This window comes from Xenia sp. Carnegie-2017, unplaced genomic scaffold, assembly GCF_021976095.1.
Source record: "Xenia sp. Carnegie-2017 unplaced genomic scaffold, XeniaSp_v1 HiC_scaffold_2, whole genome shotgun sequence".
Lineage (NCBI taxonomy): Eukaryota > Metazoa > Cnidaria > Anthozoa > Malacalcyonacea > Xeniidae > Xenia > Xenia sp. Carnegie-2017.
This window is the reverse complement of record NW_025813482.1, coordinates 1,448,322-1,592,500: the sequence shown is the minus strand read 5'-3', so window position 1 is coordinate 1,592,500 and position 144,179 is coordinate 1,448,322. Positions and strand designations below refer to the sequence as shown.

The following is a 144,179-nucleotide window of genomic DNA, read 5'->3' as shown; positions in this document are numbered from 1 at the left end:
CGCCGCGTATATTGACAGAAAGGTCACCAGTTAGCATTTTATTCGAAGTATGGTAAAGTAAAATGTAAAAAATAATAATAACAATTATATAAGTATGTATTTACGTGTCGTATTATGCACGAAACATTTCAATCACACTTTACAACAAAATCATTAAAATGCCAATGTCGTGAAGTCATCAATCCGGACAAAACCTAAATATGTACGGATCTGGGATGCATGTTCTTCCAAATTTAAAGCGGTTAAACTTAAAAACTTAAGATATACAAAATAAAAGCATAGCGTGAATATAGAACATATTATCGTACGAAATGATATTGCATTTACGCTGTAAATAATTAGTTAGTTCTTTTAATTAAACAATTTATAAGTGATTTCTTCTAAAATTGCGCCTTCACGTTTGGAGAACAGCAAAGCAAAATCTGCCTGGACATGTATCGCGTGCGACGCGCTTCTAAAACAATCATAACAATGGCGTCATTGTTGAAATGCATCGTGCGTTAAATCGCATTCCCATCACAAAGTTGTAAAGAGAATGCAAAACAAAGACATCAATTAGTTGTCAGGCTATTTTTACAGCTTACTCGCATTATTGTCATGAACGATAATTCAAGATGAAACAGAACGATATGATGTAGCAATCCTATTCATTAAAGGATAACGACACTACATCAACAATGCCGAGTAAAACAGTGGAATAAATCCACAAAATGACTTAGTTATGGCAACCAACGTAAATACTTGAAAAGCACATATATTTTTTATGATGAATAACAACTATTATCTAGACAGATGTAAAAAGTGTAATTGGCAGTTTAAATTTTAATACTTTAAAAATTTCAACAGAGTTTTAGCTGTTCTTTTAGAAGTATCGGGTTCTGTAATCATGCCTTACGGCAAACACGCTCTTCCCATTTAAACAGATCTAGTAAAGCGGCCTCATTAAATCAGAATACTGTCTTTATTAAATCAAATGACATCCTTAACTAGACATTACAGATGCCTTATACAACTATTGATACATGTTTGTACATTTACTTTACAACTATTGATGTCAAAATTTAATCATGCATTGATGCTCACTATCTTTATCCCTGACTGACGAGCATGAATGTAAAACTGGAAGCAGGGAACTGAATGAGCATGTTTACAAAACGCTTGGGCATCATACCACATCCGACTAAACATCGCCCTCAAACGAACACCGCTCGAATTAAATGCTGCAATCTTTATGGCCCTGTATTTATTTAGGGAACACTGAATGATGAAAGTAATTGATTTAAGAAATGTAATCTTGCCAGTTATTGGATCTATGTCTTATAATGATCTCATGACAAAGACTCCTTAAAAATGGTACCAACTTGTTCTAAATTACGATCACTACTTCTAACTTTACACCAACAATCACTATGGCATCAAAATCACTGTCATTAATTCTAACTTTACCAATAATCACTATGGCATCAAAATCACTGTCATTACTTCTAACTTTACCAACAACACTATAGCATCAAGCATTGCTGTCATTAACTCCATACCAACTATCACTATGGCATCAAAATCACTACTTCTAACTCCATCCCAATAATCACTATGGAATCAAAATCACTGTCATTACTTCTAACTTTATACCAACAATCACTATGGCATCAAAATCACTGTCATTACTTCTAACTTTATACCAACTATCACTATGGCATCAAAATCACTGTCATTACTTCTAACTCCATACCAACTATCACTATGGCATCAAAATCACTGTCATTACTTCTAACTTTATACCAACAATCACTATGGAATCAAAATCACTGTCATTACTTCTAACTTTAATCACTATGGAATCAAAATCACTGTCATTACTTCTAACTTCATCCCAATAATCACTATGGAATCAAAATCACTGTCATTACTTCTAACTTTATACCAACAATCACTATGGCATCAAAATCACTGTCATTACTTCTAACTTTATACCAACAATCACTATGGAATCAAAATCACTGTCATTACTTCTAACTTTATACCAATAATCACTATGGAATCAAAATCACTGTCATTACTTCTAACTTTATACCAACAATCACTATGGCATCAAAATCACTGTCATTACTTCTAACTTTACCAACTATCACTATGGCATCAAATCACTGTCATTACTTCTAACTTCATCCCAATAATCACTATGGAATCAAAATCACTGTCATTACTTCTAACTTTATACAAACAATCACTATGGCATCAAAATTACTGTCATTACTTTTAACTCAATAAGAGAATCAAGTACAGGGGAATATAAAAATACAAAGGAGTAGCCATGTACAGGGGAATATCTAAGTACACATGATAAGGACAAGGGAGTAGCTAAATACAGGGAAGTATTTAAGAACAAAGGAGAGGCTAAATATGCACATGCAAGGGAGTATCAAAGTACAGGGTATATCTAAGGTAAGTATAGGGAAATATCAGGCGATATCTAAGAATAGAAGAGTCAGCGTTGCGACGACTTAAAGCGTTTCAAAAAGATCAACAATTTATGAAAACACGATTCGAATAAAAGCAAAAAAAAGATTTTTGAAAAAGTCGATAGGAAGCAGTAAGAACGGTATGAAGTCAGTCATAGTTTTACAAAGACCGACAATTGTGAACTTTTGATGAATATTGAGCAATGCGTAAATCGAAAATAATTTTTCTATACAACTAGGCAAATGCTATTTTTGCAAAATCTATAGTCACATTCTGTACCTGGGATTGTAAATAAAACATTCAATCTGTACCTCTATGTTTTGCTGCCTCATAACTGAGTGTGACCTTTGGCGGCGTTTAGTGTTTCACAAGACTGGGAATTGATTCTGACAAAAATACAAAAAAGTTCACGTATGCACTTTGTGTTGAGAAAACTCTTTGATGACGGAGTTAGTTAATTGCATTTTATTAGTTACAAACTTCTCTGGTTGATAATAGCTCTAAGTGTAGCATTATATTATTTGGCGAATTCTCGATGGTCGTATGAATTATGAAACTAAAACATTATACACGACTTTAAAAAGCGACTGGTTTTATATCATACATAAATTACAATAGGTAAATTTAGACAACATTTATCCCAACCTTAACTGGCCATTGCCTTCATGTTTTGAGTCGCCATCTGAGCAAACAAGGCGATCTATATAATATCAAACGGTGTGTTAAACAAAACATCTACAAATTGAGCTAAAGAAAATGGTAAGTAACATTCCGTAGGTAAAAGTTCTGCAGCAAAAATAATCCTCTAATATTCTTCCCATACGTTATTAAAATAGTTTGCAATTATTGCTTTGTGAACTTGTTGGTTTTATGTTGGTTGCATTGTAATTCAAGTAGCGAAGCTATCTCGAAAATTTTAGCCTTGTATATTTCAGAGCATTATCACTATTCATTTCTTGAGATATCTATTGTTTTAGCAGCAGCTTACAGCACAGAAATATTAACATAGTAGGACTAAAAAAGTGTTACTAGAATTATATTTCAGCCAGTGGTGTCATATTACGAAGGAGGTGACGTTTTAACGATTTGTTTCAACGCTAATAATGGACTCCGTCGATTTCGACGTATGAGGGTTCCACAAAGTGGAACATCCTGGTCACTTATAGTGAAGGCAGCTGACCAGACTACAATCACTCGTACCCTTCACGCAACCACAACGCTGATATCAGCGTGACACAGTGTGACAAGGCTGCAACATTGCAGATGCAGATACAGTCCATCCGAGGACATAGTTTCCTCTACCAAATTTCCCTCACATGGCTTTGGTCAACCGGGCTAGGTTTACAGACACATTGCCAAATGTGCCACGAGCCGGATTGAACCCGCGCCGTCTGGCTTACAGCTCACGCAATTAACCATTCAGCCACCCGCCCCGTCCCTGTTTCAACGCTATAGGGGTTTCAGCTCGCATAAAACAAACCTTACTAAAGAAATACATTTTCGTATCTTTACTTTAGAGGATTACAGTAAGTTCTGGGTGATAATTAGGTTATGAAACGTTCCTCAAGTACTGTAAACACGATAAAGCAAAACTCTGCAGTTATACGAGGGTCGGGAGATAAGGGGAGAGTTAGAATTACTTCGAGGACGGGTAAACAATTTGTCTAATCGGGTAAAACGCATGGTTCAGAGAGTAAAAGTAACCTGAACTCCCAGAAAATCTGTGGATACATAGTTACCTTGTCTGGTAGCACAGTTTTTATCACCTTCAAAGCTACTCGGAGGCTAAATTGAAAACAAATAATGCAATAAATCAAATGGATAGAAAACACATATGGTTCATTTAGAAAGCATAAGACATGAAAAATTCGATTTTGTTTTGGTTATTGGGCGTAGCATTCCCCAAGTCTGAACTGCTCCGTTGAGCACTAAGAGCATGCGTGTTGAGATCCACGTTCATTGCACTACTATCTTTAGGCCTGAGCAATAAACCCTTCTCATCATACTTAGCTCCATAGTTAAAAAAGGGGAGGGGAACAAATACTCATGCATTTTTTTTGCAGTCAGTGTTAAGTTACTGCGAAATCAATTGTTTTATGTATATGTATGTACGAATACCCCCATACAAAAATGTAGCAAAATTTTGCTTGTTTAAGAAGGCGAAATAGAAATAGTTAAACAATACGCATATTTTATTGTACTTCTAGATTGTTAATATATAAAACCACACGCTTCCTAAGTTTCCTTAGAATGTCAACCACAGAGTTAAAAACGAAAAATTGAGACGACGAAGAGGATGCATAATGAAATTAAACACATAATGAATCCTATAGAGAAACACTCAGTGCGGGGAGAGGAAATGTATAGAAACCTTTACACAGGAACGGCAGTTTGTAGCTCAAATATATCGCACGTCAAAGTTAGATGAGTCTGAAATACCAAAAAGGTTGAATAAAATACTTATCGAATTACAATAACTTTAAATCTCTTATTCAGTGGAACAGGATCTCGAGGTATAATAAATGGTCCATCACTCTACAAACAAAAAAAGTCAATTCAATAATTTTCTCTTGACGAAAATAATTTTTCCGTGACTTCGCATCAACAGACAGGAATGACAATGCAGTTTCTGCAAATCTTTACACTAATACATGACAGGAGACTGGAAGCTATAATGACCATTGGCGTAACCATAGATTGGCGTAACCATAGATTGGCGTAACCATAGATGGGCGTAACTATAGATTGGCGTAACCAGTACGCAAGGTTGGTTGTGCTAGGTAAACTTGAGTAAATTAGCATCGCTTATTTCTTCAGAAACCTATTTCTTTAGTGCGCAATTAGGACCGAAATTGCGAGCTGGTGTTATACGCTAATTATTGTGAATTAACAAAATAAAGCATTTAAAGCCATCATCAAATTTCAAAACAGCCTGTTGATTATATTGCATAAAAACTTAAGACATACTTACGGCGTATGTGAGAGAGGCCTGATGCAATCGGGCAGCTTGCCTTTGAAGAGTCATTCTCAAAATGCTTCGTCTTTCAAGGCATGCATACTGCAACAAAACAAAACTCAATTATCAACAGTAATATTAGTTATACCTTAACTGGTGAGGTAACAGACCTTTACAACGGTCTGAGAAATCATGTGGTTGTTATTGGAGAAGTGTTGAATGATATCTGAGCACTAAAATGACTGTAATAAAGAAAGCCATATACTACAGATGCTTGACACAGTTGATGTCTACAAATGTATTTCATGTGACACGTTGCCCACTTTGCTATAAAATGGTTATTTGGACTGAAAAAGATCCCATAGTTTTGAGTAGACTTTCCTCAACATTAATAGTAAAAAATATGATAATCCTCCCCAGAATCCTTATATCTAAGTGTAATAATGAGGCTGTGTACTTTTATGATCTAAGAGCAATGCTTATTGGAGCATATGCTCCTACATCCAGGCCACTTTGGTAGAAAGGAAGAGGTTAGACAAATTTGGTCAGAAAGGGAAGGCTAAGATCTCTATCCAAAACTATAACATCACGAGAAGAACAAAACACTACAGTGCGAGAAAGAATGTAACGACATTATAATTAGACGGTCAAAGACCTGATATGGTTGTTGCTACTATGATAGAAGAAAGTGTTATTTTGATAAATATCGTGTGGCTCTTTGATAGTTACATGTTTGTTGGAAAAAAGAAAAACTCTGAAAATACAAAAATATATAAAACAGATTGGGAGAATGTCGAACTACATACAAGAAATTGTGAAACTAAAGAATTGAGGAAGAGTAAGGGAAGAAAATTGTTTGACCGACCAAAAAGTTTGAAAGACAAACAATATTTTAATGACGAAAGTTAGTACAGAAAACAGTGAAAAATGAAAAATTAGTAATAATATAAAAATGTACATCGGTCGGTAGAGTGTAAATGAATAGTAAAATACTAAATACAAAACACAGTTATTAAAATAAACTAAATAACGTATCGAAAAAACACATGTTTTCATACCTTTGCTTAAGTATCGCCACCTTCGTCTCCCATGTTTTGTTCACACGTTCTAATTCTTTCCGTAAACTTTAAGATATACGAGCTTGTTTAGTGAACGCATGCGCTGAGGGCAATATATGAAAGGGTCTCAAAAAGGCAACAGAACGATGGAGGCATTGGTTGGAGCAGCTTGCTTAGCTTGAATGAAAATATATTACAACAACTCATTCTTGATTATATTTTTACTTCAAAACAATTTGATTGTTAAAATTATCTTTGTGCTTCTCAAGTTCCTCCGATATTTTTTGTTGAGGAGGAACTCTAAGTTCCAAAAACAATTTCGAGCAAAATGATACAAAACGCAATACGTGAACCCCGCAGACCAAACGTGGAACCCACGCAGTACGAAATAAAAACCCATATTTGAGCGTACATTGCGCTGGCTAGCAACAGGCGAGTGTACAGAGTGTCTTGAAAAATCCAAAAATGATATCAGAATAAAGCTAGGCTGCCTTGTAGCGAAGCCATAAGCATATTTGGCAAAAATTCAAACAATATTTCGTAATTAAAATGAAACTTTTCACAAACCTTGCAATCTCTGCATTCAGTTTCACTTCAATATTTTGCAACTTTCTTATCGCTGAGTCTTTCTCCGAATCAGGAATCACATCCCTTTCCTTGAACGAAAGAAAAATGTACGCGAAATTGCATAACGATTGTAGATAACGTTCACTCGTGAGAAACATCAAGAACAGGGCGGTTGCACGAAGCCTGGATAGCGTTATCCATTGGATAGCAATATTTTCAAACTTGTAAAAAAGGTGTTGAAATTTTTCTTACGACGAAGAACTTTCGTAATCGTTGAAACATTGTTTTATTTCAGTGATTGTTCAGTTCGAATCTTATATTTTTGCTTTTAAAAGGTTTTATAAAAGTTTAAAGTGTCTATGAAACGAAAATTTTGCAAATTAAATTATGTTTGCAATGACCAGAACTTTCGAAATGACAGGGTACTTTCTAGAACAGTAAATTCATATCTCTTTTTATTCGAGTGATATTGACGTATTTTTATTTCCAATTTATCCAACTTGTTACGTCATTACATTATTGTAAATGTAGATCGTCCAGATTGGTATAGTTCTGAGAAGGACTGTTTTTGTTGTTGTTGACTGACGTTTCGACAACCTTAGCGGTAGTCATCTATAGAGTCAAATGACTCTACGATATTTCTTGTCTTCAAGTAAATGGTTTGAACTCTCTGAAGAGTCATTTGACTCTGAAGATGACTACCGCTAAGGTTGTCAAAACGTCAATCAACAACAAAACAGTCCTTCTCAGGACTATACCAACCTGGACGATCTACATTTACAAACATGTAACGAGACTCCCGGGTTCAAACCATTTACTTTGTTACGTCATATTGCATAATGAGTTCCACAATGTTTCAAATACTCTTTAGTTTCCTGACAATTTTAGATTGATACCAGTAGGCAACATTTTATACCATTAACCACGTCACGATGAAGGGGGACTCTGTCCTTGTGTAGTACAGTATTGGTAACTATACCTAGCAATTCTAGTGCCATTATGCAATGTGACGTCACATGTTAGATAAATCGGACAAACAAAAACATCAATATCTCAAGAATTAAAAGTGATATGTATAAACTGATTTAGAATGTCCATTGTCATTTTAAAGAATCTCTTCAATAAAAGAATTACTCAGACGCTATTGGCTTGCTGCTATTTTTTTGTTGAGTATCTCAAATTCAAATTTATTTTTTACGCGATTTGAGACGACGCATGAGAAATCACACAATTCGTTTATACTTCTAAACAAGAACATTGAGATAAAACAAATCACATTCTCAACTTTATTCTTCTTTGACGTGAAAGTGGCGCCATGATGAAAAATGTATATCACAATAACCTTTCCATTTAGCCTAGTTGTGCAGATACGGATACACTTGGAAAATATGTTTTGTTACAAACGGAAAAAATACATATATCTGAGTTAATAGTTAGCCTGCATGTTACAAATAAATCGGACTACGTATAAAGACGGGACCGCAGCGTGATGGTTAATAGCAAAGTCGAGTAGCTTTAGATAAAAAAAGATACAGCTATACAGTACATGTTGTTTGCAAAAGTTATGAAACTGCTTACCTTTTTTTTCAAAGCTTCCTCGAGTTCACGTCTATTTTCCAGCTCGCGTGCTCGATATTTCGAAATCTGCTTCGTCATAAGTTCTTCCATTTGCTTCTGTGAGGTAGCAACCATCTAGAACAGAATAAAATAAGTAAAAAATCTCGCAGCTTTCTTTCCAATATACCAACAAAGCCATGAATACAGTTTGCTAGTTGCCAGATATTCTCCGTATGCTATTGACTTCGTTATTGAGTAAGTCAAGAACAGTTGTTGATGTTGAGGCTAATGTCCAGTTTTACTATTTACATATGTACAATTTTTTACGCCAATAACTAATTTCAACAGATGAAGAAATAAACACTTTTATCAATAGAGTAGGATATTATATGGATTATAAAACGTAGCTACTTCATAAAGTGTTTCAACCATTATCATTTTGCAACAAATCAGTTTGTAAATTACCGTTGTCTATAAAGTATGGTGCCGAAACAAGTCTCAAAGAGTATTTTAAAAAATTGGAAAACACGAACTGTTCATGAAATTGTAACAAAATATTAAAAAATTATTAAATCCTGAAAAATTTATTCAAACAGTATACTGTTTGAATACTATCTATAGATACGTATGAAAAAAGCAAAACTTCGCCAGACGACATAAATATGAAAAGCTACAGAAAAACCTTACAAAATTTCTATAAACATTTCATAGAAGATCATTATGTGAAATTGAAACAATTTTACATAAAATTTTTCTTTCCCTGTGTGAGATTTTATGTGAAATTTTTCGGGAAGGCAAGGTGTGACATTGTTACATTATTATTTTTAAAATTCCTACGTCGTGCAGAGCACAGCTATAATTACAAAATAACGCAGTTAAAGCAGGAAAAATGACAAAAATAGAGTACTTACATCTTCTTGCACTTTTCGCAAACGGTTGTCGTAATTTTGTTGTAGGTAGAGTTTCTGTCTTTCAAGCTTTATACATAAAACATAATACATGTTCCAACTTGGTTATACTCTTGGATTGTCAAGCATGGATAGCCTCGCGAAGACAACATGCAGCTACTCACAACAAAACCATAGCCATAAAAATATTTCAATTGTTTTTACCTGTTTTGTTGATTCCTTTTTCGCGTTCACATTCAGCTTTCGCATCAATGACTTCTTGTTTTAGCTGCAATAAAGTGTATAAAATGATAATCAACACAAATCGTATGAAGGTACGTAGCTAATATTTTTGTTTTGTTCTACAAGAATCCTTCCACAACACAAACCAGAGATCTAAAGATGCAACAAAGTTCAAAAAACTTCTAACTTTTTGACCAATGATTTAAGAACATCCCTGCGTGTTTCAAATAAGGATAATGTGCCTTTCTTATTTCATTTAATGTTGAAATCAACGATGATCGTGCATGCATGAATGTTGTGACTATCATAAAAGCTGGGTTGCTCAATAATAATGGAATGAGCAAAAGTTGTCAAAAGAAAGTCAAAATATATGTTACAGCAGCTGAAATTCAAAATTTTGACAAAGGTATTAGGCATGGACTTCCCAAAGGATATCTTACCAATAACAATTATGATCACTTACACGGTCTGTGATTGCTTGTTCTTGATTCAATTTATCTGAAAGGCTACGAACTTCTCGCGCTAAAAAGTAAAAATATCATGAAAAACTGGAACCGGCGCAATGAATAAATTTTTAAATGTAATTACGTAAACCACATCGATTACATGTCAATCGTCGAAGATCTAAAGACTTGAAAGCAACATGACTAATAAGTTGATTCAAAACACTGTTTCATTTCTATGAAAGACAATGTGATAAAATAGAAAGTCTCTTAGATAGATTTTGTATTTCGGTAATGAATTTGCCAAAAGTATTCCAATTATTTTTCATCACGCTTATGGACAAATGTTTGCCATTTTGAATTTTTGTATTGCAATGCAAAGATGATTTATACATGGCATACAAAGTGGTTTATACGTTTGGTAATTCAAGCATCAAGCATTATCGTCTTTACTAAAAAAGATTCTTTGAAAAAACACACACACAATAAAGCCATTTTTGAAGAGAGTCGAGAAAATTCAATCATATTCACATCTAATAAAACGTTTAATAAATAAAGACGACATAAAAAGAACCACCCCACCCCCTCTCTCTATAGGTAGTTGATTATAAATGCTAAATTTATGAGCCCCAATCAGCCTTTAAAATGGCAATTGCGATTGCCCTGTTTGGATACAATCATGTGAGCATATTTCAAACTGCTTTACAAGATGTGGATTACAAACAAATAATGTTGCTACATACATAGTGAGTGAAATTTTACTACTATTCAATGCTAATTTATAAACTGGGTATTTCTTGACCTCCTTCTTCACATGGCAGTTAGCTAATTACTATATCTTATTAGTGCTGTCCCGAAATATCCAGGATTCATTTATTTAGAATTTATAACAATATTTCTAGAGGGAAATTTACTTTTGTGTGGTTTTATAACCAGTGAGTATGAGTGAACTTTAAGTAAGATTCAGGTCAACATAAAACGTGGATATAATCGAAAAGTTATAGTTTACTTTTAAGTAAGGGATCCAAAATACAGTCTTTACAATCGCTAATATTTTACAAAATGTGGTACGTGAGTGAAAATATGATATAAGATTATTAGTGCTCACGTGACACAATTTAAAGATATCTATTTCCAACATACTCATCTGTTTGTTCTCTTCTTCGTACTGTTTCAGAGCTGAATCCATATCCTCCAGTTTAGCTTCCAGTTCATCAATTTGTGACACAAGGTGCTTGCGTTCAGCGCTGCTGGATTCATCTTGCTGAGCCATGTATTGTTGGTTTAACGCATCTTCTAGCTCTCTATCAGCAATTTCTTGTTGTTCCTTTAATTGCATCTTCATCATCATGAGTAACGCTTCTTGTTGTTCGGCTGCCTTACCGCGCTGCTTTTCAACAAGTCGTCATTTTTCTTACAGTTCTCAAGTTTTTCGCGCTTCGCAATCTCCTTATTGATAAACCGCTATTTGTAAATTCGAAAAGACAAAGTGATTTGGAAGTAGAGGAAAAGCCATGCTTCCAGTTACGAGAATTTGTTATTGAAGAAAAATCCATTTCCATTGAACATTGCAAAGAACGAAAATTAAACAATGAAAAATTACTTGCTTTGGTAATATAAGCAACGATAACAATCGTATTCTCCATATGCACATGATATCAGCGTGAACAGATCGCATACACAAATACAGCAAATATTGTGTGTGAAGTGAATTCATAATTATGACTAAGATTACACGTCTGGAGGGCCGTCTTTGATAAATTTTGTCCTGTTTTGAGTGAACGCAAATTAAAATTTGACCGTATTTTATTCGTGGAATTGACTAGAATGCTCGCTACAAGACGCCTAAAAGGTGTCAAACAATCTGCACCCACAACTCTCAGAGTGTAGAAAACTGGCAATTCTGATTCGTTTTGTCTAATCCCAAAAGCAGTTGTGAGGTCTAGTTTTGCACAACATTTACTTTACCTTGCAGGAGACGCAAATAAAACTCCCATTATAGAGTCAAGTGACCATGTCACGTCGTAAATACTTTACCAAATCTTTCATGCTTACCTCATATTCATTGGATATTTGTGCAATAACGTCAGCTAACTGTTGCTTGAAGCATCTTCTGATTGTTTTTACGCGCTAAAGAGAGGAACAGATGTTTTCAGGGAAGACTCATTGAATAAAAGGGAGCTTCAATCGTCGACGGTTTAAAGCAAAGAATGAATTTAATAGGGACTAGGGGGGGCACCTCTCCTAGCCTTGGCTAGTAAGGGTGTAGGAGATGTGCCAATTTTCCTTCCACATTTTAAAATAGCCATAATATTAAGAAAGTATCAAACTTAAGGGAAAGTAAATCCCATAAAATATTTTCCAGTCTACATACATTGCATGGCTACACCTGCAAAATATCTAAACTAAAGTCCCCCCTGCGTAATCAGCCCGTAAAGTAGCCCCCCTTCGTAATCATCCTGGATTGCTCTGTACTAAAGGTTAGAAGAAAACGTGGATGAAATTCATGAAATTGACAGCAACTTTAAAACCATTTTATTTCCTACTCATTTTTCAAGTACAAAAGGCAATGCAATGAGAAAAGTCGAAAACCAGATCTTTACTGAGGGCTCAGTTGGAATCCTGATCAAGCCAAATTACACAATATCAAAATACAATAAAATCCAGGTCCGTGACAGGTAAAATCAATCTGCTTCTAATTGATCGTAAATGTACAAAAGTACGACGGTTCTAATAAACGAAAGTACGACGGTTTTGGTGCCTTGCAATTAGCTGGAATAGCAAGAATGAGCAGTATGTTTATCGGTATAGACAAATGAAAAATTATAGCAATATCCAGCAAATTCCGATACATCCCTACTTTTACCGATTATTTTTTACCATGCACAGACTAAATACGCACGCACTAATAATCCTCCTTCAAAAAAACAAAAAGTCACTAATATTGATATCCACTAAAACTCTGACTCACGGATGTCATTTCAATTACATTAACAGCACTGCTTGTTCATTACGCACGAAAATAAATTTAATATTTGCTCCAACATGCTGTCAACAAACAATACAATAACACACCCTCTCTTCACAATACATTTCTGACATCATTACGTTGTAAGAACTTCACGTTAGTAACATCTTTTGATTCGTAAACTACCTCTTCATGCATCCTCTCTAGGTCAAGAACTCTTTCATTCACGGCAATATCTTGACATAAAAAGATGAAAATACGAATGATTTAGTAAGCTGGAACAAATGCAATTACAACTCTGAAATAGAATACGAAATAATAAAATCTAGGTGTCGTAAACAGAATAACATTCGTATCGTCTGCATATTGTTCGTAATTATATTCATATTTTATTTATGCATGCCTTATGATATTTTTTGATTTCCTGCAATCTGATTGGCTGCAACAGCGAGCAGTTTTTACTATATCTTGACCGAGGTCCAAAAGTGATGTTTTTTTTGGCAATGTAATTGTACAAAGTGAAATTAAATTTTAAACTGATTTAAAAGCCATTTAAATTGTTGAAGAATTGGGCCAGAACACTAATTTAATGTTACAAAAATAACAATCCGAATTTTATGTTGCATGTGTCCTTTAACTCCAAAATACATTCTTCCGTGTCTAACCACCCACCTAACCTAGCTGGTACGCTTTTGGCGTCTCAAAATATTATATATTCGCCATTTTAAACAACGCTATACGTGGTAGTAGATTAGATGTACTGTATGTGCGACTTTTTTAAAGTGTAGCAAGAGGAAGACAAGCTAAGTCAACCTTAGATATCGACATTAAACTTTTGTCTCTTCCTATCATGTTGCGTTAAAGTTTTCAAGGGAGAAAGTCGCACCAGTGCCTTAAAGAGTAAAGGAAAATTAGCCCTTGAAAAGCTCAAAAATCCCGCTTTCACTCAGTATTTGAGCTACTGGACAGTAACTGGGAAAATGGAACAGAGGTGCTTAAACAAAGAGAAATCTTTACGTGTTTCATGTATGGACTCGTGGAAGTTTAGTAAACGTTGTCCACGCAAATCTTTTAAGCAACATGATAGAAAAAGACAAAAGTTTACCACAGTAGTTAATGTCCTTGAAAATAGTTCCGACGAGTGAAGACAATGAAAAGAAGGAAAAGGAAGAAAAAAAGGAAGAGAAAAATTTTGAGAATGGTTTTGACAGTGATGAAAAAAATTTCGTACAAGGATTTTAGCGAACTACAAAGAAATAAACTCTAAGAAGAAAAATATTATATATCAAAACGTACAATAAAATTATACTGTATCAAATAACCATTCAGCAACTATTGTGCAACATTTTCAACGATTGCATTCATAAAATTGTGTTTTTTTGCTCAAACACAGCATTATATTGTAGTTTAACGTGTCGTAGTAGGGATTTTAAACTTTGTGATAACTATCATTTTGGTGATAACAATTTATACCTTTTTTACGTAAATTAGCATAATAATGATACGTGGGCCACTTGTCCCAATAGTTAACATCAAAATCTTTTCTACACAAAATTTCCTTTCTAGAAAAGTATGTTAGAAAATGATTTCTAGGTGGTGCACGCTACCCCCTCTAATCGACTAGACTAAATGCTATGAATGGAAACAGGAATTTCGATACAACAAACTAACACAAGCTTTTTCAATTTTAATTAGAAACTAAAATCTCCAAAAATAAAGACAGCAATCAAATGACGAAATTAAATCGAATTAAAATTCATAATATCAAGTTCTACGGCATATTTGACGTCCTGGAGGCACTTTTCTTGAGTTACCTCAGACAAGTCGTGAATTTAGTGGCTTATTAAGGAAGTCCTTGTTTTCATTTTCATTTTAAGACCTCAGAAAATAAACTTTGCCTCGACAACACACAGTTATTTAGCTATCACATTGAAATAATTGTTCTTCATGCTTAAAATGGATTATTGACTAAGCACAAGCAACGTTTTATTCAAAAGATAACTCTTTCAATTTGAGTATCCAAACCACACGGCACAGACCGTGAATATTGCCGTGAAGCAAGCAAGATGGTGTGCATGAAATCTTAAAATTGGTACATTTTAAACACGCTAAGTTGCAGGATACTGCGTGATCGCTCCTCACAAAATCAACATGACACATGTAGTTAAATCTCAGGCTAAATATTGGAATCGTTTCTATGCTACATTTTCTAACAAACAGCACAATAAAATATTACTTCTGAAGGAAATATTATTTAATCATCGACGCAATATACGTTATTCTTCAAAATGGAGCAATTTAACCTGTTTGTTGAAACGCACTTCTAGAAAGGACTCTGTTATCACTCTCTGTTTATTTCTTAAACGATATTCAAAAGAGTTACATTTTGGGAGAAGTTTACAGGCATGTTTGAAAGTTTTGTTCATTTCAAAAGTGATTGTAAAATAAAAGCAATATTGCGCGAGCGCTGATTGGTCTATAGCGTTGTTGGCATACTCTCGAGTTGATATACCCAATTCTCATAGGTCTCCTCGGTTTGCATAAAGCCTGTGCAAACAGAGTAAACATCTTTATTTCTTAATTATACAAATAAAACTTAGATGTACATACAAATCAATACTCTTTTCTTCCAGCTTGTTCTTGTAGTCAGCTTCAAGCATATCTCGCCAAATACAAGTTCTTTTTCAAACCAGACAAGTCCTGAAGTGTATTTGGAAAATATAAAGAAATCACAAGTAAACTATGTACAGTTATGCATAAAAAGTAGCTGGTAATAAGCAGCCAAAAAATGCTCAAAGCGCCAACGCCATGAGCCCGGCAGAAAGGACGAATAGAGGAAGCTGCTCACAGCATGGTTAAATTTGAAGGTATTTCAACGAACGTAAATTATGTTTAGGTTTACGTACATAAAGGCAAACATTTTAACAGTTAAAGGTACAGCCTATTTGATTTTGCAAGTTTTGATTTGGATTAACATTCCTATAAAGGCACGATGAAGGTTGGATTCTCAGGTTAGCAGTCCGATTGTTACGTGAGGAACGGAGTCGTATAGATTATACGTAAATAATAATTTTGTTTTATTCGATTTCTTTGCCGGGTCCTCACGATCTAGCTACATTAAATGTATTCCAGGTTATCAGACATAATAAAGATACTTTAAGCGTTAGCATTCGCTCAGGTTAGCATGCGGTAACTGTGAGCTGTACTTACGGACTAAAATCCTTTGTGTCCAAAATGAATATCACGCGTCAAATTACGCGTCAATCAATAAATCATGCATAAATTAATCACCTATACTAAATAATTATCTGTGCAATTTGTCAACGATCCAAATGTCTTCAAAATGTTTTAAAAAGCAGGAAATTTGGAAAAATTTATATGAATTTCAATTGCACACAAAACAAAATGTTGAAATTTAATTATGTACAATTAACAAATACAGACAAAATTTTTGAAATCAAATGTTGCAATCTACATTATCTTGAATGCTGTCTGTCACTTCATTATCGATCAAACTGAACTTTTTTATGCTCTTAAAATACAAAATTCCCTTTTGGAGGGTAATAGGGGAGCAACCTTTACAAAATAACAAATTTTATTGGAGATGTTATAATTTGCATATATAATATTCATATATTCAGCTTTGCCTGACTGATTTCTTTTGCAAGCAATGTCAATTTGAGAAGAAATTAGTTGGTTACAGCTGAATATATGATTATTCACCCCCCTTCCACCCCCATTAATGTTCTCATGTCACCCCTGACTAGATGAAGATCATAAAAATGACGGAATACAATGAAATAAATACATAGATCACCTGAACAAGTAGTTGCACCATCCTTGTCACCTCCTTCAAGTTGAGTAACTCTGAGTTTTCAGTTTGTGATGCACAGTCTTTGGAAAAACCCTGACCAAATCTTGTCAGAAATTGAAGGACTACAGAAAACAATAATTTATTTTGATTAGAATGCCATGTAATATGAGTCCCAAAGATATGATTTTGCCATGTTTTCAAAACATACACATTTAATACAATGAAATAAATTGTCAATTTACTAATCTACAAAAGAATAAAGATGAATTTGACAGAACTTTGAATGATTCAGATGGAAAAAATTTTTAAAACAAACATGCTTGAACTTAACCAGTGTGGTAGCCAGCCCAAAAGTTTGGTTGTGCTATGTAAATTTTTCCGTAGTCACTCACAGTAAAAACAATAGATTTCGAAAGAAATGAATCATGATAATGATCTGAAATTTACATAGCACCAAATTTGTGGGTTGGCTATGCCACTGAACTTAACTAAAAGCCATCTTCAATGTGAATGAAATGAATACATTAGTTACACTGTGAGATATATACGTACCTAAGTAGAAATATTATCTAAACGAGGAATACTCCAATGGGCAGATTAATTATTTAATACATTGTAACTAATGTATTCATTTACACTGAATATGAAATGCTGGAAACTGTTCGTATAAAAAATTGTCATCTACTTAGTTAATCTTATCATTATCTTATTATATCAACATATCTTATCATATTCAAATGTTCAGTTAATCTTACGTACATCATATTTTATTAATTTTAATGACAAATTATAAAGAAGTTTCAATACATATACTAAGAAAAAAGCTATGCTAAAGAGTACATCATTCACTCGGCCTTTGGAAAAGGAACTTCATCGTCAAATTTTGCTACCCTGAAGTTTGCAATGCAATAATTTCATTTGGTTGAGTTGGTTCCTCTGAGCAAGAAATTTCTGCTAATTTCATAATTTCAAAATCCTCTGCATACTTACATGTATTCATCTGAAATCGGTGATATGAGTGCCGTTATTTTACTTGAGGCAATGTCATAATCCATAATATCAAGATTATCTGTTTTCAAGTCTGCCATTTCGAGAAAAATCACAATACACATTATGAACGATCGAAATGACGTCATGGTGTGGTTGTTGCCTAGCAACTAACAACGCGCGGAAAGAAAGGCTTACACCAGCCCGAAGAATTGGAGAAGATAGTGGCATGAAAAATTATTTATAGTTTATACTCCAAACCAATGATTGAAACACCTTTCTGATGGCCTCGATATACAAATATTTGCTGTGAGTCAAAATATGTATGCGATATAAAGCGTGCTTTCAAAGCGTTCCAGTGGATGTTAGCACGAATGTTCAGTTATTTGCACCAGGAACGTATTTGCAATTAACTGCAGCGTAATATCCAGTTTGTCATTTGTCTTAAGTCTTAACAAAGCGAGTGCAAAGTTCCACAAATTAAAAAACAATTTCGTCGTTTTTCATTTCATGCGAACAAAGGTGTAATAAACGAGTGGTGGTTGAGAATATTTTGGTCTTGTCAAATGAGCGTGAACAAGGGTTGTGGCTCATCAAAAACTGAAAGTCTCATTATTTCAAGTGTATTTAGATCAATGAAAGCGGTGGGAGACTTTTTAACTTTCCGGTACGTGCTGAATTCAAGCGTAATCAAGATTAAATAAGCATAAATTTTAAATTTCAATGACGATCATATTATATTATATATAACATATTATGTATGACGATCATATTATATATAACATTTATTATAGTTCAAAGACAGATTTGGTATTATCAAACTGCTGCCATACAAACAACAACTCTTTGGAAGTAACCCTACCCTGACCCTATCACGAGGCTTGCATCCCGAGTTTTTTACACTTAACTACCTGTCAAAGATCAGTCTGTGAGCAGAAGTATCTTATCTTACATTTCAATACTGTGAATAAAACAAAGCGGTTCATTAAAGTACAGACAAAATCAAACACGTGGGTTACAATTCAGAAGCTGTTTATCTGGATTGCTTCGGCACAATCTTATGATTGTATATAATCTTGATGATGGATGACGATTTAGTTCTTTCAAGTTTACAAGACAACTGAATGAAAAAAAGTTAGTTAACGCTTATAACGATAAGCATTGACGATAACAAAAAATAAATATGATAAATGTTTTTAACGTAAACTTTTACACAATAAGCATTATTTATACAATAAGCATATTTCAATTTGCTACAATTAATCAATGGATGTCCAAGTTGAAGGAAACAACATAATTGGCTACTACCATGAACAGAGAATTCAATGAAATACTGATTAACCGCACTTCACTCTTTTTACGCGATACCTAATTTCTGTTTTGTTGCCAATCACAGGCTCTCCGATTTTCCACTTCCAAATAGGGTGAGCAGATGGTGGTTTCTTTCCAGGTCGACAAATCATGCTGTATGCCGGACTCAGTTCACCATCACGGATGGTTAGATATGGTGGAAGCTGGAAGTTTGATATGAATCTAAAATTGGTATTTACCTTCCAAACAGGTTTTACTGGCATCAGTTTAATCTCGTAAGATTGAGGATTTGATGGACTATTTTTATTGCTACCGGTTTTGGTTGATGGCGATAAGGAGTCGATAAGATATTTCTCATTCAGATCTTTTAAATCCATTTTCATTATTTGATCTTTTGTAATTGTTTTAGGCCGTAGATTATTTTCACACGATTTTCCTATTAACTTTTGGTTCTTAGTTTTCTTTGCTTTTTTCTTTATTTCATTTTTTGTTCGTGTCTCTTTCCTAGTTTGCTTTATCTTCTGATCAGGCTTGTGGGTTTTGAGCCTATCATAATTTTTCTTTACTTGCTCAATAGCTTTAAACGTTTTTTGCTTGGTCACTTTTGTCAAGGAACCTAGCTTTTTAGAAAAAACCGCTTTGCTATCGAGCGATGGGGAACTTGAGCAACTATGATAATCAGAACGTGTGACATTCGCACAACGGCGTTTAGCAGAATTCCATCCTTCATTGTTCATGTCTTGACGTTCATTTTTATTTTTATTTTTATTTTCAAGCGACCTTGCAATCAACTTTCTCTTTTTCGGCAAACCAGCCCTCCCCTCATGAATTTCATTGTTTTGCGCTTTAATGAACACGTGCGTTTGTTTACCAATTCCTTTATTCATTTCATTGTGCGTTTTGTCGTTCTGAATCGTAAACGTGCTATACCTGTTATTTGTGACATGTGCACGAGAGCTGCTTTTACGGCGAGTTTTCGAGCTTTGTTTACCTCTTTCTTCCTTGGCAATAAACTCACTTACTTCACTCCGCGATTGGCTCATGTCCGAATCAACAGCGACCGACTTGTTTAATTTAAATTTCTTGTGTTTAAGCATACTGTCTTTGACTGAACCGACTATATTTTATTTTGTTTCTGTTTGCCCGAAATTCGTCGTTTGTTTTCCAGTGCGAATCCAATCTTATATACACTAGTAAACATATCAAGATCGAGCTTGGAAATGAGCGTACAATGAATTCCATATTTTGCAATACCTTGAACTGAAAGCACCTTTTCTATTTCGCTTGGCGTGCATGTGTACCAGCGAATTTTCATTCTTTTCACCCGATCATTTAACGTTGTTCGACGCCATTTAGGATATAAATTTCGCCAGACTTCGCTCATTGTGAACATTAAATCACCATTAATGTAAATATAAGCCATATCGGTTCCGTGGTACAAAATTCTACCGCATTCATCTTTTGGATTTCTCTTGTTGTCCATTGTTACTACTAACAACAGTATCAGACTTCAGGCCTAAATACAAAAACCCCGATTACTTTGCCTTACAAAATATTCAAGACGATGCGAAACGTCGTGTCACTATTGGCCTTCTGAAGAGCTGAGTTTAAAATGTACAAAACAACTTGCCAGTGTCAAGCTTCTCCTTTTTGCCATAGGAGAACAACAATCACAGAATATTGCATTGCATAAAGTACAAAAACATTATCTGTTTTGTTATCTTTGAGAGTGAGTCATTGTATATTGTAATGAACATGTCACACTTTGTCTTTGTTGTCATCATGCGGGAAAGATATTAGTAAGCTATTATCATTCGTGCACGAGGGATGAGTGGGCAATTGTGTAACTGAAAAACACCAATTGCCAATAATGCTGACGCTGTGGTTCAATATAAATAAAAGACTTTCAAAAACTTGGAGCACCCTAACTAGACTATCGATTATCAAAGTCTGATAAAACAGTCACAACAATGTGAACACACTTCTAAACTCATAGTTAATACCAAGTGATGTAACATCTTAATTTTCGTGTGTTTGTTAAATTTTTTCATGTTTGTACACAACATTGTAAACAACACTTCAGACATGTGACAAAAATTTGGGGTAGTGAAGACAATTTGTTGATTTAAAGAAAGCATAGTTTATGTTTAAACCACAAAAAATTGCTATTTCGACTTTCTCTGTCATATATTGAACGAGATTTTGAAATGCAAGTGCTTTGTAGATTTGTGTATACGACAAAACTGTAGTTATGGACTGATATTGTAACAAGGTTTTAAAAATAGGCTGTAAGAGATATCGATACAACATATACATCCTTATATCAAATATCATAATATCAGTCCACTCAAAACAATCGTGCATCATCCTTGCCATGTACAAAACGTACTACGTTCAAGCTACATTTATGTCATTACCTTTACAAAATTGTCATCCACGTACAGTAAAACAATTTTGACGAGCCGGAGAGCATATACCATTTGCTTTAAAATTTATGAATTTAACGTGTCGCTACATATACCATTTACTCCCCAGCATACTGTCGGAATCACAGTAATCACATACAAACACACAGATTACGTTTTCCATTACCGAAGTCACGTGCTTATTTATAGACAGCTGACATTGGCACGAGGAAATGACTGGTAGTTTAATTTCACACCAATGACACCATCGCCAATTAAAGTTGAAGGCCACAGAACGATGTGAAGAGTTGTAGTAAATAACCATATATAGTATTCTACCACCCATACAAATCAAGTGCAAAGCCTTTTTGGCTGACAAAATATCTATTTGTCAGCCAAAAATATCATTTATCGCATAAATATCATTTAGAAACGTTTCACAAATTTTTGCGCAATGAATCATATACAATTGATTCAAATTCCAATCCACCGCTGAACTGCGTGTAACCATGGACTTTTGCCAACGTAAACTATGAGTCTTGGACCTTCTCCATCGTTGCAATAATTACCACAGTGAACTTCTTTCTTCCTACAATAGATGTTTTCTTGCGTAAACTTGGACCTTCTCCTACTTAATTAAGCTAGTACCTTTTCTGCTTAAACTTACCTAGCCAAGTAAGTATACCTAAAAGTACCGTACCTAAAAGTGTCTTTTCTTTAAAAATGAACAGATCTCTTTTGTGTTAACGTGAGTCACTTCTTTGTCAAAGTACATTGTACATTTTCCTGTGTAAACTTTAGACCTTTACCAGTAAACTTGAACGTTCATTACCTATGTGAAGAACTTAACCATTAACAAAGTGCATTTTCACTTATAATAGTTTTGATCATTTACTTTCTGTTTTTACACCGACAATCCAACATTCTTAAAATCAATGATATGTTCATCATTGTCTTCATCTTATGTGTTAAAATAAACATCTTAAATACGATATGAAAAAACACGCAAGACCGAAGAAGCATGTTTTATTCATATAGTAGTTGTACAGGGGTCAGCAGAATCTTTTAAAAAATAGAAAACAAGAAACAATGTGAAATTTCCTTGAAATGAAGCCATGTAACATATTCTAACAGTTAACAAAAAAATTCTTCATGAAAGGCATAGATTCGTGTAGTGACTTTGGGATATGAATTATATAAATAACAATTGCTTTTGACGTTTCTCCTCGTTAATTTGAAAAAAATTGTAATAATCTAGTTAATATTCCTTTGCCATTCAGGTGGCTAATCCAATGTACGCAGAATAATTGATAAAATTTTATTCTCTAGCAATTTACCACCATTTTCAGGGTTAAGGTATTTTTAATTCAAATTAGGAACTATATTTTATTTTGCCAAATAGTTTAAGTTGTTCGCCAACTAAGACCTTCATGAGATCATTAGCAATGCTTTATGGAGGAATATTATGCCTACCACTTATATATAGAAAGGTTCATTGTACAGTTTCAGTAGGTTCTTTGAGATCGAAGGATTAGCTAGCATCCTGGGGCATACAAGACAAGTTTTGCATGTTTCTAGGATATCGTAGGAATTCAGGGAATTAGACATCTGAAATAAAGGAACCACGAAGACCAAGGAAGCATAAAAAACAGAAAGTATTAAATTGTTCAAAGTCAAATACGTGATGTAAACCGAACGGATTCTGTTCCTTAGATTTCAATGTCATTCGCCATCTCTTATATACAAAAAGACTCTGGCGTAACAGCTTTAAGCTCTGGGTAGGAAGAGCCACGGGCACCCACAGAAAGTCAAGGGAGCACCCTAAACGGTGTTATTTATACAAATAAAGATAAAATTAGGTTTATATATGAGCAAGTTAAAGCACTGGAAACTTTATATTTAAAGTCATTCATGAATTCATGTTCCGGAAAGTAAATTTAAGCTCTACTTTGTATTTTTTGCATATAAACTAAAAACAGGAAAGATTGTATCTTAATAATAATTATTAGGAAAATGTTTATGTTGTCAGAGTTGAGGGAGGGAGCATCCCATCTGGGAGGGCCCTGGGCAGCCTGGTTCGAACTTACGCCACTACAAAAGGAGAGTACATCGAAGCATAGGAAAGTGCTTTGCACACAAAAAAAAAAACTGGTTGGTGCCTATTTCTGTATTTAAGATTTTTTATAATGAACTTATAATGGTTGAGACATTTTCTTTTTATGATGAAGATAAAATAGTTATGCTTGGCTGCAACAAATTCTGCTGCAATTCAAAGTTTATCTTTCGACGCTCTATTTGTCTTTCAATGTATAACTATGAAAAAGGATGACCGATTTGGAAAATAGTACGGAAAACTTTTATTCTCCAGTTTTATTAGCACGGTCAGACGTCAAAGCTGGGCACCTATAGTACGACATGGTGAAGAAAATTATAAGCGGCCCTCTATACGAGAGCTAGGCTTTAGTTAAGCAAAGTGAAATGAACAGTTCTGCTCTTGCAAAAGAGACGTACATAAAAAGTTTGAGATCTTAACAAGCCCACACAAAAAAAGAGGAAGCATGTGGCATTTTGACCTGGGGACTCGATAGGCACCCCCTAATTAGAGAGAAAACTACATTTTACAGAAAATCATTATTATTTTGTCTTTCAATACACTTTGATATTTTGCCATTGAAGTTTGCTCATCAAAATTTACATACCTTTAAAGTTCTTCGTGTCATAAACTGGAGAAAAGTTTTTCCCTGGGTCCAAAAGTTTTTAAGGGGCTCAGGAAATTAATGATCACTATTACTATTTGTAAGAATTGAAGCATATGCTAGCAATGTGCATGAAAATTTTGTTTTCAAAATAAAAAATGAAAATATGAACTTTCCGAGAATAGTAGGAGAATCCGAAAATAGTGACTATGGTATCATGTAAATGTATGAGTTTTTATACATGAGCTTACATGACGTATAGCATCACTAGTTATACAAAGTAAAAGAAGAGAATGGAAGCCAAAAGTTGTGAATTGAAACACTAGAAACAAACGTGCATGATTTTTCAACATTACTTAAAGTGTGATCTTTAAAACGAAAAGAGGTGAGAAAACGTTTTTGTTTTCTTAAATTAGCGAATTCGTCAAGTACTGAATCATTTAACCAAGGTACTGCTGTGCAGGTTTTTAGACAAATTTGTAAAATTAAGGTAATTTAAGTCAATGTGAGTAATAAATGTTCGCCGGAAAGACTCTAAGTTTTTGAATTATACTGTGCTCTGTATTCAAGCAGGAAATATGAACTTGAAATTTTGTGGTTTGTCATATGCCTATTGTCAGTCATTAAATTCACATTAGCAGTTAGCACTAGCAGTTAGCTCAAATTTTTGCTTGTAGCTTGTACATTAAAAACTTACCAATCTGGCTTATATCGCAGTCTTGCTATTAAGAAATTTACATAAAGCAGAAAATATATGGAAGCAGAACCAGTGGGACTGGGGGGCAACATCACCTGGAATAATTTTTCCTCCATTTTGAATTTTTGAAGTTTGTTCCTGGATCTCTTGCTTGCAAAAAACCACCTCGACTGCAGCAGTGTATAGCCCCCTCAAATAAAAAATTCCTCTACAGTGTCTAAAGTAGTACCATTAATTTAAAGAAAAGAAAGATTCTCTTTAGTCAACATCTGCAGACAAAAAAATATGTACTTCCAGTGTCAATGCTTTCAAAATTTCTGACTGAATTCAAGTGAGTTAAATTGTACTAAAGTGATATACTTTGTGTTTCACTGTAGCTAAATTTCATGCAAAAATGCAAGCCTCCAATTCCTTAAGAAGATTTGCTTATCAGGTAAGACACACGCATTTGCTATATCACTGAATGATTCACACTTTCCAGTTGCATATAATCTTGTTATGTCTAATGATTTAATAGCTATGAATGAGTTATTCCAGTTACATATGAAGAACTGCATCTTTTCAATCATTTATAAATTTCCTATGATAAAATTGTTTTTGTTTTATCCTAATAGACCTTAATATCTCATCAATTTAGACTCCTGCTCTACATTTTTACATCAATCGTAGGTAGGTATCATTTTTTCAATCAATTTTGTTCTGACTTATCTTTTGTGGTTCTGGCCATCCAAACACAGAAATTCAATGTGACATCCAAGGACAAAATGCCTTGAAATGAAAGTCATGTAATAATTGTGTGGACTTTAATTGTTGCTCAGGCTATGTTGTAAAGTTTTGGAACTAGTTCCGAGTTTAGTTACATCATAGATTCTGGCATAGGCGGAGAACTCACAAATTATATTTCCAGGACTATAAACTATATTGTACATGTGAAAAATAAGAAAATATAATATGTAGCTAAGAGACAACTCCTTTTGGTGCTGGGTTTTTTGCTAAAAATTGGTCATTACCAGTAAAAGTTACTTTTAGAAGGTTAAGAATTTTCATAGAATACGGTGATCAAAGAATTTTCGAAACTATGGTCTTTTATCGAAGATCGATGTGAAGAAAAAAAATGAGCCAGCCCAATAAGATAGTCTCTCACATGCGGTAATGGTGCGTATTTGATTTAGAGCTGTACGGTTCCCACTTCGCAAATTTTATCTGAGAAAACCTCGGTTTGGCCTTGTTCCGGTTCTTTTTTAAAAAAGGAAGAACAATACAAATGTACTCAGTAACTCAATAGTAAGTTAACAATACAACGAGGTGCCGTAAATTTTCACACTTAGGGTAAGCTAACGATGCTTGTGTAGTATGTGTTCTTGGTTTTTTAAGATCTTTGGTGATACCATGTCTTGCGCTTTGTATAGTTTTAATGAAACTTTACGCTTTTGTAATGAGTGGCAATAATTCATTCGGTTATACGTACATTTAGATGTAATTTTGTACACTTACCGAAGGGAGTCTGATAATTCTTTCTGTTAGTTTTTTTTTTACATTAATTGCGTTTGTATTATTTTCTTCGATGATTGCTGAATCTGCGTTTACATTATAGAACCCTCTATGTTAAATGCTTCCTCCTTACGAAAATCGCGAAATTTCAATTGCATACTATAGCCTGCTTTGGTTTTTATCAAAAATATTTTTGTGTGCCATGAAGTATATGTGTGAAAACATTTTATGGTTGATTCAAATTGCGGCAGTGATAGGAAGTGGTTTTTTTAAACTTTGCACTAATTTGGATCTTTAGTTCTTAACTGTAAAGAAAAACATAGGTAAGCTACGTTTACACTTGTTTTACTTTTACCTAGTTGTTCAATTTCAGTAAAGAGAATTAATATACTTGTAGTTGTTCAACTTCAGTAAAGAGAATTAATATACTTGTAGTTGTTCAACTTCAATAACAAGAATCAAAAAGAGTATGTATCCTCGTGTTTATAAAGTACGTCTGCAGCAGCCAGATGGATCTACTTACACGATCCGCTACCACGAGCCACGTAAACTAATTCGTCTTCCTGTAGACCCGAGCAGTCTGACTGAGGAAGAGAAAAAAGCTAGGATGAATCGCTTAAAACCGGAGAAGAAAATTGAAACACATGAATTTGATGAAGACGAAGCAGAGATTACTCAAAGATCTTGGAAACATTTTGTTACGAGATAACCATTATCGATTTTCTTTACTATTTGTTGTTAACACAACATAATATTTATTTACTGAAAATATATTTCCTGGTCGATATCGCAATATCACTGTCATGTGACGCATTTTCAAGAAATGGAACACTAGAAATAAGAAAGTTTGACGATTGGGTAAAAAAAGATTTGTGTTTGTGTTGTTTGGTGAAATTCAGAATTCCTGGATTGTTAAATGAAAACAAAAAATTTATGGATCACCGAAACAAGTTTGCGAGACAAATAAGAAAAATCTCTGAAAATTTGCAAAACATTCAAAGAGAGAACTAAACGTGAGTTATCAATAGAATTAATGAGCCTAATAATAGTTTTGTTTGGATTTTTTAGTCAACACGGTATAGTTTGCAAGCTAGTTATAATCATTTATGTATTTATGTATGAGTAAGCTTGACCTTAAAGTATCTACTAGAGTATTGTACCAATACTTCTACAGAAGCATTTTGGCAATGCTCTGAAATAGAGCCCGCCTTGTAAAGGTTTAAAACTACTTCTATAATATGTTATGATTCGTTGTTTGCCAACAAGTTTATTTCCGTTCAAATTAGGATTATCCGATATGGTATTTCATGTTTATTTCTTTACTTTTCCGTCTTGAAAAGTATAACAGCATATGTTTTCAGGAAAAGTCACCCTTAGACAGTAGTAGATATCCAATACTTTGGATTGATTGGAGTTACTCTTAAAGGCAGGAATAACAGTATTACACTATGAATGTCACGCACGGGAAAACCCCCAAATTTGTCAAAAAACCTGAGCGAGCATGATTGGTAATAGGACCTATAAAGTAAATGGTTTGAACCCGGGAGTAACGCTACATGTTTGTAAATGTAGATCGTCCAGGTTAGTATAGTCCTGAGAAGGACTGTTTTTGTTGTTGTTGACTGACGTTTCGACAACCTTAGCGTAAGACTCTGAAGTACTCAGGACTTAATAGGACCTGTGGTAGCCATATTGACTTCTCAAACTTACTCATGAGAAAGTACCAAAAGGTTAAACTTATGATTCTGACCACTTTCTCTCAAGAAAGTTTGTTAAAGTCACGTCTTCCAGTGACTTGACAATTTGCCTTTATTGTAGTGGAAATTTCTCAATAAAACAAACATACTTGACGAAATTGAAACAACACCGTTTCTCAATATGCGCCAATCACACAACGTTATTGTTATAAGATATTTCGAGAGATATAGACGCTCGTCAACAAGTTTATCATATTATAAATTACAGCACCAATTTTGTTTCGGAATTACTCGTATCTTCCAGCAGCTCAACTATCTGGTGTTTTCTCCAGTGTTAAATAGTTGAAAAGTATAATGATAGGCGTATGTATATTTCTACAAACAGATTAAAGACTGATTACTTGAAATTGTTCATTTATACGTGCCCTGAAAGATGTACGCATATTTTGCCCACGTGCAAATTGACATTGAAAAAAAATAAACGAGCTATTATTGAAAGAGAACAAACTAGCCATACAACATCTAATTATGAACACAAGTGATTTTATCAACAACTGTATAATGTTGGTAATACTTACGTCAATATTTACGAATGATGATCAGTCAGATAATGACGTAATGCCGTATGAGAGAAAAATGGTACGTAATTAGTGCATTTGAGACCATGATGGCTGAGCACACTACTTTACTAAGACAGGTACTTGTGGGTACCTTTATTGACGGCATGACGTCATCACACCATGGTAAATATTGACAAAATTTTGAATACTCGCTGTAGTTTCGCGCCCGTTTAAAAAAAATGATATAATAATTGGTATTAACATACTTAAAAAAGGGTTCATCAGCGCATGAGCACTACTTCTCATTTACTAAGATGCAACTGTCACGTGACTGCAATCCTTAGCTGCTGCAATAATCCAATTCAACGAAAACGTACGTTCAAAATGACCAACTTACTTTTGTTTTGTTTTATTTGTTCATAGTAACGTCTTACTCAAAATTTCGTAAATCATTCTTCTTCGAAAGTAAGGCATGTCATGCTAGATAAAATAATATTTTGTTAACACAGAGTATTGTCTGTGAAAAGACGAACTTTTAAAAGTTTTAAAAATATTTTTTCTCTGACTGGTGAAAATTTTGCAAAAAATCCATGAATCCCAGCTAAAATAGATTGCTAAAAGACATATGAGCGTATGTATGGGGAGGGGGAGAAGAGAGTTTGAAAGCGAGGATTGAAAAAGAAACTATATTTAATTTTTAACAAATTTATATACCTTTTATACTCTTCAAACAACCATCTTTAGTTATTCAAAAACTTTTGTTTGTAGTTGTGGCCGACGCCCCCAAAAAATCAACAAAAAAGCAAGTCAAAACAAAACAAAACTATCAAAACTAAGCTAAGTTTCGTTAAATCTCCTTGAAATTGAACTACGTCATCAAGTTGTTCTGAAATTCAACTGACTCTTAAAACGTGTGTACAACGAAATATCAAGCAGTTCTGACATTAAAAACAGTCTTGAGACATACAAAAAAACAACAAATTGAGCCCCATATCGAAACATTAATTGTATTATCAAGCATTTCTGAAGGTGAACTCAATCAAAAGACAGATGAAGACAACAATCATTCCAAATGCAGATGGAATGATTCATTACATTGATTAAAAGGTTTAATCTTCAGGCTAAAAGATATTCTATAACTAGATATAGTCTGTAAATTGACTAACCTGAGTAAAATTAAATGATGAACGTCGAGAAACATATTCAGCGTACTAAAAAAGAAACAATAAGATGATAATGCGCAAGAAAATATGGAGTTCTTCATCGTTTTGAAGTAAGGAAAGGTGACACAACACGACTATTTATGTATGTACCTGACAAGCAAAAACCCCACAGTCACAGCCATTTAGTTGCTCAGGTATATCCTATAATGTAAAGCAGACTTGATGCTTATAGTAACGTAAAACTCAAAATATAAATGATAATGAAACACAAACGAAAAATAACCGCTTTGCAAATGCAATACAAGGTTCAATGAAGCTCAGTCTACGGAGCTGTTTAATTTGTTGATCGAATTTATAATTCTGTGTGTGGAAAATAACTCGTCATATGTTCCGTGACATGTGAAATTGGCAATACAAAACAGTTTATATGAGATCGTGTTATTTTTTTAAACTTAGAAATCAAAAGAAAAAATTCACCATTCGACAAATTGTGCGTATGGATGTTTGCTGTAGTACAATCATAACATAACATGTGAAAAGGTTCTGACACTGTAAATGAGTGTACATGCAGATATGTAAAAAACAGTGTTTGCAACAGCGAAACCCAAATTCTCTGAACTCCGCTGCCACTCTATAGCAATGCAAAAAGCGTACAGAAACCTGGAATTTAGCACCCGGCTGCACCTCTCAGAACTGCATGGAAATAATCACGTACAGTGGTACCACGTGGTGCAGAAAAATCGTTGATATTTCATCAACGTCAAAACTGAATTTTTAAATGAGAAAATGTTACCTTAGGACTGTCGTTTCTCCATCCAGTTAGATCAAATTTTGTTTTCTTTTTATCCAAACTCTCCGCGCAAATATAGTCACTGTAAACATAAAACGTATCATGAATAGTTTCGGATTATAATTAAGTATGAAATGGATTGAATACGTTACAATCAACTACATTTTGTATAGAAATTAATGAAATTGGGTATATATACATTAATTTTAATACAAATTGTATTGTATGAAAATTTCACGTCTATATACAACACGTACATCTATAAACACATATATAAAACAAAATAGAAGTACGCAATACGTTTTCCATACATTTTTCCCAAACGTTTAATAGGAATATAAATGAAATTCTAACCGTAAAGCCTGGATGCAATTCTGATTATCTCCCTTTAAAGAGTCGTAGTAAGTAAATGTTTTTTCTTTCAAGTCAATAACCTATGGATACAAAAGAGAAACACAAACAATTAACTATAAACCAAAAAAGAAATTCTTGTCTGAACAAAAATTTTGATGATATATATGAGGACAGAAATAGCATACTTTTGCGAGAATCAAATTTCAAAGGTTTTTCCCGCCACAAATCGTTTCATGCCCCGGTCATTTAATGTTATCGGATTAGCGCATGCTTTTTAATGCGTTTTTCTACACCATAATCATCATATTCTCAAACAGTTTGTACATAGTTAAGAGTATTACAAATTTCTATTAACCCTTTTGCAAAATACATGAAAACAGAAAAAAATCTCAAGCTTCATATAACTAAGTCTACCCCCCTACACTTAGCAGATGTTGCCGCGTGCAAACTTCAGGGTGGGGGTTGCACAGAAGGTGGATAAAGATCCAAAAGATAACTTTCTCTCCAATAAATTAATTTTATCACTGTAATTTGGGTTGAAAGAACCTTGTAATCCAACTTACCGCCAAGCACCAATGCATACCAAGATGAATCGGTATTAACACGATGTCCAACGAAAATAAATCAACTTTTTTAGTCCAGCGCCGCAAACTTGTATGACCAGTTTTAATCAGTTTTGGATAAAAAAATGTATTAAAAGCATGAACGCTAACTCCAGTTTTTTTACTGCGCTCGGCAATCATATGGAAATATGCGTTCACGACCTCGTCGTTAAGCCATGCTTGAGGTCTCAGCGTTATGATGTCAGCTCTAGTTATCCGACCAATAGAAAGCTCCACGAGAAGCTCGTTCGATGCACCATGACCCAGGGCCTTGTCAATCTAAAATTGGGAAGCATTCATGCGGGATTGTACCGCGATGTGGAATATATAGCGAGCGTGAATGATTACGATTGCAACACACATGCAGAGTAAAGGATATAGCATGACAGGTTGGGATTGAAACAAACATGCAGAGTGAAGGATATAACATGACAGGTTGGGATTGAAACAGACATGCAGAGTGAAGGATATAGCATGACAGATTGGGATTGAAACACACATGCAAAGTGAAGGAAATACCCTGACATGTTGGGACCGTCACACACAAGCAGAGTGAAGGATATAGCATGACAGGTCGGGATTGGAATAGTATCACTTAATGATAATCCACGTATGTGTCAATTATCACGTGATGCTTATCACGGGTCGTATTATGTAATGTCAGTCAGACATGAAGTACATCAACTTACAACGCAATTCATTTCATCTGTCAGCTCTGGAAGCGCATAGATCTAAGAAACAGCGATAAAATTAATATATCATCGAATCAACGTAACAATGTATTAGCAGGGATTTGGCCGAACTAGAACCAAAAGAAAAATCTCAATGACATTTTCAAAGTGATTATAACACGATATTTTGCACGAGATTCAACAAAATAAGACGTCATTTTTGTGTAATAGGTACTGAACTGCATGACTAGAGATTTTATCATAATATAATGTAGAAAAACATTTTTTGTTCATTTATGTATTCATTCTCGTACCTTTTCCTGTTCAATTTTTTGTTTACCGAACATTCTATCTTTTACCTGAGTACATTCAATACAAAAATAATTTGAAAATCTAAACTTGATGAACGAGGAAATGTAACAAAAAACGCTTACATACCTGTTGGGATATAATTTCCAAATCATCTTTCTAAAGGTAAAATAGCACGTGAGACAAAAACAGTTCACAGTAAATGTTACAAAAAATTGACATAGACATAACGACCAACGTACTCTAAATAGTCTAGTTACATGTAATATGTAGGATACCAATCTCGAGTAACATGACTTAATTCAAGAGTGATAAGTTGCGATTGAGAGAGTGGCTTGCAATGCAGTTGCGAGTCACTCACGAGTATGAGAAGTTTGCGAGTGAATAAATGACTCGCTGTTTGCGAGTGAATCGAAGTAACTCTCAAAAATTACTCGAGCTCGGTACTGTAGCAATGGTAGGATTGGTTTTAAGATTAAAAGGGCATGTTATTAATCTTACAACTGCAAACAAAGAATTCGTTCATCATCCTTTTGTGAAATATCTCATCAATGTATTTGTCTATGATCAGTGTTATCACTGTTATAATATGCAGCAAATTACTGAGTATGTACATGGTCTAATGAAACAGGAGTTTTGTGCAAATTTACTTCCGTTTTGACGTATTACATACGGAATCATTCATTTAGGATAGAGAAAAAGCATAGGAAAATATACCTCTTTACGTATGGCTTCAAGTCGAAGTTTTTCTTTAGCAATCTTTCGTTGTTGTTCTAAAGACTCTGCGCTCAAGGTCTCTCTCCTAAGTATTAAGAAAATCTATTTTGCCGTTTACACAAATACGTAACTTAAGTTCATGAAATTAACAGTTGTCAGGGTTTAAAAGCACTTCATATCAAGCTACACGTAAGTATTGAAAGTGCAGAAAAAATTTAGTTTCCCATTACATACGTAGGAGTGATATACAACCAACAAAAAATGAATTGAGCCAGGCAAAAGCCATTTTCTAACTATTCGTGAAATTAATTCTCAAGAAGGAAGGTCGAGGACTCGCATGTGTAGTTTCATGCTATCCTTTGAGTACGTAAATGCAAGTTTCTAATAGTCTACTCATGAAGGAAAGCACTAAAACAAGTTAATAAGTCTTACCATTTCTTTATCCAGTGATCATTTAACAAATCAAAAGACCTACACGAGAAATAACAAAACTTTGAAGTTCTTTCGAGCAGCAACGGTCATGACGAGAGTAACAAATAATAATCATACATCAAGTACAGGCAATATGAAATTATAAACACATCAAACAAAAATGTGTACCTTGGTGAAGAACGGCTCGAGGTTTTTTCAACCTTGGCGATTCCTAAAAGTTTCAATGATAAAACAGCAATTTGACCAGACAAAACACAAATGCAAACAGATAAACCACCAATCGCACGTATTTTACGTACCTACATTTTACACACATAAATACAAGAATTCTGAGAAGTACAACAGCGTATGTATACATACATACATAAATTAGAAAACATTTAAATGTAACATTTAGCAATAATCATTGCGACAAGCTATAAAAACATGAAACAGAAGCAAACCTTTTGAGAAATTTTCACGAATCACTTTTGATTTTTCCTCAACAGCCATTGCCAATGGTTGCTTTCGAAAAGTTGTAGACGATTTTTGTAATTCTCTGTCCGGTGACGAACGAATATTGACCGACTTTGCATTAGTTGATTTCAGAAGCGGTTTCTCATGGAGCGATTTCCTGAAACAAATCGCACGAATTAAATACTCTCAATATCATTCATCAAATAACACAACTGGCAGATTATATCAGACTATTTCAGAGTTAATAAATCGTGTGGTATTCATTTACAAGTTTCGGCGTTAAGATGACAACAAATAATATGTCGATAAGCTGTAAAGCTCTATAAGATGGATCGTGACTAAAACACCACACGAGTACATACGGGTACATACGAGTACATACAAGTACATACTATATAGGGTTAGGTTAGGGTCATATATATATATATATATATATATATATATATATATATATATATATATATATATATATATATATATATATATATATATATATATGTATTTAACCCAGACATATTATGATAATGATAAGGATTCTCTGGATTAGAAAATCCTAAATCCTAAATCCTAAATCCTTTTTTTATTTTGAAATTTTTTTTTTATTAAGCTTTCAACTCGGTGCTTCGAGCCTTCGTCAGAATGTGCGAATATATTATTTACAAAGATTTTGTAGGCGTTTGGAGCGTCTGATTGGTTGGTTAGTAGTTGAGTTGATATGGATGGTATAAGATGCGTTGTCATGGTTTCGGGTGTATGGATTGCGTTAATGAAATTTGAGTGTTTTATTTTAGTCGTTGTGTTATTAGTTTGTTGTCTTGGTTTTGTCTTTAGTTGTGAATAGATGATGGGGATGTCAATATGTCTGTTTATTGTGTTGTTGTCTTTGCTGTACCATGCCTCTTTGAATTCTCGTGCGTGTTTTGTCTGTGCGCGTCCAAGAAGTTGTGTTTTTGTCCAGTCAAATGTGTGGTTGGTACGTGTAAAAATATTTCAAAATATTTTCAAATTATATATATATATATTTGACATACGACTACGAGTGACATACGACTACATACTGGTCATATATATATATATATATATATATATATATATATAGGAAGTTTATAATTTATGATTTTCCGTATAAAACAGTGCTCGATGCCCGAGAGCAGAGCGTAAATATAAGAAGAAGAAAATACACAAAAACTACAATTTCATCCCGACAAGCCCGTTTCGTGATTGCTCACTCTTCAGGGGATTTGATTTGATATATATATATATAATATATAGGAAGTTTATAATTTATGATTTTCCGTATAAAACAGTGCTCGATGCCCAAGAGCAGAGCGTGAATATGTGTAGTGGTGTTGAGAAAAATACACAAAAACTACAATTTCATGGGATGAGTTGCCTGAAGATCGCCCTACGGCGTGAAACTCCGAGTAGCGACAGCAAACAATTTGTCCATTTTATTTTAGTTCATTTTATATTATATATATATATATATTATATATATATATAGATATATTGTGACCAGTATGTAGTCGTATGTCACTCGTATGTACTCGAGTTTATTTATATTATATATATATATTTTATATATTGGTAGGAGAAGAAAATACACACTACAATTTCATCCGACAAGCCTGTTTCGTGATTGCTCACTTTTTAAATGTGTATCCTATTTTTATGCTCGAGCACTGTTTTATACGGAAAATCATAAATTATAAACTTCCTATATTTTATAATATATATATATATATATATTGTGACCAGTATATAGTCGTATGTCACTCGTATGTACTCGTATGTCAGTCGTAAGTACTCGTATGTCAGTCGTATGTACTTGTATGTACTCGTATGTCACTCGTATGTACTCGTGTGGTGTTTTAGTCACGATCCTATAAGATGCGCCAGATCACAAACATTGTAGCTCATGTCTCTTGGGAATACAAATATACCTTGGAGAAGTGGCTTTTGATTTTCTTTCATCCTCATCATCAACTGTAATTGTTTTCCTGGCATTGACGCTATCATAATATTGAGGGCGACTTGATGAAGTATAACAAGCCAGAAGTTTCATGTACTGCTCTCTCTCCTGAAGGCGCACGACCTACGAAAAGTGTGAAATACAGTTTGAAATGTTGGTGCTTTGAAAAGAAAGCGAACACTTTTAGCACATATTTGCTCCACTATAACATTTGCATGTTGTAACACGTGCGTAAGATCTATTATAGAGGTTTCAACAGTATAGGAAACACATAAAAAAATGAATTTACTCACTATAATTATAACTATTACTTGTTTGTAAATGTAGATTTTCCAGGTTAGTAGACTCGGAGGACTGTTAGAGTTAATTTTGACTGACGTTTTGACAACCTTAGCGATTGTCGTCTTCTAAGTCGTCGTATCCTATTTTGTATACAGGATGACGTATGACAAATAAAGACAAATACGCATAACCTGACGTTTACTCCTCACTTGACTCTGAAGATGACTACCGCTAAGGTTGGCGAAATGTCAGTCAATATCAACACCAACAGTTCTTCTCAGGACTCTACTAACCTGGACGATCTACATCCACAAACATGTTACGATTCTATGTAAACTTTCGGTGCTCACTAATCCAAGGAAGCCCTTAGCTAAAAATCCCTGCTGGACCCACAACTGAACATTATTATGTGCAGTGGGGTCACTCTATTGAGGTTTTTTGGGTCGCGAATTTTTATTACGCGTGTGATTAACATAATTGTAGTCACTTTAAGTGCTCAAGAAAGTGGTAGCACATTGTTCATTCTTTATATTGTGATCCTATTGAACTGATCAGGTTAAACTAATATAAGTTCATACATGCAGAAGACTTAAACTTTAAACAATAACATATTATTCTACTCGCATCTTTTTCCGATATACAAGCTGTAGAGAGAGGCGTTTATTGTTATTTTTGTATAAATCGATGCCAAGTGTGTGATGGTAGCGTGCAAATGGAGGAAATAGGCACATCTGGAGTAAACTGTGTAAACTTACATTATCTACTGGCAAAAGAATTTGGAAGTTTCGGTGGTTTAGGTTTCATTTGTACGGGATTTTCATGCCTTGAGAACACGGGCTTTCTTGAAACTTCCACTTCACGATGTTGACGTGAGCGAAAAGAGGAAACAGGTCTGGCTTCTTCCCGCGAGTGCTCCTCGACAGGATCGTTGGCATATTTTGAAGGATCATAAACTTTTCGCGAGAATGTCCCATTTTGCGATGTTTGAGAATACAACGTGTAGCTTTCGTCAAGAGGTTTCCGGCGCCATTGTGAAAATCGCTCTTCATTATCACGTTGATTAGAACGAACCTCTCTCTACATGTTTTTTAAAGAAAAAAAATCAACTGGAGAGTTAAAAACACGCTAAATGGGGGAAAACTTTGAAGTCAATGAAAAACGAGATACGACAAGTTGCCATCAAGCTTGCTTTGACAATTTGTGTAATAGTGAAAAAAGTTTGAAAAAAGCAAACTTTACTTATAAATCACCCGAGAAAATTTCACGTTCATTCAATGAGAAACATTGAATCGTGGGGCTGCAATAATTAGAAAAATCCACAAACAGATCCTGTCTGTCTCAACGTAAATTACTACGTACAAGTAGCTGTCCCCAATAACTCAAGTTCAACGATTAATCAAGACATCTTCTAAACTGTCCCATCAGCAGTAGTTCTTACGTACCTGACGTGTGGACATATCCTTAAATTCTGAGGATATTGTTGGTATGGCGTCGTCTTCCCCCTCTACATCATCTCGCCAATATCGTTCACAAATCGAATGAAATGCATTCACAGTTTTCAAAGCCGTCCGTTTTACCCAGCTAGCAGCTCGTCCCAATGACGAGCTACCGTCTATCCAACTTGAAACTTGCCCAGGTGGCGTAACGTCTACTTTAAACATAAACAAATCAAACTTTAGCAGCGGAATTTAGCAGTAGATGAATTGTTTGCTTGTCTTTAAATATTTTCACTTTACATACCTTGGTGGAAGTTGGTTCGTTTAACTCTTTTATATTGTGGTGTCTAAAATATGAGGAAACACAACATGAAGAACGTGGATAAATAAAATATGTGTTGGAAAACTCCTCTCAACTTTCCAGTTGCTAATTCAGTAACAATCTGGAGACTGTATATTTTGACAATTTTATTGAAAACACTCACAAGTCTCACTCCCCATCTCTCTGTGCCTTTCAATAGTTTAAATTCACATATTTTATCTTCAAGTAATGCAATCTGAATTACCTAAACCCTATCTGTATTTACAAAGAATTTCTTAACAACATGAGTGATAAAATACTTTTTAGTTTTTGTTATTGCTTGTTGCAACAATTTGGTGTTTTAGATATTAAATATTTATTTTAATATTCTATAAACAAGTAAAAGAAATTTAAATTTTACACTGGTACGTGGGTGTTGAAATCACTGGCTGCTAATTGCCAAAAGCAGGCTATATTTTAGAGGTGGCAGATGGAAAAATTTTGAACTGCCAATTCAACAATTAAATGGCAGACTCTAATTTCCAAGTAATGATTATAATAAAACAAATATAAGTACCATGTCACATTTGGCATTTTAAAAATGAAATTTGCCAGCACGAGTTCACTTGGCCAGCCATAAAAGAATGAAAATAAAAATGAAAATGCCTGGTCGTAATTTTTCTATTTCCAACCCTAGTGTAACACCAAACAAATCAAAAAAGTTCCAGTTTTGACTGGCATCCTTTGTTTTTCAATTTCCTAATGTGTAGATATTATTTACAATTGTTAATCTATTGTTCACATCATTGGGATGAAGACTGTATATAGCTAGCTAATTTGAAAAATGAAGTAATGTTTTACCCATGCACCAAAATATATAAAAATAAATTCATCAAATGTTCAAGTGGTAAATTAAAGGGATATTTCTAGAGTTTTTTATTGAAGTCATACATCACAATTTTGATTACAAAAGGAGGTAACTCAATTGAAACTACAGCAAAATACAATAAAAAATGGCCAAAGAACAGTTCAAAATAATATTTGCTAGTTCCATTTTATAACCAGTTTATTATACGTATATACCTGTATGATATCTGTGGAAGCAAGGTCTTTATCTTCCTTGTTGATACTGTCTTTGCTATATAAAGATATATATGTTGAGATGGCAGCTAATGCTGTAGTATCTACTACGACAAGAAACTTCTAGCAACCCTTGTCATAGAGTCTACAAATAACACTTAATTTTCAAATTTCATTTGTACAAAGCCATTATTGCTTTATTTATATGCAATAACCACATTCCATATGAAGCAATGGGCCAGTAATTATAGTTGTGTTCATTGATGAACTAAAATGGTTCTATAATGAATAATTTGAAATTTTTGATTTCCCATAAGAAAATTCTCTGACACTTAGTAGAGAAAACATGGCTTAGTGGGTACTCATCATTAGCCATAGAATCTAGAATCACAAAATCAAAGAGTTGCTCAAATTTACTCAAGCAACATATTCAATAATTTTACTAGGAAGATGTATTCCATGCATTTCATTTCATGCTTGATACATCAAATATAGTTTTTTTCAAATTGTGGCCATTTTGGTCATTGGTGTATAAGTTCTATGAGAGGAATCTAAACTAAAGCTAACAATGAGTCAAAAAACCTAGAACATGTCCAAATTGGATGTAGGGGATGACTAATAACTACTACAAAACGACAGATTGACAATCACAAATTCTTTTTTAAAACACTTAATACAGTTTATCACGTTATATGAGTGTGTAAAATCCCCCATGAAAGTCTGGAGTAACATATATTTGCTTTTGTCATTTAATGACATATATTATTCTAGTCAAATGGCATTACTTACTATAAGTATAACACCAACCGTTAGATATAACACTATAATGATTATAGTTACTTATTCTTGACATGTATTTACCTATCCCACTTTCTTTTAATCGTGAATTTTCTCTGGAGTACGAGTACTGAAACCAACATGCTAAATTACACAATTTTTTAGCAATATTTTGTCAGTATTTGTGGACGATATTCAAAATATACTTAACTTCCGCGCCCACGAATGTTTAATCAGCGGTAGTAGCAGTTGCTGCCATGCCATTGAACTGCAATAACAACATATTACAAATAACAACCATTGAGTTCTATAAGACCTATAAGTTCTATTAGTTCTATTCTTATAAAACTCAATGATAACAACATGTTTATATTACATTTCATTGTGCCATGCTGCTCTGTTGCAGTCATAGATTGACTTATTGGTTGTTGCAATTGGTTTCAATTGTCAGGGCCGTACCGAAGGGGGTTACTGGGAAGGTGCATTACACCCAAGTTTATTACATTACGTTATATTTGGAAAATTGGATCTTACTCGGTTTGTCTTCATATATTTCACATGCGAAAGAATAAAAGTTGGGTAAATGGCATAATTGCATTTATTGATTTCGCTGTGTGCCTTCTTGTTCAGACTGGTTTTAAAATATTGGACTATGACTGGTTGGTAAATTCGTAATGCCGAAGTAACTGCAGGATTGTCTTTCCTGGTATTTAATGAATTATGAAAGAGAATTTGATGCAATCGTCGACATGCTTATACTCAACACTACAATGAAGAATAGGCAGAATGTCTGAAAAAGTTAATAATTCGCCTGCCACAATAATGAAGAATTATAAAAGTAGTGATGTTGAGGAATTTCTTAATTTCTTCCCCATACAAGAACTTAACCTTCGTGCATTGCTGCTTATTTTGAACTCTTTATTTTCAAAATGGCAATTAATTCATTTGCAGAAGAAGATGAAAAGATGTGTCATGCTCAGCACTGACAAATTTTATTTATTGACTAGTTAAAATGCTCAAGTGATCAGGGAGGTCGCTACCGTGGGGGTGTAACACCCCCCAATTGCAAATTGAAACAAAAAACAGGTAAAAATCAGGTAAAAATCAAGTGCGAAACTATTGAAACACTGACATAAACATAATATTCATCATCAACTTAGATTGTTCGATAATAGAAAAATGTGCGGTACGATAACGAGTACGACTTTTCCTTGGTTTCCTCCAAATCAGTTCACCTTACGATGTACGTTTATAGAGTGATCAGTGATCCCAAAGGTCAAAAAAAGTAATACTATTATACGTAACTTCAAACTGCTGCGCATGCGTTTGTTACCATTCTTAAGTTACTGGCATGTAACAGGTATGACAATTGACAAAGCACATTTTTGATGCTAGTTAAAAATCATCATGCAAAATTTACCTTTAATAACAAAATACGCAAAGAAACAATAGTTACAGAACAACACTGACAGTGATATGTTATACTTTGCTTTATGCTTACTCAGTTAATACTTTGTAGAAAGTAGACAAAAAGTAAACAAAGCTTTCAATCATTTCTACGTTTCGACTTTTGACGACTACGTCATCTTCAGTGATAAGAGTACATGTTTCTCTCCAGAACATTTGTTTTTTATGGAAGTATCCATAACTGTTATACGTCATGATTTTATTTTCAGCGGCGGACACCGAAGCGCTTATATGCGGAGCGCGGGCTCGTTTTCGGTTAGGGTTAGGGTTTGGGTCTAAGGTTTCCGCTAAACTGCAGTAGTCCTCGTAATTCAATAAGCGATTCTAGACTGTTTAGTCTAATGTTTCTTATAACTGAAAAGGATCTCATTGATGAAATTGAATTTGACAACGTAGTAGAGAAATGAGAAAAATAATGTGCTTGACGTATGAAACATTAATAACTGAACCAATGCATACTTTTCCACATTCAAAATAAATGAGTATTGATCCGTGGTGTGACAAATAAGATTAACATTATATTATAATGAACAGTTTTCTTTGAGATAATGTCAGTATGTTTGGATTTTTATTCGGAAAATTTTGGTCGGCACCTTCCCCACACACACACCTGTCGGAGTCTCGATACGGCCCTGGCAATTGTAGTTTTTACATCAAGTTTATTCCTGGTTTCCTTGAATTAGCATCCTATTCGCAACTGCAGTCAACTCTCGGCTTGCAAACATCCCTGTTTTTACACATAGTTAAAACTCCCCAGCAGACGCTCGTCGGAAGCGGGGGTGGCGGGCAGCTAAAATTGATGAAAAAACTAAAATGCCGCAGTTCTTCTCCAAATTCCACAGAAACACTAACATAGTCTCATATTTGGATTTAGATCACCGTTTCATAATTTGATTTGGATGGATTTACTTCGTGTATTTTGTTTGTCGAATCTTGTTGCAACGGACACTTTGCAACGGATGCTTGGTGGCTGCATCAATGTTTCTGTTCTGCCATATATTTTGAAATACGCAGTGACTGCAGCCTGCAGTACACTAAATCACGATTCGCAGAGGTCAGTTTCTTTGCTATAAAGAGAGTCGACTGTCAGGGACGTCGCAAAGACCTTAATACTGGAGGGAGTCGTTAATATTTACCAAAATATTTTTTTTAATTTACCTAAAATTTTGCGGTTTTCCTGACATGGATTTAGGGGGATTTGCTAAACATTGTTTACAAACTTATTAATTTTAAAAAAATAAATAAACAGTTTATTCCTTAAAGAATTTTCAGTTTTCAGTTAAAATACAAACTATTCATGATTAATGCATTGATCAAAGTATAACACATGAACTGTCAGGTTTATAAAAAGGAGTTGCAACAATTGTTTCTTTGCTAATTTATATCAAAGGTCAATTTTACATATTGAAATTTTAACTATTAATTCTAACGAACTGAGAACGAAAGCAGCAGTTTAAGGTAAGTCTAAAGTAAGTATTAATTTTGACCTTTGTGATTACTGATCACTCGGTAAATTTTCCTTGTAAATAGCCTAACTTGGAATAAATGAAAGAAAAGTCGTACTCGTTAGTCTTACTGCACATTTTCCTAAACCATAGCGACAATTTATGTCAGCATAGTACTAGTATACCAGTTGATTTCAACGTGATTTTTGTTTTAATTCGCAATTGGGGGGTGTTTCACTCCTCCCCGTAGAGACGCCCAAGTCGACTGCATCCCCAAACTGTATTCATATTAAGCTGCCAACCTTTGGGCACTTGCACTCAATGTATGTGAGATATTAAGGATTGAACATTTCTCGTGTAATTAAGAGTGTTTAAAAACATTTGACAACATCTTAAAGAAGCGGCAACATTTTAAAAGCCGACATGTTTCGGCATACTTTACGTTTTGGCGAAGCGAATAAGATGTTTACAGAATTACAGCATTATTATTTGGTTAAACTGATTTTAGATATTAACTTATACACTAACCACAAAACATAACACTTCAACTGACACCAACCCTTACACCAATAAAAAACCCACTTAGTGCTCCAAAAAGTGGTCGGATTAAAGCCAGACCAACCGTATCAATGGTTATGGACAAAAACCATGTGCACGAGAACACTTTAGGCTAACGACAGTTCCAAACTTCCAACTTTTAATGAGGGAAACGTCTTTCAAACAAAATACAATGAGGGATCTAGACTGTTCAGCTTTCAGTAATCTTTAATGCACCCCGCAGATGAAAAATTGATGTTTAAAACGATCCTGAGTTCATCGTTACTTTTACAATCAAGGGGCAATAGTTTTAACTTTCTTTTCTTTTCATGAAATCTTCGTAGCGTAAGCAAGCTTTTGTTAAATCCGCTGCAAATTTTGGTACACCTGTCTGAAAGATTTGCAAGTTTAAATATTTACAACAGTTACGACTAAATATGAGGTATTTGTATCATTTTTGACGTGAATGTGGAATATACCGAAACGAAACCGGGATTATTAATACTATTTGATAAAAATTCACGTCATAACAACACAATATTCACTGAATGAAGGAGCGTTGAGATCGAGGGAGGTAGCCCCCCCCCCTCCCGCCCCAAAAAAAACAAGAACAAACCAACGGACATAGACAGCCCCTGACTGAATGGATAAGATTACAGCAGAATGCTCACTGTAAGGAGTGTAATCGTCGTAGATTAAAATGACAATTTGTTCTTGTACTATTTTCATGACTTAGAAACATTGAAAGCCTTTTTTGGATCCACGTCAACCATGTAGTGGGGTTTGACTACAAGACGACCTTATTGGTATGGAATTATGGTGTTACCATTTCATTTGAATTTTCTCAACATTGACATCATTTGGAGCTGAAACAAAACATAGACTACAATATAAAGACGTACCTTCGCAGCCCAATTGATCAACCACGTTGGAATCATTCCACCAGGATTGTCAAAATAATACATAAAGGCTGGGAAAAAAAATTGTAGCTATGTTCACAAAGATATGGAAAGACATGAAACCACTGTAATATTTTAATTACCGTAACTGCATACGTACGTTAAAGCATGCAGTACTGATAAAGCACATTTAATAAATACAACATGTTTTTTAAAAATAAACATGTTTCAACATCTCATGATGCCATCTTCAGTATAATTGAGAATATTATGAATATGAAAATACATGTAGTAGTAGTATACAGTGATAGTTCATACAATTATAAGAAGTTTATATATAATACAATGAAATATTCGTTAGAATTAATGATGAGTGTAGATCAATAGATACTCCACAGTATAGATAGAGTTTGCAGAATTATTTAGCAAATAAAATTTTATTTAGTGAGCAAGATAAATGAATTACTTCGATTAAAAGATGTCTTTAAAACCTAATTCTCATCAGTACCTTATCTTGGCATTGATTTATCAAATACAGAATGACTAAATGTAATAAGATGTCACTATATAAATCATTCAACATGGCTATATTGCGCGAGCTACTTTTATTGCGGTTGATAATGTGCACGACGCGCAATATATTGTTAATGAAATAGAATAGTAATAATTTAAGACACACAGCCTAATTTTGAGTAAAGTAAAGTACCTTTTGTATTATTCTTTTCATCAGCTTGAAGTACTAGACTTTGCTCAAAATCAGAAACACGAATAACTCCATTGCGTGGATTGTATGAATTGAACAAGTGACTTTTGCCAAGCGACATAGGTATCAACACCGGATAAATTCAGCCTCCTCGAGTCTCTAATAAACGTATACTATCAAATTTAAGGAAAACACTGTTGAGGAACGTGAAATATGATGTAGCTAAAACCCATTTGAAACAGCTGTTCATGTGCTTGCTCCAAAATCTCAAATGTAAGAGAAAGCATCACTACGATTTTGTATAGAGACTTGAGAATATAATGAATAATATAAAGAAACAGTTCAAGAGAATAGTTCCCCGCCACACTGCCAGCGAATGTCAGCATGGATTTCTAAATATAATGCATTTGCGTGCTTAATAATGCAGGATTTGAGTCGTTGGATACATCACGATTACTTAACGGAAAAGGAAAATTGACGTTCCAGTAAATTCCTCTCACAGTAGAACCATTTTCTTCCTCAGTAAACTCATACAGTTCTAAAAAAAATAATAAAGTTACCATTGTCCATTACTCGCTCTCCGCCAAATTAGAAAATTGGCAATTACGCAAAATTTTTGCGCGAAGTTGATTTTTATCGAAACAATCCTAATTTATATGCATGTTAGTGGTAAATTAAAAAGTGGCAATTTTTAAAAATTTAGCTGTTTCAGCCCGAAACGCTGGAATATTCAAAAGCAATTCACTTTTTAGTTCGCGCAAAGTGCAAATTCTCACGATCAGAGGTTCCAAAAAAACGAAAGTGGTTCATATGTAATCATATACCTATTGATAATGTGTATGAAAAACCTGTAGCAGACGCGAGACAACCACTTACAGAGTCAATAGTTTCAGTCTTTTGGAGTCAAGTCAGTCAACGGAATCAAATTGCACCAGGCAAAATGAATCAAACATGGTGGTACAAAAACAGCACCATGTACAACGAATTTCATCTATGCCAGGTGACCTACGTAGTCATTTTCTTAAGTCAACAATGTTGCCTTCTTAACAAGCAAAAGTAGGTTGCATGCAGGGCTTTGGAAGAACTATAAAAGGAATGCATTCTAGAAATTATAAGTACCAATCAGGCAGTAGCATTATGTTTTCTGCATATTGTAGCTTTAGTAATACATTCAAAAAAATCAAAATATGTAAACATTGTAAAACCTCAGACAAGACATGTCAAATGAGTTAATTGTCTTAAAATGCTTTTCTTTCTTAGCAGGTAGTAATAAAGAAAAATTGTAAATTGTTCCTAAGTGATTTTTTTGCAACCCACTTGGTTACAATTTGTAGATATGTATGTTTTATAGTCAAAATAGACATATATAGTAAATGCTCTCTTTCATAATAATTTTGCTTTCACATCCCCTCTTTTAAAAAAAGTGAAGTATCGTTAGGTTCCTATGTTCCACTTTTTTACGGCACCCCAGAAAAATGGTTATGGTCAAATATACCAGGGTTGCAACCCTACGAACTATCAATAGTGAAAGTGATTAAACTATTATATCAAACTTCTCACTGCTTGGAATGAAGCATCAAATGAGTTCTCTGAGAATCAGACAAAAGGTTTGCTGACAGTAAAACTTTTGATGAAATTTGCAGCAGTTAACAAATTCAAAAAGATTTCATGTTTTGCAATCAGTTCCAATGAAGATGATTTCCTTTACCTTTCACATAACTATCCCATTGTCTTCTGTATTCCAAATCTAAATAAACTTTATAGCTTATTTCTGGTGGACATTGTAATGTGCCATACATCTTGTAAGAATATAACCCAGATACCTTAATTGAATTTCAAACATATATCTATTGTTTATTGAATGAATATACATGTTTAATTTGAATAGTTTGAATGATGAAATTCTGTTTGCACACAGTACACTTGTGTCTTTGTCCAACAACAGAATTTGTATGTGTCAACTAAGAGAAAATTTGCAAATGCAAATGTTATTCTTGAAATGCAAACAGAGGTACTTGTTTAATCTGTGATAATGTCCAACACAAGTTCAATCAACAATATTCAACACTCACAAACCTGATCATATTGTCGATATATTTTGCAATGCACACTTTTTAGTGATGTTTCAACAAAAAACTCCCAGCCTTCCAATCGCGGTGAGTTTAGCTCTTCTAATCTCGTATTAAATTCCTCGTCTGTAAACATATTCATTTGCAATTCGCATATGCCTAGGCAAATATTGAATATAAAGTAAGTTTAGGCAAATATTGAATATTAAGTAAGTTTACTTGGAAATTAATGCCACACTTTCTCAAAAATTTCATTATCTCCAAAGTTAATGGCCACTATGACTATATTTTGATGATGAAATTGCAAATAAACAATTTTCGCACGAATGTACGTTGATCACTACACAAGTGATAATTGACACCTTACACTAATATCTCGTCAATTCGTATGACAGACCACAATGGAAAGGATTTAATTTAACCTATTGAACAAAATTAAACTCCTTATACTTGCCGACTCGGAATGTTCTCTGTTACTGCGTAATTATTTCAATAAAATGCTTTTAAAAATTAATATTGTTTGTATAATATATTTGCATAACTAAAGAGCTATTCTATGAATGGCGATTTACCGCCATTTTTCAAAAGTCCGGCCAAAATTATCCAGTGTCAAACGTCAAATGTCATGGTTATGTGGAAGGAGGGAGGAAGTTATGAACATCATTATTTCGGGGGTATACGTACAAATATTAAAGCATAATTTTTACTGTATAAAGATTTATTTGGTCATGTTTGCAACTAAATTGAAATCTCTCATGATAAAAAATCAATATGCTGCACAGAGATTCCGCCAGTGATTCCGCTGGCTCCAAGTTGAACATTGGGCGGCGATGCTTTGTGTTCCCAAGCTCCTACGTCCCAAGTAGTGTGCTAATAAAAGATTTGCATTTGTTGAACTTAAATGGCTGGTGACAAGAAGTCTTGGAAAATAAAGCAAATAAAACGAAATGACTTATAGTATAAATTTGTAAACATTAACATTAAAAGTAACATAAATAATCACATACTCATGAGTCATGACCTGTTGGCAAAGTTCTCGATGTAACTCATGAAACCAAACAAGTAAACAAATAAATTGCTACTGAACGTATTTACATGGGGTAGAGCGTTGCCTAACTGCTTATTTAATCCAGCTATGCTAATTTTCTTGTATCGTTCAAAGTAAAAACGATTGACTTGCAAATAAATTAGCAGTGAAATTAATGTTTTAAATTTTCATATAACAGAACTAAAATTTGGAGATTCACCAGTTTGTTATGCCAACATTATTTAGCATTTCCCCCAAATCTACTTATGCTCCTACTATTATGATTTCGAACAATCAACAAGATATAAAATAAGTCGATGATGTTTCATGAAACCTGTCAACTGCAAAAAGACCTGTTGCTATTTTGTTTGAGAGAATATACAGTAGAACTCTGACCACACTATTGAAAATTCCCCAGGCTTTATTTGTTAAGAATTTAATATTACATGATGATGCTGAAAGGAAAACTAAATTTACTGGCAGTTTTCTTATACGTTCAAAGTATATTCTGTTTTTCACAATATAAACCAGGTGATAGCGCACCTTCCTTTATGATACAAACTTTACATGGTAAGTTCATGTACAAAGAAAAAGCGTTAAATGATACCAGAGACTCGGATCCGATCATATTTTGTGCATTCAATAAGCACTCCGCATTTCTGAAAGCTCTATGGACAGAAGATGGTTCTGTGAGAAGATTACTGGAACGTTCTCCGCGCAATACGCAGTATGTTTTTTTGTCACAATCTGACACCGCGTTAGACGATGTCAGATGGATGCAACACAAAATCTACGCCGAAATGGAAAGCCTGCATAAATCGAAAAAAGATAAGTAAGTATGCATATTAAGTGTTTTGATGGGAGAAATTTAGAAAATCGATTGTTAGAAGCCATCAAGACAATTTTAAACAGGTTTCTAGCAATAAAACGCACGAAACCAGTAAATTCTCCCAAACTGCTGAGTAATTAATAATTAGCGACACTAAAAAACAATCATTTTACGAGCTGAACTATCTAAACAAGATGTGAAAATTTGTTCTGACTGTGGCTACTGAAATAGAATAAAGATTTCGAGGGACAAATCCATTAGCTCATAGAGCAAAATTCTAAGAGAGTGGTCCCTTTGAAATCTTTGACTTTTGATGTAAATTTGCATTGCCATCTCTGATAATTTAGTTGAGCGAGTTGCAAAATTAATATTAGTTCCACGACTTGCCGAACAACATATAGATAGCTATCACTGCGAAAAAAAATAAAAACAATTTTACCAATTACATTAATCCACCCGCTAATCCAATTAGACGCGCTTTAAACCTCTACAAACTAAAAGCACGTGTAAATAAATAATTCATAACTCATTCTGATGAAGGCTCGAAGCAACTGGTCGAAAGCTCAATAAAAAGTCATTTCATGTATTAAATGCCTAGATTACCAATTTTCAAACTTACAGATATATATGTATGAAGTAGAACCTGTTGGGACACTTTGTATTTTGTATTTATCATTGTATTTAATCACACAGAACATATATAACAGACTGATCTTCTGTGTTATCCCCTGCTGTTGCTGATTAGTTAACGATTTATAGTTGAGTACTTTGAAACTCAGCACAAAGCTGCCCAAAAACAACAATACTATTCAATTTTTAGAATTTTTTCTGGAGAATCAACACTCCTGAAAGGGGACCCGGGCACGCCAGATGTAAGAATCTTGTTCCGACGATCTTTAAAGAAGAAAAAATATATAATGCAACCTGCTTTTAATAAAAACATTCGAAAGAAAAAATCTATGAAGATGAATAAAAAATATTTAAAAAAGAATTACTCGAAAGACAAAAATGCAAGCCATGGATTTTACAAAAATAAAGAGGTGGGTTATATTTTATTTAGACCAAATACTGCAATAAATCTTGCGTTGGTTTTTAGTGATTTCCATATAATCGTTGTTGTTGTAAGCATCTTCTCTGTTATGTTGAAGAAACTACTGCAGAAGTGATTCCTGCAAAATTGACAATAGCTGCATGGATTCCACATTCCAATCATATTTATTGCGTGTTATAATAAAAGTCCGGAATGAGTCCATGGGACAGTGAATATCTTATATTCATTCGTGCCCGATGGTTATATTTTGAAAGTGAAAGAAATCCGTCGGGCGCAACTGAATATATATCAGAATATACACCACAACCCCAATTAACGTTTTAGCAACGGCCTTAGATGACTCACCAACTCAAAAAATAGCGGAAGTCAATCGAAGAAGAGGTTTTTGCGTGTTATTTGCTTTTCAAAAATGTGTGGAAGAAGATCGAACTTCTTAGGGTTTTCAAAACTCAAGCCTTTGTCTTGTTGATAAAAGCGATGCCTTTTTTAGTGACTTCCACTGTGATTTTGACCATCTTTTCTGCACTCATTTCAAATCTTTAGCTATATTTGAGATTTAATTGATTGCGCTCATTCAATTCAACCTAACCAAACTTTAATAAGGAATAAAGACACACTATTCATCTTATTACTCTGTATAAATGGCATTGAACAAATAATTAATCTGTACATCAATAATTATTTTTAGGATCAAGAATTGATAAATTGGAAGAGCAAATTTCACTTTGCAACGTATCCTCTTTATGAGTTTGGTAACTGGATTCCACTTGTTATGGCTAGATGGCCTTGTCTTGGTACAAATTGTGGACTGTCACAAGTGGTTTTAAAAAATAGCAAAGGTATAAATTATTGATAGTGTTCTGCTTTTCTAAAAGTTTCGTCATTGATTTTTCATTTTTTTAAGAAACCTTTAGTACAAACTACATATAAATTTTTAACTAAAACTGGCCAAAAGAGTGGTCATATTTTAAAAATTGCTAATCGCCCAAAAAATGTATCAGGAATTATGAAATAAATTATCGATAGGCAAATAATTTGAATGAAATGTTTCACTTAGAAACATGACGTTGAAGTTGACAATTCTATGATGTCAATTTTGGTATTTCATGTAATTGTGATGCGTTTTGCTTGTTTTATTTGAAAGATTTCTGTCGCTTTGCCGTTAAGCTATTTCATTCCCAACCCTTTTTTTTAACTCAATACGCTCAGACTCGTGTGCTCCACTGCTCTTTTGAAGGACATAGTTGTAAAATAGGCCTACTTAAGGCACTGGTCGTGCATTACAACAAAAGAACTACCATGTATTTCTAAGAAAAATTAACTATGCATATTGAAAGAATTATTGCATGATAGTTGAAATATATGCTTCGGCTCATGGCACATGCAAAGTGTTAAGCTGAGCTTGTAAACAAACATCAAATTGGGTTCGATCACTTCCATTCTTCTTCAATCACTGTTCTACGGACAAAGTTTTCCCTCCAAGCGCTGGCACGTCCAGGTCTTATCCAAAAACGCCGTCTTCGAAGGCATTGACGACGTTTTATCTGCCTATGATAAAAAGGCTGCGATGCTAATGGAATATTTTGTAGCCGTTTGTAAAATTCATTTAGATACTGGAAAGCACTACGCTTGGATAAACGCTATAAGGCTTGCTATAAAACCTAAAATTATAGCTGATAAAATGCTTTTGATTCACTCAAAAGCGCTGACCATTATATGTGACGTAAGCGTTTTCAAAAGTTCCGTTTTTATCTGTCCACACGTACGATAATGTTGCGTTTTTAAAAGTTCCACTCTTGAAGGTGTTTTGAATAGTTGCGTTTTCATTAGGTGCTAGTATCGGATAAGTGTGGACGGACCACTTAAACGAAAAGTTGCGTTTTCAAATAAAAACGTATACGTGTGGACGGGGCCTAAAACTCGGACGAAAAGACAAAAGTTGGAACATCATTTAAATTTTAGATTTGAGCTTATTTTATGTTCCTTACCGATATATGTATAAAATAGTTATAGGAACAGTGTGTAAATCAACAGTTCATGAAAATTCAGCTGTTGATTATTGGAATGCAAAATAATTTTCGGCAAGTCAATTTTTTAATAACAACCTTTTCTCGTTCAGGAGAGATTCAGCGTGTTTTTCCTCGACTTTCGGCTAGGTATGATTGGCAACCCATACCATTTCATCCATTATTGAAACGTCAAAAACATCGCTTACGATATGTGAAAAATCCATGTTTGCCAGGGAAAAAACATATCAAAACAGCCTTTAAAGAAGTTGCTCTGATCCCAAGCAATGGCAAATGCTCGACATTCGAAAAGGTTTATGTAACAAATTGAAAAACTGATCTGTATCAACAGCACAACACTTTAATTTAAATTGGTTAAGATCTCTATTCACTTACAAGTTAATAACACCAAATATTATATTAAATAAAGTTTGTCAGCGGAAGAAGAAATAACGAATTACAAATATTTACTCAGTATTGTCCGTGTTGATTACTGGCAGTTGAAAAGCACATACATGCAATGGAATGCAATTCGTTGTTAATAGGAGATTTTATGAAGTATAACAATTTGCAAGGCAGTAGTGGGAGGGAATATTAGGCAGTGTGAGAAAAATGAAATATTTCAAGTCAATAGTGGTGGAACGAATGAAGTATTGCAAGACAGCATTGGGAGAAAAAAATGGAGTATTTCAAGGCAGTAGTGGTGGAACAAATGAAGTATTGCAAGACAGCATTGAGAGAAAAAAATGGAGTATTTCAAGGCAGTAGTGGTGGAACAAATGAAGTATTGCAAGACAGCATTGAGAGAAAAAAAAATGGAGTATTTCAAGGCAGTAGTGGTGGAACAAATGAAGTATTGCAAGACTATACTGGGAGAAAAAAATAGAGTATTGCAAGACAGTATTGGGAGAGAAAAAATGGAGTATTTCAAGGAAGTAGTGGTAGAAATAATGAAATCTTTTAACTCAGTAGTAGGAGAAGTAATGGAACAATTCAAGTCAGTATAATGGGATAAAAAATGGAATTATTCAAGTCGGTAGTGGGAGAAGATATGGATTATTTCAAGTCAGTAGTGGGGTCTGCTAAGAGTATTTAGATGTTTTTGCAGGAATGATTTCTAAAACGTTTATAGAAAAGCCTTATAGTAATGACTGCCGAAGAAAAATTTTATTCTTGATAGGATTTCACAAATTTAGACATTTCATCGTTTAAAGGAAGTGCACACAATGTATTTTATCAACTACATATTCTGTCAATCTTTATGTATAATGTAGATCCAAAACGCCGCAAAAATTGGAATACATTTTGTCTTGGTTTACGCTTTGGAAAACGAACCTATAAGAGAGATCAAATGCAAACAAGAAGAATGCTTTCACCTTCTTGGTGCTTCAGCAGCCATGATTTCGTTCAAGGATGGTGAAATTGCGAGAAAAATTATGAAAAATGAAGACTTATTTGTTGAGCTACAAATGACAGTTCAGGATAATTTCTTTTTTGCCATCGACAATCAAGGAAAGCTAGCGGAAGTTGGAAATTTCCTGTATCCTTCATTACATTTTCTTGCTTACGAGGCACAATGGTGAGCATGCATGCTTTTTCAAAATATTTTTCTTTTTATGTGTACATTGCAAAATGTTGCAGCATCATTTGCATTTGATGTTGTATCTGAACGAGTTGCAGAAATGTTGTAATAACATTCACATCTGATGTTGTATCTGAGTACGTTGTAGCAATGTTGCAACTCCATTCACATTTAATACCGTATATGGGCATGTTGTAGCAACATTGAAATGTAACGTTGTTTTCACTTGAAATATCAACAATAGGTCATTTTTATTCTAACAAAATCAATAATGCACTTTCGTTTAGCCAATTAAAGTGGGCTTCTCATTTTACAAGCAAAATAGTGCAAGAATAGATGAGGCCTGTATATCAGACAATAAAATTGATGATTTTCAAGTAAAAATGTTTTTGCAGGTTTCAGTATAAATCTGATCTACACAAGAACACCAGAGGTCATGCAAAAATCATTTCTGTTTTCAACCATACAATAATGCAAGGAAGTCATGGAGCAACAAGGAAAATTCTACTTCCTAAAGGTAAAGAATTTATTAAAATTATATGCTGTATAAAAAGTCAACACTCTACAATTTAAAATGATTAATATTTTTGATATGGAGAAGAGATTAGAGTAAGTAGATTATTACAGAATCACAAAAATAAAATTATTTTAAAGAATATAGCTCTTCATTTGAACTGCAACAAAACGTTTTGGTTTATTGCATTTTGAAAACCTTTCATCTTTGCTGTGTAATTTCAAATTAAAGAGAGACAGATATTCAACATGTACATTTAAAAATTTTTTTATTTGTGTAGATATTTTCGAATATCGTAATGTTGAGTTGGATATGTCACTTCGTTGTCCAGAGAGTTACGACTCGTCATGTCCACGATGGGACCACGTGATTCATCTGACAGTGTGTTGTCAAGACAAAAGTAATCTTTGTGGTTCAGAGTTAGGTCGTTGGATTTCACCTTATGCTAGGTACTTGATACATTGTGCTAGGTATTACATACATTATGGATGATATCCGATAACGTTTATATACCAAAGAGATCAAACTGCATCAATTTTGTTTATCTACATTAGAATGTATTTTTAACGTTTTATAAGTAAAATGAGATTCAACGAGGAAAGGAAGCTGTTAGTTTCATGAAAATTCGTTTTCACTGATAAATTTTTATCTATAGATTCTTTAAAGCTTGCCATAGGGCTCACTTCAATATTTATGTTATTGTTAAGATAGGATAAGGCTTGAGCATGCAGGAATAAAAATGTTCCCTAAAATAAGCGAACAAAAAACCCTATATGTTATATTTCATATAGTTGTCATTTGCTTGATAAAAAATATACATTAGGGTGAGTGTTCACCCATGAAAATGCATTTTTATAAGGGCTCGGGACTCACAATTTATGAATTCATTTTATAAACTGTAATAATCTTATTTTCAGCAGACACTGATTGTGCAGAAAATGTATATATTAATGAGCTTCCTTCCTCAAATGATGTAACAGCATAGCGAGTCGTGAAAATTCATATATGAAAATAAAATGGAATTGAAATTACATGCATGACAGTTAAGAATTATACTTTTTGTATAGGTCTGTTGGAAGATGGTTAACACCAATTACTCCACTTCTGCCGCTCTTCACCGACAAGACATGCACATTCACAATGAAGACAGTTCCTTGGGAAAAGGCTTGGGTACCGTCACTTAATATTCGTTTTTCTGATCATATCTCAGGTAATTCAACCAGAAACAGAAGTATCCGTAGCAGGTTTCTTGACACAATTGGAGTAAGACCATAGACCAATAGCACGGTCAAGTTTCCGTGAGATTGTGTTTAGCTACTAATATATTGACAAATTTTGTCATTGTGTTCACATGCATGTCGTCGTTTCCTCCCGAATTAGAAAACTATGACATTAGGTTTATAAATAACTAAAAATATTGTTTAGCTTAAGAGGCATGTTTAACATTCACTAGTATAGGATTACCGTTAATTGTTTATTAGAGTAAATTAATATAGTCTCGATGTGTTTAGCAATTTTTTTTATAGTTTTAAATATTTGATGTCAATATGTCTGTTTATTGTCTTGTTGTCTTATATTATTTGTGACTGCCATTTATTCCCTTCAGATGACGAACACGGATACAGCAAAAGACGATATACAGAAAATCTTATTCCTCAAAAAATACTGAAGCTTTACACTGGAGGGAAATTTGATAAGGAATACAACTTAAAGTATAACGAAATCTCATTCACACCTCCCAGCTGGAGCAAACAAGTGAAATTGATCGCCATTATCACTGGTCATGGAAAGGACAACAATGGATGTGCAGAGTTCTGTGTGACCTCGCATCATTTTGTCGTAAATAATGCATCTCCAACTGTAATAGTTTTTAGGAATGCTGCAAGTGCATTGGGTTGTGCTCTGCGCGTCCAAAGGGTGTGGAGCCAAATGAGCATGGAACTTGGTTATATGGTCGCGATGGTTGGTGCCCAGGCCAAGAGGTCGTACCTTTGGTTAAAGATATTACAAGCAAAGTCAAATTAAGTAGTAAAACTCCATTAGATATTTTGGATTTTCAATGGAACTGACCCCAATCCTAAATATTCGCCTGGGTACATCGATATGACTTCTTACTTGGTATTTTATAGAACTGCTAAAAATTCGAGGAAAATATAACAACGAGTCATTTTACTGTAAATTTAACATTTACGCTTTTTTATACCTAACTTTTCGACGCTATTTCTATATAAATGACTTGATAATATGGAGGTTAAAATAGGATAACAGGACATCTACTTTGCAGAAGAGGCAATAAGGTAAAGTAAGGGGAGGAACAGAGCTTCATTTAGTAGAATTTTACTTTTCAATAACTTCTCAATATTATTACTTATGGTACTAAAAGTGCTGATAGCAAAATATTGGCTGGATGAAAATGAAAAGTGTATATAAAGTTGTTGCTTTCTACATGTGATCATTATTAAGTAAATTTAACTTTTTTTAACCTACCTTAGGTGTGTTTATTGGAGTTGGAATATTTCGGAGTGTTTATAAAGTAAATAACTTGTATGCACAATGTGTTTTATATGGAATGCGTCTATTTTGCTGTTTAATTTAGAAGCCATCTCAATCTTCACTATAAGTATAGCACTGGTCAAAAAAGGTCTTAGGAAACATCGGTTTTAGTGGGTTTAATAAATACGGCAATTTTTTGATGCCATCCTCGCACCATACTAAAAAACCAAAAGCAATTTTACTATTGAAACATTCAAATGTGTAAAGCGTTACAAAAGGAACTACTGTATTCCTCAAGTTTATACTTCACCGGTCACTCCGCTATACCGGTCAGAAGTCATGGACTTGTAGCGTAATACTCTCAACTATTAAGTAGACTTGTCTCGTTTGCAAGGAGGAGGTGGAAGGATTTTACTTACTATTTTATGATTGCCTTAGTGAAAGAAAGACAACATTAAGGTGTTTCACAAATTACTACTCGCATTAAGTTTGGTCAGCTTAATATTCTCTAAGAGCGAGTGTATATTTAATATTACAAACTGTAAAATACTATAAATAATATATTACAAACATGGCACCTCTATAACGTCGACGTATCATGAGCTAACCTCCCTGATTACAATGTCCCCAATTACAATGTTCCGATTACAATGTCCTTGATTACAATGTCTTCGATTCCGACGTCCAATTCATAGTTTACAGATAGCCATCACGAGATTTTGAAACATGTTTATTTTAAACAAACTTTATTCCAAAGCCATCATCAGAGAATGTACATAATATTAAACAAACTTGTCGCATTTATTAAATGCGCGAATACATTGTAATTTATAAAGACATTTAAATTTCCTATAAAAGTGCAAACCACATTATAGAATTAACCTTTTTCAACGAAACTTTAAGAAATATCACATATTTAATGCCTTCTGAAAAGTTTTATGGCCGATTGATTCGGATACAGAAGTATTTAAAACGTAGCTTTGCATATAGAGGTGCAGAGGCTTGGAATAACATTGAAGACAAAAGAAAATATCCATTGTATACATAAACTTTATAGATTTAATATTTTTATTTTTATGTAGCTCATACTTTGTTTTTTTTGGTAATTTTTTTATTTTATGCCTAGATGTAGTATCCTTTTTAACTTTATTTTATTGCACGGCTATCTGAAAATCAACTTTTTATTTTTTATATGTAGTTGTATTTTAGGATCCAACTTGAGATACTACCGTGTTTAAATAAATGTAAATATATAAATAAAAAAATTAAGTATGTGAAAGCTATTTTCTTTGAAAACTTCCGCAAAATGCTCAGCGCATGTTTACTTAAACTCCTCGAATAATCTTCGCAGCATGTAATTTCAATCTTGACAGCATGTAATTTTAATCTTGAAAGCATGTAATTTTAATCTTGACAGCATGTAATTTTAATCTTGACAGCATGTAATTTTAATCTTGACAGCATAATTATAATCTTGAAAGCATGATGCAATTTTTCTCATTCCGCGTTTTCTTATTCCTCCATTCCATTCCCCGATTCCCCATTCCTTGTTTTACAGATAGCCTGATCGAGGAGGTAAGTTCATGACACGTCGACGTTTTACAGGTGTCATGTTTGTAATATTTATATATAAACGGCTCACAAGTGTATAAACTATCACTGTATTATTGTAAAACCTGTATTAAGCGGCACCGTATTAGGGGTCACCCTGTGTTAAGCGGTCATATGGCAAAGTCCCGAAAATTTCATAATATAAATATTATTAAAGTGACCTTTATTTAACGATCACCTCTATTAAGCGGACGAGGTCACCTTTTCCAAAGTCGCAAACTTAATTTTTCATTGTTTTGAAACTGTATTAAAACAGTCAGGTTAAGTAAAAACACCCCATAATAAAATATATAATTAAATATTTTTTCTGGAACATGTCGCTTATATTGTATTTATCTTCCGTAATGACTCAAAAGAGCCAACAATATTTTCTGTTTGTGTGGACGAATTACACCAGCAACTTAAACTTATCTTACGTCCCTTCAGCCATTGATTAGAAAACATATCTCCAAGAAGGGATATACGCAAGGAATTCATAAGTTATAACCACCTTCTCTGTTGACACACTTGCCATTGATTACTTTTCAGCAGTTTGAGCAGTGACATTTCTATGTATACTATTTTTAATTTCCAGTTCAAACTAAGAAAAAAATGCTTTATGTGGTGTTGTTATTTGGCATGCATGTTAAGGAACAATACCGATTCGTTCAACTTTAGTTGTATATATGAAATATTACATGTAGCCCGTCTGGTGATTTTCCTGAAGACCTGTATTTGGCGGTCAACCTGTATTAAGCGGTCACACGAGAAATTCCCAAGGGCGACGGCTTAATACAGGTTCTACAGAATATTAAGGTGACCAAACTTAATGCAAGTAGCAATTTGCTAAACACCTTAACAAAGTAAATGGTTTTAACAAACATGTAAACACCTTAATCTTACTTTTCTTACCCTAATTAAGGAAATCGTGAATTAGTAAGTAAAATCCTTCCACTCCTCCTCCTTGCAAACGAGACAAGTCTACTTCATAGTAGAGAATCGTACGCTACAAGTCCATAACTTCTGACCGGTATAGCGAATTGATTGGTGAAGTATAAACTTGAGGAATAAAGTAGTTCCTTTGGTAACGCTTTACACTAGTAAAGAATTGTCGGCTGGTAATGGATCTTGTATATTTAGAATAGTGGCAATAAATAGTAAGTATTAAACATTTGGGGTTAGAAAAAAGCATAGCAATCGAAGGAAAGTTGGATACTGGCATGTTGTCGTGCTAATGACGTTTTGTAAGAATTGTTACGGTCCTTTAAGGCGTGACTTAAAAGTATCCAGGACGGATTCCAGCTGCATATAGCGCAAAAAAGCAAGCTATACAAATTTTTAAACTGTTATTTTTATTACATGTTGCTTTTGCTGTCTTATAACCACTAATCACTATTATTATTCTTGATGGAAGAAATCTCCCTAAAACTAACTTTTCAGATTCATTTACAAGTTATACACGTAAAAATGGAATTGTAATTTGTACCTATATTAAATGTATAAAATTATGATGGTGCTAAATAATAACATAAAACATTGTCTTATCATAAATATGTGTTAATTGATTAAAAGGCAGTTATGAGTTTCATCGAATCATAAATATCATAAAAATAACAGTTAAAAAATTCTATGACGTGCAATTTTCTTCGCTTAATGCAGCTAAAAACGGATCTGGATATTCTTTGGTAGGGTGGTTTCTTAGTACAAAATGCAAATTACATGCCATGAAGTCCTTTAAATCCGAAAGGAGTACTGTTTAATCGCAAAATTACTCGAGAAGTGAAGTTACTTTCTAGATTGAATCATAAAAATATTTTAATGTAAAAAGAAATTTACAATTCAAAATGAATCAAAATTTTATAACATAAGGGTTGAAAGCGAGGTAAAATTTAGACGATGCAAATTTTTTGGCTTATTAAATGCTATCATTGTAAAAATTATTATAAAATAGTAGATAATCCCTTTTTCCATGAAGCTCATGGATGCTTTCGTTCATGATGAAAGAGTTATATTTTAAAAGAAGGCTCTTGTTCATCACTAGAGAGTCATGAAAAAGTTACATTGTAAAAGGTAACAAGTGAAAAACGTATAAACATGCTTAGAGTTGGTTTACATTATGGCAGAAAGCAGAAATTGCTTGAACCTTTGCAGTATCCTTGGATTTTTTAGTGTCTCTTTTATGAGAAGAATTCTTGTAAACAAAAAATACTAATTTGGAAAACAAAAAAATCCCGTTTTCGGTCCATGCATCCCGATACCCCGAGATAGTTGAGTACTAGAGCATCGCATGTTAGTTAAGGGAACCAGATAATCCTTATTTGCCATGAAGCCCATGTATGGTTTGCTCTTAACACATGAGAAACAGTAAGTGATTCAGTTAAATCTGAAATATATAAACCAATAAAAATTGTATAAAAAATGTTTAAGGTTGTCTTAAATTATAAATAGATAGATTTAGATTTGAGGACGCAACGTCTAAGACGACGTGAGTTGACCGAGGCAATCTGGGTCGACTACGCCGTCGTCTTTCATGTGAAGAGTGATTTAGATTATATGAGAAGACGACAATTTTTACGAAAAACGAATTTCATCATTTATACGATTTTACTGAGTTATTTGGAAATTGTTTCTATAGTCGCTGATAATTCAAGACATTATGGAGGATAAAACAACAGTATATTTGAGAATAATAGTTTGTTTGCGCTCATAAAAAAACATAATATATTTTTTTTAACTTACATTCAATTTTTTTTATCATAGTACTGCTATTTTCATGGCATTTGAATAAGATTTTCAATAGTACAATTTGAATTGTAGATTGGTTTATATTGATTGTATGAAATATAGCGCAAGTATTGACAAAACATCATAAAAATAGCGTAAAAAACACCCAAATTTCAATAAAATTTAGTCCTTTTTAAAAGCTGTTTTCTCTAGTTTGGATTCTAATTTTATAAAACAAGACGCCTGCTTAGGCGTATTCTCGTGCTCTGGTGATCAAGTGATTTCCGTTTTGATGATCCGATCAAAAAATGAAAGAGTGCGGGAAAAAATATGCCGAGGGCGAGTGAGTTTTACGGTTTCTTAATTCGAGCAATATTCCCAGTGTTTGGATCGGGCCACCGGCCATTTAATTGATCACACATTTAAGAAACATTTTAAGTTGTTTTATTAAATACCGACAAGATAGTAGCGTTACAAGTACTTTTTGCAAAAGCATAAAAGCTAAGTCCTCTTAAATGCCAAATTGCAGTACTATAATCTCTCAGACAAAGGAAGCTTTAAAAATTTGTAAACAACAAAGTCAAAATATCAATGATATTTCTTGCTTTCAGTTTCATATAGGAATTTAAAAGTATATATCACATCATGCATTATGTTGTGGCGTAGCTTTGTCTTTTGTGCGTATATATTTCGCATCCTTCATATTATTTGAAAAAGGATGGCTTCAATGTTTGTATTGTCGAAGAATTATATTTTTTCATTCCTTGCAGTCACCATATTGTGAAAGCGCAAAGCATTCTGGGTCAAAAAGTCGATTTCTCGAAACCGCAAGCGAAACCTGGTTAGCACTATTTTCCACTCAGCAAACCGCCCTTTACTTTACACAATCGGGTCGGCGTTAGATCATAGGTGAGATATGCACATATACGAAACTGCGCTTAATTGCGGTCAGCAGTAACAATCCACCCAGAACTCTTTAAGATTGCGCGCTTTCACCGCGAATTTTTAAAAAACAACAATGGACTCGTGCTGTTCTTCGATTAAAATGTTTTCATGGCAGAAAGACATATGGGAAAATTTTGAGGAATACAAAAAAGACACGCGCTCGGGATGGAGATGTGTGAGTTCAAATGCACTTTTCGGTAAGTATGTAATCATTGTAATGTCTACAATAATCACATAACTTCACGTCAGAATTCATACAATATATTATATTTAATCGTGCCGTCCGAGATTTCGATTGTTGCGATTATATAAAGCATGAATGAACAAATGATACACTTTTTCATTGCTAATTATTATTGTTGTTTATTATCAATAATTCTGCAATTTGAGAGATTAATACTGATCAAAGGGCTCATATTTTCAAGGCAAAACCATTAAAGAGGTGATGAATTCTGGAAAGTCTTTGTCAAGGGTGCAATGGAGCCTTTCCAATCCAGATGGAATTTCATACGCCTTTGATGGAATTCCATTTATTTGTATTGGAACATTGAATTATCATTGTCATCAAGGTGAAGATATTGATAAAAGTACGAAAATAAAAGAGCAAAGGAAAGAGATGAAAATGAGGTACTTACAACTCTATATCGTCACTTTTACTACACACATTTTCACAAATTTACCAGTGACAGCCCTGGTTCTTTGTTCTAACATATTTTTGTCGTTTGTTTTTTTAGGGTCACGATCACACGTTTAGAAAACGGAAAAACATTTTCAACCTACCAAAAATTGGATGTCCGAGCAAAGTATATATGTCACGGATTTTAAATTCCCACAGTACAAGGTAAGATAAAATTCGGTTCATATACTTAAGTCAAACTGATGTCTAGTTTTCAACAGCAAACTTAAAATTTCTGAAGTATTAAATCCCACGTTCTTTAATGTAATATGACAATTTAGGTTGAGGTTTCCTCTGGTGCTATAAAACCACGAAGAAAAATGCAAGAAAGAACATCCTTACTGAAAACGCGTTGAAATCGTGGGAAAATCTGATTATTGAAGATACGTTTCTCTTGAAGCTTCCAAGTATGGATAGTCATAAATATCATGTGACGGAAGGAGAGGTAAAATCTTCACTAATTAAGATAAAAAAAACGGCTACATTTTTAGTAAACAAAATATACCCAAATTTCCAATAAACACAGGTAGCAGGTTTGAGAGAGCCAATAGATGCACAAGTAGTGCAAAAAATAAAAGAAATGCAAGTCATAGGTGTCCGCAGTGTTGCCGAAGTACGTCGGCATTTGGAAAAGTTTGTAAATGGGCATTTATTCAATAGTAAAGATTTGCCAGCTGAGTCAAGCCGCCGTTATTATCCAACAGACGTCGATATAAGGAACATCTTAAATGCAACCCGATCTGGAAAACAAAGATCTCCAGATGACCAATTAAATTTGGAGACAAAATTATCTGAGTGGCATGAGTTACATCCCGAAGACTTTATCTTTTACAGGGTAATGTATCATTGTCTACCTTGCGCTAACAAAACTTGCCATATTAACTCCAGTTGTATAATTTTACTTATTTAACAGCCATTGACGGCGGAAGATGAAAACACGTAAAAGCACTTTTTTATTTGTGTATCAAGCGAAGTGGATGAAGCGCCTATTATTATTGTACGGGCAGGAGATGTGTCTCATGGATGCTACATACAGAACATGCAGGTAAAGAGATGTGATGCAAATACTATTCAAGCAGGAAAAAACTGTGAACACATTTTCCATTGTGATAGGTACGCCTTGCCACTCTTCTTTTATGCGTCAGATCAAATGTTGGATACATTGTCGTCGCAGTTTTTATTCCAGAAAATGAAGACACTGGCTCAATATCCGAGGTACTCCGAATATTGAGCAGGGAAAATCCGGAGTGGAACCCCAGAAACATGATGGTGGACTTCTCACTGGCAGAAATTTCCGCGATTGAAGAGTGTTTTCCTAGTAAGAAAGAATAGCCATATATATGACAAAACACAATCATTGGTGGACATAAGGAACTCATTCAAATAAAAACACTTACTGCCATGTTAATGAATTCGTTGTACTCATGAAAGAGCGACGTGTGATTGTGTAGTTATCTAAAATAAAATAATTTTGCACTGTCAATCATAAAATGTTACCCCCTAGTTTTACAAATTTTTAAAACATTTTCTTTCTAATTGTTAAGAAACGCATGTCCACGTGTGCGATTTTCACCGCGAAAAAGCCTGGGGTGAATGGTTATCTAAAAGTAGTAATGGTGTGAGTATGTATAAAGATGAAGTGTTGAGGCACTTGCGAAACATCGCCCAGAGTGAAAACCAAGCCACTCTTGATGAGAACATCCAGGCACTCAAAAAAAGCAGGCCATGGAAGGAATCAGTCCAACTACAAAACTATTTTTTAGACTTTTGGGGTTTATACTTAGAGGTAAGACTCACAATACCAAGAAGGAACAATAAATTATGCTCCCAGGAAAACACACATGCTTATATGCCCTTCAGACGTACATTGTCTATTATGTTATAAATATAGTTATGAATGTATTTACCACCATACTTAAATTAAAGTATTTGTTGCATTATTACTGACTTTATGCTTTAGAAATGGGTTCGCTTTTTTCGAGATGAACATCTTCGTATTGCAATTTATACAAACAATGGTATCGAAAGACAAAATAACTGGCTCAAGCACTCATATCTCGAAAGTAGACGAAATAACTCGGTGTCTGATCTGGTTGACGTAATAATCAACCATTTTTTACCTGATAGTTACAAGAAGTAAGTGATGGTACAATATCCGCTCCTTGAGAATTTGTACAACTTGATTATGATCGTCTTCTTTAAAATTTTGTAAGTTTTCTCATGTACGTATGGTAATTTTACATAGATACAAAGAGCAAAACATTCGATGTACGTCATCATATCGAGGCTACGATGATCGTGTTCCAAAGTATCTCCACGACCGACCCAGAGGTGTTGTTCAACATATCATCAGTAGAATCGACTCTGGCATCCAGATTTCAAACATTAAAAAAGAGACTCCAAAGCTTTTCATCGTACAAGGAGCAGAATGCGCATACCAAGTAAGGCTTGGCTCAGACGAAGAGTTACCATCGTGTCAGTGTCTCGACTTTCGAACAAAGAAACTTCTCTGCAAGCACATATGCGCAGTTGTTCAACAGCCAGACATAGGGTGGGAATCATTGGGCAGAAAATTCGACAAGTACCCCTGTTTACTTTGGATAAAGTGATAACTCAACGGTCTTCCTCTTCCGCTACAAAACCATCGTCAAATTCAGAATACACACCTGAGCAACACATAATAGAGAAAAGGATAGTGATCAGGTAATACATGTCAGCAAATCAAATAATAGAAACCTTTCTTACCGGAGAAAGTCTAACATACGTAAGCAATGCATCCAATCATTGAAGAGTCTTCAAGATGAACTGTATGTGGTTACAGATAGGAACGTTCTGAGTAAAGCCCTGGTTATGCTTGACGAAATAATTGCGTACACAAGGAAGAATCATCCTAATGAAGAGGGTGTATCGTTGAAAGACAAGTCTTTGTCACCTAAAAAAAAACAGGTGATAAAAAAACACAGGCTCCAAAAGCAGACAAAAACTCGCCAGTTAAAGCAGAGAGCGAAAAAAAAAATTAGTAAAAGAGTTGGTGCAGTTGCTGAAGCTAGGAGCAAAACAATTCTAATAGATGATGATGGTGGAATAAAAGAGGAAAGAAAGAGGAATATACACAGTGAGTTATCACATGGAAAAAAAGTAAAAAAACAAAGAAGGGATTTTTCAGAAGAAACAATCAATCCTCATGACTGCTGGGTAAAGATCAACGGCATTGGATTGACGTATCGGCAAAAGAAATATTGGCGAGTAATTGCGGATGGCTAACTGACGACCATGTTGATGCTGCACAACATCTCATCAAAAACATGGAAACAAATGTTGGTGGCCTTAATTCCATTGTGACAATGACTTACTCCAGTAGATTCGCGCTCCCCCATGAGCAAAATCAAACCATTCAATGCCATAATACTGGTTTACACTGGGTCACGTCAAGCTCCATCACAGGAAAAGTCATTGTCTATGAAAGTCTAAACACCAGCTTGAATGCTTCTTTGAGACGGCAAATCATTAATTTGTACAAAGGACTTTGTCTTGACGATGGCTCACTTGACGTTACGGTGGTACTTCAACAGCGTCAGAAGGGAGGATCTGACTGTGGCCTATTTAGCATAGCAAATGCAGTCGCACTTGCTCAGGGGATAGACCCTTGCAAGATTTCGTGGTTACAGCAAGATATGCGTACCCATTTGATGAAATGTTTCAAGCAAAAGAAATTGGAAATGTTTCCACATCGTGTGAATTCTGCAGTTTGTACACTAAGTCATTACGTCATCAGTGTATACTGTGTTTGTTTTCGCATATCCCTGGAGCTGAAATGGTTTACTGCAATAACTGTAAGAATTGGTATCATCATCAACCTCCTTACAATTGCATCAAACTTTCTGTAAAGCAAAGTACAGCATTAGTAACAGATAAACCATTCTTATGTTCATATTGTGAAGTATCTTGCTAAATTTTCTAAAGAGGAGCTCTTCCTTTTCTTTCTGAATTGTTTCACAACAGTTTATTAAATCTTAAGAATTACAAATTTTTATAAGTAATGCAGTATGTGACTATCTGTAAATTTCATTAAGATCCCTGTTCAAGGAGATGCTTAGCTGTGTAAATATTGTGCACATATAAAATAATTTGACAAGTTCAGCTCTTTCTTCTAATATATGTATGGAACAAGTTAAATAATCATGTAGGTTAGTAACTATTAAAGAACATTTTTTAACACATATTAGCAAAATGACATCATAAACAGTAACATCTCATAAGAAATCGTGCATCTAAGTTTCCCAGATTCCTGACTTTAGACATATCTTTGAACTGCAAAGGTGTAATAGGCTGTGTAGCCAAATACATGAACAAATTGAAAACAGTTTGCGGGATTAGGTGAAAACTAAGGTGTTTGCAATTTGCAATATATACCATACAGTTCATCAAGATTACAATCTTTTTCACTATGGACAACTTGTTAGTTTGATAACTAGTGTTTATGCAAAATAACTCAAATTTCTGTTTTTATTACCATCTGTTGCACAGAAGGGTTAATGATTAATGATGTACTGCTCCTTTGAAAATATTAATATATATTAATATAAATATCATAATCTCATGTATATTGGTGTCATACAATTAATATAAACGTCATAACTTCATAAGGAATTTCCTAACAAATTTGTAATTTTAAAAATTAACAAATTATATAACCTGTTAGAGCTAAACCATTGTTGTTTGGTTTATGTAATATCATGATTCTTACATGCCAGTTTATACTTTTGGAAAACCTCTTAAAACATTATATCAAATGATCATAGCAAGCTTCTTGTAAACAATCCAAAATTTATGAACAGAGGAAGTTAAGAAGTTTGATGCATAATTTAGAAAAACATGGCACTAGAATAACTAAAATTTAATATAACAAACATTTTGAAATCAGCAAATCGTGAGAATATTGATTGCAATGAAAAATGTTTCATTGCAAAATAAGGTTTATTTCCATATGTGGGTTGAAATTATCTCGATTCCCAATGTTATTCAACCATACTTTTGTCTTTCAGATAGATGTTATTGTAAACAAGATAAAATTTCGTAAACCAACCTTGTAGTTCAAGAACAATCTTTGAATTCGATCATGGTTTAAATTTGTGTTGCAACATATATATATATATACGAGAAAACCAATAAATATAATACAATATACAAAACGGTACAAAAAACCGAATAATCCACGGACGCATAAAGGCGGATCTCCACTAGACGATTTTTTTGACGATCGTCTTAAAAATTCGCTGCGCCACATGCGCAGTAGGAAATAAAATCGTCAACAAAATCGTCAACAAAATCGTCAAAGACGATTGCAAATTGCAATGTGAAATTGAGAAAATGGCGGATGTGAATCAAACTTTAATGCATTATTTACTTCTTCGAAGGCATTTGTTTTACTGCATGCATGCAGAGTAAGATCCATGAAAACAAAGCGAAAACGACCAAGATTTTGGATGCGTAAACTGTACGAGGAAAGAAATGAGAAAGGAGAGTACAATTTGCTGGTTAAAGACTTGCGATTATACGATCATGAAATGTTTTTCAGATATTTCAGGATGTTACCTGACACTTTTGAGACCTTGTTGGGGTATATTGCCCCGATGATAAGAAAGAAAGAGACGAAAATGCGAGAACCAATAAGTGTAGATCAAAGACTTTTAGTCACTCTGCGATATTTGGCAACTGGGGATGCTCATACAACTATCGCTGCCAATTATAGAATGAGCTCAACGACTGTTGGTCGAATTATCTACGAAACATGCAACGCACTTTGGGACAAACTAAAGGAAATGGGTTTCATGAAAACACCTTGCACTGAAAGTGACTGGAAAAAAGTATCTAAAGATTTTGAAGATCGATGGAACTTTCCTAATATGCTGGGAGCAATTGATGGAAAGCATGTGCAGATGTTTGCTCCTGCTGGACAGGCATCGAGTTTTTTTAATTACAAAAAGACTCATAGCATTGTTTTGTTGGGAGTTAGTGATGCAAAGTATAAATTCACACTGGTTGATATTGGTGATAGTGGGTGGCAAAGTGATGGCAGCGTGTATGCCAACAGCAATCTTGGCTATGCTATTGAAAACAAGCTTCTCAACATGCCCACAGATGGCAAGATTACCCATTCAACGAAAGTACTACCCCTCGTATTTGTAGGGGATGATGCATTTGGCCTAAAACGCCACATGATGAAGCCCTATCCTTTTTCAAACCTGTCTGAGAGGAAACTAATTTTCAATTACAGGCTAAGCAGAGCCAGACGTGTCATTGAAAATGCTTTTGTATATGTGCTAGTCGGTTTCGTGTGTTTCATAGGCCTATAGTTGCCAAAGTTGATAATGTGATTGCCATAACTAAAGCTGTTGTGGCATTGCATAACTTCCTTATGAGCATAAATGAAGATGACGATTCAAATCTATACTGCCGCCATCATTTGCTGATCAAGATGGGCAAATGGGTAATGAGTTTAACCCTGGTGAGTGGCGACAAGATGCAAATTGTATGAATGGATTGGGTGACATTGCAGATGTTGGTGCATCAAATAACTATGGTGCAGAAGCTAAGTGGGTTCGTGAACAATTTGCCGATTATTTTAATAATGAAGGAGCAGTTGACTGGCAGTGGCAAATAGTAAGGTGTTCAAAATAAAAACAAATTTAAAGCTATTTATATTCAATATGAGCATTAGTGATGTGATGGGTTTTCATACGAAAGGGGTTTTTCACTTATGTAGTTAGCAATACATGTTTAAGCTATAATTTTAAAATAAATGATTTCACTTGCTATATATCTGTATTCATTGGAAGGCATGTATCTTGTATAAGTGAGAGTATGTTATTAATTTTAATGCGATATGTGAAGTTCTACAACAATTTTCTTTAGCTATCTGAATATTGTAAATCATACAAAAGCTGTTGAATTTTTAATTTAGCTTGTCTGAGTTGCTTTTTCCATATCTCTTAAAACTGGAACAAGACTCATACAAAATAACTCTGCTTCATCCTTATCTTCATTTTCTCTTCTACCTGACAATCCTTCTAAATAATTTACCATTTTCTGGTCCATACTCTTCACATGGTCAAGAAATGGATCTAGTTGATCGTTAGAATTAGGACGTTTTCTTTTACCATATTTTGCCTCATCTGATACACTTGAACAGCTTGAAGAAGGCTGACTAGGTCCTGGAGATTGTGATGAGGATATGTCCAATATGTTCTCTGGTATTGTTTGGATTTCAAGATCCACATTGCTGTGAGTTTCCAAATTGCTTGTTTTCTCATGAAGAAATCTCATAACCTCAAAATATTTGCATGTTGGAAGTGTCGAAGCAGCTGCCCCAGATTTAGACAATGCTCGTCTCCTATCAAGGCATTTTTAGAGAATCTTTAAGGTTCTTAAAAATTTTCTGAAGGTATGGAACTGAAAAAAGGGCAAGAAACAAATTTTGTTAGAGTTGACATAAAATACGAAATAACACATATAGTCAAGGAGCACAGTCAAACGAAATGGTGAGACGAACACCCTTACGCAGAAACGTCGAGAAGTTTTCCTGTCCACTTTAGCATGTTTAACATGTTACATCACAATAACCAAACAACACAAGTGAAATTCTCAAGTTTCTTGAAGTCCTCCATTAATTTAGAACACTTACCTTCTCGCTGGAACATTCGAGACAAAGATTTCCATGCATTAAGTTTCATGGTCCTATTTTTGTAGTTTATATTGCTTGTATCCCACAAGCAACTATAGTCTCGGAGAGCTTGCAAAAACATTTCCTTATCGAGCTCTCCAACATCTTGCACCACATTTTGATCAACAAAATGTTGCACTACTGAGATATTCCTCGGAGATGCAAGTATTTGAATCTCTGACGGAATATTTTCTACAGGATTTGTACCGTTCAGTTGGAATTCGTTTTCTCCACTGGTGGCAGCCATTTTGACTTTAGAGAAATGGTAACTAGTTTCACGGAATGAAATTTCATTGGTTCAATTTACGACGATCGTCAAGCGCTCGACGAAAAGTAGAAACCGTTTCTACTTTTCGTCGAGCGCTTGACGATTTAGTTGACGATTTTTATTTCCTACTGCGCATGTGGCGCAGCGAATTTTTAAGACGATCGTCATAAAAATCGTCTAGTGGAGATCCGCCTTAACGCTTATTCGCGATTTACATGGAAAGAGTCACTGTGGAATACCGCAGACCGCAATTAAGCGCAGTTTCGTATATGTGCATATCTCACCTATGATCTAACGCCGACCACACAATCGTTAATAAATTAAAGATGGCGGCTAATGGGAAAGAACCAAAAGCTAAAAGGAAACCATGCATGCACTGGTGCTAGGTCGTTTTAAGATGGCGAGTAATTTTATATTTTTATAATACAGTTTTTAATATCAACGTATGAAAATATTTACAGATAAATGTTGCAGTATAAATTTTCATGCAACCACCTTAAGTTATAAACTTATAATCCAGGCAGGAAAATATGTCGTTTTTCGACGATTGTGTAAAATATTATATAAAATATTATATTGTGTAAAATATTAGATTGTGTAAAATATTATATTGTGTAAAATACAATTCAAAGTAAAGGGCGGTTTGCTGGGTGGAAAACATTGAGTTCTATAATAACTGGAGCGGCTATCTTTACTGGGGCGAGGTCGCCAAAAAAATGGCGGCCAACGGACGTATTTCCGCTGAAATGATCGCTTTGCAGAAAAATAATATTCTCGACCTCCCCCTGGTGTCTATAGTAAATTATAAAGAATTTTTCAAAAACAAACACGATATCACAGAATATGGATATCGTTAGTTCCATATTCTGTGACGATTCTTTTTTGGCATTTCTTTTATAATGCCAACACTTCAATCGTTCAATTGTTGGATGTCGTAGTTTCCACAAAAAGGTACATATCGCTTCCCACAGGTGAGGTAGTTGTTTGTTTTGTTAGTCCGTCAACGATTGAAAAGCAATTATACATGCACTTGAAAAGCCATAAAATACATATTAAAGATCGTATTTTTTAAGACTGACTTGAACGCCAAATATACTGATGTTTTCCTGTTTTTGTCTATAAATTTCTGCATACTTTTCTGTCATTTGTTAATGCATGAAATCGTAAATTTACCTATCTATTTGCAAAATAGTTTCCCTAAAGCAAAAAGACCCTGCACACATTTTGCTCTGTGAAAAGTATCAAGAAGAAATGATCAGCCCCAACAGTACCCATGATTTGGAGCAGAGCTTGTTATGTTGTATTTGCTGACAACATGCAGGGAAGACCAAGAAGTAAAGATGACTGGAAGATGTTATTGATCAGGCAGAGTCTTAAAAAAATGATAATGCTGTAAAGATAATTGATTTATTGTCTGCCTTATCCAGAGTTATTTAATTTGATCATGGTCAAATTCTATGGATGGAGACAATGGATTCACTAATGATGCCTTGAATGCTTTGAAGTTGAAGTTCATGAACCAAAAAAAGATGGCAAGAAGGTTGTGTGTTTTTGATGCTTAATTAAATGTCAATTCACAACATATAAAATGGAAAGGCCATAAAGTTTGTGTCTATGTAAACATTTGTACTGAGATTGATGATGACTTGATGCAGATGTGAAGCATTAAACTGAATAAGCCATTGGGTTTTATATAACATAATGTTTAAATCATGGCATATCTTTATCAAAATATTTTAGTTGAGTGTTGTTTAAATGTTACTAATATCTAATGCACTATACTGAAGCATTAAAGATTCAGTGATGAAACCTTTAAATTTACTGTACTGTATATTTCTTATATATTTCTTATATTTCTTTAAGAAACAGTTTGAGCTTATTTACCTATTAGAGTACAGAATGGGGATTTATCATATGCATCATTGCTGCTTTTTTAAATAAATGTTTTCACTTTTCAAAGCTTTTCTACAAATATTTTGCTTCTTATTTCTTTTCATGAGATTGATGATATAGAGGTAATATAATCCAATAACTTTATAATTTCTAGAAAGCTGTTAAGCTTCTAGCATAAAAGTACACTATAGGTATTTAATTCATTTGGTTTTATTGCCTTGTTATGACATATCCATATGCATTTCATCATTCATGTATGAAGAAAACACCAAATGTGGATACTCAGAGAACAAAATGCACTACCAACTGCTTATGAAATTTATTATTGAAGTGAAAACTGTTTTAATCATTCAAATTGTGCACTTATATTGAAAATATAGGAAAAACAAAACAAAGTGAAAAATAAGGGTAGAAGTATTAAAACTAAAAATGAATTATAAACACCATTGGAAGCATAAGTGTTTTGATGATTATTTGCATTTTGCCCAATTTATATATCAATACAACAAAATCAAAATGTGCTACAACTTTACAAGTATTTGATGCAGTTGCACTTCAGAACATCACAAAAAGGTTACTTAAAGTAATTTCTATACAATATTGTTTGTTTTCATTTACCAAACCTATGCAGACTTGAGTCTTTTTGAAATTTAATATGAAACTCAATTACAGAAAATACGTAAATATCCAGAGATTTAATATTTACTTTTTTAAAGAAACAAGTAAAAAGAAGCAAAATAGCAATGATAAAAAATAAGCTAACTTCTCTCTCGTGAACCACTGTGGAGATGAACTATGATATACTTTTTTGTATAGACTAAAGAGTTTAATCGATCAAACAAGTTTGACGCTGGTCCAGACTGGAAAGTATGCAAAGTGCGCAAGCTAGATCAATTTTTTTTAGAAATTTTGCGCGGCGGATTTCGACTTTGCGCTGCGAAGCCATAAAATATTCGCGAGATGCCAGTTTTATTTTTTCCGTATCACACTCCATTTTTGATAGTTTGCAATTGCAAATAATTATGAAACATAACATAAAAGATGATACATGTGTATAGCTGTAGCTTACCTTAAGTTGGAGCTTGCAACTCTCCTTTTACAACGTGAGGATGTGTCATGTGTAATCACAAAAAAATGCCACTTTACCTTAGGTATTATGTAACGAGTCGAACGACCAACGTACCACGTATGTTTATCATTCATCTGTTTCATTGTTTCTTCACAGCGTATGATACGATAAAAGGTAGGCACCAAATAAATTTGATTTACTGACGTCGTCAAATACGTCGTTAAAAAAAAAACAAATCAATCAGGAACCATCTTTTGTATAATCAGCAGCCAGATTGTGGAGTAGAAGGTTTTTCAGTTAATAATTGTTTATAATCAGCAGGCAGATGGTGGACAAAAAAGGTTTTCAGTTAATAATTGTTTATAATCAGCAGCCAGATTGTGGAGTAGAAGGTTTTTCAGTTAATAATTATTTATTATCAGCAAGCAGATGGTGGACAAAAAAGGTTTTCAGTTAATAATTGTTTATTATCAGCAGCCAGATTGTGGAGTAGAAGGTTTTTCAGTTAATAGCTGTTTATAATCAGCAGGCAGATGGTGGACAAAAAAGGTTTTTCAGTTACTAATTGCTTATAATCAGCAGCCAGATAGTAGAGTGGAAGATTTTTCAGTTAATAATTGTTTATAATCAGCAGGCAGATGGTGGACAAAAAAGGTTTTCAGTTAATAATTGTTTATAATCAGCAGCCAGATTGTGGAGTAGAAGGTTTTTCAGTTAATAATTGTTTATAATCAGCAGGCAGATGGTGGACAAAAAGGTTTTCAGTTACTAATTGTTTATAATCAGCAGGCAGATGGTAAGCAGGGGAGGTTTTCAGTTGATAAATATTTATAATCTGCAGCCAGATGGTGGACAAAAAAGGGTTTTCAGTTAATAATTGTTTATAATCAGCAGGTAGATGGTAAGCAAGGGAGGTTTTCAGTTGATAAATATTTATAATCTGCAGCCAGATGGTGGACAAAAAAGGTTTTTCAATTAATTGTTTATAATCAGCAGGCAGATGGTGGACAAAAAAGGTTTTTCAGTTAATAATTGTTTATCATCAGCAGCCAGGTGTTAGACGAAAAAGGTTTTCAGTTAATTATTGTTTATAATCAGTAGCCAGGTGGTGGACAAAAAGGTTTTCAGTTAATCTTTGTTCATAATCTGTAGCCAGGTGGTGGACAAAAAGGTTTTCAGTTAATCTTTGTTTATAATCAGCAGCCAGGTGGTGGACAAAAAAGATTTTTCAGTTAATCTTTGTTTATAATCAGCAGCCAGATTGTGGACAGAAAAGGTTTTCAGTTAATAATTGTTTATAATCAGCAGGCAGATGGTAAGCAAGGGAGCTTTTCAATTGATAAACAATTACGATCTGCTGCCAGATTTGGATTGAAAACTTTTTGATTATAACTGCACGAAGCATACTGGTTGACGCTTGACTAAGGTTACAAGAGGAAAGGTAGCTTAGGGCGTGATGTTATGATGCGTTGCAAAACCTTGGACATCTCTCCTTCGTGTTTTGCCATGCTCGTCGGTCTCTAAAACAGGAATCATATGTCTGGACAAACCACGTTCCTTGTCCCCATTGATGTAAAGTTTTGCCATTTCGTTCAGTGCTGCGTCGCATTGAAGTACAGATGGTAAACTCAATCAACTTTAGCACGATTCATTAGCACTTTTATGCTTTGCCCACCATCCATTTCTTGCTTATCCACCACCCGGTAAAAAGATTCGGCAACAGCCTCAGTTCCGCATTTCGCATAAAATATGTCAAAGACGAGACAAAACTCTTGGCCGACAGCTGAATAAAATGAGGAATCGTTATATAAAGATTCAATAACGGCCTCTTCTTTAAAAAGAACGTCAATCATTTTACCATTGTTGAGCGTCACTTCGAAGACCTCAGAAAGGGTGAACTGCCTTGGTGTACCTTCTTGGAACCTAGTCACAAAGACTCCTTCCTCGAAAACCACATCCTGCAAGGAAAAAATTCCTTCGTCATCGAGAGAGATCTTGAAAAAATTAGGGAAGTGAGTGTGTAGCATATCACCCCAAACAACGGCAATAAGTGTTTTCTTTAGACGCCAAAACACTGTGGATGATAGCTCGCTACAAAGCTCAAAATTCTTTTGAGAAACATGTGGCATCTGTGAGGAAAAATTTACACATCGTCTAAACTCATTAGCTCCAAGTTCAGAAAACTCCCTGTTGTTTACTGGACTTTTTTCTTCCGAACGAAAACCGCATAAACCACGAAAAAATCGTCCAAAGTCAAAACACTTTGATAGCATTCTGTTGAGGTCGGAAAAGCTATTGGTGTAGCGAACATCAATCTGACTAATGACATCCGCAGCCAGCTTCTCTAGATCATGAACACTGTCCTGCATTGCTCTTGCTACCCAATCCACTGGCACTTTACCGTCGCCTTCTCTAACGACAAACCAACCAGTTTCCAACTCACTTTGCCCAAAGCGGTAATCTCGAATTTCATGAACTCGCTGGCTTAATCTTGGGCAAACAAAGTCATCAGGATCAATTTTAGATACTTCCTCGGTGTAACGTTGCATCTGTCGTTTTACCAAAGGAACATGAGAGCACAACTTCCAACCAGGATACCACTCAGCCTGCGCTTGCAGCATCAGGACGACCAAGGGCCACAACAAATCGAGTACACCAAGCAAATCATGGACAAAGTCTTGACCACATAACTTGTAACCCATCTCTTCTCTATTGTCGTGGTCCTTGAAAGTCTCGATGTACACTTCCAAACTATCTGCAAGATTCTTTAAAGATAGATAGCTGGAGCTCAAAAACCGCTGATGTGCAAATGCGTTGGTTACTCGAAACGGAAGATTCAAGTCCTTAGCAGTATGACGCGCTACGCTGTGCATTTTACCACGACTAAAAGTTGATGATAAAGTGCAATCCTTCTCAGCAAACGATCAACGAAAGGCGAGTCCTTGAGCTGACTAAATACTTTATCTAACCAATGGGCAGGGTCCCATTGGACAGGCCACCAGAATCTTTCTTTGCAGGACAGATCATCATGCAAAAGTTCAAATACAGGCTCGTTCATGCCTGCAATGAACGGCTCGTTGACGTATTGTCCATCCATCACTCGCCCTTGCACTTGCAGTAGCCGATTATCCTTAATACCAACATGCACGTCAAGATCTTTAAAAATGGATGCAGCTAGAGCATCACCTGTACCACCAGTTGCATCAGAGTTACTGTAAACCTCCCTTGCGTCAAGGACAATGCCTCGGCGACTACCATTTACAACTGGACAAACGATAGTAACCTGATTAGTGATGCGATGATTGGTAGATTTATCAGCTGTAACATAAAAATGTGGGGCATTCCTGTGTTTGGAAGAGGGTAGAAAGAAAATTGGCTGCTCTCATGTCGATGTAAGCACATGCTGCTTTGATCATGTCTGGAAACAATTTTCGAGAATGACAAAAAATCACCAACATCCGCACCAGCAGCTTGAAGCTCAGCAATTCGTGCTTCATAATGAACTGCAGCTGACTTTGTTTTCACAACACCAAGAGCTGCACGGAGTTGATTCTTTGCAACAAGTACTTCCCTTGACCTCCCTTGCTTTACCATCTTCATGTGGTCATCAGCGTTTTTTGTGGGTCAAAGAAAGAAGATGTCGATGACACGCTTGCTTTTGGCTGTACCATTTTTCACACTTGCCTGCAATTAGCTGTTCATACAAGGCATCTGACATATGTAAACCAGATGCCAAAGATCCGTCTGCTTTGCCAGTAGGTCGATTAAAAGATGACGAAAAGGAAACACGGGAAGAGTTTAAAAATTCGACACACGTTCGACACTGCAGCACCCAGCTGTTCTCTTCTTTTAGTATTTCAAAATCTTCCACTTCATCCACAAGCTCAATCAAATTGGAAGATCGAAGTGCGGTACTCGATGTGGGATTGTATGTAGTTGTTGAACTTGTTGATTGGGCTGATTTAGGGTTACCACTCAACTTTTGTGCCACCTTAGTAGCAATTTTTCCGCAAGTTCGTCCACATCAAATGGCAGGTCGCCTTGCTCACTTGATAAAATTGAAGGAAGAAAACTTCCAAGCGAGCTTTGATAGCTAAGACGGCTGGTGTTTGAAATAGAGGCAGCCTTACTCGTCTTACTTACTGCATTAACTCTCACAATCTCTTCGCTGTAACAATGAAAGTGTTAAAAGCCAACATTAAAATTTTCTTGCAAACTGTGTGAAAAGTATATGTACTAAGAAATTCAACAGAAGACGTTGAAATACTTAATGATTTCATCGTTAATATTAAACGACTTAAGAAATTTGTAATGTAGAAATTACTTATCCGAACAAGTGAATTATTGGAAGCCTTGAACTAAAAGTCAACACTTTCAACCACTATGGCATAAATTTCACAAAATATCGTGACAAAATGTCGTAAAATCTGATACTATAATGCAAGAAAAATGCCGTATTTCACTAACAAACCTCTCATCTTTTCATCGGTTTCCTCCCAACTTTCAGATTCACTGACACCAGAAACGATTTTGCACGAAAGTTCGTCAGTTGCATGTCCAGCCGTATCCTTACCAAGCTCTCTGAAACAATTTAATATTCATAATTTTAAAAAGCTATCACTGTATATGTAAAAGAAATGTATTATATAACATGTATGCAGTTTGTGATATTCGGTTATTTTATGGTTCACGCAGGGAATGAGCAATTTAGCTACCTTTCATCGACTTCCATAATTTCTATCCGTTCTCCCATTCCGTCGCCACCACACTTTTGTTGCACTTGGCTTGTACTGAAAATACAATTAACATAGAAAACATACACAATGTAAGTGCAGTTCTCAATTTGGGAATTGGGAACTTGATTTTCATTTACCTAGCCGATTTAAGCATTTTGTACGCCTGTAGCGCAGATTTAGCAAGAGGGAATCTTCTCTAATAGCGTCATTTGCTAAGGTCTTTTCGCCCTTGTCGCTGTGAGTTTTAAATGGTTTGCTAGAGAGGACTTGTTCCCTCTAGCCAAAATTTGTGTTTGCCTTGCCTAAAACAAAGTAAGCAAAAGCCCATTGGGGTTTTCTCGTGTCCACTCTTTGCTTGCTTTGCTTCTGGTCCTGTTTTCTGCTGCTTGCTATGTCTTTTAAACATGTTGGCAAACTGAAACTCTATAACACACAATTTTTATGGTTACAAATGTGTCGATAGCCAATCTTGGTTGTTTACTATTGTTTTTATAAAACCCACTGACAATGTCATGCCACTTTTCTTTGTGACGCAAACACGATCACTCTTACACACGACTAACATTCTAACACTAGATAATTGTTCTGTTACCTTCCTTAGACAGTGTTTGCTGCTTATTTTTAGCCACTGCTGCTGTCTCAGTTTTTGCACAGCCACTACACAAGACCTGGGCACCAAAACCTTCATCATCACCTGCTGATGTTGAGCAAAGCGGAATTGCGTGGCACGTTTTTTTGCAAACTTTGCAAAAATGGCTTCCACATTCCTTCTTTTACTAAACCATTACGTGTACTCACCTTACAAATTTGAACACCCCAAGTTGGTTTAATTAAATATCACGTATCACCGTACAATACACCGAAGAATCGATATGGTGTGCCTTGAAGTCACTTAAAAAGAGAAAGCTCGAAAAACGAAAGCAAAGAATGTGTAGTTAATCTGCTCAGATATCATATTTCTAGTCATCAAACGCTTATTGGCTTACCAACCAATTAACGGAACTTGCCTGTCAAAACAGCTTGTAAGATTGACATTCAACAGGCAACAATTTTTTTCAACGGAAACAACAGCGCTGCAGCGCACGTAATGCTGATATTGCGCAATAATTTCTCGCGCTGCGCGGCAAATTTCACAAATGCGCGGCGAACAAGAAATTTTTTAAAATCTGCGCGTCAGGACGCGCATTTCTCCCGAAATTGCGCAAGCTAGATCTAGGTTGCGCAAGACATACTTTCCAGTCTGGACGCTGGTAAGAAAACGACGCATATCTGCATTCATAGATGTGTAGCCGACATATAGCTCTTTCATCGATAGTTATAAATACATCCTCGTAGGAGCCGATAACTGGAAAGCTATGTTGACTCGCTGTTACGAATTGTAGGTTTTTATCGTGATTTTCATCAAAAAATTGCTTGCCGAATCCCAAATACACACATACATTTTCTTCACTCTTTCCTCAGGAGGGAGTGGGAAATTGTGAAATTTTCGGAAAAGCGGTCAATTTCGGTAAATCTCAGCGGCAACGGACGAAATCCGCCATTTTTTTGGCGTCACCAGATATCTAAGGCCGCGCTTGAGATAGCCGCTCCAGTTATTATAGAACTCAATGGTGGAAAATAGTGCTAACCGCGAAACCTACTCGTGCCCATTGAGCTATATAATACCTGGAGCAGCTAACTTTACTGGGGCGAGGTCACCGAAAAAATGGCGGCCAACGGACGTATTTCCGCTGAAATGATTGCTTTGCAGAAAAATAATATTCTCGACCTCCCCTGATATCTATAGCTAATTATACAGCATTTTTCAAAAACAAACACGATATCTTTTTTGGCATTTCTTTTAAAATGCCAACACTTCAATCATTCAATTGTTGGATATCGTAGTGTCCACAAAAAGGAACATGCAGCTTTCACAGGTGAGATATTTGTTTTCTTTGTTCGTCAAAAATTGAAAAACAATTGAACTTGAAGCCTGAGCGATAAAATCCGACCGATGTTTTCCTGTTTTTGTTTTTAAATATCAACATACTTTTTTGTTAATGTGTCAAACCGTAAATCTGTTTGCAAAATAGTTTCCCTGACGCGAAAAAAGATTCTGCTCTTTTTACTCAGTGGGCAGATACTATGAAGAAACGATCACCCACAAAGAGAACCCATGAAGTAAAGCAGAGTTTGTTCTGATCAATTTGCTGAAAACATGAAGAGATGATCGGATAGCAAAATGTTTCTGGAATATGTTGCAGTACCACTATTTCATAGATCACTATATTAAGAAGAAGATTAGAAGATACTATTGACCAGACAGAGTCTAACTGCAAAATGCTAAGGCTGAATACAAACAAAGGTAAATGATTCACAGACTTCCCTGTCCAACAGTTATTTGAACTTGGACTAATTCTATTGATGGAGATAATGGATTCAGTAAAGATGCCTTGAATGCTTTGAAAGTAAAGGTCAAGTACCAAATAAAGATAACAAGGTTATGTGTGTCTTGATGCTTGATGAAATGACATGCAAAAAGATCATAAAGTTTGTGCTTATGTCAAAATTGATACTGAGATTGATGATGACTTACTGCAACTGTACAATCCATGCAGTGTGTTTTATATAACTAAATTGTAAAATCACGTCACATTTTTATTAAATTATTTTAGTAGAATGTTTTTGGAATGTTACTTATATGTAATACATGCTATATTGAAGCATTAAAGATTCATTAATGAAAACCTCAGTGCTATATATTTCTTCTTAATTTCAGTTTTAGCAGAAAAAGTGTTTTGAGCTTATTTACCTAATAAAGTACAGAATGGACATTTGCCATTTGCTTTATTTTCTGCTTTATTAAGCCAGGGAAATGCTTTGACTTTTCCAAGTTTTTCTTCAATTTTTTCCTTCTTAATTCATTTCATATGAATGAAATACAGGTAGTACAGATTAATAACTTTATAATTTTTGAAAAGCTGTTATGCTTCTAGCATTAAAGAACACAAACTGTGTTTAATTCATTTGGTTTTATTGCCTTATTTTTACATGTGTACATGCACTTCATCATTTTTGTATAAACAACACTTGATGTTGCATACTTAGAGGGAAAAATCCCATAACACTTGGTATTAAATATGGGTATAAAATTTATTATTGGGGTGAACGCTGTATTAGTCAATCAAATTCTGAACTCACATGGCTAATAGGAAACTTATAAAAAAGAGAAAAAGAAGAGAAGTATTAAATACACTATCGTGTATTCATGTATTCAAGTGTTATAAACACTATTGTAATTTAAGTGTTTTAATTATTTGCATTTTTGGCATTACAATCATTACAACGAAATCAAATATGCTACAACTTGACAAGTATTTGATGCAGTTCTTGTTCAGACCACAAAAACCTTAAAGTTTCTCTTGATTTGTATACAATATCTTTTTCATTATTCATTTACGAAACGCGAGATGCATGCACAAAAACAAATCCTACAATTGTTGCGAAAAAGGCCGTCACATGAAAGACAGCAAAAAACTAATGAGAATAAATGAGCTAACATTTCTCTCGTGATCCGTTGAGATAAAATATGATATATCTTGTTTCGTCCAGACTACAAACTTTGATCGAGCAAATCATTAAACGACAGTTACGATTCGCACATCTGCATTCATATGTGGCCCACAAATAGCTCGTTCGTCAATAGTTAAAAAAGGCGTCCGTCGTAGAAGCCGACAACTGGCAATCACAGTTGACTCGCTGTTACGAATTGCAGGTTTTTATCGTGATTTTCATCAAAAAATTGCTTGCCCAATCCCAAATACACACATACATTTTCCTCACTCTTTCCTCAGGAGGGAGTGGGAAATTGTGAAATTTTCGGAAAAGCGGTCAGTTTCGGTAAATCTCAGCGGCAACGGACGAAATCCGCCATTTTTTGGCGTCATCAGATATCTAAGGCCGCGCTTGAGATAGCCGCTCCAGTTATTATAGAACTCAATGCTCGTGCCACTCCAGAACATGAGTAAAAATATAATAGAAATAATATAAAGAAAAATGTATCTGAAACAAAATAAAAAGAAAATTATTTATCTTGTTGATTGTTTACATGAACAACAAAACATGTATACATTATGCATCTTATTATTTCGGTAAATTTGAATGCAAAAACAAACACGTTTTAGCTGAATTGCTTCAATACTAAACTATCAGTACAAACAAGTCATGAATTTCCATAAACAAATTTCGGTATGAGATTTCAGCCCCTCCACGCTATATGTCATTAGCAAGTTTCCGCCCTTCACACCCCGAGATTGCATGCGATATGCTTTGCTCGGGTATGCAGGAGTGCCGTCGCGACCGAAATCTTGGTCCTAAGCATTGGCGTCAATCCTGCGATAAGTGCGGGGGGGCATATTCATATATTCTGTGATGCCAGGCTGATTTCTTTTGAAAGTGAAGTTGTTTTGAAAAGAAATAAGCCAGGCATAGCAGAATATATGAATATGGTGCCCCCCAATTAACACTGCAAACCTAATCGCACCCACGTTTCGACAAGTGTTACATGTCATCTTCAATAGAAACTGTTTGCTTTTCAAAGTTACATATTACAAATAAGATCGTGATTAAACGTCATTTAAATTAAATTAATAAATAATCAACGGAAAATTGTTAACTCGCACGATGCGCGTACACCATGACTAAATAGAGGATTGCTTAGATGATTATGATAGGCCACTTTGAATAATAATAATGACCAATTGTTGCAACGATCAATAATTTTACAGTTTTGAAAATTATAATTTCAACGTCTGCTATATGACCGTTGACACCTGAGGAGTAGTCTGCCGAAATGCCGAAATGCATCGTGTCGTTTGATTTAGAACTATCGTGTTAGTGCTCTTTACTTAAAACAGTTCTTTTAAGAACTATCAACTTATTATATTACTTTTACCATTCACTATGGTATTTGCGATATTTAGATAGTTTTGCGATTTTTAGTATATATAGAAAAATGTTCTCAATCAGTATAAATTCTCTATAAGTAAAGAGGTACTTACCGTGGGGCTCTGCCAATGAGCTTCCTTCACTTTTACTGAATAACAGCGTAGGTATATTTTGTATCCGAGCTACATTTAAACTGATTAAAGGGTATATACAGACTGCATGTTCTGCTTCTTCATTTTTTAAAATCAATTTTATTACGAAGACATGACGAAGATAAGCATTTCAATTTGGGGGCGTGAGCATAAGACATGAGCACATGCGCATTGTGTTTATGACGTATGTAGACAGAACCACAACACAGTGACGCATATCATTTAATGCTTTTATGGAACGAATCTTTCTGCGCTTTAATTCCTCTTCGAATTGATATGTCTGGAAAGAAAAACTTTGGTAAGTTCAAAGAACATGTTTCACGATAAGTTTGCATTGCTATTATAAATTATTGTTCTTTGATTGTCACATAGTTCTAATCAATCTAAAATTCGTAACATATGAATACGATAGTGTGTATTTTCATTTTCAAAATATAGAATCATAAGAATTTGTTTTCAAATTTACTAGAATACAGAGGTTTTTACTGGTTGAAGGTGATTTAAATCGCTGGATTTGAATATGTCCAAATTGTCTATTTTAAATGAAGAATCGATGTTCGAATTTTGAACGATTTAAGTTAGTTGTTTCAATTGTCAAATTTTGCAACAAGGCCATAACTACCTTTGTGAAAAACGTAAAACGTCCGAATAAAATGCATGTTATGGACGAGTACAATTTTTTTTTTGCATTCTTTTATATTACACTGAATTTTATTGTCTACTTATTATTTTGTTTTTCTCGTTTGGTACAATTTGCTGCCAAATATTAACTAAATTGTTAAATGGCAAATATATGATTCACTTCCTCATTCTCTAAAATTTTTTGTTAAAAGTATTGTAGCTGATATTTAGCAGCTTGATCACATTGAACCGATATTAAAGGCTGTTATAAATTTTTTTCATAACTGCTGCAACATATACGTTCTACTGTATACTACCTAATTCCACTCATTCTGACTTAGTTTCAATATTTATGTTTCTGAGGGAGATTGGTTATGATGGCTTTGAATAAATGTGTTTCTTAGTCATGAGAAGGGGCATCAGGACTTAGGCTCCTAGGTTTTTAAAATTGTGCTATTTTTCACAGTTTATAGAAAGATATATGTGTATAAATTATTGCATTCAAATTTGTTGTGCAAAATTTACTTTTCTGTAAAAGAGTTGTGATAACTTTTTTTAAGTTGTGGATTTTCAACATGGGATGTAATTCATGAAATTGAGAAGGTTTTGATGATATTGCACTGGAGGGTACTGAAGGATATATTGTTTTGTATGGAAGAGATTTGCCTTTTGGTTATGAATCAACATTAAGCTTCACAAAAACAAACAAGATTTTATCAAAAGGTTTTAGGCTATTAATTTTTATGACCAAAAAAAGTTATCAAAGTATTAGTAGCTTGGAAAAATGTTTAATGAAACTTTTTTGTTCCACGCAACTTTCATAACCACCATCATTTCCTGTACTTTGAAAAGAATATAACTGGGATGAAGAATAAGTAATTCTTTACCATTAATTATTAGGTTATCCAGTGCAAGGTAGTGGCAATCAAAGGCCAGCATACCCAACTCAGGCAACAGCCAGTTACCCAATACAACCATCAAGTGCTTATCCAATGCAAGCAACTGCAAACTATCCAATGCAACCGACAGCTGGTTACCCTGGTCAAGTTTATCAACAATCTGGTTATGGTCATCATCAACATAATCTTTATACAGCCCCGCAAGTACCTCACAGTCATCCAGGCTATGGACAACCACCCCCACCTTATCCTGGTGTTGTGCCTAATGCAGCACCAATGCAGGTATAATTATCTCAATCTTGTTTATTTGACCTTACAATCTTGTTTATCTGAAGACTTTGTTTCCACCTCAAAAAGGTTGCTCCAAACCAAATTTTAACAATTTATGAAAAAAAGTCAATGACAAAGATGTTTTTGTTGCATTAATCCACAAATAATTTTTCAAATACTGTCATGCATAGGCATGGGAACTGATTTAAATTTGTGGGAGGGAGTCAGTAGTCGATGAGTAGTCGCCAAGACCCTTTTTGTAAGCTTTAGGGAGTCTGAAGCCTTAAGATAATCTTGCATCTTAAGGCCCATTTATACACTGAAAATATTTCCCATGAACCAAACACACACTGAAAATTTGCACAATTGCTTTTTCTCAATCAATATGGTGCCTACATTAAACAAGAAATCCTTGCTTATCATGGCAATATTATTGCAGGGAAGGCAAAATGCAATGCACTTTCATTTTCAATAAAGTTCACACTTTCATTGAAAATACCAGCTTCCTGACTCCTCTCACATACCGCCATTTTGTTTATTTTAGAAAATAACATATTTTCTGATGGAAACTAATTTCAACTTCTTTCCGACAGGAAAATTTTCTTTACAGAATATAGAATTAATGAGCTGCCCATGCGTTCGGTGGAAAATTTTCCATTCCGCTGCAATATTTCTGGTGTGTAAATCGCGCTTTATACAAACACAGTTCTTTAACTACTCATAAAGAATCAAACCAATAACAAGAACGATTGGTAGTGCTCATTGCAAGCTACGTAATAGTTCTAGTACAATGTCATTAAGACTAAGACGATCTGCCTGAGTTTTGTGCGTTTTTGATCTACGTAACAATAAGATGTACACGTTTTTGCTCCTGTGAGGGGGATTTTGTTCGTATATGCATGTTTTTCCGTATTACGTTTTTTTGTATGATCAATTGTCTCTTAAGAATTAAAATATCCCCCACCCCTTACTTATTGAGCTGCCGACGCCACTGTCTCCAAGGCAATACAAACGCATGTTTTCGCTTTCTAAAGATTTAAAGAGAGGCATATTTGTCATTGACACTTTTTAATGTTTATAAAGAAATTTATGAGCTTTACTTAACATTAACCAAGACAGACTTGTTCCTAATGTTGCAAATCATACTAATTTAAATGATATCCATGATTGGAATTCGTTTTCAGTATAACTTTTTCGTGTTTAGTGTCTAGTATGAGTTAGAATGAGGTAGAGAATTGATGCCAACAGTACTTATAGTGTTTTTTAAATTGGGGCAGTACATGTATTGTGATGACGACCTATATTTTCTGTTCCGTCATCCGTCTTATTCTTGCTCATGACTGTTCAAGGTAAGGGAAAGGTTAAAGCGAATAAAAATGTTACGTATAGATCCATTAAAACATTAAGCCCTCATCTTCCCGCTTCCTACGCCTATACTTACTTGCTGTTTTCCCTAAATATTTACTGACTATGTATTGTTTGTATAACAAATGCATCGTTAGTTATTGGAACAATTTCTCTTTCACAATATCTGAAGATTGCATAGTGCAATAGATGAACATAAATGAACACCTTTTTCTTGAAAAACATTTGTAATTTTAAGTGGTAGAACTCTTGTTTTTTAGTGGAAATAAATAAATACAAACATTCGTAGAATTTTTATCAACATCAATTATCATCTGCGTAGCGAAGCGTCTAATTTCTTTAGACGTTTATTGTTTTCCATTGAGTAAGCAGAGATAAGTTAACATAGTTGGACAAAATTTTTTCGGTTTGGACTGCTGGCTAAGCCGCTAGGTACTAGAAGGTCGCGCTAAACGTTGATTGTCCCATCAACCTCTTTGTATTAGTAGAGTGGATAAAAGAACTTATTTATTTAAGTGACCTTCACGTACGTAACAACTGTTGGAGCTATCGCATTATACTGCTGTATTCAAGTTCACAGGAACTGCTTTGAACTCTGTTCTTCATCTTCTTCTGATTTCCTCTTTTGAAAAATTGTTATCATTTTTATTAGATGGAACTTTACAACACAAAATACAAGCAAAATATACGTACACTACCAAGCTGGAAATAAATAATTTCGCAATAGCCTGTTGAATATTGAATATTTGCGAATGAATATTTGTGAATGCGTTGAATATTTGCGAATTGAATTTACAAAGTGAATTAAGCATTATAAAGTATGCGTATACTCAAACGGATTTGACGTTTGCAGGAGCAAACTCTTCTTCAATATTTCGTAGACCCCATATGAGAAGTTTGAAAAGGCAGCTGACAAATGAAATGTGCTGTCATTGAATTTAAAATCATCTCTCGATCGCCAGAGATTTCTGTGGGTGGATGTAGGTTTTTGCAATGTTAGTAGTTAATTTTCTGACTGAGGACATATGTATTTTAACAGAAGAGACGTTTCCTTTGCTTTTACCTTTTTTATTGATTCAATGCGAATTCTGATGTCTAAATGCTTACCATGTTTTTTTTTAACTTAGTTCATTTATATGCTAAGTATCTTATACTCGCAGTGAAATTTCGATCTAGTTTGCTGTTCTCGTTAATAATATTTTGATTATGGCTTTTACAATATTAACTCAGACGGCTCAGAGACCGCTTTTGTCTCACCGATAATTTTCCGCAGATAGTTTATTTCTTCAAATGTATTTTAGTTTGTGTCATTTTTTATTTGTGAGTCATCACATTTAGAATTAGCGTGTTTTTAGCGTGTTTTATTTTCTAACTTTCTTTCCTTTTCAACGTGCGTTTTAAATTTAAAAGTGCGAACATGCTTGGACTGTTAAGCATGTTTTTGTGTTAGTACTTCTGTTTGATGAAAAAATTTTTTTCTGTTTTAAAGTAGACCGGTGTTCCATTACAAAGAAAGTAAACAAATTTCTTATAGCAAACAGCAAAAGTGCAAATACCTCACATGTCATGCAATATGATAAAGTTTTTTTTGACTTTCTTAATCTCTTATTTCTAAAGCCCGGCGCACACTGTCAAACTTGTTGCTCATACTTGTTATTCGTGACAGGTTGGATCGACAAAAATCACTAGTGTGCGGGGAGGTTTTGAACAACATTTGTCATTCGTGACGGATGAGCCAAATATCAAACGTGTTAGATATTTTTGTCATGAATGGCAAGAAATTCTTGTGTGCGGGGAGCAACATAAGTACGCTTGAGATGACAAAAATGCGCACGCGCACATCTGGCAAAACAAAATGGCTGATTTCTTGAAAATCTTGAAAATTGATAAACGAAGGCGATTTCTCTGACGACGAAGAAGAATTGCTACTGTTTTTGTTGCGACCACGATGCTGCACACAAATGAGGGCAGCAAATCGTGGGAATTGCCACTTTTTCTCCATTTTACACGATTTGATGCCCTCGATTGTCTGAGGCATCGTCGTAGCAACAAAAGCAGTAGCAATACTTCTTCATCGTCAGATAAATCGTCATCGTTTATCAATTCGTTCAAGATGTTCAATAAATCAGACTATATACGAACAATTTGCTAGACCATTTGTGATTTGCATGTGGAAACGCTGTACGTTGGTTTAATTTATAACAAAAATTAATTTAGTAAAGGAAATTTAGTTTCTTTTAATGAATGATAAATATTTTCACTGCTGTAGGTTGTCGTACTTTTCTGTTATTTTTGCAGAGCTCATATATAGGCTTTCATACTTTTTTATAACTGTGTTTAAACCTTAAAGAGTCCTGCATTAATGCTGCATTAATCTCTATTTTTACCAAATTTTGTGGTTGAATTTTGTTCCATGCACGACATCTTGGCGAAAATTGTTCCGAAAATTTGCTTATTTACTGCCAAACATCCTTTGCTCACTTTGAACGTTATTCCCTTAACTCTGAGCAAGATGACATAAAGTATACGTATGTTTGGTTCCGAAATTATTGTTCGAGAACTTATTTAATGAATGTAATATAAGAGGAACAGATCTCAATCTAATAAAAATATTCTAATCATAGAATTTTGTGTTCTGACTTAGATTGTATCTTTAGTTTTTGGTTGATTAGAACGAAGGTCAAAGCCCTTAAATTTTGTATTATATTGTTCAATGTTATGCGAATTGGTTTGTGTTTTTGCAACAAGAGAATGACATAGATTTTAAATTCATTTAGCAGCCAATGATGCAAGGTCAATTTGACTCTGGTGCCAGATTTGGGGCGGGGGCTTCAGTGAGTATTCCTGTAAGTATAACGAATCTTTGCGTATAGCCCAGAAAGTATAAAAAATGATTCAGATATGATATGATGTAAAAGATGAAATAATTTTGTCATTCTAGCCACCTCCTCCTGGTGTAATGCCAACATCAGCTCAAATGGCATCATACAACGGCCAGCCCGTGGTTATGCAGCAACATAAGACTGGTTGGCTTGAAGGAGCTCAAGGAGGTGGATACACATTCTGGTGAAACAATGGTCGTAAACGGAAGTCGCTCAGGTTTTTGATATCATGTATCAAGGAAAATTTTTAGTTAGTGCACGCTGCAGTATATTTTGTTTCGATTCAGCTTCCTTCAGTGTTTGATTATAACTTCCAAGGCTTATACAATCTAGTTCTTAAATAGATTCTGTTCAAAAACATGAGACTTCAATAAATTGTGTTATATGATAGAGACAAGCTTTTTTTCATTGACATGTTCGCTGACCGTTTTTTTGTTGACCTGTCCTCTTACCTTGTAAATTATATTCAATGATATGATTGGCCAGTGTATCCGTTATTTTAAGGGAAGTTACTGTTAAGATTTAATTAGAGTAGTTCCATCTATTGCTTCGATGCTTTTTCAATTATCAAAAATATTTTATTATAGTATAGTATGTGATCACTATTGATTGATGTTAATGTTGATGTTAATATGGGCAAAATAAAATCGTATATAGTATGGGTTTTCTTTTGGCATTGTATATCGTTATCTAGCTTGATAATATATTTTGCTCACATTATTTATATTTAATAATTGGGAACAAAGTGCTTATCCAGAATCATTGTCATATAACGAAAATAAATTAAAATTTATTCGATTCAATATCCAAATAAGCCCAGAAGTACAGCGAATACAAAGATTCCAGTTGACATTAAGGTACTTCATGGGCCGGTCTTCACCAATTTTTATCTATAAACTCCGTTTGCCGAAAACAACCTTAATATGACCAATATACTTTTTTTGGTAAATGTCCTTTCGTTCTCCAATGTTAAATTTTACTCTTGTCATTAAACTGAGAAGAAAAGGTTTCTACCCATACCAGAAATATTGTCATTAAGATATTTACATCTTGAACCTTCACTGGCAAGACCCATTTCTGACTGTTGCATTCTTATCCATAATTCTTCAGATTATTGACCATTGTCTCCCATCCGACAGAGCGCAAATTCTATTAAGTCGGTGAACAAAAAACTTCAAGCATAAAATGCTGCAAACTATACAATCATTGCAAACTAAATTCTCGCGAGACTTTATGCTCATTCAATATTTTAGTAATCGTTAGAAGACCAAGTTACGTTGAACTGTATTTCTGACAAATAGATCTATTTACTCTGAAAGGTTGCTTTGAAAAAGTTGGCAAAAAACAAATTTTATAGCTAGATGCATCTTGTTGTAGCAACTAAAACCAGATTATAATTCTTAATTTTTGAAGTAAATACCTCTCTTTAACGAACTCCCCTCTGTATATATTGGTATAAGTTTTTAATAATAAATACTGTAGATTGTCAAATTAATAATTACTTAAATGGCCGCCAAAAAAATTTCCAATGTGATCTCTTTACCTCGATAAACGTGAATTTGATAACAGTCAAAAGAAATTTTGCAACGAAAAAAGCTGTAGCTACACTATTAAATTAGATGATCAAAATACTACTGTTTTTTACATGTAATAGTCGTATCGCAGACTTTCTCATATGACTTTAGCAATTAACTATACAACAGCTTGTCATTGTCTTGCAGGAGATACCAAGGCCTTAAGGAAGCAACTCTACTCGCCCAACCTATTCCCTGTTCTTTGGTGTTGAAATTTCAATCGACTACATGTTAAGCGTATAATGTGCCACATATTTTAATGTCAAAGACTTTCTCCTGCTATGTTAGGTACTTCCATCTCTTTAAAAACTCTATACTTTTCATCTTGTAATTTAACACTTTCCTTAAATGTAAGCGACTGTTTTACAATGACGTGTATGATCCATTGGTTGTTGGAGTAGCTGTAATTTCCAAACTGGTAGCTTCATTTCGATGGTATGTGACGGTTCCATCGAATTGCTTGTTCTGGCAAAGAAAAATGCTTTTCCAAAGTGCGAGAAATGACCGTCGATACTTTGGAAGCCGCCAAGCATATACGATAGGATTTATAGCAAAATTAGCCGAGAATAACGGTGTCAGGTACACAGGAACCAACAGCAAATTCTCGTGAACGCAGTCGACTCCGCAAAAAAGTGCCAGTCCATATATTACCTGATAGTGAACAATTGTTGGAACGGTTGTAATCACCAGAAGTGCTATCAACATAAAAACGACTTTGGTCAACTTTGTTTCTTGTTTCATGTGGTCTTTGTGTTCCCTGTTGACCTGATTCCATCGGTTCGCCAATAATTTCCCATAAAATATTGTCACCAACAGTATACAGAGCTCGAAGAATGACGACATCACGAATACCTGGATGTTCTGATTCTTACCGGAAAGAGAGATCAATGGTATTCCTGAAGTAAGCCAAATTGTTGCAATTGCACAATAGGTTCTACGCTTTGTCACGATTCTATTCGCTGACCATATGTACCGAATGGCAATGTATCTTTCTAACGACAGCAATACAATTGTGAGGAAAGACACGGTGTATCCTAACCAAACAAGATAGAAGAATATTGTAGTAACGACTTCTGAAGCCCATTTCCAATACGCAGTATTCCAAAGTAACAGCATCGAGGCAGTGAAAAAGTCACTCAAGGACAAATTCAGTATCAAACTCGATGCTACATTCCGTAAGCAGCCTAAAGGATCAACAGCAAACACTAACATGAGAAAGCCGTTAGTTAGTAGCCCACAGATACTAATTGCTATTGTGGTGTATATGACTAGCTCAATTAACACTTTCTTCTCGTTATCAGCCATAGTCGTATTGGATTCATTTCTTGTGGTGAAGTTCATCTGAAAACAAGAAAATTTGAATATAACTCATGTTGGCCGCAATGTAAGGACAATAATATGAATAACTTGAAACGGCCCTTTTCATGCGCTTTTCAACTGCTTGCATGTGCTTGCATATATATTTGCGTTTTTAATCCAAAGTTGCACTTTCAAAATGTTTGTCACAAAAAGTATGACATCTCTTTCAAGGATAACAAAATTAATGTCAAATGAATCTCGTTCTTTCGACGCGTATTTCTTGAAGAAGTGCAACAAAGAATATAATTTAAAGCTTCGTTAAACATAAAATCACTTAAAAAACACAAAATTCATACGCAATAACGACGTGATAAAGCATTTACAAATCAATCATTGAATGTACGACGGAACAAAGTGTGTTTTGGTCTGAAAATGTTGATGAACTATAAGACAGCTTTCATAATTTAGTTTTTATTTCTGCTCATACTTTAGCAAAAAATATGAGCACAATATATTTAGCAAGTAATTACTTAGCAGTATATATTTGTGTATATACACGTTTATGTATAGGCAATATACACAAGCTGCATTTGAGATCGCGTTAAAAGAACGATTTACCTCGTGTGTCAAACAATGAACCGCTTGCTGATAACTGGTGTCTGAAATTTAATTGAGTTCGCTGCGTATGAATTTGCTTAGCCCCAGTAAAGAGAAGGTCTTCAGATTTAGTTTAAGATTGTAAACGCTTATTTTTTCGTTGATTTCTGTACATGTCATTATGTGAGAGCCTGGCAGCTGTTTGAATTAATCATAACTCTAATATTAATTACTTTAGCTGCGTTTTCAGCGCTCTATCTTATATCTTTCCAAATGAGGGTTTCTCTACGATTGCAGTGCAAAAATGATATAGTTATACACAAAACATGTAGGCAAAGTAATTTCATTGATATTTAATTCTCAGTCTCCTCGCTTAAGCAAGCTTTATCGTCAGGGCCTTCGTAAAAGTCTTCTTTGATCCATGATATTACTCATAAATTGTTGCAGAACGGCCTTCTATGTTTCTTTTGTCGCTAAAACTTAATACGTTGTGTCTGCACACTATTTTTCTTCGGTTGATTTTTTTGCTATATTTCTCTTAAGGAATATTAACAGTTTATTTTTGTTAATGAAATACTAATTGGGTTTTTTTTGAGGCTTTTAACAAGCCACAAAGTTTGCAACGCGTGCTGCTGTCAGTTATGTGATGAGTCTTTGGCTATATTGGGTAGTTAACTAATAAATGTGAAGTTCAAATGTTTTTGATTTTTTTACTGTTTTAGTAAATGAAGGATTATAAGTACCTAATGTGCTCTGTTGTGGAAAGTTAGCGCTATATATGTGTTTTGTATACAAGTGGAATTTTGTTATGTTTACTGACTTTTAGCTAAATTTGAGTTTTGGAAATAAAACATTTTCTCGACTGATAGGAAATTCAAAACTGAAATTATCAGAAAATACGAGTGAAAAAAACGTTTATAGCGATATATCCAATTTGCAAATATTTTGGGCAACATTATTGTTTTATTATTATAGGTAGACAGAATGCTGTTTCTTAAAATCATTAGCTATGATACATAAATTGTGTTTTTAAACTGTGATGTAGCTATACTATATTCATGGTGATTGGTAGCTATGAAATGTTAGCTATATACCTTTAAAGCTAAAGTATAACGTGTTGAAGAATACAAAAAAGTTTCACCTATCCATTGTGGACTTTAACAAATTAAAAACCACGCGATGTTATCCAAATTTCATTTATGAATGAGGCGGATAAGTGAATCGGGATATCTTCCCCCGTTTATAAGTACACGCAAATCGAGAAACTTGCGTTTCGGCTACGAAATTAACATTTGAAAAACTTTAGCATTATAGTTGATAAATTAAAATTTTCAAGTTTATGTTTTTGAAACGTGTGAGTTTAATCGATTTTAGAATCTTTGTTTGACGCAAAAACTCGAGTTATCTTAGCTAAAAATACGTTCACGCATAGGTGTATCAAAAAAATCCTTGTACGAGGCCGGAAATTCTATGCAAAAGCTTTACATTCTAAATAGATTCGAAAAGCAATTCGATTTCTATCATTATTTGAGGAAATTAAAAACCAGTAGCGTTGTTATGAAGCTGTTTGATTATATAATTGAAGGCTGCAAATATCTATTTGTCCCAACGTTTAATTAATCCTCCTCTTTGCGCGTCAATACTCATGAATACAAGTTGTCGATAACGATTGACACAGCTGTATATGTATGTCTTTTGGCTCAAGTATACTTTAGAATACGACAATATTTACGAGAATATCAAACTTGTTTCAATCTTCTTTATGCATGTCTGATAATTTATAAATTCTGAAGTACTTAATATGCAATCGTATTTGCTGATGCCATTTTATCGCTATGGATTTTCTTTTTGGACATAAGTACACAAATGAACCGTAGCTCGTTAACTTTTCGGACAAAGAAGTCGTAGAAAAAACAGAATCGAATCAATGACTGGTACTGCAAAATACCTGAAGTTTCAATGTGGTCGTAAAACTTGTCTATGGTATTATATAAATCTTCTTTGCGTTGTTGAAAATTAGCTATTTATACATGACAAGTAAGTTCTCCCCAAATGTCGTGAAAACGCGGTTTTATCATTCAGTGTGAAGTGCGCATTTTGTAATTGTTATCTCTATGATTGTATAATGCTAGAAAAGTTTTTTGTTGTTGGCAGCTGTAATGGATGTGATAATCTTTCATCTTCGAATCTGCGCCATGCGTGTGCTAGCTAGTATACAGGGACCAGTTTGATCAAGATTCAGTTTATTTGTTTTCCAAAACCCAAAAGAGACAGGGAGTAAGATTTCTTTAATTTTTAGCTACGTCGATTGTGCGCGCTGACAACGCTGCCGAATTCTTTATGATTTTTCTTATTTCGATGCTTTCATCGCTCGATTGCATCTTTGCTTGTAAAGGTACTTATGTCGCAAGTGAGGCTTACCCTTAAAACATGAAACTCCAGAAATGTTTTCGTTGTGCCTCGTACTACAATACTACCCCTATTTTAAAACATTCTGATGTCCAACTAACATTTCATGATGGTGAGAGGGGTCACTGGGACGTAAGCAATGATAGGTACATATATTGATAGATAGATATGTAAATGGATAGTAGTAAGTTATCGACGAACTGTGGAAATCTTATTACATGTACCGTAATACGTAAGGGAGGATTGCACGAGAAGCTTGGATAGCGTTATCCATTTGATAGAAAAATTTTAAAACTTGTAAAAAAGGAGTTGATATTTTCCTTAAGACAAAACAACTTTGTAACTTAGAAGCAATATTTTCTTAGAAGCAATATTTCATTTCATTGATTGCTCAGCTCAAATCGTATATGTTTCCCTTTTAAGAGGTTTTTTAAACCTTCAAAAAAATTTGGTATCCAGTGGATAGCACTAGTCGGCCTTTGTGCAACCGGTCCCTGAAGTTTCTAAATACAGTCACTGCTACCACTTAGACGAGTTTTAGAGTAGAATGAAATATTTGAATGCTGATTGTGCTTGAAATATGGCGAAGTCGTTAATTGCTCAAGATTTGCAATGATCATACTTTTGCTTAACTTTAGATAAAATCAGGCAGTGTTGGGTTTAGACGACAAATCAACATAGTTACGTTTTAGCGAGATGTTATTAAACTCTTTTGCCAAGAAAATCAAAATGAGTTCACCACTTAAGTCACCGTAAGCGTGTTAAATTGTCTCGGTAATACCATAAAGATGAACAGTCACAGATCTGGTTCAAGCCGAAAATGTTAAATAGGTACCAGTCTTTGAGCGGCCAAAGTATTGTTCTTAGTTAACTATAAAATTACGATGTGTAAATTATAGTCCCCAAAATGTATATTGAAATTTGAAATTAAAAATTTCCTACAATTTTTAATAGATTTCTTATTTTTTAGCGAATTTTCTATGAGTTGATACTTTTTCCAGAATTTTCTTGCCCTCCGAAATGTTGCGCATGCTGTTGCAAATTACATAATTATATATGCCACAATCACTCAAAAGCTCCACTATTTTGACGTATGTACTGTCACCACTACATGGTGTACAAAAAATCCTCATCTTTGAAATCCGCATGTGTTAAAGAGTTATCATGATTCAGGAATAATTGATCCCAAAAGACCTGTAAACACATTTGAAAACAGCAGTACACACATATTGCCCATTGCGGATACTCCACATTCCGAATACCAAGCATCAATTCTTTCCAATGACGTAACACGCCTTCTTTGGGATAATTTCTGAATCATGAAAATTCTGAACGTCGGCGAAATTCAAAGATGTGCATTTTTTATACACCCTGTATAATTAGCTATAAAAGTAAACAGAATTAAGATTGTTTCTCCAGCTGGGCTTTTAAATCAGTTTTATATTATCTTAAATAACATTACGGGTGGAGGCCAGGGACGAAACTCAAATGCAAAAAATGCAGTTGGAAAAATGGTTTCTGCTTACATGCAGAGACAAATGTATGATTTCTTGTACTCGTGTTTCGCGAGTTTTTATAACTGTTGCTTGATTTCTGCGTGTTTGGATCAGATCATCGAAACACGAAACCATTTAGTAATTGCTTATTCATTGTTGGATAAATAGTAAATGGCTGTTTTTATTTTGGATCGTTCCTCTTCAGTATCAACTTCGTACAATTACCTCGTGCATGAAGCAAAACTTACCCAAAAGTAGAAACCGAATTCAGAGTGGTGAAGTTTAAAATATGTTTGTGTTCCATGTTTGAAACTTTGACGAAGTAATTAAAATTGAATCAGTTAACTAAAACGACTTTTTTGATTTTTAGGATCTCATTATTGTCTTTCGGAAACAAAGTTGATAACATACAGGAGAAGACTGAATTGAGTTTCGCTTTCTCATCGAGGCGATTGTTCAAATCCAAAAACAGCACTTGTCGACTGTCGACACGTATATGACCTTACGACCTCCCACATAAATTTTGCATATAACTGGCAATCCCATTTACAAGCACACAAAGCAAAATACAAACCACAGGTACAAAATAATACACGTTGTTTTGCTATGGATTCAATATAAATATTTATTTAAGTATTTTCTAAGTTTGCTTGTTCAAAGAACTTACGCTTTCACACAAAACATGTTTTCGCTACTCGCTAGCAAAATCTTGCAATCACAAACTGTTGCCAAACTCACAATGACATGCAGACGCAACGGAAATTGATTGTCTTTATGTTGACGATACGATTGTGAAGAAGGATAAAGTCAAAATTCCACACAATTCAAATCAGAAAGTATTTTTCTAACGTAACAATTTCAAGCATAAACGAATATGTAATTTTATAAAGTGTACGTTTATGCACGGTAACCTTCCTCGTGAGACTCTGATGAATGAGGTTTCATAAACAACGCACATCTTTAGGAAATTATAATTCTCTTTCCTGCATGGCGATTGTATCATGAGAGCATTTTGTAGATTATATGATCTATATGATTGGCATATATACACTGCTTGCATTTAACTCAACACAAATAAGCACAAATATCAATATTGATGCAAGATGGCTTAGCAATAGCGCATTTGCTCTACAATAAAGTGGCATATATCCAATGGAAAATACTTAATCATGCTATTGGTCGCCTTTGCAAAGCGCCAAAATGGATAATTTGAATTTTATTTTCATGAAATACATGAATTTTGCTTTGCTAACGTTGAAAGAACTCAAATTCATTGGCTTTGACGACCATGCAAGTATATAATCATAGCTCCCAGCATTTTCAGTGCTTCAATGCTCACAATTTCAAACCAACCATAAAGAGCCTTAAAAATGTAGCATGTCTCTGTTTATGGTTGGATCCTAGGTAGCAACGACTCCTATGAGCTAATATATCATCATATAGTTATAGATTGGCCAACGCATTTAAAATAAGATGACGTGGTCCATTTTTCTAAGGACAAGTGAGATCTATACAGCACTAAATTTTTCAAAAGCCCAATCCAATTTTACATTACAAATAACTTTACAATTGCACTTTACAATTGCAGAATTTGCGGTGAACGTTACCAAATCGCCTTCAGTCAAGGAAATAATTATTATGCTTAACAACTCTCATTAACTCCAAAACAAACACTTACCTTGAACACTCGAGAGACGAGATGCAATCACTTGAAAATCTCGAAAGAAAGTAAGTCTTTACAAGTGGCGCTCGATTATTTTAACGTGGCGTGCTTAGATTTTAAGCAGCGCAGACGAGCATGCGCAGAAGCTGCTTGCCAATCAACAATTAGAGTTGGAAAGGTAGTTAAGCTCGACCAAATCCAAGAAATGTCCTAAAAAATCATGAAACGAATTTTTCCGATCTAGATATAGATTTTGTCATAGTAGAAAGCACAATATTTGAGAGCATTATAAATTGTTTATTTATGCACTTAATACATCAATTAGTCACCCTGACTGCTGAGCACGACCAGCGTGACCGCGAACTACTCTACCTTTTTTAATAAAAATTGAAAAGTTGTTGGCACTTAGCACACAATGACACGCAGACAATGGCGCCACTGAGCACGTTTATTTTCGGGGTATTATGTTTTAGGTAGAACTGTTTGTATATATTGATACGTAAAACAGTGTCTTTTTTATCTAAATTGCAAATGTTTCAAACTTTTTTATTCGATGTTTATGGTGAGCCTTGTCGAAATAGAATTCATTATTCATGGGATAATAATTAGGAAGCCTCTCATTCCTCGTGCTTTTAAATGTGATTTTTCAATAATGTATGATGTAATGTTAATTTGTTACATAATTATGTTCATTTAGAAGGTTACTAATGATAAATGATTGCGACAAAGTATAGCGTTGAAAAGTGTCCCTGAAATAGAATTTCAATCACACTGGTGGCCTGTCAATATTTTCTACAATATTCTAAGTCTCACATACTTTTTGATTTGTTGCGTTGGGCAAATGGCAAAATATGAATTTTTCAAAATAACTGCCATCTTAAGCACGACATGTAGCTAAAATATCAATAGTTGCTCTATTTCAGTCAACCGAATCTTTACTTGTGTAACTACTAACTCTCTTGTAATCTTGTTATCTCTAATAATGAGAAGAAGAATTTATTGGTAAAGATAGTTCACAAAAAAACGCTGTCAAAACACAGAAAAATTTAACCGAAACAACAGAGAAAGCTGAAAATTTTTTCAATGTGTGTTGACACTCATATGGGGAGCTTGGCCAGAAGCTATATTTTTCATTAAAAATAGATTTTGGAGAATGCTATATATTTTTTTGACATTGCAATAGTTTTTTGACAATATCCAAGGATTAATGTCTTCCTTGTGGAATTGTACGTATATTTAAGAATAATCTATCTTATGCAAGATCCCCATCTAAAATTCAAATAATGTTTCTTTAGTTGGCACCCTACTGTTCATCTCCACGTGGCGAGATCATAAAAGAATCAGGCGTGCGTTTGTTTAACATTTAACATTATTTATTTATTGTTTTAAAGAGTTTCCCAACATAAAATGTTTAATATGTCGATCTATAAATTATTTAATGTTTTGTGTATTTTTCTTTTAAGAGTAACGTTTTGTCTTTTCCTATGAGTAGACATTCATAGTTCGTTTGAGTTGGACGATGATGACAGGATATTGGTGTCATCTAAATCAGCTTTCCTTTGTGGACAAACACACTGGCGATGATTAGTCTAGATAAAATTTTTTTGAAAAATTGCCAAAAGTCTAGTGTGATCCACTTACGGTGTAAAACAGTCACTGGCAAAGCCAACACAAAAATTTTGCCATGCTCTAAATTTTTTTGTGTTCGTTCATTTTTACAACAATAGATTTATGAAGAAATTGATATTGATAATGCTTTGAAATTTACCAGTTGGCTACGTTACTGATTAACACAGTGCTGATATTTGCAAAAGAATACAACAAGCACCAAATTTTGAATAAGATTATGAAAAAGGTGGAAAGTGAAACTCTTTCTGGCTATTTAAAACTAAAGACGAAATTTATTGTAAACTGTATGATCTCTTTGATGAATGATTCACGAAACTAAGAAACGTTTCTTTGTAAGTGGTACGAAGCTATGGAAGTTAGCAAAAACACTAGTGACAGTGGGTTTTAACAGAAGTAGAAAACACACTCTTATATGAAGTCATTTTAAGGTTGAGAAAGGGAAAATCACCCTCATTCTGATATGAAATGAATCTTCAGGATTGTTGGTTGAGAAGTTAAGAAAGAGAGATATTCCACCATATGACAGAAGTACATCATCATCACTGTCTCCTTCAGCCACTACAGCAGAATTCTTCGTCATGAAGGATTCTATCAACACTCGAACATTCATTTTATTGTACAAATTGAGCAATAGCTATGAATTGAAATTTATGTGACCTGAGTGGCAAAAAAACAGCCCACACAAGAAGTGTGTAATCAGTGTGCCGTATATGATGGAGTTTAGGGTGCTTTGAATGTTAAAATTTTGATGTAAATCATGAACTTGTGCTTTTGGAAGAGGACCTTATCGGCTGTCACTGCTATGTTTCAAAACGATTTTTCCGGAAGTTAACAAGTTAAAAGATATTAAATCCTTTGTGTGGTCTGTCACAAGGAAGCTCAGAATAATATCAAGCCGTTATTATTTCGTATGATGTGAACTGAGGAAACTCCAATTAACCTTTGAAGAATTAACTTAAGACTATATGCATATATTGTTGCATTTTTATTGGCTTAATTTTAAAGCCATCATCATAGAATATGCTTCTTATGAAGCAACAAAGGCCGTGCGCTGATTGATAAATAGGGGTACGCTCATATTCATATAAGCATGCCATAATCAGCGGAAAACAAGGGACTTCATTGCGATTAATTGTGTTGGTGACTTTGAGCTGTGTAAATCTGTTTGAAGATAAAACAGAGACTTTGATTTGGTGTTTACTATGGAAGATCTTGAAGCTGTACAGATTGTTTAGATGAGAAGTACCTACAATTAATACATAACACTACGAATAGCTTTTTGAGAAATGTACCAAAATTTCCCAAGATATAACATGTCACACCTACTTTCCAGTCAGGTGCACAAATCCCACAAAACTTTGCGTGGTGTTTTACGTTTTTTCAAATTTAAGGGGGTTTTCATCATGCATACTCATCAATAGTTTCTGTATTTGTCATTCACTTCATGGCTTTCTGCTTTGAAAAAGCTCATTGAAATAATTGGCAATTTATATGGAGCCAAAGATACAAAGATACTGGTAAATGAATGCTTCTTAGTGAGTTGGTGTTGATGCTTTGTGTTTTCATGTTCGATGTTAGTACTATTATATTATTTTTTTATCATCATGTATTTATATAACTTTCAGTTGAATATTACAAGCAATTACATGATCTTATAGTTTGACGCTGTATCATTAACATGGAATCAATTGGAAGACTTGAAAACGAAATGACAATGAAAACATATCCATTGGTGAAGTTTCGGGATTTGTCCACTGATTGTCGCAATCTTTTAATTCGATGAGAAACAACAGATTATTTCATAATCGGTGTAATCTGTATCGTAGAAAATATGTCACTCTCGTACTATTTAGCTGACAGTGCATACAATTAGACGTCATTTTAATATGATGTTATCTTGTCATACCCAAAATACTATATTTTGTGCAGGTATTTTACTTTTTCATAAACAACGTCGTATGTTTGCGGTAGTTTTCTTTCACTATTCAGACAGTAAAAGCATACTAAAGTTTGTAACAAAAATTTATCTGGAGTTTTCTGGAAGAATTTCTCTTCACTTTTGTAAGGGGCTGATTACATGAGCCTAGTAGCCGGGATTCAATCAAGCGTTAATTGATTTTTGCAAATGGAAACGATTCAATAGCTATCATCAGATAAATCTTTTCAAGCAATTTCACAATATTCTGATCTAATAACTTCTGAAAACATTTAAAATTGAAACAACCAATTTGCCATAATTTGAGAATTACAACTGGAGTGACGTGTAGTGCTTCGCAAACAGTTGTAATTTTTAACCTTGAAGTTTTGGCTCCTTTCAATGCCTTGAAATCATCGGGCTAGCTCGCTATACGGGCCAGCTTGCCTCCATATAATCAGGCCCTAAAACCTATGTGTGTTCTATTTATTTACTATTCATTTGGAAAAAACAGTGAACAATAAATTATACGTTAATGATGATGAGAGCAATGGGACTGCCTTATTCTTTAAAATAGTCGTAGAAAAAATTAGGTCAATACCAACTGCTTTATTTTTTATAGTTAGTGGAATGAACAGTGACATGCTAGCAACTCCTTAAACAGCTGTGTTTCTACGCCAATGATAAATATAGAGCCTGCATTATAAATGTAAAGTACAATGTCATTATTTGTCAATGATGAATGTTGGTGATGTTTTTTTTTCCAATACACTTTAGTAGAATGTTAATAGTATTCTATTGCAAATGTTGCAACTCAAATAGTGCAAAATATTGCAATTTAAATTGATTGGTTACTCTACTTGCCATCAAATTTTCAACACAGCGTTAGGTATTTAAATGCAAAACATACAAAAATTCAATTAAAACAGCTAAACATGCATTGAACAAGAGTTTAATATATACAATACGTCAACTTCGACAAATGCATAAAAAATAAGGGCATCCAGCTTCCTCTTCATCAAGTATCGTATCATAGAAATCTTAAGCTTGTAGCTAATTGATAAAATACAATAGTATTTGTTAAAAATAGTCCCTCAGAAGTTTCTAATAGTATCCAGCGCATGTATATGCGTCTATAGAGACAAACGTGTATGGAGACAAACGCATATCATAAAGCCACAAACGTCAAAACCACAGCTGTCTTTTTCTTCAACATTTGACTACTTATTCAATGTTTTTATGTGCTTGGTACAAACACACACTTAAAAATTTTTTAGTATCAAAATGAGGTCTTCATACACAGAGTTGGGATGTAGTACAATATTAGCAGAGAGCAGACTGTCCAAGTTATTGGTTTTGAGAAGCGAGAACAAGCAACAAACGATTTCATTTTTGGTATGTTGACATTATCTATATTTTAAGCCAGTTTCAAATAAGAGCCGAAAGATTACAGCGTAAGTAAATAATTGTTATTTTTGCGAAACATACTTGATGATATTTTAATGAAAGATAGCTTTATTGTGAGGACGGCATTTCTCATCCTTTTCTCTGCATGTGATTGAAATAAGGCAACCGTTACATGCTGTGTTTCATACTGTGATAAAATACTGTTACATTGATCATAATGGAATAGAAAAAATTTGACAACACGAAGTCTAAAAAAAATTTATGAGGATTGTTAAGAATGTTGTTTAAGCTTTCTGTCTATTATAATGGGTAGGTTTATCACTTTATTGCAAGCAATGTAACGAGCAATTTTTGTGAGTAGCCTGTGCGCAGGAAAACCACATTGTTAAACTGCAAAAAAGTAGAAAAAAGACAGCTGACCGACCGACAGGCTTAAATCCATATTATCGATCTTTGTTTGGACTGGATGAAGGCCCAAATTTACTTTTGTTCAATATACAGGCTACTTGAGGAGACACCGGCCAGAAAAAAATATGACGTCTTTACCCTTCACTGACCCATAGATGACAGAGTGTGAAATCTGCTTTGCAATCTGTATAGAATAATATTATCGACGTCGAGGTTTCACACGTCCTCACTTTCAATTCACGAAGTACTGAGAAAATGTAGACTTTCTGTGCTCATATAGCAACTCCACACGCAGACATGACTAATTTTCCAACTGAAAATAACCGTATATATCCACAGTTGGTAACCATTAACCCTTTCCAGTCGTGGGGCGCCCTAATTTACCATCGTTTACGGCGTGGGACGTCTCGCAGACGCCCTCACTAGATACCTTTATATTGCATGTTTATATCAAAAAACCACCGCCGAGACTGCGTTTGCAAGACACGTAACACTTTTTCGTGAATTGCCGACAGTAATCGGCCTTTTCTCAAAATGGAATGCTAAAATATGGTGTCTTCAAAGAGAAAGCGCAGCTCTACGTTCGAAGTTTTATCAGCTGTTCTGGAAAGTCAGAAGAAGATTGTTTTAGTTTTTTTGATTTTATAAATCTGATAAATTCCCAATAGTACAATTGTTAGAAATGAATAAAAGAATAACATACTCAATGTGTACTTGAGTATAATCATCAAATGGGTGATTTAGACCTTATGGACCAACAACTACATTCGATCATGTCGGAAGACATATAAATGTCCTAAAAAGGTGGCAATCAACCTCATTATGCTGGGCTGTCTTAGTGCAAGCGAGCTGTACAATAAACACAACAACAAGAACATACCTTTCTTGAGTTTTATGCATGATCTTATTGCCATTCTTTTAACATCCAGCCCAAAACTAAATCGTCCAATTATTCAAAAAGAAACTGTCCATCGTCTTGCAGGACGCAACTTTCCTGTTTCAAGATCAATTCAACAAGGAGGAGGAAGGAGGAAAACAAAGAAATGTTGTGTGTGTTATGCCAGGGGTATAGAAACAGCCAGTGGAATAGCTATTGAAGTTAACTCAGTGTGTAGAGTTTGCCCTTCACACCCTGGTCTACATGTTAATTGAGACTGCTTCCTTGTATACCATACTAAAATTGATTATTCTTGTCCACCTGAGGCACTAGGAGACTTCTAGCTAGTTTTGTAAGTAGAAAAATGACTACAGTAAAGTAAGTGAATTATGTGGGTGAATAAACTATTATAAACAGGCACTTGCAAAAGAAATATGTTGTAGTATTGGGTAATTATTCCAGTTTGGCGGACATGTTTGATCACATGACGGGTACAAAATTGTTTACGTATTTTTTTTCCTTTAATTTTATGTTAGCTATATATGTCTTCTAGTATGGTGTAAAACTTTGTCTCACGAGCATGTATATTTTGAAAAATATGCCATTTTAAGTGATTGAGGTAATTTTAACAAAAACTTCCTCCAGCCTGAGCGTATGGTAATGCTCTAAACTGGAAAGGGTTAAAGTGGATGCAAAAAGCAAACTGCTACATCAGGGAAACACTTAACAAACCTGACTCATCCATAAATTGATATATCAATAAACATAATCTAATATTCTTATTTTTTGTGCACAAAAAATACGTTTTGTCAAAGAATTGAGCGAACAGCAGCATTTTCAGGTTCAAGCCTTGCCTTCTCTGTTGATCATCGTGGTATGCTGCAGACAAAAATTTTCACTTCTGTTGAAGATCTTTACGGTCTAAATTTTATTATAACCAAGTCTTTAATCAAAAAGATTCATACGTGTTCATTCAGTTTGTAAGTGCTAAATTAAAATGACCTTGTTTAGAACTAGAACGAACGTGCTGATCTTGAAAATTTTGGAGCAGTCGATTACCTTAAAAAGGATGAGAATTCTGTCCAACCTAGCTTCTTACTTGCCCTTTGTGCCAAATTTTAATCTGCATCAATAGGTTGTAACATTCATCTTGTTGTCAAAAATACTGACCTCTCGGTGAAATGAATGGCTTTTTAAACTCATAACTATACCCTATGACTAGCATGCTAAGATGGAAATTTTTACATGTCGGTAATTGTTTTCTAGCTTTGGTTTTTTAAGCAAGGTTATCATTGCACTACTGTTAATTAATTAGCTAGCTTTGGTTTTTTAAGCAAGGTTATCATTGCACTACTGTTAATTAATTAGCTACAACCGTAAAAAAGACATTTTTGCCAAGATTTAAAATTTTTCCTAAAACGTCGAATTGCCTTGTTTAACGGTCTAATGCCTGCAATTCTGTGGCCATTGGAAAGTCAATCAAGATACTCCAATACCTAAACTTTATTTCTTTAAAAGTCAAAAGCTTAATTTTATCACTTATTATATCTGATATTTACTTGCAATAACTACAAAAAGTGGATCGTTCAAATTGTGGTCCTAAAAGCTATAGTTTTGTAAGACCATTAGAAAATCCGCCTCTGACTGAATGTGCAAACAAAAAAAGAACTTACATAGCGTACTTTTAACCACTTTTAACAAAGACATATTAAACGAAGCTTACATGGTAACAATATTTCTATTGCCATTACTAAAAAAATGCAGTAATCCACATCTGTTTTAGTGACAATAGTCAAGATCAAATAACTCAAGATGTCACACAAATGCAGCCTTTGCATGCAATTTGAAACGTCAACTACAACTCGTTGTCAATTCAAGCTACCCACAAGTACGCTCTCGTACCTTCTTTTTAATATCCATGCATCCGTTCCATTGAACTGAAATACATGGAACGCTACCTGTTGTAGAAAACCCGAATAATTTTTTGAAGCCAAATTTTACACCCAGACACGAAAGATTACATCCAGACACGCGTGTGTAGTCAATCAATTTTCACTCCGCGAGAGAATCTCCAAACACTACACGTGTGTCTGGGTGTAATTTCGTGTGTCTGGGTATAAGATTGGCTTCAATTATTTGCTTCAGATAGCGTTTTATGTATTTTAGTTCAATGATCTGTTTTCATTTGTTCTCATCCGGATGCATGCATCCGTTAATTAAAGAAATTGCACGTAAGATGTTTATTTAATAATTAAAATTCGATCTTCAGTCATGGGATGTTCGCACTGCTTTTGCAACACAAAGGCGATATTTCCATTAAAAATATTTGCTATGAGCAGAGTCCTCAAAACTTCTGGGTCAGAGGTGAACGCTCACAACGCCGCCCAATATCCCCAACCAACTTTAACGGCTCTGATTAAATGTGATTGAAAATAATGGCAATTTCAATAACGCGACAAATACCGTCAAAACTCCAGTTAAATTTACAAGTTAGGACAATACTTTACTCCGTATTCAATAACATCACCTTCTGACTTCATAAATTGAAAATCGATAGAACGAAACGAAATTCAATATTATTTTTGGCAAACTTTTTATTAAAGATTCAATATTGTTTATAAGTGATGAGTTTAAGAGAGATGTTGAACCTCACCCCATCATCTTCGATCGATCTCCTATTGACTATTATTTATTTAAAATGTTTGTTAAGTCGTCATTTATGACTTTGTGTTTCAGGTTTCTTTGAAATCAATAGCTACATATTTTAACTGCAAATCTGAAACTTTTTGCGCGTGAAAACTGAAGAAAAGCTGCAGAAAATAGCAATAAATTATTTATTATTTGATTTTTTGCCACTTTGTACTATAGACCAGCACATAAAGCATATTACTCACGAAAAATGTTGTATTTAATTATTTGCGTTGCAATATTATTATTCGACTACGTTTAGAGTAGCTTTCTGATTAGTTAAAACAGCAGGACATACTTTACATGCGTCAAGAACAATCTTGATCATCAATGATCAATACATATAGCTATGCAACAAAGACATTTGATAAAGAATTTAAATTAAATGTTAAAAGATGTGTGAAAGAAAGGGTAGAAATAACGAATATTTCAAGAATTATCTACGAAAGTCAAAATGAAAACTGGACATTTTTGTCTAGTTTATGTTACAAGTTTCTGTGTTTTTCCAAATACATGATAATCTATGTTATTTCTTTATATTAATAGAAAAGGAACGAACGGCAGGAAACGAACGAAACAAAATACGCCAAATTTTGTATCTAGCTAATTTGTAATAGCATTTGCTCTTTGCCACAGACTTTACGCTGTTGGCACTTCTGTCAAAAATTTTGGCACAGCTGTTACAGAGTTTTGTTTTGCTGTATATTTTTCACTCTCATCAGATAATCTATTCCTACTAGAAAAAATGGCATGCAATGAAAACTAAGCTAACTTATTTTAACATACGACGTACTCATGATATGACATACCTTTGGATGTTGCAAGTTTCTTAATAATAACAATGATTTTAGGCTGTTCTAGTTGCAGCAATGACAAAATGCTTTGAAATTTTTTATAGAATACGTCATTGCAGTGTTATTTCGTTTCTTATTATCGGCGAAGACAACCCTTATAGATCTCGGTGATAGTTGCTACCCAATTAATGCACGTAAGTAGCTATGTTAGAGATAACTATGACGTTTTTCATTTAATTGAAAGAGATGTTGATTTTCTTACAACGCAAATTATAATGCTCATTTGCCATGAGACATAATTCCAAATCAAATTACTGGCGTCACTCATCCTTACATTTAAAAAATACAACGTAAAATAACTACGTACGGCTAGGAGATATCGTCACTAAATGCCAAAGTTCTTTTTCTAAAAATCACCATGTTTAGTAAAATGCATTATTTTCATAGAAGTACAGAAGAAAACATGTATACAATCGCTTTTAAGATTAAGTATCGTGTATTTATCTTTTGTTATTAAGGAGAAACAAGACCGTTAATGAACTTCAGAGCCACTCCCTACCCTCTTTTGATCAACAGAAGTACAGTTTTCTTAACGTGTTCAACAAAAATATACTTATCAAAAATTTCAATGCAATGTTAACAGACAATCCACGCATAAAGGTGGAAAACAAGAAAAAAATACAGGCTTTATGTGGCGTTCTTTTGACTGTCGTTGATGAATTCCTTTTATTCAGACGTGGAATTGTATAGTGAGGCATGAATACTGCAACGAAGCAGAAATTATTTTTTTATGTTATACGTAATGTTTTTCTTACACAGATGGTTTGTTCATGATAAAGCCAAGTATTGCTTGAAAGAAGGAAAATTCAATCAATATACGGTGAATTTCTAGTAAACTAAAATTTTTACATTGTTATTAAGTTGTACGACAATTTTTTCATTTTGTTGCTCGAAGAAAGCTTATCTACTTTATCTTAGTTTTAATCGGTTGATTTACCAGCATTGTTCTTGCCACTAAATGTGATCAAATTACACCAAGTTGACAAGGTACCGTTTGGATATATTAACTTACAACCGACATCTGTGTTATTTGTTTCATGAAGAACATATACTTATCATCAGATAAATCTTCTCAAGCAATTTTACAATATTCTGATTTAATAACTTCTCAAAACATTTTGTTAAAAAGCAAACAAAAAAGTTATTTAATTGAAACAACCAATTTGCCCTAATTTGAGAATTGCAACCGGAGTGACGTGTGGTGCTTCGCAAACAGTTGTAATTTTTAACCCCGATTTTTGGCTCCTTTCAATCTCTTGAAATCATCGGGCTAGCTCGCTATCCGGGCCAGCTCGCTCCCATATAATCAGGCCCTACGAGGGAAAAAGGATGAATTTTGAATGGACCAAATTTTTATCAGACGTCACAAAGACCTATGCTTTGAAAACTTTGAAAATTTTTTTTTTCAAAATCCAATACAATAGACTTTTTAAATGAATTGTGACGTGGCCGATTATGAAAATCAATTGACCGTCTTTCAAAATCTAAGCTCGTTAAAAATCTCTCTATATTTTTACATCTTTGGCTAATTCCAACAGATTGTAAGTTTTGTCGCTGTCGGAGAGGCTTCATAAAGAATTGCTTGTGTTGTGTTTCTTTTCCTGCTGTTCCGATTAATCGTTAGTGGCCAAATATGGGCATAAAAACGTAGAAGTTACTTGCAACACATCTTGATTATTTGCACCTTCCATTTTGTAGTAGTTTGTAAGTGCTACCCACGTGTTGCTTAACTCCAACAGTATAGACACAAATCCTGAGTAATTCTGGTACTAAAGCTATATATCCCCATGTAAACATTCACACAACAAGTGATGTATTTATAAACAACAGCACTACATACAGCATTACATCGAAGATTGTTGTCAAGGATAACCAACTATAGGTTTTGATGTCAAATGCGTCCCTGAAAATCTCATTGATAAAACAAACAGACAATGATATCTATTTCTTCTACATGGACATCCAAAATACAAAGATTTACTGAATGAGAATGGGGTTTAGTTTGCCAGAATAAATGAGGGTGGAGAGAACTTGTGCAGATGTTTTTTTGGGAGTTGGCGTGTTAAAAAAGAAATAGCTATTTTGCTGTAATGGCAGTCGTAAAAAGTCAGTCATGTTAAAAAGAGGAAAACACTTAAGAGTTAGCAAATCCCTCTTTGTTTTTTCCCATAAGACATATCTTGAAAGAGGCTATATTTTTATAGTATTGTCGTTAGGGGCATATCCCTACAGAATTGTCGTTTGGGGCTATACTCTTACGATTTTAACACTATTGCTACTAACCACCTAACAGAAAATTGAATGTTGCATCGAAATGTTTCGCCTTTAGCATTCCTGAATGCAGTTTTTCAATCTTTTTGTAGCAATCAATTTCAATCTCGCGACTAAGAAGGCTAATTGGTCTGTACATAAAACATTTATGGATTTAAAACAGCTAGACTTGTGTTGGCATTAGCAAACTAAAGCCATTTCGAAGTGTCTTAACTTGCATTCTTCGTGCAATGATGTTCATTGGCGATTTGTTGACTTCTAATAAAAGCAATGTAGTGGTTGGCAAGTTTTGCGACACCGTGCAAAAATTCTATTCACATAAACGTGGACGATAGCTCCAAGTAGATCTCCATCAGACGTTTCAATCAGCACTAGTTATAATTATTTGTAGTGAGATGGAAAACTCGATCGTTTTTTTAATATTCTCCAAATTCTCCAATTTATCTGAAAAGTTGACACAATTATTGTCGATTTCAGTTAACTTTTCAAACGGCGGTTGCCAAGTTACTTTCTAATGTTGCCAACTACATTTCCAAATATGGAATATTCTATATGAACTTGTCAACTTGAGTTGACAAGTTGTGTACTTGAGTACTGAAGTTGTGAACTAAAATTGCGAAGTACTAGCAAACGCGAAAGGTCTTTGTACCCTGTAGACATTTGGCAATGAATCCGTTCAGTAAGCAAGGAAAAGCTTTAGCAATTCTAATCCGTTTGACGGCCCTCTAAGAGTGCTATAATGCGATACGCCGTTTACATTATGTAAAAAATTTACAGTAAATGTGGTACTAGAAGAATGTCGTTGGATTTTAAATGCAGAAGTACCCTGCATACTGTGACCTCGACGTCTGTTGCCACTCGTAACAACTACAGACGACTCATCAAAGAAATGCATACGGCTGCAATCAATCAATTAAATATTTGCTACGTAAGCTTCTAACTTCTCCATAACGTCCTGCCGTTCTGTCTCTCGAGGAATTTGACTTATTATCTTGTTAGAGTAACCAAGATCTTTTTTCGAAATTCTACTAATGGATGACCTGCTAGGTATGTTTGCTGGAAGGGAAACTTTGTTATTTTCTAGGTGTTGCTGAATCTCTTTTGCGTAAATAGATTGTTTATTAATTTTTAGATATTCAGCGTATGAAATAACTTCATCTGTACGCGTGGTTCGAACATCACGTCCGCCCTGGCGAGGTGCAATAGAACAAGTGTCTACCTATAGATCTATTATACTTGATATAGTCTTATACGATAGATTTAGTTGTCTCAAAATGTTTGTCAAGCACTGGTTATTTAACCACCTTTCAAGTATTTCATTTCTTACTTCTATTGGTAAAGCTTTTCCTTGCTTACTGAACGGATTCATTGCCAAATGTCTACAGGGTACAAAGACCTTTCGCGTTTGCTAGTACTTCGCCACTTTAGTTCACAACTTCAGCACTCAAGTACACAACTTCAATACTCAAGTACACAACTTGTCAACTCAAGTTGACAAGTTCATATCGAATATTCCATATTTGGAAATATAGTTGGCAACATTAGAAAGTAACTTGAAAACCGCCATTTTAAAAGTTAACTGAAATCGACAATAAATGAGACAAAACAAAAATTAATTACATTGACCTAATAGACATTTACACTTTCACAACAGCAATAGCCAAAAAATCAAAAATGCACTTAGTTACCAGATAGACTATAGTTATATAGGCAGAAAATGGTCCTTAAAAGTCAGGAAAGCTTAAACAATGAATGGAATAAAAATCATCATTTTTTTTATTCCACGATGAAGTTGTCATAGATGCTAAAAGCATAACACAGAGATTTAATCGTTATTTCTTTTTCAATAATTACCTGAAGGAATGACAAATCTATGAATTCCCGTCATCTATTCTTAACATTTGCAGAAGATCAAAACACAAAACATTGCTTTTGTACATTATACACTAAGTGTCAGCGGTAGCATCTTAGACATAATAGCATTGTAAGTTAAGCTACAGAAATAGATTTGTCAACAATAAGCAACCTGCTCCTTTCACGTCTGTTGATTAATTATCACTAAATTTTACAGATCAAGGAACGCGTTGGACATCTTCGAATAAAATCAACATCACTAACTAACACAATGAAATGTTCCGTTCTTTACAAACTCATCGAAGTTTTATTAATTCTTTACACTTTCACATCAGGTATGAAAAGATAAATACACTATTTAATTTAACGCATTTGGTTTGATTGGCTTTGGCAAAATTAGGTATAAGTAACGTTTTATGATTTTTGTCTTTACTCTTCTCCATTTTGCAATCCGCCTATTGACTAAACTTTTGTTAGATTATAATTTGCTGCGTCAAAGAAATGTAAAACGTGCGCCATAAAACCTTGTAAATTCTGTAATTACGACGATTTATTTGCAAATGATAATCTTGACAATTTCCATTGATGCATTATAAAAGCTGTTATTGAAAAAATCTAATGAAGCGAGGTTTGCCACAGTTTCTAAAACAATGTGCAAAAGCTTTTGAACAAAAAGGACGAAGAAAACACTAAAAATGCCACGTATCTGGCTTTGAACATATTTACAACATATTTAAAGGAGAAGAACTTCAATAAACTGTCCGACAAGGACAAATAAGAGGAGATTTTAAAAATGTTTCACCTCGATATGTTTTAAAAAATATTTCAGCTTTGCTTCAGTAGATAACATTGTCCTCAGTCTGCTTTCATGTTTGTAAAATAAACTGTAATAGAAACGTTGCGACTGATCATTGTGTAAAAATCATTGTATTAAATACTCGTTGTAAATATCATTGCACATATCTTTTTCTTTTTTAAAACAATTTTTTTAGCTTTTTCATCTAGCTATACACGATGTCAGTAGAGTGGGGCGTTGTTGATTCATCCTTGCTTCTGAGGAGAAATAAACTATTTGTATCTTATTTGCTTTTGTTTGGCTTGCTATAATGTTCACCCTTGCCTATTTTAAAATTAAAATCAAAACGTTGATGTGACTAAGTGTTTTGTCAATTTCTTCTGAAGCGTAATGTAACATGAAAACAGACTGGTTGTAAACTTTTCATTTCTTTTAGGCGAAGAAGAATTAAAATCCTGGGATAGTGAAGATTTCAAAAAAAGTTGCATGGCATTTCATAATTTTTTGAGAGTAGCGCATAACTCACCACCACTAAAATGGGAAGAAAGTCTGGAAGAGAGCAGTCAAGCCTGGGCTAGCCAACTTAATATCCGACAAGTAATATGGCATTACTTCTTCATTACGATTGTCTTATCCTGAAAATAAGTCAAACAGCAGAATAATGATTAAATACAATCCCATTTCTCTACTACAATAACTAGGAATTTATGTTTTGATAGAAATTGAAATCTCACTATATCGTACTCAGGGACTACGGAAGATATACAATCGGGGGCTCATATTCATACATGCATCCAATGTTGATAGGATAAAGTTGAATACACTTAACACATCTAATGGAAAGTTGCTCTTCTATGTTACTTTTAGATTATCAAAAGAGGGAATGTTACCCTACTCCTTTGAGCTTTTACATCCTTATATAGCGTTTAAATCGTCCACTCTCCTTCAGTCTGAACGACCTGGTGACCCTACTAGAAGATATGCAATGAAAAATATGCCTGCTAAAATTAAGATCAAAACTTTTAGACCCAAGAGCATCCGCCAGGAGCCGAATTTGGTTCGAATATCTTTCAAACTTCATCAATTACTGATATTGACTTGCTTTGCTTGGAGGCTGTTGCATTTTGGTATAAAGAAATTAATCTTTATGATTTTGACAATCCAAAATATACAAAAGAAACAGGTTAGATATAATATAAACATATTATAAAACAAAAATAGTATTTTCTTTGTTCTCTTTGGTGTTCTTTTGGGTTTAAATAATATATTAGACAGATTGTTTCTTTATGGATTAAGCCCACATGGCTTGTAAAAGTGTAGCAGCGCTTGATGACAAAGGCTTGGTGACAAAGTCTCCTTCTTCAAAAAGACCCCATCTCCCTTAATCACCTCTTTTACTTCATAAATCAATGATTTATAAATTGTTGTTTTTAAGCTTTCAAACACAAGTGTATAATTGTAAGTGTAAGTATATTGCTTTTCCAACACATGAAGCTATTATTCATATGAGGGTATTGACTTACATGAGGGTATTGATCTATCAGTCATCTACGTGGTGTCCCAAAAAAGACGCAAGCAATAGCCATCACCTGCTGTTAGAATGATAGTATTTCAATTCTTCTGTCAAACAGCGATGTAATGCATGCAAATGTTGACAGCTTACATGCAATCAACTTATATTTTAAAAACGCATTTTGTCTTAGACTCTTATTTTTGTGTTTTTTAGGGTCTCCCTGTAACCATGTTTACTTATGATTATTATAAACATTTTGAAGCACATACATTAAAATAAAAACTTTGAAATAGTTACATGGAGTGAATCATATTTTCAGTTTGTTCTCGGTTCTAGGTCACTTTACACAGATGATATGGAGGGATTCAGAAAAATTTGGAGTTGGTGAAGAGGGCCAAACAGGTCAAAACTTTTATGTTGTTGCAGCGTACTACCCTCCTGGAAATATGGATGGAGGATATGAAGATAATGTGCAAAGAGCACGTGAGTATGCCAGGGAGGTTTAAGAGGTACAGGAGGGCAATGGAAATAATTTCCACACATGATTATTTTTCAAAACTAAAGAATAACTCTTACAAGTTTAAAGTGAATAGTTTGAACACGGGAGAAACATTACATAATTGTAGATGTAGATCATCCGGGTTAGTTTTGGACTTGGTCTTAATGTTGTTTTGACAACCTTAGCGGTAGTCACTTGACTCTGAGGATGCCTACCACTAGGTCCGCTAAGACTGTCGTAACGTCAGTCAATATCATCACCAACAGTCCTTCTCACGACTCTACTAACCAGGATTTATATGCATCTACAATCATAATGATTTAAAGAAAAAACATAAAATAAGTAGATTTCAAAAAATAAATGAAAAATATAAAACATCAAAATATTTATATTTCTGAGCAGGATCTCTCAATGAATTAAATAAATGTCATGCATAATACTGTTTTCTAGGCAAACTACCTACATCGTGTATAAGAAAATTTGGAAATGACGAACATTTTGATCTGCTAAAGAACAAATTAAAGAAGTACAATATAAGAGAGTTGCTTTTTGAGGAGAGTGACGAACCTTGTGTTATTCCCACAAGAAATCATACCAAAGTATCCACACATACAAACAAGGGTGAAAAGGGAGTGTCAGGAGGCTTTCTCGTAGGTTCAACGGGTACAACAGGTAGGAAAACATAATTATTGATGAAACGTTAAGGTATATGAGCTCAATTTGAAATAGACAAGTAAAAGAACAAATGTTTAAAGATAGTGCATAAAAAAATACATAAAATATTTCATTTTGTTAGATAAATTTTATAATTCAACGCTAATTCTTTGAAAAATACGCTTATCATAATTTAGTACTGTTTTGGATTTGTTAAATTCTCAAGTATTCAGAATTGAGATTCTCTCAAGCAATCAACTGCTATTATAAGGACACCACGGAAGTTACGATATATACTGTCCCTAATAGCGAGAGTCGTTAAACTGTTTGATAAAGATACTCCAATACTGGGCTAAAAATGTAAATTGCTGTTTTTTGTCTCAAAATGTTCATTTGAAATCAATTTGTAATTCAAGATTACTCTACTAACTACTTGAGTAGAAAGAAGAAGATAAAAATAAAGTTAAAAATAAGCAAGATATTGTATTTCATAATTTTTATTCCTCCAAAATAAACAATATTTCTCAGCAATTGCATGATGCAAAGATAGATCATTTCTGTTCTTTTCAGTTTTGTAAACATTTTATTGTTATGAAAACAAATACAGAGCAGTATACGTAAGAGCAGCTTCCCGAAGGCAAGAGTTTACTGTATTGTTTCGTATTTCTATAATTACTATTAATTATTTCATTAAGTTAAACACGCTTCCCCCAAACAAAATGAAATAACATATACTATGGAAAGCCGTTCCGGCCAATAGGGTATCGAGTTTTAAAAATTATATCGAGTTCAAAAAAAAATACTATCAAGATTTCATTTCTCCAAAATACAATAACGAAAGCCTTGAGAAAACCAATCCAGACTTAAAAATAATGACTGAGAAAACATATCGAGATTTCTTACCAGCACGAAAGACGGTCGAGAATTCTATCTCGAGAGAACATATCGAGATTCTTCAAATGTGAGAGAAAATAGTTATAGAATTCAAACAAGGCGAAAGGCGGTCGTGAAATTCAAACAAGGCGCCATGATTCACAAGTCATTTGGTTTGATGGTAATGATTTTTGGTGGATGTTTCCTGTTTTGTATAACAACTGACCGTTAGAAACGCTGAGCCAATATTGTTCAAAATGGCCCTTAGCCGAGAAGATGAGTCGTCTCTTGTTTCGCAAATTATTGAGAATGTTTCTGTTCTGTCAAGTGTTTTAAGCAACGCAAGAAATACAGCAAATAAGCCGGTGGTATCTGCTTCAAATACAACACTCGTAGAGGAAGTTCGTGCCTTCTTTAGAAAGGATAAAACATGCCTTCTACCAGCGGTAATTATCGTAATGGAAATGAGAAATCTAGTGCCAGTGCGAGCATTTCATCTACCTTAGCGACATCAACCCCCGTTCATTCACAAAGCCTGTCATCCGAAGGAGCTGCAAATGACATGCGAAATGTTCATCCTTTCTTCGCTGGTACCCCAAAGTTTACACGAAGCAGGAAAGGCCAAGCTTATAAAGGTAAAGGAACTTCAACTAAAGGAAACAGATTATATTATAAGGAGGTAGTTCTTCTGACCGGTAATAATGATACCATTACTCCTCGACAAGAGTTAAACTATATTTAAAACAAAATAAACAAATTGTTCGTGGAGTTCAATTCTCCAAAGATTGGTCTCAACAACAAATTTGTGATAAAGGGAGAAGTTTGTTTGAAAAAAACTGGAGCATTGTAATTTTGAGTTTGTTGAGTCGGTTTATACTGAGCTTGTACCCCCAACTCTGCCTCCATCTGAAAAGTATGATGGCACAATGTTGTATAGGTCTTTCAAGGACAAAATTTTGTATGTTAGACCTCAGCAGCAAGTCATTCCTTTACCACCATTATCTGGTAAGTCGAAAAGGAAAAAGTCAAAAAAGTCTTTGAAGGAATTGACGATTCTGATGAAAGTTATGCATGTGAACCTAGCTCAGTTTGTAGAGATGATGATGATGATTTGTTACCTTCTGGGAGGCTTCCTGCATATGAAAGCCACACTTTACATGCTAACATTGAGCCAATGAATAATTCCTGCATCATGAGTAAGCCATCTGATTTGCCGATATAAAAAGTTTTAGCAACTTAGCCAAAATTTGAAAGGAGAATACTAAATAATCATTCTGATTCTGTTGACAATAATCATATCAATAGCCAGTCTAGTAGGTCTGAAGATGTATTAGCTAAAATTTCAAATGAAGAAACCAAAAATCATTCTAACTCTGTTGAGGACAATGCCAACAATAGCCAGTCTAGGAGGTTTGAATTAGCCCATTTAATAGATCTAACCACAGATTCAATTTATGCTTCATTGTTTAATTCAATGCATCATGAGATTTTAAGTGATTTTGAAGATGTTGAGTATGTTTCTCAGGATGATGAAAACTTTTGACTCTTCTAATTTAACATTTGAGAAACTCGTCTTTATTTGTTGAGGAGAAAAATTCAAAATTTTTGACCTGTTACGCTCAAAGAATAGAAGATAATAGTTATTTTTAGCTGGTCAGGTCTTTTCTCTTTTTCTCGTTCATGGAGGCCCATCTCCATGATTTTTAGCACCACAACTGTTTGACAGTTTGATTCTAAATCCCAACACCCTCACAGGCTCCATTGAAAACATTTAAAAATGCCAACGTGTCAATGCCATATTGCTGTGGATTAACATTTATGTCTGACAAAAATGTCATCATACTAGTTTCCCCATAAGGCAAATGGCGATCTGCTCTGTGAAATCTGCATTCCTCGGTAGCTTAGCTGATTTTGTAATTCTTGAAGAGATTTCCTGATTCTTGGAAGAAATACCAAGTGAAGGGCAAAAAGATGTATTTCGTTGTTTGAATCCAAAAGATTTTGAGATTAAAGAAATTTTAAAATGTCGGAATAGTATCTTGTTACAACTCGATTGACGTCTTCCCACAACCGCTGTATCCTTTGATTGTGGACGCTTCGACCTGTAATGAAACTACCTCTAAAGTAAATGGTTTGAACCCGGGAGTATCGTTATATGTTTGTAAATGATGATCGTCCAGGTTAATAAAGTCCTGAGAAGGACTGTTTTTGTTGTTGTTGACTGACGTTTCGACAACCTTAGCGGTAGTCATCTTCATTTGACTCTGAAGATGACTACCGCTAAGGTTGTCGAAACTTCAGTCAAAAACAACAAAAACAGTCCTTCTCAGGACTTTATTAACCTGGACGATCATCATTTACAAACATGAAACTACCTCTGTTCAGTCCACGAGAAGATAACATGAAACGAGCTACGTCATGATTTTCTACCCCGTGGTCGCCTCGCACGCGTGATGGTAAACCAAATCTTTGAACACCCTGTATGAAAAAATTCAATGACATGGCTGCAAGGTTGTTATTTTCACATTGTAGATATATTGGAAGACGACTGTAACTATCAACGCATCCAAAAATTACAAAACGCCATAATATTAACTTATGACTTGTGATTAGTGTCAATATGCCATAGCTGATTAGCTCCTTGAACATTGTATACGCGACGACGAATTGCACCATTCCTTCTTATTGCCAGACCAACTGCGTCCAGTATGTTTAATCTTTCCCGAATACGCCATCTCTGTATATGAATATTTCTGCTCCTTAAGCTACCGATAACAAGTTTTTCTCCAGCATTTGGGGTAGAGTTCATTGCATCTCTATTCATATCATCCAATACACTATCACTAATATCAGAGTATTTGGTTAGAATACCATACTCTTGTCTCCTCCTGTACAGAGTTCTTTCACTTATGTGAAGGATATAGCTATATTGACCCATGCCAAACCGTACGAGTGAAGTCTTTCTATTTGTTCTTTGGGTATCAAGTACTCAAATACTTAGGAAGACCCCCAGATTGAATTAATTGTGGAGTATATTCAGTCGAGTTAACCTCGTTTTCATCGTTTGATAGATTTTTCTATCTTGGTTAAAAATAGACTTATTGTATTTAATAGCAGAAGCAGTTTGTGTACAAGTACTTCAGTTTGATGGCTTATACTCTCATCTAAAACATGGACAAATGCAGCAATAAGCAATAATTCCAAAGTTACCTTCCAGTTGACGTTGACAGTATTTCAATGAGTCGAATATACTGTGATTGAATATACTGCTCAGTGCGGTGAATAACGCACGAGAGTGTTAAAAAATAATCTACTAGCTCATCCTCCGTACTTCCCATTGCCGTAGATATTTTTAATTTTTCAGCTATTCTAAATTTGAAAAAGTTTTTGTGCTGGTTGAAATCTTAACAGTGGCTTTTTTGCTGACTATACAACAGAAACATTTTCAATAATTTGCGAAACAAGAGACGGCTCATCTTCCCGGCTAAGCACCATTTTGAATAATACTAGCTCAAAGTTACTAACGGTCAGTTGTTATACAAAACAGGAAACATACACCAAAAATCATTGCCACCCAGTTGCCACCAAACCAAATGACTTGTGAATCATGGCGCCTTGTTTGAATTCTCTAACTACTCTCTCTCGCATTTGAAGAATCTCGATATGTTCTCTTGAGCGTCTTTCGCGCTGGTAAGAAGTCTCGATATGTTTTCTCAGTCAGTATTTTTAAAATCTGGATTGGTTTTCTCAAGGTTTTCGTTATTGTATTTAGGAGAAATGAAATCTCGATAGAATTTTTTTTGAACTCGATAGAATTTTTAAATTCGATACCCTCTTGGCCGGAACCGCTTTCTAGAATATACTTCACAATTTTATTTAGTTTAACAAGTAGATGTAAAGAGATTTAGGTAAAAAATCAACTGAAACGATTTTTGTTTATCTTTAATTTTATATGCGAAGAGAAAAATAAAAACTCAAATGGCAAAGAAACCAAAACAACAAATCCAAACGAAAATATTATTCTGGTCGATACAGTAAGTGAGCCTGATGTGCCATCAATTCAAAATCCTGAAGTCGTTCTTGGTCAACCAAATCAATCACCTCCGGCAAACCCAAATCTTGTGTTCCTACCACATGGTCTATTTCCTCCACAAAGAGAAAAAATTCAACCTACTGAAGCTGCTAAACCTGCGATGGAAGTCAATTCTCACCCTCTGGCATCCCTAAACAGTAGTTCTGTCAACTCATTTACGTCTTTAAATGGTACTTCCATCAACTCAACATCATCGCATTTGTCCAAAATGACTCAAATATCTTCTGCTGTATTTCCTCAGCATTGAAATACGGAGGGCGTGACATTAGGCTAAGTACTGGCGTGACGTAGATTAGTATTCGAGATTTTCATCAAACGAAGTAACAAACAAACCATTGGCTCTCAAAATCATTTTAGGATTTATAAAAATCTCTTTTAACGCAAAAATACGACAGTTTCTCCCAAAATTTAGCATATTAATATCACTTGCAATAACACTTAAATACTGTAACAAAGCCAGCTTGATCTACAATGCAAATTGTTCAGCGAAATTATTATTTATTTCTCTAAAAAATAAGCCCTGTGATATATTTTCCCAGCGTTTGAACTGAAAATCTTAAATTGCATTGCAAAAGTAAAAACAAATTTGTTTGATGAAGTAATTCAAGTGGGCTCTTAAAAGTTACTTCATTCATCACAAAGTGACATTGGTTGTATTAAATAAAACCTCGACAGAAATCCTGCAATACCCATCAATTAATCCCCCAAGAGAAGTTCTGCTGTACTAATCATTTAAATTTACACCACGTCAATGAAAGCAACAAATACACCATCGTAATAATTGCATAAGTGTCGCAACGAGCATTGCTTCTATTGAACCTTGTTATCTATCTCTACACTTTCCTCTTTAAGTATATTTCAGTTTGAACTTATGTATTCAACCTTATATTGTTTCCTGTAGCACATGCCATAACGGTTTACAACATTCATTTATAAATGTTCAAACAACCAGAATATTGTATTCCATGGTAAATACTCAATCCTACCAAGTTTCTTAAAAATTGAGCCATTTGCCAAATAGAAAAATGTTTTTTAAGAGGATTTCCCATGACATGAAAATACACACACTTGCAAGTATATATACAGATCAGTGTCGTAAAGGAAAGTGCAAGATGTTTGTTTGTTATATATTTGCTTCTTTTGTTTGTTCATCTAAGATTGAAAAGCAATAATACTAACAAAAAAGCCATAAAATCATTACCATAATTTAAAAAGACTATCTTGAATACCACATCTACTGATGTTTTTCTGTTTTTGTTTATAAAACTCTACACACTTTTCTACTTACTTGTTATGTATGAAATCGTAAATTTACCAATTTGTTTTCAAAATAGTTCCCCTGAAGAAAATTTTTCGTTGAAAAATACCTTGCATGCGCATGTTACAGATGACATAAAGAAACAATCAACGCAAACAGTACCCATTGTGTGGAGCAGAGTTTGTTCTGATCTATTTGCTGTCAACATGAAGAGAAAATCATGTTCAAAGTATATCTGGAAGACTTGAACATGGTGAAGAATCAACACCATTCCACATATAATATGATTATAAAGATAATTGGTATCAAGATTTTAATTATTGACAAGGCAGTGTCTTACAACAAAAATGTTAAGTTAGATAAAAGATTAGGGTAAGGTAAAATGATTTATTACCTTCTCTATCGAAGAGCTATTTGATTATGATGTATAATTCTATGGATGAAGAAAACGGATTCACTTAGGATACCTTGAATGCTTTGAAAGTAAAGTTCAAGTACCTGGTACCAAAGAAAGATGGCAAGAGGGCTGTGTGTGTTTTGATGCTTGATGAAATGTGAACTCATAAAAATTTAAAATGGGTTGGTCATAAAGTTTGTGTATGTGAATAATGGTACTGAGATTGATGATTACTCACTCTAAAATCAAGTGGGGTAACAAGAGGTTGTACGACCGAACATTTTTCAAACTAAGGTTTTTTTAACACACAAAAATTTCAATATTTGTTTGTTATCAATATTTTGCATTTTGTAATACTTCGATCATATTACTCACACTATATTGCGTTTCTACCGATATCAGCCTCATTGCCTAAAAGCACATGGAACGGCTTTTGCCCGTTTTTAGTCGTGCTCTAAGCACTGATTTGTTAGAAAACCTCACAGGCTGTTGAAATGAGCTTACTCAGCTTTAGGTTGGTCGTGCTGTGATCAGGCGAGAACGACAAAAACATAAATTACTAGTAATGTATTAAGCAGCACTGTGTCTTACGCATTTCCCAATTCGCCGAATATTTTCCTTTGGTCGTGCTCAAGTTTATTAGCACGAGTGTTTCATACTGTTGAAATATACATGATTCATCGTTGTACTGTGTTATTGGACTTTTTTGCTTGTGACGAGCATGGAAATCAATCAAGAACAGTAAAACGTCCCTTTAAAAACAAACAAAGACTCAGAGATATCGTTTCTGAGATTTTACGAAGGATTGTAGGTTCACGCAACGCTATAGAGTAAAAAAAATTGTTTATGTGGTACGACAAACCCTACGCTTACACTGAAAACGAGAGATAAAGGTTTCCATCACTCTTAGCCTGAAATGAAAGATTAGTTGTGTGCAAGTGTGGAGAAACAGCGGTTATTTGTCGACTTTATTTACTATTTCGTCCAAAATCCACTAAAAGTATGTAAGACTGCAAAAATAGGTAGGCAGAGCCATTTGTGGGTAGTCCCTACAAAAATATATGGAAATTTTTGAAAATACAGAATATTTTTAATTATTCTATGGGAAAAAGACAAAAAGAGCTTCGCTGTTGGTCGCTGCAACAAAAGAGGTTAGCTTGCAGTGGTCAAAAATTACAAAAAATTACAAGTGTCAAATAAATGCAAGTAATTACAAGTCACATCTTGTAAATTGTGATTGTTGATTTATCAGTTGAGTATGCTACATACCATAGACGCAATAAAATTATTTTGTAAAACCAACTATTAAATATAGTCTTTATGGGAAAAACATGGTTTTCAGTAACAATTTTTATTTAATACATTTATAATTTCGTGTGAACACATATTTTTTACAACTTTAAGTTAAACGATGTTAGCAGGCGAGTTAAGTCGCGTGCCATGTAATATCTGCATAAACGTTAGACAAGAGGATTAGGGAAAAGTAAATTTCCCTATCTTTTGTGAATTGTGAGGAAAAAGTCGATCCATAAACTAGTGAAGGTCAAAAATGTCGGTTTTGTTACCATTGTGGCCTTTTTCCAAGAAATATGGGATCAAAATTGTTGGTCCCAAGTCCTAAAAATTGGAAAACGTCCCAATTTATTGTAGCAAGTACGTTCCTGATTCAAAAGAGTTAGGTACGGGTTCATTTGACTTAAGAATGAGCTCAAAACAAATTTTTGCAATCTCAGACATTTTGTGAATTTTCATGTTTATTATGTATATTGAACTACGCTTGTTGATCATTTTTCTGGACATATCTTTTCTATATATTTTTGTGGTGGCTACCCAAATGTACGCTCTGCCTAACTTTTTTTCTTTTGTCATTTGATATCGTTATCTTGATATATATTTTGTTTGGATAATTTACATTTAATATTTGGATACAAAGCTCTTATCCAGAATCATTATCATATATGGGAAAAAATTTAACAATTATTCGACTCAATATCCAAAATATCTCAGACGTACAGCAAATATGAAGATTCCAGTTGACATTCGGGTACTTCATGAATTTTTGTAAATAAACAGGTTAGCAAAAAACAACGTTAAAATGACAGCATATTTCTTTTTGTAAATGTCCTTGTATTCCCTAGTGCTCAATTTTAATCTTGTCATTAAACTGAGAATAAGTTTTGTGCCATACCAAAAATATTTTCATTAATATTTTTAAATCGTGAAGCTTCTCTGACAAGACCCATTTCTGTCTGTTGCATCTTTATGCTTAATTGTAATAATCAAAATGTGTGATGGTTTACATGGTTTGGCTTTAAAAATATTCAATTTTTTCTTATCCGTTATTCTTCAGAATATTAACCAGTTCCTCTCATCAGACAGATTACAAATTCCATCAAATCTTAGAACAAAAAACCTAAAAATATAAAATGATGCAAACATATAAAATGATACACATGCATATAAAATGATACATTTCATTAATTGTATAGACAACTTACATTTTCATACTGAATTCTCACTAAATTTGTGGCAATCATTAGAACGCCAAGTTAAATTAAACTCTTGTGATAGTTTTGAGGAATAGATATATTTACTCTGAAAGGTTGCTTTGAAAAAATTGGCAAAAAACGTTCTATAGCTAGATGCATCTTGCTGCAGCAACTACAATCAGGTTATAATAATTAATTTTTGAAGTAAATGCCTCTTTTTAACAAACTGTCCTCTGTATGTATTGGTATATGTTTTTTATAATAATTACGGTAGATTGTCAAATGAATTATTACTTAAATGGCTAGCCAAAAAATTTTGCAATGTGATCTTTTTACCTCGATAAACATGAATTTGATAACAGTCAAAAGAAATTTTGCAACAAAACAACCGAAGCTATACTATTAAATTAGATAATCAAAATACTATTGTTTTTTACAATAGTCGTATCGCAGACTTTCTCATATGACTTTAGCAATGAGCTATACAACTGCTTGTCATTGTCTTGCAGGAGATACCAAGGCCTTAAGGAAGCAACTCTATTCGCCCAACCTATTCCCTGCTCTTTGATGTTAAAATTTCAATCGACTTCATGTTAAGCGTATAATATACCACATATTTTAATGTCAAAGACTTTCTCCTGCTATGTTAGGTACTTCCATGTCTTTAAAAACTCTATACTTTTCATCTTGTAATTTCACACTTTCCTTAAATGCGAGCGACTGCTTTACAATAACGTGTATGATCCATTGGTTGTCGGGGTGGCTGTAATTTCCAAACTGGTAGCTTCATCTCGATGGTATGTGACGGTTCCATCAAATTTTTGCTTGTAAGTTCTGGCAAAGAAAAATGCTTTTCCAAAGTGCGAGAAATGACCGTCGATACTTTGGAAGACGCCAAGCATATACGATAGGATTGATAGCAAAGTTAGCCGAGAATAACGATGTCAGGCACACAGGAACCAAGAAAAAATTCTCATGAATGCAGTCAACTCCGCAAAAAAGTGCCAGTCCATATATTACCTGATAGTGAACAATTGTTGGAACGGTTGTAATCACCAGAAGTGCTATCAACATAAAAACGACTTTGGTCAACTTTGTTTCTTGATTCATGTGCTCTTTGTGTTCCCTGTTTACCTGATTCCATCGGTTCGCCAATAATTTCCCATAAAATATTGTCACCAACAGTATACAGAGCTAGAAGAATGACGACATTACGAATACCTGGATGTCCTGATTCTTATTGGAAAGAGGGATCAATGGTATTCCTGAAGTGAGCCAAATTGTTGCAATTGCACAATAGGTTCTACGCTTTGTCACGATTTTATTCGCTGACCATATGTACCGAATGGCAGTGTATCTTTCTAGCGACAGCAATACAAGTGTTTGGAAAGACACGGTGTATCCTAACCACACAAGTTGTAAGACTATTTTAGTAACGACCTCTAGAGCCCATTTCCAATACACAGTTTTCCAAAGTATCAGCATCGAGATGGTGAAAAAATTACTTAAATACAAATTCAGTATCAAACTTATGCTACATCTAGTTTGATACTGAATTTGTCTTTGAGTGATTTTCCATATTCATGTTTACAAAGTAAGCATGTCTTATGAAATTTGATCTGCCCACTTTACTCTCGAGAAACCGAAGGTGGCGGTTCCTTTGCAACGTTGGTGTCTCGAATATCGAGTCCCATTCCATGTTCTTTTAAATCAGATTCAACTGTGAACTCATTTTTTAGAAATCTTGTAAATTATTTTAAAGAATCATATAAAGATATACAAATTTTAAATTTGTAGATTCAGAATATTTTAATTTATATAGCATAGTTTTATTGTAATTGGTTAGTTTTTTGGAGGTCCACTTTTTTATAAGTGTTAAACTGCTTTGTGTTACCCTCATGAAACAAAGTTGCTGATATAAATTATAATCCGTAAGCAGCCTAAAGGATCAACAGCAAACACTAACATGAAAAAGCCAATAGTTAGTAAAAATGGTGTTGATATTTTCCTTAAGACATAGAAACTTTTTACTGCTGGAAGCAACATTTTAGTTTAGTGATTGTTCACCTTAAATCGTATATTTTTCCCTTTTAAGAGGTTTTTTAAAACTTCAAAAAATTTTCCATCTAGTGGATAGCACTAGTCGGCTTTCGTGCAACCGGCCCCTGAAGTTTTTAAATACAGTCATTGCTACCCCTTTGACGAGCTATACAGTAGAATGGAATCCATGACTGCTGATTGTGTTTGGAATATGACGAACTCGTTAAATGCTCGAGATATACAATGTTATACTTTTGCTTATTTTTAAATAATATAAGGCAGTGTTGGGTTTAGACGAAAAATCAACATCATAGTTATGTTTTTGCTAATATTTTATTATACTCTTCTTTTGCCAAGAAAATTAAGATCAGTGTGCCACTTACGTCATCATAAGCATATTACATTGTCTCAGTAACATCAGTGTGCTCAGTAATACCAGTGTACTCAGTAACACCAGTGTACTCAATAATACCAGTGTACTCAGTAATACCAGTGTTTTCAGTTATACCAGTGTACTCAGTAACACTGGTCTACTAAGATGAACAGTTACAGATCTGGTTCAAGACAATGTTAAATAGATACCAGTCTTTGCGTGGCCAAAATATTATTTCTAGTTAACTATAAAATTACGATATGTAAATTAGTGTCTAAAATGTGTATTAAATGTTTTAAGTAAAATTTTCTTGCAATAGTGTAATAGATTTCTTATTTTTTGGTGCATTTGTTATGTTACGCATATTGTTGCAAATTATATATGCCACATCATACATCACTCAAAAGCGCCCTATTTTGACGTATGTACTGTCACTATAGGGTGTACAAAAATGCTAATCTTTGAAATCCACCGATTTAGAGTTTGCGGGATTCAGTATTAACAGATCTCCCAAAGACCTGTAAACGCATAGTTTGTATGATTCGGCAGCACTGATATATGTATTAGACTGGAGAACGCTCTCTTGTGAAAATTGAAGCCGGATGTTCGATCATTTGCTACTGCCTTCATGGGGAGTATCTGTTCCACTTTACTATACTTTTGTATTACAAAATCATAGTTCATCCGTTTTTATTCCTTTTACAAACTTCTGATTAAGGCAAAATTTTCACGAGATGTAGAGGAAAACCGAGTTTTAACCATAAAGCTCTGTTTTCTTGGCTTTGTAACGACTGAAAAATAAGATGGCAAGTTCTATTGAAAATTTAAAGTTGAAGGTGACGAGGACAATTTCAGTTGTGCGAGGCATTTTTAGAAGATGAATACTTAAATTACAACAAAGTACGAACAAAGGTATTCATATCTTCAATATATTCATCGATATTGAAGTTGTTCACACAGGAACTGGTTTAAAACTTTCCTTTGCTTAATGCAACCCAGAGAGGTACTTTCGCATATTTTGATGATGTACATCTCGTAGAGTTTGATGATACTGCTTTCAACTTACTATTGTTCATCAACATGTCTTTCTTATTATTTTTCTATGTCGATTTGTTTTGTTTCTTCTCTGATATAATACAGACGTAATTTAAAATTATTATGATATTAGCGATGTGAATGACAAAGTGTTGTTAAATAAGTAAATTTGTAGCAATCTTCCATAAACGTCATTGCAGATGAAATTTTGGTAGCAGTAGTAGGATTCTGTAATATTTCCATATTTTTTAAGAAGTAGCAGCATCATATAATCTCCAGTTTATTTCAAAACAATGCAGGTCAACCTTGAACCATCTCCATTTTCTAGCAATATAAAGCCAAGAAGACAAACTTTTTAGAATTAAATATCTTTGTAGGTCATTCCGTCCCTTTCATAAAAATTTTGCTCGAATCAAAAGTTTGCAGAACGAACAAAAACGCAAAGACTGTGATTTTGTAATACAAAAGTATAGCAAAGTGGGACCGATACACCCCACAAAGGTCAAGCAAATGCGCCAACTTCCGGCTTCAATATTCGTACTATATTTTATACATGGTGCGTTATCCAGTGTAATATACACATCAGTGTTCGGCAGTAATTGTCTCCAAAGACTTGTAAACGCATTTGAAAACAGCCTTACGAACAAATTGCCGATTGCAGCTACTCTACATTGCGAATACCAAGCATCAGTTCTTTCCAATGACGTTACACGCCTCCTTGGTGATCATTTACGGCTGAATCATGCAAATTCTGAACATCTGCGAAATTCATCAGGACGTGCAGTTTTTTACACCCTGTTTAATTAGCCATATGGTGAATAAATTAAGATTGTTTCTCCTGCTGTTTTAATTTGTTTTTTTATTATTTTGAATAACATTTGCGTGTGGAGGCCTTGGACGAAACTCAAAAAATGCAAAATGCCATTGAAAGACACTTAAAGCTTTATGATAGATCGGAAAAAGATTTCTACGAGTTTGGATCAGACCATCTAAACATGGAAACGATTTAGTAATTGTTTATTCATTGTGAACTAAAAAATATTTGGATAAATGGCGAACGGCTGTTTTTACTTTCGTATCCTTTCTCAGTCCTTAGTATCAGCCTCGTATAATTACATTGTACAACATGTAAAAGCAGTGGCGTATTTCTCAGTAGGCTAAGGAACGCAAATGTCATCAAGAGACTGAACTTAGTGGAAGGAATAGATATCCGACTTAAATCCAACAACTTTGCCTTAACCTCTAGGCCCCGTAATTAGTAATCCGCTACCACTGCATGAACGCTTCCTTTGTCTAAAGCAAAAATTACCAAAAAGTAAAAATTGAAATCATAGTGGTGAAGTTTAAAATATCTTTGAGCTCAATGTTTGAGACTTTGATTAAGTAAAATTGAATCAGTAAACTAAAAAATAGTATCCTATTACGACCTTTTCGATTTTGATGAATCTCATTATTGTCTTTCTGCAACAAAATTTATCACTTAAAGGAGAATAATTGAACTGGATTTTGCTTTGTCATCAAGTACGATTGTTCAATTCAAAACACAAAAGAAAATACAACAGACACGAATAGGACCCGTTGTATTGCTATGGAGCAAAATAAAGCATAATTATATTCTAAATTTGCTGGTTCAAAGAACTTTTTCTTTCACACAAAACATGCATTTTAGCGACTAGCTGGCTGAATTTGTTGACATTTGCGAAGAAGGATAACGTCGAAAATTCCGCACAATTCAAATCAGAATATATTTTGCCAACCTAAAAATTTTAAACGTGAACGAATGTTTAACTTTAAAAAACGTACATTTGTACACGGTAACCTTCCCGCTAGACTCTGATGAATAAGGTTTCATAAACAACGCACATCTTTATGAAATTATAATTCTCTTTCCTGCTTGTCGATTACATCATGAGCATTTTGTCGATTATATGATTTATATGATGAGCATATATACGTTGCTTGCTTATAACTCAACACAAATAAGCATAAATATCAATATTGACGCAAGACGGCATAGCAATAGCGTATTTGCTCTACAATAAAGTGGCATATACCAATGCAAAATACTTAATCATGCTACTGGTTGCCTTGGCAAAGCGCCAAAATGGATCATTTCAATTTATTTTCATGAAGTACACAAGTTTTGCTTTGCTAACTTTGAAAGAACTCAAAATCACTGGCTTTTGACGACCATGCAAGTATGTAATCATAGTATGTAATCAATGCAAGCATTTTCAGTACTCCAATGTTCACAATTCCAAACCATAAAGAGCCTTAAAAATGTAGCGTGTCTCTGTTTAAGGTTGGATCCTAGGTAGCAATGACTCCAATGAGCCAATATGTCATCTTATAGTTATAGATTGGCCAATGTATTTAAAACAACATGACATATTTTTCCACTGACAGCAAGTGAGATTTATACTTCACTAAATTTTTTCTAAAGCCGAGTCTTTTGCTATGAGCGATATCGAAGTTGCCTTCATTTGTACAAATTATTAACAATTGGCATTAATGCCAAAAAACCACTTACCTTGAACACTTGAGAGGCGAGATGCGATCACTTGGAAATCTTAAAAGAGAAGAAGTTGTTACTAGTTGCACTTGATTATTTTAACCTTGTGTGCTTAGATCATAAGCAGCGCATTTGAGCATGCGCAAAAGCTGTCAGCTGATCAGTATTAGAGTTGGCAATCTGGTTAAGCTCAACCAAATCTAAGATTTTAAGAATTGTCCTAAAAAAACATTTGTCCTAACAAATAACGAATTTATCTAAAATTGTTATGGATTTTGTCATAAGTAGAAAACACAATATTCAAGAGCATCATAAATTGTTTAAAAAAAATTTATATATCAATTAATCACTTTGACTGCTGAGCACGACCAGCGTGACCACTAGCTTCTCTACTTTTTTTCAATGAAAATTGAAAAGTTGTTGCCATTTAGCACACAATGACACCCAGACAATGGCGCCGTTGTTAAACACATGTATTTTTAGGGTATTATGTTGTAGGAAAGAGACATTGGAACTGTTTGTATACATTGATATGTAGAACAACGTTTTCTTTTATCTAAATGGCAAATGTTTTAAACTTTTGCGTTCCATGTTTGTGGTAAGCCTTGTCTGACTCAAAATAGAGTAATTTATTCATGAAATAATAATTATGAAGCCTCTCTTTCCTCGTGCTTTGAAATGTGAAAATTGAATAATGTCCGACGTAACATTGATTTGTGTTATAATTATGTTCATTTAGATGGTTATTAATGATAGATGATTGCAACAAAGTAGAGCGTTAAAGAATGTCCTTGAAATAGAATTTCTTATTAGAAGTAGTATTTTAAAGCAACCATCTTATTATAACATCAATATATAGAACCAAATACGATATTTAGTGCAACAGAACAGAATTGTAATTAGAAATAGTAGAATGTTAATCCAAAGGTGCTTGTACAAAGTCCATAATCAAGTATACAATCATATATTATCATTATTGATAGCTGCTATATCATATTACTGTTTAACCTTAGGAGTTACTCTCGCAAGGTAATTGCTGCCTCTCGCACAGAGTAGGCGAAAAGTGCCATTTGCAAATAGCTATTGGGTGTTTTCCATCATTTATCATCTGTTATAAGCGACACAATACCAAATGAACAAAAGCACAGTAATTTTTAAACCATACAATTGATATGATGAGCAACAAACTGCAATATCTTGTATATTTTGTCACTTAATATAGACAAAGTAATTGTATCACATTTTATTTTCAAATTCTCATATAACTAAGTCAATTTATTGAAGAACATGCAAAAAATAACATTGTATGTATGTATATTATGCTAATATTAAATTGGGAATAATTGAAATATTCCAAAGTTCATTTTACAAAATTAGCATGCTAAAGGAGGCGGTAGCAAAACAATTGCTTCATTTAAATTATTTATCTTTACATGTATATGTTGCAGTTAGAACTCATCCAATAACCAATTAAATCATGTTAACTGGAGCTTAAAGGATGTTTTCTGTATTTTGTTCAATTTGTTGCCAACCAGCACAATTATCATCATTAATTTAATACTTGTGCCCTGTAGTAGATCGACGAGCCACTATATCTCCACCTCAATCAGCATCTGCACATCCTGACAATATTGGATCATTGCCATCTGTGTTAAATAGTAAATCATAATCCAATGAGCCTTGAATGTAACATAGGATCCTTTTAACTCATCCCCAATGCTTCTGTCAAAGTTTTATCATATGTTAACGTCCTAAGTGCAACAGCTGAATCATCGGGTCGATTTTTTAAGGTAGCATAATTTAAGCATCCAATCGCCATTTCATATTCTTTTACTTTAACTGGATTCTCACCTTCACTAAACATATCATACTTCTTTCCAAATATAAGTAGTGTTGAGACTGCTTTAAAATTTTGCATGTTTAACCTTTTCAGTACTCCTTGTAGATTTTTTCCTGATTAATTGTTAATGTTTGCAATCGTAGATTTTGTTTTAACCTTATTCCAAGCACATAATGAATATCGTTAAGACCTTTAACAAGGAATCTTTTGTAATTCCTGTCTTTGGTTTTTCCAACATCTCAATATTATTGGAGAAACAGAGCATATCGTCAACATATATCACCATTACTAAGTCCTTATTAACCAAGCGCGAGATCTTTACGGAGAAATATCGGACCGAGGTCTTTGTGCATAGACCAAGCCCGTATGGCGAGGTTTGTACAAAAAAACAAAGGTCCGATATTTCTCAGCATCCTGAGAAAGCAAAGTTATTAAAAGGTTCATTATATGGCATTATTTTACCTGAAACGAAGCTTTCTTTCTTTCTCGTCTTGGCTGTTTTATACGGGTTGCTTTATATTTCTAGTTTTTGTGAGTAAAAAAGAAATCGTTTCAAATTGTATCGTCTGGATAGTTAAACTGTTTTTCGATTGTTTTTCCTTGAACTCATATTCGCAAATGCTTTTTTGTTTCATTTTTTTTGCGTTTTGCTGTTTGCTTTAGGACGTTTGTTTACATGTAATAAAATTGACTGTAAAATTACGCGTTTTGGACCGTGGTTCACTACGGGAAACTAATGGACCAGCAAAAATGTTTCTGAGCCATTCAAAGTGCGCCATTTTGCTGGATGTGGCGCTTGCCATAAAATAAGACAAAGTTAATCTTGTCATCTTTGGACTTCGCAGAATTTATATAACGCAATAATATCTTGATACTCACAACCGCTGTCTGTGGGTATGATTTTAGCTAATTTTAGCTAGCTTACTCATTGGAGATATTCTTTGCACAGTTAAAAAGCTCTTTAAACTTTTCAAAAACTTCATTCTTGCTCTTCAAAAAATATTAATTGTTCATACCTTGTGTAGTCATCCATAAAGGAGACATAATATCAAGATCTATCAATGGCATCTCTGTACATGCCCACGTAGCTACATCGCCATAAGTATAATTTCGAATGGTTCCTTAGCTTGTTATGAAAAACCTTAAGGAAAAGAGCAACGATGCTGTTTATAAATCACACAAGCTTCAAAAAACTGACTTTTAATTCATCACCCGTTACATTACTAATTCCATCAATCATTTCACTCTTCATAGGTTTTGTTACATTATTTATTCCAAGATGTCCCAATCTGCAATACTATAAATCCAAATATGAAGTGCTTCCTTTCTCTGCAATATTCATGTAATGATCTGCAACTTTCAAAATGTACATTTTCCTCGTAGTTCTCAAACTGCTAAGAGTTTTGAAATTCGTCGAATGTAACAAACATACTTTTTGAAAGTAATAATAGCTCCAAGTCTTACAATCAATCGAACAGATAATAAATTCCTATTTAAATCATGTAAATACTATATATCCTGCAAAAAGATGTTTTGTTTCCTTCGCCAAGAACAGTTTTTACTTTATAATTTCTGTAGGATCGAGATGCATAGGGCTTAGATTATGCTAATTATTATGCTGATTATTATACTTTATCAATACCAATGCCGTTATATATACCTGGGAAACTAGCCAACAGATCCCGTTTCCCTTAATGGATCGTGCAAGTATTTCAAGTTGTTTATCTGCTCTAACTTATTCCCTCCAACATGAAATATAAAGTCCTGAGAAGGACTGTCAGTGTTTATGTAGGTCTCATACTTTTGATTTGGTGCGTTGTGCGTGTAGATGGAAAATATGATTTTTTTATAATAACTGCCATCTTAAGCACGACAAGTGGCTTAAATATCAAGAGTTTCTTTATTTCAGTCAATCGAATCTTTACTTGTGTACCAACTCTCTTGTAATCTTGTCATCTCTGATAATGAGGGAAAGTTTACAAAAAAAACTATGTCAGTACACAAACCATATAAACCGAAACAACAGAAAAAGCAAGAAAATTTTTCAATGTGTGTTGACGCTCATCTGCAGGGCTGAGCCGTTTAAATTCAATTACAGAAGCTCAATTTTAATTAAAAATTGTTTTATGGCAATGCTATTCAATAAGATCACACGGATATGCAAGGCTTAAAGTCTACCTTGAGAGATTGTAAATATATTTAAGAATAGTCTGTCTTATGCTAGATTCATAAGCTAAAATCCAAGCCATCACTTTTTAGTTGGAACCCTGTTGTTCATCTTCACGTAGCGAGCTCATAAAAAATCAGGGACCGGTTGTATTAAGCTCTTAACTATACTTTTTAACTAAACTTTTGGCTGTTAAAAAGTAGTTAAATCTTACCACGCACTTAATTTATAAAACGACAAATATCATTCCAATACGTCAAGGCATAGAATTGCAGATGCTGCTATAACTGATGAAAAATAAAATTCAAAAGCAGATTAATACCTCAAAATTGCTTTATTATACTTATAAAGTTGAAGTATTAAATCAAACGAACACAAGTAAATGGAGGAAGCAGTCAATTTCTAGGAGATAATAGAGCATTTATCTTACAGATTAAGTAAAGGATCATTTCTTAAAAACAACACAAAAATTCCACACACACACCTATTACATCTTGGAACAAATAAGCAAGTTCCATAGGAGTTTTTTTTTCCAACGAAGAGATTTTTAAATCACTTGCTTCTTTAAAAGTAACCAAATCTATTGGACCAGACGAAATTCTTTTTGCTCTAGAAATCTCAATGTTTGTTTGAACTGGATATTTATAATCAATTCATTATTTTCATTATTAGGTCCCCGAACTTCAAAAATCGTCAACCGTAAATAAGTTCGATAAAATTTAAGTACATTTGTTCAGCTGTATAGGTTGTTAAATTATACTTTACTATTATATGGCAAGTATCACTTCCGGAAAAATGGTGCGCTTTGATTTGCTCAGAAACATTTTTGCCGGTCCATTATTTTCTCGTTATCGACTACGGTCCAAAACGCAGAAAAATGGTTTTTGTTTTCAATGTCATTTTATAATTAGATTTTATCTTACACTTCCATATTCCAATGCTAACGGAATAAAGTATAACATATTTAAGACATTTTAAAAAAATACGATGATGTTGAGTTGATGTAAGTGCCATTGGAAGACATCAATGCATGGGTTGCAAAGATCCAAAAGAGAAGAGATGATCTTCAAACGTTGGTTTAGTGGCTTCAGAGGTTGTATAGTTTGAATTAGCGGAAAAGAAATACCGTATGGTAGGAATTAAGAAGTACTTGGTCAACCAAACCAATCACCTCAGTTGCCATAAACTGAGATGGCTGGTTTGGTTCGCCAAACACTACTGAGCATTCGGATTTGATGGCATGTCTGGCTCACTTACTTTATTGGCTAGAGCTAAGTTTTCGTTGGGGTTTGTTGTTTTGGTTTCTTTGCCATTTTGGTTTGTATTTTTAACACCTAATGAAGAAAAGATTTTTATACTATATAAGTTTAGGGATAAGCAAAAGTGTTTTATATTTAGGAAAAAGAAAACATTTTCCGGGCCTGGCATGAAAGTTTGGGAGAAACGAGAAATTACGTGACAAGCACAGCTCAAAGTGCGAGTGTTTCCAAGCAATTTCAAGTTTTTCTGAATTTTTCACTAGAGTTTCTAATACCTGGATAAAACAGCCTTTAAAAAAGTGTATTAAAGTGATGTATCAATTAATTTTAGTGGCATATTATCTAAATCTTTGCCTTTATTATTTTAAGCACAAACCCATTGATTTCTTTTAAACTATTGGTGTACATGTCAACGCACCCTGCAAGAATTTTAAGAGACAAAAGTTCCCGTTCCAAAGTTAGCGAACACGGGTTTGTTTTAAAATGTTAAGAACAATGTACGGGCAATATGTTGAGCAGTTCAGCCAATGCAACTTTTGAAATCTATTGCGTGGAAACATCAGAAAATCTTTAATATATAATCCTGAAAAATCCTTTACAGTAGTCGATATTTATAATTACCCTCAGCAAACTCAGGTGGTCTTTGCACATTATCTTTAATATCCTCCTTTCTATATTTCTTGGTTAGAAGTAAACAGCAGTGATATAAAAATTTTGACCAGTTCGGCCCTTTCATCATATGCAAATTTTTCTGCATCCATCCCAATTGCAATGAAAAGAATTTAACTGGAACGCTACCTTTCCCAGTAATATTGGAGACGCCTCTCCCTAGTCTTTCCACGCAAAGAAACACACGGTCAAACAAATCCATTTATATAACACATCGTTATAACTTCGCAAAAAAAAATCGTTCAAAGAAAATGATTTTTTTTTAAGATTATTCACCAAAGCTAAACATTCTTGATTTTTTGATAATTCATCACTTGGAAATGCTGAAAGAGAGGTCAATTTCTTTCACAAAAAAAAGCACCACTTTTGCTTGATTTTTTCGTGGTCTTAAAGAAAAATTAGTTGTTTTTATTCAGAGATATAATTGCAACAAACACAAACTTTTAAACACAAATAATGTTGTTGTTTGCATGAGTTTTGCTATAAAATTTTCACTATTAAATGAGAAAAAACCTTGTTTTTAGCCATATAATCTTCTGTTGGAAAGTAGCTATTCGCGCGGAGTCACGCCGAAAAAGCAGAGAAAAGGGATGCAGTGGGCTAGTTGCCGTAAGACTAGGCATGCAAGATCAACTTGTAAGAATGAAAATTTTACGTGTCATACTTGCTGGAAAGCTCGCCACATAGCTAAGGCACGTAAAAGTAAAAATGCTAAATTAAATAATGTGCAGAATGTACTTCACGATGAAAATCTGGGCGATCCCTTTTAAACTTCCATTTTTAAGGTCAGTAGAGCAAACACGCATAATATCGAGATGCCAGTCGAAATCAATGATATACGTCTGCTCATGGAGATTTATAACGTTGCAGGAATTTCGATAATATCCAAAGAAACATTTATCAAAAACTTCAACAATGTGTCATTGAAGCCTTCGGGCACCCGTTCGCATACTTATACGGGTGATCATATTAAGGTCTGTGGACAATTTGATGCAAGGGTGAACTATAATCATCAATCTGTAATCTTGCCACTAATTGTAGTAGATGGATCAGGACAATCCCTTTTCGACACTATACGCTGTCCTTGCATGCTACAATTCATTCGCAATCTGAAGTCTTCAATAAAGTCTTGCGACAATAAAAGGAATTAAGGCCAAGTTGGATGTCAAGGAGGGGATTTGACCTGAGTTCTGTAAAATACGTTCAGTTCCGTACGCTTTGTAGACAGCCGTTGAAGAGGAGTATATATAATTGTTTGGAACTTGAGGGCATCATAGAGAAGGTAGAATTCAGTGAATGGGCAACTTCCGTGGTGCATATTCCTAAAGTGATAATACGACACACTCATGTGGAGACTATGCACTAACCCCAGCTCTAAGTTCTCGATACCCATTCCACTGCCGGAAGATGTCTTTTGTAAGTTGAGTGGAGGACAATTCTATACAAAGCTGGACTTAAAAAATGCGTATCAACAAATACTTCTTGAAGACGAGAGTCGACAGTACATCACGATTAACACCCATTAGAGCCTGTATCGCTATAAGATACTTCCATTTGGCATCGCAGCATCACCTGTAATTTTTCAGCGCTCTAATGATGTTATTTTGCAGGAAATTGATAAGATAGCAGCAATACTGGATGAAATTCTTGTGACGGGGAAAGATGATGCCGACCACAATCAAAATCTTGAAGCAACTCTGGATCGGTAAGTAGTGTATGGTGTTTGTTCAGAAGTTGTGACGTATATGGCTGCATAATTTCTTCATCAGGAATCAAACATACAGGAAAACATGTCGAAGCAGTTAAGAGAGCATCACAGCCAGAGAATGTCACGCAATTAAGATCATTTCTGTAATGGTGAGCTACCATGGTAAGCTCATCATTCTGAGCCTAATCTTTTATCCTCTAAATCAGTTATTGAAAAGGGGTCGTGAGCACAACTGGTCACCAGAGTGTGAAAAGAGTTCCAATTGGCTAACAACTCTCTGTCTTCATTAAACGTTTTAGTCTATTACAACCCCGAGTAATCTGTAGTCATAGAATTTGATGCCAGTCTGTATGACATCGGTGCAGTAATTTCTTATCGTTTCCCTGACAAAGTTGAAAGACCAATTGCATATGCATTGCGTTCATTCTGTTGAAAATGGTTGAAGCCAGATTGAGAAGGGAGGTGTTGGAATTATTTTTGCTTTGTTCAAATTCTATATGTATGTTTATAGTCAAACGTTCGCGTTGTACACCGATCATAGGTCGTTACTGATGATATTCGCCCCCAATTCCGCTACTTCATCTCTAGCCGCAGCACATTTCAACAATGGCCACTCCTTTTATCCGCTTATCAGTATGATACTCGTTACAAGTCGTCTACGGGCATAGCTAATGCAGACGCCTTGTCGCGACTTCTACTATATTATCAGAACGACAATAGGGTTGAAGAGCAGGTATTTAACCTTACAAATTTGAGATTAACTTGTCACCCAGTTTCAGTTAAAGAAATGGCCGAAGAGACTGCTTGGGACAGAGTCTTTCCGAACATCTTGATTTAATTTGATGGGATCAAGTATGCAATGATATGGAGGTGAAGCCATACTATGTGCGAAGAGATAAAATTTCCACTGAACATGGATGTCTACTCTGGGGCTTACGCGTGATTATTCCCCCTAAATTTTAAACGAAGGTGGTAAATGTGTTGCACAAAGCGAGAATAAGTTTGTCGCCGGTAAAACCCGACACCGTAAGTGTAGTGTCCGGAAATCAGTTGCAAATGAAGAGCTATCATGATCAGTATGGTACTCAGTACAGAGAATTTGAAGTTGGGCAGTCGCTAGTGAGTCCTTGTACGAGATTATAGATCGAAGGCGAAGTGCCAACTAGGAAACATTTCTGGAAGAAATAGACCCAACTCATGTATCGTAGCTTATCCAGATGGAAGAATGTGGAGGCGTCATGTTGATCCCTAAAAACCTTGGATTTCAGTTGTAAACACCTTCTAACAGATTTGTAAATTATCAAGTGTTATGGCAACGCCAGTAAAACCTTCAATTTTTCACAACGCTACGAAAGCAAACAATATTTTATAAATGAATCGCGGTAGAAACAATGGTCTGCTATCAAAGTCACTAAAAAACTAAGTATAGAGTGGTGAAAAACAATAACTTAGTTCAGCTCATTTTATTTTATCTGGCACAATAGTGCATGCGCCTTGTGCTGTTAAAACAAATAGCAGCTTTGATTAAGGACGAAAATACATCATAAAATGAAAAGCAATTTTTTAATGTAAACATAATCGTATTAAATAAACGAAAATTTGATGTATTTAAACTCGCCAGACATGTCAGAAACCACTAATGTTAATTTAATTAAATATTCTTTGCCGTCTTGATATACCATAAAAAATGCCTCTAATAGTTTTCATTATTCCATTTTTTACTTTTTTTTAAATTTTCGCTGGTTGCATGCACTGGGAATATTTCTTCAACTGGTATTATATATAATGCTGATATTATAGCGTGTTGAGTTAATTTGGAAGCAAAAGTTTGGTCAATTGACACAGATGGCAAAAATAAAAAATAGTGAAGACGAAAATCATAAGAAATTATTTATAACTACCTAATTTTTCCATTGCCAATCAAACCAAACACGTTAAAATAAATAATGCATATATCTTTTCATACCTGATGGGAAAGTGCAAAGAATGAATAAAACGACGAGGAGTCTTGAAAGAACGAGTTTTCAATGTGATAGTTATTGATTTTATTGTTTTCGAAGTCATCAAACTTGTTCTTTGAAATATAGAATTGATATTAAATCAATAGACGTAAAAGTTACAGGTTAATTATTCTTGTGAAATCTATTGCCAGTGATTGGTCGGTTATAAGTGTCTTACGTCTTACGGAAAATGTTAAAATAGATATCATTCATTCACAAGCTTGCCATTATGTTTACTAAGCTATGATATAATTTATTAAAGTAGATTATACAATAGCTTTTGCTGATTTTTGGTGATGTGTAGAAATATTCTTGTGGCTACATTTTCAAGCAGTGATGTCTTCTTGCCATTCTTGCTTTGACTTACAACAGTACAACTAAAATGTTTAAAAAGCCTGCAAAATTTTGAGTTGATTTTTACACCTTAAGCTGCTTTCCCAATGAAACTCTTGAATTATCTTGTTTGAACATTGAACTTTTTATACCCATTAAGTCATGCTATCTTTCCAACAGCAAAAAGACACATGAAACTTTTGTATCGAACATAAAAAGCACATTTCCTGATGATGACTTTAAAATAAAGCAGCGCATTGTTTTTACTACGAACGTAAAAAATGATTCCAACAACATGCATATAAAGTTAAGCTAGGTTTTTATTAAAAAAACTTAGGATTCCAGTACATAGGATTCCTGTTCAAATCAACTATAGCTAAAATACACGCAAAAGCTAAAGAAAAAGATACCACAGTTGAACAATAAAAAGAACTTTGTTTTACATAACAATATAACTATACAAAACAATTTCAATGTTTATCTCTAACAATATAATACCCAGAAAATACACGTGTTCAATGTCGCCCTTTTCATGGTATCATTGCGTGCAAACTGCACGCTTGACGAGTTGTTTGCCACCAGCAAACGCATTTCAATTTTTTTTTGAGGAAAGAATTAAAGTATTAAAAATGTTTGCAGCTATGAATAAGAAACTCATATTTGACTGCTATATTTTGCTGCTTTGCGAGGGAAACCAACACTGCCGTGATCATAAGCATTTTTCGTTATCTACTTCACTAATTACATGCTAGCGTTGATTGAAATATTCTTTGAAAGATGCGTTAAATTAAAAAATTCAAGCAGCTTATTCAGCCCAAATGCTCATGATATAATTATTGCTTGACATGTGGCAAAGAAAACTTTAACATTTAAGGGTACTCTGATTTATAGCATTTAGATCAACTGGCTGTACATCTTGCAACATTTTGTTAGTCATGCCTGGTAATTGCCGAAATACAAGTTTGAAGTAGAAGAAAACGTTGTTAGAATCAGAAAAATTAGAAAATTTGTCAATAAAGCAATTTTTCAATTCAAAGAACAGCACCAGTTCACTATCAATACATCCCTGATCGTATGATCGTACGACCTACCACAATTATTTATTCATACAGCAGGTGGTAATTCACAAACACACGAAAGAAAATTCAAGACACAGGTATATAAAAAATAGTATGCATGCTGTTAAACCTATTACAAGCAAGATGAAGATTTTAGTTTTTCTACTGACAACAAGTGAGAGGTTTATTGCACAAAATTTTTATTGGTGATTAGAGAGTGTTTCAGCAAGTGCAAAAGGTGTTTATCATTCAGTATTACGCTAAAAAAAGGTAAGGATTTATTATAAACATGCACAACGATTGAGAACTATAGTAAATTGTATAAAGCACTTTATACTGTCATTTTTAGAAGGACATTTTCATTTCTATTCACACCAGCTACACCACTTTCCACAATGAAAAATTGAAAAGATAATGGCAGGTGACAAACATGTTCTCAAGTCTGCACACAATAACACCCAGACAATGATGCCATTCAACACGTGTATCTTTTCAGGGTATTATCATGTACAAAAACGATTTTCTTTATCTAAATTTCAAATGTTAAGCTCTTTCATGCCATGTTTTCAGTAAACTATGTTTAAAAAGACTAATGAAATGACAATTGTGAAGAATCCAATCTTTTTTCGTGTACTAAAATGAGAATACTAAATAATGTATGCAGTAATATTGATCTATTTTAGAATTATGTCTATTCAAAATACCTACATTTTTTCTTCAGTAGGGATATAATTTATAGATGATTGGAATAAAGTATAGCGCATGAGAGCGTCTTGAAATAGAATTTCAACTATTCAGCTGGCGTGTCAATATTTCCTGCAGTATCAGAAGAATAACTTTTTGATTATCTTGGTGCGTCTTTAGACTGCTGCAAAAATATGAAAATTTTTTTACAACAATTGCCATCCTAGGCGAAACAAATAGCTAAAATATCATTAGTTGCCCTATTTCAGTCGAGAAAATCTGTTCTTGTACACTAACTTTTATAAACGTGTTTTTTCTGATAGTAAGCGAAGATATCTAATAATACGGATAGTTCACAAAAAAACTGTCAATATTAAGCTGAAAAGTGTCGACTCTCATCTGATGAGTCCAGGTGTACAAATTAAACTACAGAAGCTTAATTTTGAATTAAAAATATCTTTAATGAAGCAATACTATTCAATATAATCATATGAATATTTAATGAAGAATTAAAATCTTTCCAATGGAATTGAAAAGTGCATGTATATTGTAGACTATAGTCTGTTATGATTTTTAAATTATTTATTTAAACGTTTGCTAGATTCTTCACATATAATCAGAATCGAAACAACAAATGAAAGGAAAGAAGGATCATAGTACAAATATTCTTATTTATGTTATTCTTTAAGTCCTTCTTTGATTTTTGTGTTTATTTAGATGACACCCTACAGTTATCCACGTGGCGATTGCAATAAAAAAATCAAGGGCGCGTTTGCTTAGCTATATCTATTCTTAGTATAAATACAGTTTAGGTAGCATAAAAAGTTTGATTAGACTATGAATTTTGTAATTTTTTTATTTTATTTTTACAAATAGCGCTTTAATTGTCTTCACATAAAACTTCCATGGATGGATAGATTGTATTAATTGGTAAAATAAAGAGTTTGCCTTTATTTCCAATGATGAAGATGCATATTAAAAATCAACTCAATGTCCTTAAAGTTAAAGAGTGTACAAATGATAGCAAAAGAACTATAAAAAAAACAAACGAAGTTATTTACAACATGAAATGTCTGCAACAAAAAGATGGACGAAATCTTTTCAGACACTTGAAAATTGAACAATTGAAAGACGATGCAATCAAAATTGCTCGGAAATGAGAAAATCGAGTAAAAGCATTATTTTTGTTATACGTTTTGTCATATTGTTAGAACTATCAAAAATTGTGAAAATCTTCAAAACCTGAAGTCCCAAACATTTTCTCTTCCATCTACCCATATTATTAGAAAAAAAAGTCGAACTTGTCATCTCGTTTCTCACCCCCATCAGCTACTTCATCATGAAGATTTCTTCGTTATTACGGATTCCAAAATCTCCCGAACATTTTTTTATTTTACAAGATATAAAATTGCTATGAATTCAATTTTAGTAACCTAAGTAGAAAAACAAAGAGGAGTGCTATCAGTGTGCAACTTAATGATACCT

The 144,179-nt window shown here is 34.2% G+C and overlaps 13 protein-coding genes and 5 long non-coding RNA genes across 23 annotated transcripts; 8 read left to right on the top strand and 10 right to left on the bottom strand.

Moving 5' to 3' along the window:
• Positions 1-8,653: 8,653 nt before the first annotated feature.
• LOC124440442 lies at positions 8,654-11,562 on the bottom strand. Its single transcript, XM_046990837.1, has 4 exons — positions 11,318-11,562; positions 10,195-10,253; positions 9,714-9,777; positions 8,654-8,736 (listed from the first exon to the last, which is right to left on the bottom strand). Exons 1-4 carry the CDS (start codon positions 11,523-11,525, stop codon positions 8,654-8,656), a joined length of 414 nt encoding a protein of 137 aa, XP_046846793.1. The 5' UTR covers positions 11,526-11,562.
• Positions 11,563-11,571: 9 nt separating this feature from the next.
• Positions 11,572-18,101, bottom strand: LOC124439961. The gene is made up of 6 exons (XR_006946510.1): positions 17,947-18,101; positions 16,960-17,078; positions 15,753-15,842; positions 13,329-13,378; positions 12,230-12,304; positions 11,572-11,638 (listed from the first exon to the last, which is right to left on the bottom strand). It is a non-coding gene; the product is annotated as an uncharacterized LOC124439961 (long non-coding RNA).
• An 857-nt stretch (positions 18,102-18,958) lies between these two features.
• On the bottom strand, positions 18,959-21,024 carry LOC124440010. Its single transcript, XM_046990327.1, is given in 2 exon segments — positions 18,959-20,381; positions 20,384-21,024. Coding segments are annotated over 2 exon segments (1,455 nt in total). The 5' UTR covers positions 20,738-21,024; the 3' UTR covers positions 18,959-19,280.
• Positions 21,025-24,631: 3,607 nt separating this feature from the next.
• On the top strand, positions 24,632-27,825 carry LOC124440060 (39S ribosomal protein L55, mitochondrial-like). 4 transcript variants are annotated; one of them, XM_046990390.1, is made up of 5 exons: positions 24,632-24,804; positions 25,430-25,485; positions 25,690-25,721; positions 26,979-27,010; positions 27,113-27,825. In XM_046990390.1, exons 2-5 carry the CDS (start codon positions 25,447-25,449, stop codon positions 27,250-27,252), a joined length of 243 nt encoding a protein of 80 aa, XP_046846346.1. In that variant the 5' UTR covers positions 24,632-24,804; positions 25,430-25,446; the 3' UTR covers positions 27,253-27,825. The 4 variants fall into 4 exon arrangements, with proteins under 4 accessions (XP_046846346.1, XP_046846344.1, XP_046846343.1 ...); XM_046990388.1 differs by having other exon boundaries at positions 24,632-24,740; positions 26,979-27,825; XM_046990387.1 differs by having other exon boundaries at positions 26,979-27,825.
• Positions 27,826-28,468: 643 nt separating this feature from the next.
• On the bottom strand, positions 28,469-38,209 carry LOC124440441 (sentrin-specific protease 1-like). Its single transcript, XM_046990836.1, has 17 exons — positions 37,991-38,209; positions 37,409-37,625; positions 37,304-37,311; positions 36,238-36,389; positions 34,282-34,451; positions 34,007-34,049; positions 33,839-33,877; positions 33,407-33,491; positions 32,819-32,848; positions 32,695-32,739; positions 32,399-32,440; positions 31,671-31,988; positions 31,108-31,187; positions 30,757-30,835; positions 30,114-30,164; positions 29,967-30,011; positions 28,469-29,280 (listed from the first exon to the last, which is right to left on the bottom strand). The coding sequence occupies exons 1-17, from the start codon at positions 38,207-38,209 to the stop codon at positions 29,218-29,220; spliced, it is 1,686 nt and encodes a 561-aa protein (XP_046846792.1). The 3' UTR covers positions 28,469-29,217.
• A 5,180-nt stretch (positions 38,210-43,389) lies between these two features.
• On the bottom strand, positions 43,390-47,736 carry LOC124440059 (phosphatidylcholine transfer protein-like). The gene is given in 8 exon segments (XM_046990386.1): positions 43,390-43,982; positions 44,494-44,561; positions 45,197-45,309; positions 45,311-45,366; positions 45,640-45,731; positions 46,902-47,016; positions 47,270-47,421; positions 47,630-47,736. Coding segments are annotated over 7 exon segments (660 nt in total). The 5' UTR covers positions 47,405-47,421; positions 47,630-47,736; the 3' UTR covers positions 43,390-43,901.
• Positions 47,737-48,693: 957 nt separating this feature from the next.
• LOC124440440 lies at positions 48,694-61,021 on the top strand. The gene is given in 13 exon segments (XM_046990835.1): positions 48,694-49,121; positions 49,939-50,053; positions 50,858-51,008; positions 52,289-52,503; positions 53,450-53,754; positions 54,153-54,274; positions 54,552-54,720; positions 55,339-55,481; positions 55,878-56,183; positions 56,186-56,299; positions 56,302-56,322; positions 56,325-56,389; positions 60,803-61,021. Coding segments are annotated over 13 exon segments (2,331 nt in total). The 5' UTR covers positions 48,694-48,735.
• Positions 61,022-62,645: 1,624 nt separating this feature from the next.
• On the top strand, positions 62,646-65,308 carry LOC124440439. The gene is made up of 7 exons (XM_046990834.1): positions 62,646-62,650; positions 62,758-62,826; positions 63,669-63,744; positions 63,813-64,017; positions 64,244-64,485; positions 64,660-64,835; positions 64,945-65,308. The coding sequence occupies exons 1-7, from the start codon at positions 62,646-62,648 to the stop codon at positions 65,306-65,308; spliced, it is 1,137 nt and encodes a 378-aa protein (XP_046846790.1).
• Positions 65,309-68,152: 2,844 nt separating this feature from the next.
• LOC124440438 lies at positions 68,153-69,055 on the top strand. Its single transcript, XM_046990833.1, has one exon. The coding sequence runs from the start codon at positions 68,153-68,155 to the stop codon at positions 69,053-69,055; it is 903 nt and encodes a 300-aa protein (XP_046846789.1).
• Positions 69,056-69,659: 604 nt separating this feature from the next.
• LOC124440437 lies at positions 69,660-70,637 on the bottom strand. Its single transcript, XM_046990831.1, has 2 exons — positions 70,384-70,637; positions 69,660-70,092 (listed from the first exon to the last, which is right to left on the bottom strand). Exons 1-2 carry the CDS (start codon positions 70,416-70,418, stop codon positions 69,660-69,662), a joined length of 468 nt encoding a protein of 155 aa, XP_046846787.1. The 5' UTR covers positions 70,419-70,637.
• Positions 70,638-78,138: 7,501 nt separating this feature from the next.
• On the bottom strand, positions 78,139-78,571 carry LOC124440566. The gene is made up of 3 exons (XR_006946677.1): positions 78,526-78,571; positions 78,368-78,442; positions 78,139-78,233 (listed from the first exon to the last, which is right to left on the bottom strand). It is a non-coding gene; the product is annotated as an uncharacterized LOC124440566 (long non-coding RNA).
• A 5,089-nt stretch (positions 78,572-83,660) lies between these two features.
• LOC124440024 (DAZ-associated protein 2-like) lies at positions 83,661-90,162 on the top strand. 2 transcript variants are annotated; one of them, XM_046990351.1, is made up of 4 exons: positions 83,661-83,764; positions 84,988-85,268; positions 89,402-89,467; positions 89,563-90,162. In XM_046990351.1, exons 1-4 carry the CDS (start codon positions 83,692-83,694, stop codon positions 89,689-89,691), a joined length of 549 nt encoding a protein of 182 aa, XP_046846307.1. In that variant the 5' UTR covers positions 83,661-83,691; the 3' UTR covers positions 89,692-90,162. The 2 variants fall into 2 exon arrangements, with proteins under 2 accessions (XP_046846307.1, XP_046846306.1); XM_046990350.1 differs by having other exon boundaries at positions 89,399-89,467.
• Positions 90,163-90,762: 600 nt separating this feature from the next.
• Positions 90,763-108,439, bottom strand: LOC124440023 (adenosine receptor A1-like). Of its 2 annotated transcripts, XM_046990348.1 has the most exons (3): positions 108,275-108,439; positions 98,557-98,751; positions 90,763-92,418 (listed from the first exon to the last, which is right to left on the bottom strand). In XM_046990348.1, exon 3 carries the CDS (start codon positions 92,416-92,418, stop codon positions 91,441-91,443), a length of 978 nt encoding a protein of 325 aa, XP_046846304.1. In that variant the 5' UTR covers positions 98,557-98,751; positions 108,275-108,439; the 3' UTR covers positions 90,763-91,440. The 2 variants fall into 2 exon arrangements, with proteins under 2 accessions (XP_046846304.1, XP_046846305.1); XM_046990349.1 differs by lacking the exons at positions 98,557-98,751; positions 108,275-108,439 and adding an exon at positions 92,995-93,190.
• LOC124440025 lies at positions 97,139-99,939 on the top strand. Its single transcript, XR_006946527.1, has 3 exons — positions 97,139-97,457; positions 98,467-98,606; positions 99,837-99,939. It is a non-coding gene; the product is annotated as an uncharacterized LOC124440025 (long non-coding RNA).
• Positions 108,440-115,151: 6,712 nt separating the features above from the next.
• LOC124440366 lies at positions 115,152-121,179 on the top strand. Its single transcript, XM_046990748.1, has 3 exons — positions 115,152-115,236; positions 115,703-115,924; positions 120,740-121,179. Exons 1-3 carry the CDS (start codon positions 115,200-115,202, stop codon positions 121,117-121,119), a joined length of 639 nt encoding a protein of 212 aa, XP_046846704.1. The 5' UTR covers positions 115,152-115,199; the 3' UTR covers positions 121,120-121,179.
• Positions 121,180-125,628: 4,449 nt separating this feature from the next.
• Positions 125,629-128,551, bottom strand: LOC124440436 (adenosine receptor A1-like). The gene is made up of 3 exons (XM_046990830.1): positions 128,405-128,551; positions 126,660-126,759; positions 125,629-126,210 (listed from the first exon to the last, which is right to left on the bottom strand). The coding sequence occupies exons 1-3, from the start codon at positions 128,509-128,511 to the stop codon at positions 125,830-125,832; spliced, it is 588 nt and encodes a 195-aa protein (XP_046846786.1). The 5' UTR covers positions 128,512-128,551; the 3' UTR covers positions 125,629-125,829.
• A 13,644-nt stretch (positions 128,552-142,195) lies between these two features.
• LOC124440137 lies at positions 142,196-144,123 on the bottom strand. Its single transcript, XR_006946573.1, has 2 exons — positions 144,015-144,123; positions 142,196-142,878 (listed from the first exon to the last, which is right to left on the bottom strand). It is a non-coding gene; the product is annotated as an uncharacterized LOC124440137 (long non-coding RNA).
• LOC124440138 lies at positions 142,359-143,935 on the top strand. Its single transcript, XR_006946574.1, has 2 exons — positions 142,359-142,431; positions 143,412-143,935. It is a non-coding gene; the product is annotated as an uncharacterized LOC124440138 (long non-coding RNA).
• Positions 144,124-144,179: the final 56 nt, after the last annotated feature.

What these genes read in the sequence shown, in the direction of transcription:
- LOC124440438 (XM_046990833.1), top strand. Translation starts at nt 68,153, where the DNA reads ATGAAAACAAAGCGAAAACGACCAAGATTTTGGATGCGTAAACTGTAC.
- LOC124440437 (XM_046990831.1), bottom strand. Translation starts at nt 70,418, where the DNA reads ATGGAAATCTTTGTCTCGAATGTTCCAGCGAGAAG. An exon ending in TCGAATGTTCCAGCGAGAAG is followed by an intron (nt 70,093 to 70,383) that starts GTAAGTGTTCTA and finishes ATGCCTTGATAG; the next exon opens with GAGACGAGCATTGTCTAAAT.
- LOC124440060 (XM_046990388.1), top strand. Translation starts at nt 25,447, where the DNA reads ATGCAAGCCTCCAATTCCTTAAGAAGATTTGCTTATCAG. An exon ending in TAAGAAGATTTGCTTATCAG is followed by an intron (nt 25,486 to 25,689) that starts GTAAGACACACG and finishes TCATCAATTTAG; the next exon opens with ACTCCTGCTCTACATTTTTA. An exon ending in CATTTTTACATCAATCGTAG is followed by an intron (nt 25,722 to 26,978) that starts GTAGGTATCATT and finishes ATATACTTGTAG; the next exon opens with TTGTTCAACTTCAATAACAA.
- LOC124440442 (XM_046990837.1), bottom strand. Translation starts at nt 11,525, where the DNA reads ATGATGATGAAGATGCAATTAAAGGAACAACAAGAAATTGCTGATAGA. An exon ending in AGAAGAGAACAAACAGATGA is followed by an intron (nt 10,254 to 11,317) that starts GTATGTTGGAAA and finishes TTTACTTTTTAG; the next exon opens with CGCGAGAAGTTCGTAGCCTT. An exon ending in AAAAGGAATCAACAAAACAG is followed by an intron (nt 8,737 to 9,713) that starts GTAAAAACAATT and finishes ATTCTGTTCTAG; the next exon opens with ATGGTTGCTACCTCACAGAA.
- LOC124440024 (XM_046990350.1), top strand. Translation starts at nt 83,692, where the DNA reads ATGCTTTTATGGAACGAATCTTTCTGCGCTTTAATTCCTCTTCGAATT. An exon ending in GTCTGGAAAGAAAAACTTTG is followed by an intron (nt 83,765 to 84,987) that starts GTAAGTTCAAAG and finishes ATTAATTATTAG; the next exon opens with GTTATCCAGTGCAAGGTAGT. An exon ending in GGGCTTCAGTGAGTATTCCT is followed by an intron (nt 89,468 to 89,562) that starts GTAAGTATAACG and finishes TTGTCATTCTAG; the next exon opens with CCACCTCCTCCTGGTGTAAT.
- LOC124440441 (XM_046990836.1), bottom strand. Translation starts at nt 38,209, where the DNA reads ATGTTTAAAGTAGACGTTACGCCACCTGGGCAAGTTTCAAGTTGGATA. An exon ending in TCAAAAGCCACTTCTCCAAG is followed by an intron (nt 34,452 to 36,237) that starts GTATATTTGTAT and finishes GATTTGTTTCAG; the next exon opens with GAAATCGCTCCATGAGAAAC. An exon ending in CAGATGAAATGAATTGCGTT is followed by an intron (nt 31,989 to 32,398) that starts GTAAGTTGATGT and finishes TCCCAATTTTAG; the next exon opens with ATTGACAAGGCCCTGGGTCA.
- LOC124440366 (XM_046990748.1), top strand. Translation starts at nt 115,200, where the DNA reads ATGGATGGAGGATATGAAGATAATGTGCAAAGAGCAC. An exon ending in AGATAATGTGCAAAGAGCAC is followed by an intron (nt 115,237 to 115,702) that starts GTGAGTATGCCA and finishes ACTGTTTTCTAG; the next exon opens with GCAAACTACCTACATCGTGT. An exon ending in AGGTTCAACGGGTACAACAG is followed by an intron (nt 115,925 to 120,739) that starts GTAGGAAAACAT and finishes TTATATGCGAAG; the next exon opens with AGAAAAATAAAAACTCAAAT.
- LOC124440439 (XM_046990834.1), top strand. An exon ending in GCTACATACAGAACATGCAG is followed by an intron (nt 63,745 to 63,812) that starts GTAAAGAGATGT and finishes CCATTGTGATAG; the next exon opens with GTACGCCTTGCCACTCTTCT. An exon ending in TTTGGGGTTTATACTTAGAG is followed by an intron (nt 64,486 to 64,659) that starts GTAAGACTCACA and finishes TTTATGCTTTAG; the next exon opens with AAATGGGTTCGCTTTTTTCG.
- LOC124440023 (XM_046990348.1), bottom strand. Translation starts at nt 92,418, where the DNA reads ATGAACTTCACCACAAGAAATGAATCCAATACGACTATGGCTGATAAC.
- LOC124440436 (XM_046990830.1), bottom strand. Translation starts at nt 128,511, where the DNA reads ATGTTGATGAACAATAGTAAGTTGAAAGCAGTATCATCAAACTCTACG. An exon ending in GTTGCATTAAGCAAAGGAAA is followed by an intron (nt 126,760 to 128,404) that starts GTTTTAAACCAG and finishes ATAATTTACAAG; the next exon opens with ATTTCTAAAAAATGAGTTCA. An exon ending in CAAAGGAACCGCCACCTTCG is followed by an intron (nt 126,211 to 126,659) that starts GTTTCTCGAGAG and finishes TCATTCTTCTAG; the next exon opens with CTCTGTATACTGTTGGTGAC.